Source organism: Globicephala melas, chromosome 17 (assembly GCF_963455315.2).
Source record: "Globicephala melas chromosome 17, mGloMel1.2, whole genome shotgun sequence".
NCBI lineage: Eukaryota > Metazoa > Chordata > Mammalia > Artiodactyla > Delphinidae > Globicephala > Globicephala melas.
The window spans coordinates 21758642-21902820 of record NC_083330.1 but is presented as its reverse complement, the minus strand read 5'-3'; the positions used below and the strand labels follow the sequence as shown (position 1 = coordinate 21902820).

General features: G+C 36.0%; 1 protein-coding gene across 2 annotated transcripts; it reads right to left on the bottom strand.

Moving 5' to 3' along the window:
* Nucleotides 1–43332: 43332 nt before the first annotated feature.
* On the bottom strand, nucleotides 43333–139067 carry PKIA (cAMP-dependent protein kinase inhibitor alpha). 2 transcript variants are annotated; one of them, XM_060287346.1, is made up of 4 exons: nucleotides 138903–139065; nucleotides 76451–76576; nucleotides 50254–50431; nucleotides 43333–47070 (listed from the first exon to the last, which is right to left on the bottom strand). In XM_060287346.1, exons 3-4 carry the CDS (start codon nucleotides 50402–50404, stop codon nucleotides 46991–46993), a joined length of 231 nt encoding a protein of 76 aa, XP_060143329.1. In that variant the 5' UTR covers nucleotides 50405–50431; nucleotides 76451–76576; nucleotides 138903–139065; the 3' UTR covers nucleotides 43333–46990. The 2 variants fall into 2 exon arrangements, with proteins under 2 accessions (XP_060143329.1, XP_060143330.1); XM_060287347.1 differs by lacking the exon at nucleotides 76451–76576 and having other exon boundaries at nucleotides 138903–139067.
* Between the last annotated feature and the right edge of the window lie 5112 nt (nucleotides 139068–144179).

Below are 144179 nucleotides of genomic sequence, written 5' to 3'. Positions count from 1 at the left end.
GCAGGGGACACGGATTCGTGCCCCGGTCTGGGGAGATCCCACATGCCGCGGAGCGGCTAGGCCCGTGAGCCATGGCCGCTGAGCCTGCGCGTCCGGAGGCTGTGCTCCGCAACGGGAGAGGCCACAACAGTGAGAGGCCCGCGTACCGCAAAAAAAAAAAAAAAAAAAAAAAGACCATATGGATGTCAGTAAGGATTCAGAGAGTTCAGAGCATTCAGAGAGTTCTTAACACCTTTGCAGTGCATCTATTATTATTATGAACATCAGTGGTTCTTTGTAGTGAAGGTTATTGTTGCCCTGATCTCAAATCTCCTTTACACTGGAAGGTGCATCCAGCCCCACTTATTAATAATGTTACCTGGGGGCTTCCCTGGTGGCGCAGTGGTTGAGAATCTGCCTGCTAATGCAGGGGACACGGGTTCGAGCCCTGGTCTGGGAGGATCCCACATGCCGCGGAGCAACTAGGCCTGTGAGCTACAACTACTGAGCCTGCGCTTCTGGAGCCTGTGCTCCGCAAGAAGAGAGGCTGCGAGAGTGAGAGGCCCGCGCACCGCAATGAAGAGTGGCCCCCACTTCCCAGAACTAGAGAAAGCCCTTGCACAGAAACGAAGACCCAACACAGCAAAAATAAATAAATTAATTAATAATGTTGGCTGATAACCCATAGCTACTTCCTTCCCCTGAAAGGTTACGGCCTCATCATCAGGGAGCAGCCCACAGCCAGTGACTGACTGACTCTGGGGTACAACAGCCTAACCTTTGACTTGAGATGGGCTGAGGCCAGTCTTCAGATAAGACCACATCCTTTCTTACCTTTCTTCTTCCCTACTGCCCTACCTGCTTCCTTCACTCAAGAGGAGTCATCTCTAACAAATCGCTGCCTCAAGAATCTCCCTCTCCATCCTTGCTTATAGGGAACCTGACCTAAGATCCCTTTATAGATAAATAGTAATGCCAATTTAATGACCTAGTGCTATTATTAAAAGTTACTGCATCCCATGCCCAGTAGTAATTGAGTTGATAAGAACTATATATAATACCAACTATTTATTCAGTGCTTTTGATAATTCTCTACATTTTTGTAGGATGTTGTTTTAGAGACACTTGGTTTAATATTTCAATCAATGGTATTCAGTACATACTTGCTAAATGATATGAATAGATATGAGTGAATGGTGTGGTCTTCAAAACAGTTCTTTTAGGTAGGCAGAGAGGTTTTATTTAACGCATAATGGTTATGGTTAATATGTCACTATGAAGACCATTTCCCATGTAGTTTCATGTGATCCTCATAACCTACCTTTGAGTTGGGTGTTATTCTTTCCATTTTTATGTCAAAGAAACAGATTCCATAAGAGTAAGTGACTTTTTCAAAGTTATAGTGAGTGAGTAAGTGGCAGGGTTAGAATATGTAAATATATTCTCTAAATTGAGATCCATCTACTGTAGCGTAACTGATTTTTCTAAGTAATGACTCTGAGTCTGATGAGAATGACAAAAGGGAAAGCATTGGATTCCTGTTCTGTCTCAGATCATGAAAGAGAGGACTCATAAACTGTCCATGGAATGAAATAAATGGGAATGAAGTAAATGGAAGCCATCTGAATTATTCTTTATTTCCTTCAATGACAGAATCTACATCTGATGTTTTATGTGTCTATGTTTTATGTGTCAATTTGGCTAGGTCAAAAATTACTCTAGATATTTCTGTGAAGGTGTTTTCTAGATGACATTAACATTTAAATTGGTGATCTTTGAGTAAAGCAGATTGCTCTCCATAATGTGGGTGGGCTTCATGCAATCAGTTGAAGGCTTACCTCCTCTAAGAAGGAATTCTGTCAGCAGAGTGCCTTTGGACTCAAACTGAAATTCTACCCTGGGTCTCCAGCCTAAGGACCTACAGCTTTTGAACTTTACAAGCTTATACAATCACAGGAGCCAATTGCTTAAAATCAATCAAGCTCTCTCTCTTTCTCTTTCTCCCTTGATATAGGTAGATATAGATATAGATATAGTTATAGATAGGTTCTATTTCTCTGGAGAACCCTGATTAATACACTATGCTTACCCAGGTATTTGGGTAACCAACATCTGGAAAGCAGCAAAGTAAAAGCAAGAATATTCTCTGAAAGAATTCAAATCTTTATATAACCTTTGCCCTTATTCAGATACCCCATTGGCTCCTTCCAGTTGTCAGAGTTCTCCTTTGTTCCCATCCTCTTTTCAGAGGTAGATATTTCATCTCTTTGTGTCTCAATTTGGATACCATAGAAAGAAGCAAACTATGGCCCAATTAAAAAAAAAAAAAACCTATAAAGTATCTTAATCTCTCTCCACACTTTACTCTAGAAAGACCCAGAAAGATTTATTAAAAGATTGCCCAACATGGATGGTTGGTTGGCTAAACCATGGACCAGAATCCAGGTCTTCTGACTTCTGGCCCTTTGCCCTTCAGGCTGTAAATTTGTGTCTCTTTTTATACAAATTATTACATAGTTCAGTTCTAGGCATTGTAAGCATAAAAGCCTGTGACTTCAAGGAACTTAAATTCTAGTTCATTAAGCAAGAACATGTGAAGATAATAATAATAAATGACTAATAGCAAATAACATATTGGATATAATTTAAGGGATAAATGAAGGCTATAGAAAATATGTACTAATAGTCAAAGTAGAGAGATTATTTCAGGCTGAGTTTCTAGGGAAAGATTAATGAAGAAGAATGGATACTGAGAATGGAAACCCTACAGAAGTTTACAATCTAGATGGGGTTAATAAGATATAAAAAATTGCTAGGAATATATGCTTGCACACAGAACACGAACAATGCTAGAATGAAAAGTTTAGGTCAAAAAGGCAGAGGAGTTATAGGGAAGAAATATTCATATGGTTTGGAATTGGAAAATGGATTGTAGTTAATGGATTTTGTATTTGTTCTTTTAAGTTGTGTAGGATTCTGACAGATATTTTGGGTAGGGAGTTGATCACAGGATGAACCAAGGCCAGAAAAGCAGAAATGATAAGGGAAAGTTCAGAGGACAGTGAGAACATGGTGAAGATGGAAAATTAATTAGACAGGTATTTAGTGAGCATTTATTATATGTGGGAAATTAAAATTGGGCCCAGATTACAGAGGGTTTCGGATTGAAATTTATTTTGTAGACAGTGAAGGCTCTTCAGCTTTGATGATTTTTGAACAGGATGAAACATTTTTTTAAAATATAATTTAAGATGACTATCTCTGGTAGAGACAGTGAGTGGAGTGATCTTTTGGAAGGACACTGAAATGACCCAAGCCTAACATGATGATGGTTTAGTTTATTGTTGGTAACAGAGTTGGTAGATCCAAGGGTGTGGTTTTATAATATTTGATATTATCATTCTCCAGGATACAAGTTTATGAATCTTCCCTTGTCAATTACTCCAGCCACCAGTGGGTTACATTAAGTAGATTATCCATGAAAAATAGTAACAAAATGGGACTTCCCTGGTCACGCAGTGGTTGAGAGTCCACCTGCCGATGCAGGGGACATGGGTTCGTGCCCCGGTCCGGGAGGATCCCACATGCCGCGGAGCGGCTGCGCCCGTGAGCCATGGCCGCTAGTGAGAGGCTCGTGTACCGCAAAAAAAAAAAAAAAAAAAAAAAAATAGTAACAAAATGTAAAACACTTTATTATCGGTTGGGCTAATGTTCAAAAACTCCATTGTAGAACTGTTGGTGGGACTCCACAGTATAAGCGTTGTATTAGTCAACTCAGGCGGCCATAACAAAATACCATAGTTGGGGTAGGTACTATAGAAAAAAGAAACTTAGTTTCTCACAGTTCTGGAGGCTGGAGTCAGAGATCAGGGTGGTTGCAGGGTTGAGTTCTGGTGAATACACTTTTTATGGCTTGCAGACACCAGCTTCTTGTTGTGTTCTTACATGGGAGAAACAAAAAGATCTCTCTCTCTCCTCCCTTCTTATAAGGCCAGAAGTAATATTGGGGTAGGGCCCCACTCTTATGACTTCATTTAACCTTAATTACCTCCCAAAGGTCCTACATCCAAATATAGTCATACTGGGGGGTTAGAGCTCCAACATGTGAATTTGGGGGTGGGGGAGGGACACAATTCAGTCTATAGCAGCATTTTTTTTGATATACTAGTAAAAAATTAAAATGTGACATACAAGGTGCATGGCAATGTAATTTACAATGACTAGAATAAAATGGCTATAATAATTGAAGATTAACCATAACTCCATGACTTTCTGACAGTTAAGGTTACCTCAACTTAGAAGAAATAAACCAAATTACAAGATCTCTTTATCAGATATTAAGAAGTATTCTGACTCTTCAGGAAACTTCCTCCTAAAATTGAATCATAAAAGCAATTTATGGTAAGACATGAGAATTGAAGGCAAATTAGAAAATAAAGATGACTAGTTTGGAGGATTAAAAGGATGGAAATTCTAATGGAAGGAAACAGAAATTGGCAGAGAAGTTCATTGGAAACAAAAATATACATTTGGTAATTTATAACAATAAGATATTTTACGAAACGAAAAATAAAGTTAAATATGGTATTTTCAATAATACATGAGATATAGTTGTCAAAGTAACACTTTAGTTTGTGTTGCTGTTTAGAAGTGAATTGTTAAAATCATTGTGTTTTTTTACAAATGTTTCTGTGGCAAGATATGAAGTAGTAAAAGTTTTGGTGATTATTAACAAGTCAAACCATTTGTATCAGGGAAATTATAAAATAAAGATAATGAGATCTTACTGAATTAATTATCACAAGATTGGTGGGTAAATTTCACCACCTTTCTACAACATGAGATTCAACCTTAAGCGATCAAACAAACATTTACAAAGATATCCTGGTAGAACCAATGTAGCCAAGACATTTAATATAAAGTAAAATTTATTTTGAAATTTAAAATGAAGTTTAAATATTTACAAATGGACCTTAGAAATGCAAAAATGAAAAGGGACATTTTGTTTTCGTTGGGATTTTTAAAATTTGTTTCCTTTACACAGAATGAAGCATCTTCATAGCAAACACTTTATAGTGTTTCCTTAGGGACAAAAACAGAAAGAAATTTCAAAATTACTTCTTGTGCTCCAACTGAATACTGAGCACTTTGCTCACTAATTCTGTGAAGTCTGTCTAAAAATTGCAGCAGCACCACAGTGTTTACACAGTTTTAGAACAGAATTGACCTATTTGAAGTCAATTTGTCCTTTGGAAATTTATTTAAATTGAACACTCTTTTCTGTGGGAAGACCAAGAGTTTTGCCAATTTATAGATTTTATATTTTCTTGGTCATATCTGACTCCAATGACATAGTTCTGCTGAATTATTAACTTTATCCCTGGTGCTGGGTCTCTTCCCCATGCTCCATGGTGATCACTTTGTGGAAATCAGACTCTTTTCCTTGAATCCCTGTATGCCATTTCCATAAATATCTGCATGTACAATATAGTGGATTTATGATAACCCAGTCTAAAGAATAATACACTGAATTAATCCCTAATTTATCCCTCTCCCCGCCTCCCCTTTGGTAACCATAAATTTGTTTTCTATGTCTGTGATCCTATTTCTGTTTTGTAAATAAGCTTATTTGTATCTTTTGTTTTTTTTTTAGATTCCTCATATAAGCAATATATATTTGTCTTTTTCTGGTTTACATCACTTAGTATGATAATATGAGTTCGGGATTAAAATATACACACTACTATATATAAAACAGATAACCAGTAAGTACCTATTGTATAGGACAGGGAGCTATACTCAATATCTTACAATAACCTATAATGGAAGAGAATGTAAAAAAATAATATACGTATATTTATATATATGTATAACTGAATGACTTTACTATATACCTGAAACTAATGCAACATCGTAAATCAACTTCAATAAAACTTTTTTTTTTTATTTCCAGAAAACCCTAAAAAAAAGAAAGAATAATACACTGAAGTCACAAGTTTTTGTCACTAAACTTAGAAACTAAAATATTAAAGATATAGTTGAAGACTCTTCTACAAGTCTCTCTAATTTAGATACAAAGTAGTTATTAAATTTTGGTTTTAAATAACAATTTTTAACAAACTTATTTAACAAGTGAAATTAAAATAGATATCTGAGCCAGATCATAAATTAATAGAATTTTTATCATTGGAAATTTCTATTTTAAATCAAATCACTTCTTCAAATTTTAAAAATGAAAAGATAAGTATCTACTCTTTATTGTTTTAGATGTATATCTGGATAGAACTTTCAAAATATCCAAATGATTTACAGGACTTTTCACATCTCAGTGTAATGGTTCACTCTTAAACAGCAGTGTCATCTAATTAATTTTACATTAACTTGTAGGAATACGGGGTATAAAATTGAATGAAATATAATACCATGTTTCCAAGTAAAAGGATAAACACAATAGAAGGCACAGTAATATGGCAAAGTTTAATAAATTTTATGAATTGTAGGACACTAAAAATCTTTACTTGATAGAATTAGATATGAATACCATTGAAAATAATAGGATTTAGAAAAACATAAACAGATTGAATCAAATGTTTTCTCTAGGGAAAGACAGGTTGAATTCACTTTTTTTCTCTTCTCTAAATTGTCTTTACTGTTTCTCAAGGCAGAAATTTTATTTGGCTGCTCGCCAGATATCAGCTTTCAATGTAACTTTGTACTTATATTAAAGAACATTACTTGAAATTTCAGAAGGTAATAAAATCAGTGACCATTCCTGGATAATATTTTCTGGCTGACACTCAACAGTGTCAGAGTTGAGTATTTACAACAGAAATTGCATGGCCCGCAAAGCCTAAAATATTTACTACCTGTCTCTCTAAGAAAAAGTTTGCCAATCTACCCCTGCACCACAAACCTGGATTTGCACCCTTCGTTTCCTTGAAAAATAGATTGAGCTCCTCTGAGGCACCCATTTCATACTTATAAGATATGGATAATAGTAGCTAAGTCATGAATTATTATGTAGATTAAATGTGGAAGTTCAGGTGAAGCACTTAGTACATAGTAGGTATTAATAAATGTTAGCTGGAATTATGAACTTGAATCAAGCCATACTTTGTTCTGTATTATCTCACAGATTTGTCTATAGATACTTCAGTCATTAACCAACACAATTCATAATCTTCACTAATGTTATAAGTAATAAGTTGTTAACCTGTGTGGAATGTTTTAAAACAAAAAAAGTTATATTCATTCATAAAATTTAATGTAACATACATAATCATCTTTCTTACCAAGTAGCTTTATTCTGATTTAAAACACACTGAAGAGCCTTCAGTACTGATTAAGATAGAGTAAGTATATTCCACCCTGTCTCTGCCACTGAATGCAACTAAAATCCCTGGACTGAAGGTATGGAACAGCTATCTGAAATATATGGCAGCGGAGAGATTAGAAAAGAAAGGTACTACTTGATATATGAGCAATTTGGCAGGGGGTTTCCTTGCTTGTTTTAGTTTTTTTAACCTCCTGACCTGAGCTTGAAGGCAGCCCAAATGTCAGAAGTACATACCAGCATGGACCAAAAAAGGAACAAAGAGAAGCACTGTCTTTCTGGTTTGAGAAGTGAGAAGGGGAACCGTCATGGAATAGAGAGAGTGGGGGCACTTTACTGTCTTATTTTTACTGGTATTTTTTCTGTCTTAGCCCTGCCCTCAGGTAAGCTCCAGTCCTGAAACTACAGTTCCATGGAGGCAGGGCAGTAGCAGGGGACAAGAAAGCACTTATACCTCTCATGGAGAGATTCCTTCTCTCTGACTAGAGGGACTGCGGTTGAAAGAGTATGGAGAAAATCCCCATTGCTTTTGTTTTTTTTTTCTCTCTATCCACTTGCCACTTGGCTCTGGAGTCCAACTTAGCCACTGGAAGTCGATGATAGAGTGGGGAGACTAAAGTCAAAATTACTCAACATAAAAAACATGGGAAGGGCTTCCCTGGTGGTGCAGTGGTTAAGGATCCCCCTGCCAATGCAGGGAACATGGGTTCAAGCCCTGGTCTGGGAAGATCCCACATGCCACAGAGCAACTAAGCCCATGTGCCGCAACTACTGAGCCCATGTGCCACAACTACTGAAGCCCACGCACCTAGAGCCCGTGCTCTGCAACAAGAGAAGCCACCACTATGAGAAGCCCGCGCACCACAACCAAGAGTAGCTCCCACTCACCACAACCAGAGAAAAGCCCGTGTGCAGCAACAAAGTCTCAACACAGCCAAAAAACATAAATAAATAAAATAAAATAATAAAATAAATTTATTTTAAAACAAACAAACAAAACAAAACATGGGAACATTTTGAGAAATTACAAGGGAAAACTCACTCAAGAGACAACAACTCTGAGAGGAACTAGATGCTGAAAATAATTGAAGACTTTAAAGCAGCTGTTAAACTATGTCCTGAGAAATAAGGAAAAGCACTATTGAAAAGAAAGAATAGAAAATCACAGGAAAAAAATAGAAGCTATAGAAAAGAATCAAATAGACATTGTAGAAGAGACAAAGAAAATAAATCATAATCAAACCACTGAAAACCAGGCAAAGAAAGAATCTTGAAAACAGCCAGAGAAAAAGATGAACTACTGATTTAAATGACTATGGATTTTTCGTCAGAAACCATGGATGTCATAAGGCAGTAGAAAAGCAATTATACAGTGCTAAAGAAATGATGTGTCAATTTAAAATTCCACATCCAGCAGAAATATTCTTATTCAAGAACAAAGGAAAAATAACAACATTCATAAATGAAGGAACACTAGGAGAATTTATGGCCAACAGACCTGCTCTAAAAGAGATGCTAAAGGAAATAATATCAGAGGGAAAGCTGGAAGGTCAGGAATGCAGGAAAAGTAACAGATGTGGTAAAGGTCTGGGTGAATATAATAATTTTCTCCTCTTAATTTCTTTAAAATATATACGATGATTAAGAACAAAAATTGTGACGGGGTTTTCAGTGTTTGTAGATAGGATATAAATGACAATCACAACATAAAGGGGAGAGGATAAAGATATCTCTACAGTGGTAAGGTTTCTAAATTCCACTTGAAAGTGGTAAAATACTAAATTTAAGTAGAATGTAAAAAGCTAAGTATGTACATTATTATGCCTAGAACAACAACTGAAATAACTGAACAAATGATTATAGTCAAAACTCAATAAATAAATTAAAATGGACTACTAAAAATATTCAAATAATCCAAAAGAGAACAGGAAATGAAAAAGACAAACAACAGAGGAGACAAACAGAACAAATAATAAAATGGTAGACATAAATACAAACATATCATAAGTACATTAAATGTAAATGGTTTCAACACACACTTAAAATATAGACTTATAATCAGTAAAAAAGAGAACCAACTATATGCTGCTTATAAGAAATCCACTTTAAATAGAATGATTGTAGTTTAAAAGGATGGGAAAAGATAAACCATGCAAACATTAATCACATGAAAGCTTGAGTATTATACTGACAACAGGCAAAGTAGACTTCACAGCAAGGAAAATTACAAAAAATTGAGTGACATTACATAATTAATTAAAGGGTCAGTTCATCAAGAACACACAATAATTAGATTATGTCACTAACAGAAGACCTTCAAAATGCATGAAGCAAGTACTGATAAAACTGAAAGGAGAAATAGAGATATTCAAAATTAGATTTGGAGATTTCAGCTTTCTTCTCCTGTTAATTAATAAGACAGGTAGAATAAACTATCATCAAGAATGTTAAAAAGTTGAGCAATCAGTTGAGCCAATCAGCTGTAACTAATTGACATTTGTAGCTACTCCGCTCAAGAACAGCAGAAATAAAAATTCTTTTCAAGGCAAATGGGGCATTTTCAATAAATGAAAACATTAAGAAACTTGAAAGAATTGAAATCATCGAAATATATCTCTGCCATAATGAGATTAAATTAGAAATTATTTTTTTAAAAAAGATATATGGAAACATTTCCCCATAGTTGGAAATTAAACAATACATTTCTGAATACGCATGGGGCAAATGCAAAATCAAACCACCGTGAGATACCACTACACAATATTACACATTTCTTAGAATGGCTAAAACAATAACTAACCGACAGTACTAAGGACTGGAATGCAAAGAAAGTAACTGGAAAGTCTCCTATTTTGTTGATATGAATGCAAAGTGCTACAGCCACTCTGAAAAAGTTAGGCAGTTACTTATAATGTTAAATATAAATTTAACCATTTGATGCTAGCAATCCCACTCCAAAGTATTTATCCTAAATAAATGAAAAACTTTGTTCATACAAAATCCTGCACCTGAATTTTGTAGCAGTTTTATTCATAATTTCCAAAAATTGGAAACAACTCAAAAGTTTTGACAGTTAAAATAGATAAACAAACTGTTGGTATGCCAATAAAATGGAATACTACTCAGCAGTATAAAATAACAACTCTTGATACACTCGACAATGTGACTGTATCTCAAAGGCATTATGCTGAGTGAGAGAAGCCAGTCTTAAAATGTTGCATTCTATTTATTTCACTTTATATGGAAAAGTTAAGTCTACAGAAACAGAAAATGCACTAGTGGTTGCTCGCCAGTAACAGCTGGGGGGGAGAGTGTATAACTATAAAGGGGTGGCAAAAAGGAGTACTTTGTGGTGATGGAAATATTCTGCATCCTGATAGTTATGGTGATTACATGACTCTATACATGTGTTAAACCACATGAACTGTACACCAAACAAATAAAAGTTTGACTGCATGTAAATTTTAAAAAATTATGACAGCAAACCAAAGGGCCAGTTTGTAATTTCTTGGAATTGGAATAGGAAAAACTAGGAAGCAGGCAAACATTAGGTCAAAGATGAACTTGTGGCTTCTTCAAGCAGCATAACAGACCAAGTTAGTTGACCATTTGACAAAATGTTGGAATTAAGAATGCATTTTTATATAGATCAGTGGAACAGGATAGAAAGCCCAGAGATAAACCCACACACCTATGGTCACCGAATCTTTGACGAAGGAGGCAAGAATATACAATGGAAAAAAGACCAGTCTCTTCAATAAGTGGTGTTGGGAAAACTGGACAGCTACATGTAAAAGAATGAAATTAGAACACTCCCTAACACCCTACACAAAAATAAACTCAAAATTGATTAAAGACCTAAATGTAAGGCTGGACACTCTAAAGCTCTTAGAGGAAAACATAGGCAGAACACTCTTTGACATAAATTGCAGCAAGATCTTTTTTGACCCACCTCCTAGAGTAATACAAATAAAAACAAAAATAAACAAATGGGACGTAGTTAAACTTAAAAGCTTTTGTACAGCAAAGGAAACCATAAACAAGATGAAAAGGCAACCCTCAGAATGGGAGAAAATATTTGCCAATGAAGCAACTGAAAAGGGATTAATCTCCAAAATATACAAACAGCTCATGCAGCTCAAAAACAAAAAAAACAAACAACCCAATTAAAAAATGGGCAGAAGACCTAAATAGTCATTTCTCCAAAGAAGACATATAGATGGCCAACAAACACATGAAAAGATGCTCAACATCACTAATTATTAGAGAAATGCAAATCAAAGCTACACTGAGGTATCACCTCACACTGGTCAGAATGGCCATCATCAAAAAATCTACAAACAATAAATGTTGGAGAGGGTGTAGAGAAAAGGGAACCATCTTACACTGTGGGTGGGAATGTAAATTGATACCACCACTATGGAGGACAGTATGGAGATTCCTTAAAAACCTAAAAATAGAACTACCATATGACTCAACAATCCCACTCCTGGGCATATACCTGGACAAAACCATAATTCAAAAAGATGTATGTACCCCAATATTAATTGCAGCACTATTTACAATAGCTAGGACCTGGAAGCAACCTAAATGTCCATCAACAGAGAAATGGATAAAGAAGATGTGATACATATATACAATGGAATATTACTCGGCCATAAAAAGGAATGAAATAGTGCCATTTGCAGAGACATGGATGGACCTAGAGACTGTCATACAGAGTGAAGTAAGTCAGAAAAAGAAAAACAAACGTCGTATATTAGCACATATATGTGTAATGTAGAAAAATGGTATAGATGAACTCACTTGCAAATCAGAAATATAGACACAGATGTAGAGAACAAATGTATGGATACCAAGGGGTAAGTGGGGGTGGGTGTAATAGATTGGGAGATTGGGATTGACATATATACGCTACTATGTATGAAATAGATAACTAATGAGAACAGACTGTATAGCACAGGGAACTCTACTCATTGCTCTGTGGTGACCTAAATGGGAATGGAAATCCAAAGAAGACAGGATATATGTATACGTATGGCTGATTCATTTTGCTGGACAGCTGAAACTAACACAACATTGTAAAGCAACTATACTCCAATTTAAAAAAATGAATTTTTAAAATGGTTGAAGAAACAAACCATGTGAATAATTTCTACTTGATAAAATTTTTCTCTCTAGTGGTTACATTTAGGGGTATCTTGGTATATATTCTTTTCTACTACAACTCAAATATTTTATAAAAATTTTAGTAAAAATTTCTTATAAATACAAGGTTCCTTCTGTAGTGGTTTGGACTTGACTTTTTAAAAATGTTTGCCAAGAGGTTCAACATTAATGATCTTGTTCCTTTTGAATTCCAGTAAGTCTAGTCCAAGTTTCATTACTAACTAGCCATGTAATCCTTGAACAATATCTGCCTTCAGTTTCTTCATTCATAAAATAAAAATGTTAACTATAGGATCCATGTCATCGGAAAACATCACATTTTGTGATTCTAGCAGTATTCTGTAGCCATTTATGGAAGGAATAGCTCTGGTAGGCTTTGGTCCAACCAAAAACATCTTGTTGAAGACTTATCAAGATATTGCCTGATTTATTGCTACATTGGGCAGTATAAAGCCATTCTGAAGTATTATTAGTAACACCTTGACTCTGAGCCAAATTGTTAAGGTTGGGCATATTATCTATAAAAGGCTATTTTGATTAATTGCTAAGTCTCTGGAGAAGGACAGATCCATATTAGCATCATAATCTTATCCCCTATCATCAAATGACTTTTGACAACTTCATCTGTTTCTGTTTCTCCACCTGTAGGTAGAGGTGGTAATAGCACTTCAAAAGGTTGTGGTGAAGAGTAAATCAAACAATACATGAACATACCTAACAGAATGGCTGTCAAATGTAAACTCCAATTTCTGTTTTTTTCCTGAAATTAAACAGTACTCTGTATTTCCAGGGCACAGGACTGAAAAGCATAACATCAAAGGCTCTTCAGGTAACACATGTACCACCACCTATACACTTGTGGGAGGAGGGGACCAGAACAAATATATCTGTTAGAAATGTGATGGAATTGAGAGAAAAATCAGGTGAAGAAGTCAACACCTTAAATTGTGAGTTAAATCACAATTTTACCTGTTGTATGTCACCAACAGTGAACATAAAAATATAACCAAAGAAAATCTAGGAGCACTTTGGAAAACTCCAAAGTCACTGACACTTCAATTAGGTTATCTCTATCCAACTGCAAAATTTTTCATTACTCATGTTACTGAGTCCAAGCTTATACTGCTCGCCACACAACAGGCCAATAAATCAAGAGACAAGGTGATGGAGCAAGGATTAGCGACTTTATTCCGAAATCCAACAGACAGAGAAGATGGTGGACTAGTGTCACAGAGAACCACCTTACTCGTGTTAGAATTCAGGCTTCTTTTATACTGGTTGGCTAGTTACTGCAAACATTTTTAGTGCCGGCCAGACCCTGGAGGGGATGTGATAATGCATTGTTCTTGCAGGTCTGATCATTATGATGTTCCTGTAAACCTCCAGCAAGACAAATGTTATTCTCTGTTCTGCAGCTTTCTATCTCTATATGAATGAGAAGTGTTATACCTTTAAAGATCAAGCCTGAAAGGCAGAGCCTTGAGATAGGGCTGTATATTTCAGGCTATAGGCAACATTCTTTTACAACAGTGCAGAGCCAGCATGACTAAGCACAGGCAATAGAGCAAGCACAAAGGTTAGAGCTAAAGGATTAGATCCAATATGGAGTCAGGTTTGTTCTTCTCTGTGACACTCAGTACACGCATTTCTTACCTAAATCTTTTAGTTTCCCAGCTGTAATCATTTATGTGTTCTTTCTTGGTTAACTGTGAAGATTTGAAAGGAAGTCCTTCTGTATCCATTTCCTAGGGCTGCTGTAAAAATATTATTACAAACTAGGTGACTTAAAACAACAGAAATTTAATTTCCTCCCCTCTCCTCCTCTCTCCTCTTCTCCCATATCCTCCCATCAACTACTCTAGCTCATTTTCAAGGATAGAGACCATGTTTTTATATTCTACTTCAATCCCTCATTGAATCCAGCATTGTGCCAAGCCTTAAGTGTGGTTTCTAATCATTACAATTCTATTCTATGATTTCAAAAAATTTTTTCACATTAAATTGTGTCCAAAGTCCTTGAAATGGTATATTTTGAGGAACTTGTGAGGGAAAATTTGAAAGCTAAGGGAGGAGGAAATGATATATATGATATATACGAGAGGAGGGATGGTATATAACAGTAACTAATCCCTTTGTGAGACAATGGTAGGAGTACTGTGAAGATGATGCATTTTGTCCAACCCACTCATCAAGATACAGAGTTTCTCATGTAATAGTAATTCTACATTTATTGAGCCAGAGCTTGGTGCCAGGCATACTGCTTAATGCATCATACACAGTATCTCAGCTAACCCACTGAGCAATCCCATGAGTGAAGAACACTTTATTCTCCCAATTGTGGCTTAGGGAGGTTAACTAGTTTTCTGAAGGTCACACAATTAGCAAATGACCAAGCTTGCTTTCAAAGCTCAGTAGTTTGACTCTAGAAGCACATTCTATCTGGAAAATAAGAGGATGGCATTGGCTTGCTTATTTATAATAGCCTGTTTCATGGTTCAAAAACTGGGAGAATTGACAAGTATGTACTTTTTTTTAAGCACTCCTCTTTCTGTCATCACTGATTTAAATAATAAACATTCATTCCATTTTTGTAAATAAAAGATTTCTTTATTGTATAGTTTCTCATTGTTTCAGAAATGTCAATAGATAATTTAATTTATATTTTCCCAAATTTCTTATTAAGCTTCAGACTTTTGAGACTTGAAACTATTAACATTATTTCTTTTTAAAGACATAATTTTCTACTTGTGATTATTAATTTACTTTTTATTAAAGTTTCTCATGATAAACTTCAGTCAAAATCAGAATAAAACAAAAATTCATCTGTATGCCAACCAATTGATTTTCTCAAAACAGATTGTTTATTATCGTTTATTATCTTTATGTTAGCACATAATTTTTCAAATGCTCGGAAATGAAAGCCTCATTGTTTTCACGTTAAGCCTCATTGTTTTCATGTTACATATTTTATTTTCAAACTTGTAGTTAATTTAAGTAATACATAAACATAGAGGGAATAAAAAATCCACTTCTGGAGGAGTAAACAATTGGTAGTTCACATCTGACGTTTATTCAGATTTTAAGATGATTGCAAACGTTTAATCAAATGATTTAAGACTAAACAAAATGGGGGATTTGGAAGTACTTAAACCTCTTGTGACTAACTTGTATTGGATTCAGTTTTGTTCAAACGTTTCTAGTAACTTGGAAAATCTTCAGAAATACCAATAAATTAATTTACAGTGAAACATTTATACAACGTTAATATTATGTAAATAATGTTATTAACCAGAGCAAGAGAAGAAAAGGAAACGGTGCTTGGTCACCCCCTAGTGTTTTCTTTTTTTTTTTTTTTTTAATAAATTTATTTCTTTTTGGCTGCGTTGGGTCTTCATTGCTGCGCGCAAGCTTTCTTTAGCTGCAGTGAGTGGGGACTACTCTTTGTTGCGGTGCGCGGGCTTCTCATTGCGGTGGCTTCTCTTGCTGCGGAGCACGGGCTCTAGGCGCGTGGGATTCAGTAGTTGTGGCTCTCGGGCTCTATAGCGCAGGCTCTGTGGTTGTGGTGCACGGGCTTAGTTGCTCCGCGGAATGTGGGATCTTCCCTGACCAGGGCTCGAAACTGTGTTCCCTGTTTTGGCAGGCAGATTCTTAACCACCGCGCCACAAGGGAAGCCCCTGCTAGTGGTTTTTCATTAGGGTTTAGCTAGGAGAAACTGCACTAGTATGGGCTACACAAAAATAAATTATATGTGTATTCACATGTATATATAAATAAGTATGTAAATTAATATATATGTAAAATAGTTACAGCTGTTGGGGCCATTTTATTACATTGTCTGCATCATATTCTGAGATGTAAGTAAATGACTATAGAAATAGATAATTTAAAGAGTTTCTTAAAAAATAATTTTTTTTTTCTTTTGGAAAATAAAACGTATTTAAATAGCTATTCGTGGCAATGACATAATATTAGTCTAAAGTTACAATTATTGGGCTTCCCTGATGGCGCAGTGGTTGAGAGTCTGCCTGCCGATGCAGGGGACACGGGTTCGTGCCCCGGTGCGGCAAGATCCCACATGCCACGGAGCAGCTAGGCCCGTGAGCCATGGCCGCTGAGCCTGCGCGTCCGGAGCCTGTGCTCCACAAGGGGAGAGGCAACAACAGTGAGAGGCCCGCGTACTGCAAATAATAATAATAAAGTTACAATTATTAGAGGGTGTTTATTTTACTTTCTTTATTAACAAATTAATATATTCAGGAATTATCTGTTATATTTTAATAATGTAACGAGTTGATAGCGCCATTATTTACTGGATCTGCTGATTTTTCATGCTTTTTTAAATGAATAAATAAATTTTCAGTATCATTTTATACATGTGTAAAATTTGAATTTCACATATATTATTTCTGATCAAGATATAAAACATGGCTAAAGTAAATTTTTAGGCTTTGAAAATGTAGTAAAAACTGTAGGTTGGACCATGTGTCTACTTATTTTAATTATTATTACTATTGTATCATCTAGGATGCAGTGCCTACATTTATCTGTCACTTTATAGTTTCTGGTAGGCATTTATGATTGGCAGTTAAGAGAAGGGTTTGATTTTTGAATCCTGTTTTTGCTACTTAGCAATATGATTTACACAAATAACAGTACTATACCTCTCTATGTCTGTGTTCTCATTTGTGAAACAGAAATACATTTCTCTCTTGAGGAATAGGTATAGATGTCAGGGAAAAACCCAAATGAACCTTTTGGCCAACCCAATATAATAAAGATCAAGTATTTTGTAGTTACCAAGTGCTCAAAAGGTAATATTAAGATTTTTTTTTCCTGAATGTATTTCTATCCATATTAACATGGGCTTAGTTTTTTATTTATTTTTTAAGCAAAGAGTTTTGTTTCATTCCTTAGAATTCTTTAATTTTTTGATTTTCATTTTTAATTAGCATTATTTAGACTGTGCCCAGAAAGAACAATGAAAGATACTTATAAAGTGAATAACTTGTGTTCTGCTCTGATTTAGAGTTTCTAAGGTCTGTAAAAGTACTCTGTTGTTTCAGAATCTGAGAACTTTCTGTGAAATGGAGATTTGATTAAAATAAAAAAAAGAGTACTTGAAGGAAGAGTGAAGGATTATAGATGTTAGGAAAGTGTGGTAGAAATAGTATGCAACCTTTGGCAATATTTGTAATAAAAGAAGGAATGTGAGAAAGTTATTTAGATGCTATAGTTACAGCATTATTCTATTCATTACTTTTTACTTTAGAACAAAAATAATTGGAGCCTGGTATTAATAAGACTATAGATAGATCTTAGAAATATATTTCATACTTTTTTAGTATAGAAATCCAATGGTGGTACAGAAGGTATTTAAGAAGTGTTCTTTAAAACTTTACATATGCCTAGTTCTCAGGGTTATGTGAAGAGTAATCATAAGGTCAACATAGTTGTTGAGTTAACAGAGCTCTAGGCATTCCCATTTCTGATGGTCTGTAGGACGTTTACTCTGGAGTATCCTATCATGATCTTAAACAAAATATACTTAAAACTAAATGCATCAAAATCTCCCCAAAGTTTTCTCTTTTCAGAGCTTCCCCAATTTCTGTCAGATATTAGTACCATTCTTCAAGGCTAGAGGCCACAATCAACTTCAATCTGTTCTGTTATTCCTTGTGGTAAAACTATCTTGAAAATAAAATTTCAAATCTGTGAAAGGCTTTGATTATGTATTTTTAAAGTCACACTTGACATAAACTTGCATTTATAACAAGAAGACCATTTGATTCAGAAAATATGTGTAACTGATCCTATATGTGAGATGGTTATTAATGATAATTCAAATTTCTAAGTAAATCAATTTGAATTACTACTAGGAAACACAGTAACTAGCAGTAAAATTCATGCTGGGAAAGGAAAGTTGCTTTTTCTACCTGGAAAGTCAAAGTTACTGAGTTAAAATTTTAAAAGTAAAAATCCTAATTATGTTTCCACAATCCCTTTATCTCAACACGTGGAGGAAAACCAGGAGGCAGTATCTTTTAGAATAATATGACAAATTTAAAGATTTTCCTCCCTACTAAAGTTTTCTTCTCTCTCTCTTAATGATACATGCCATAAGTGTGGCTCTGAGGACAGTTTTAAAAACATACCAGAAAGACTGAGTAGTTCTGGGAGGGTTCAATACTGAAAAGCCTAAGCAAGAGAAAGAAACGAAATGCAAGAGCTACGTTGCTAAAAGCTGACATAGGTAAAAGGACACACATTATACCTTATAGGAGACTATGATAAGAATAATAATGTCAAATTATATTTCATTGATTATTATTTAAATGTTTTGCTTTATCCATAATATATTTGGATAAAAATAGTTATAATATTTTTGTCATTATGTACAAGATGTGAAGGTAATCTGGTCCCTGTTTCTCCATCTTGGTCAAAAGTGAGGTCTGTACTAACAATTTGATTTAGAGAATATGTAATAAGATTTATGGACCAATGTGATAAATAGAGATTTATTGATCTAGATTTAGAATAATAGGTAGTGAAGAGGCCCTTTTTATTTGTTTAATGTATAGTCAATGCACATGAATATTCCTTTCAGTGTCCAGAACTCATCTATTCCCATTCATGTTACAGAACCATCTCATCATGTATCTTATTATCAAGTGTGTCCTTCTTGGTTCAAGTCGCAGCCCCCATCACAGTAAAAAGGTAGTTTTAGAGTGCTATGGCTTTTGTAAGCTGTTTGTATTGGGAAAAATATCTTTTTGCCACTATGCTTTGAAATATGATTTTAAAAGTTTGTTGTATCATCACTTAATATTGCTGCACCATCCATCATGCTGCCTGTGATTGAATATTGACTTCCAGTATCTCTCCCAAAGGATGTTAATGTGCTTCATTTGATCATGCTACAATATAACTTACAAAATCGGAATATACAGGAAAATATGAACCAATTCATTTCTGTTCATGTTAAATTTACTGTTATAAATTTCATAATATATACGAAGCACCATGTCTTCCAACCAGGTCTTCCCTTGAACTTTTTAGACCAAAATCATTGCATTTCTACAATACGATCTCTTTTAATATTGACCGTACCACTGCCTTCTGCACACCACCACCAGTGGTGAATATGTTCAGATTGAGAAGAGCATTCTCATTTGCACACACACAAAATGTCCCATCCTTCCTCTGTCAGGATTTAAGAGCAAGCATGATGTCACATGTTGGTCAGAAACAAGAGAAGGAATCAAAATTAGTAGAAAGTTTTTTACTTCAGTCTATATGTTGTAGTCAAAAAAGTATGTATAGAGATGAGTGAAAATTTTTGAAGCAATAGAAATTGAAATAACTAAACTCTATTAGATCAGTAAATGTTAAAAATATCATATATGTGTGTGTGTGTATATATATATATAATATATATATATATATATATACACACCAAGCAGTATGCTAAGAGATTTTTCTTTCCAGCAGAAAGAATACAAAATTAGATTTTACAGCTGCTGCCCTCAAAGCAACTTACAATTTGGAAGATGGATGTATACACAAATGCACAAAGTAATAAACAAACACATGCTAACAGTAGGAAGTTGAGGGAAGAGAGGAGGGGGTTTTGGTTGGGGTATTTTTTTCCTAATATGCTTTAGACCATCAAAGTGAGATATATCTACTACAAAAATATGAATTCTTCACAAATCAGGAATAGATCATCAACTGGATATCATGTTGGTTTCCAATTGCCAAATTTATTGCACTATTATGGTACCTTTCAGCGTCCTCCCTGGATTCCTTGTAATAGGGCCTGAGTTTGTTGTGGAGACACTGGGGACATTGAGTTGAAGAAATGATAGCAACAGATGCTGCTAAATATAAACCTGATGCTTATGCAACCATTATACCAAGGGTAGAAGTATCTGTTTAATTCCTTTCTGTGGCGCATGTACAAGAATATTTCTAACAAAATGAACTGAATTTGAATGTGCAGTAGGCCATTTATAGTTGATAGCTTTGGAAGGAAGAACTAATCTCTATACATCTTAGTCTCCTCCTAGATTCAATACTCAAGGCTGCTATGAGGACCAGGTATAGAGACCTTTAGCATATACTGGCCTCTCCTGCTTCCTTGCTTTTAAAATTATCCATTTGTAGCACACTTATTTTCTTAAAGTTGTCCTTGATATTTCATTTTAGCCTAATTTTTTTTTTTTTTTTTTTTTTTTTTTTTTTGCGGTACGCGGGCCTCTCACTGCTGTGGCCTCTCCCGTCGCGGAGCACAGGCTCCGGACGCGCAGGCTCAGCGGCCATGGCTCACGGGCCCAGCCGCTCCGCGGCGTGTGGGATCCTCCCGGACCGGGGCACGAACCCGCGTCCCCTGCATCGGCAGGCGGACTCTCAACCACTGTGCCACCAGGGAAGCCCCATTTTAGCCTAATTTTTATCTGCATAATTTTAGAGGCTAAGAAGGAGAACATACCCCATAATTTGTCTAGCAATACTCACTGTATGGCTCTTTTTTTTCTTTTTTTCTTTTTTCTTTTTTTTTTGCAGTACGCAGGCCTCTCAGCGTTGTGGCCTCTCCCGTTGCGGAACACAGGCTCTGGACGCGCAGGCTCAGCGGCCATGGCTCATGGGCTCAGCCACTCCGCAGCATGTGGGATCCTCCCAGACCGGGGCACGAACCCGTGTTCCCTGCATCAGCAGGCGGACTCTCAACCACTGCGCCACCAGGGAAGCCCTGTATGGCTCTTTTTATAGTCTGCTAGTCTACCAAAATAATCTGTGACAATTTCAGAGTAATGTGACAGGGAACGTTCAACCACAGTTGAAATCAAAATAATTGCCTCAAGCCTGTAATATTATTTTATCCCGTATCATCAGGATAGTAAATCTTTGGAGACAACTGTAGATAAGAGTTTATTTCCAAGGGACATATTCTCCTTGGATTTGTAACTGAAACTTTATCACTAAACCCTATATTATTCTCAATCATATGCTTTTTTTGTTATTTTTTTATGAAATAAATGTGGTCATTCTCAACCAAAATTTGGAAAGAATAATAATGTTATTCTTTAAAGTAAGCAGTTTTCTATCCCTAAAGCAAATAGCCTATCCTAATAGGCAAACTGGGACTTAAGGGGCCATTTGGTATATTGCCTCACAGACAAAGATAACTGCAGGACAGCCAGGAGACAAATTTAAATTCTGTTAAGAATAGCAGGAAGTATTTTGGTTCTCAGCAGGATAGCACCACTTGTGGTTTTGTTAAGTACAAAAGACAAGTCAGCTCAACTCTGTGGATTTTGTGTGTGAATGGAAACAACTCCCTTCTGTCCTAGTTCTTCACTGGAGTGCTGACATGTGCAGTGCTTGAAAATTCAGATCATTTTATTGGAATCAGCCAGAGTTTACCCTGGCACTTGAAAAGAAGAAACTATTTCAATAGTACAGTAGCATCCATTTTCATGTTAGCAGAAGGCATATAATAATATTCAGATGTGAGATTTGTTGGCTATGTTGCTTTTATGGTAACAGTGTAGAATGTGGTAGGAGAAGAGGAAGAAAGCACGGTTAGCCGTTACATTTCTTAAACCTGTCAGAAGTGGTAGATAAGAACAATTAAGAGATATTATCCCTGTATTAAAATTCTAGAATGTAGAGAATTTATGAATCTCAGATTAAAATTCTTAATGCATTTCACTAGTACTCCATAAATTTGAACATTTCAAAGTCCGTGACTGTGGATGTGTATCTTTCAACTACTTTTGGTTCTATTTATGTTGGCTGCCATGGGCACAAATGCTGTGCAGTGAAAAATCAAGTGGAAAATGGAAGTTTAATTGGCAGTTAAGACACGAATAAACCTTTATTGAGTGCTGCTGACTGACAAATGCACAACCTAAAAGATGAGAATTAATGTTTTATTCAGTGGACTCACCGAGGACTTAAGCCTGGGATACAGCCTCTCGGATAGCTCTGAGAGACTGTTCTGAAGACTTAAGGGAGGAGCCAGGATATACAGGAGTTTTTGCAAACAAACAAACAAAAAACCCAGGTAGTTGGAACATCAAAAGATTACTGCTAGCTAAAGAAAACTAGACATCTCAAGCTAATGAATTTAGTGCTTTTCTATGTACGGGAAGATGCAAGAGTCTGAGCTTATTGAAATTAATCTTTTGATATGCACCTTAATTATCTAGGGCCAGTATCCTGTTTTACTCCATCCTGAATTCCCTCAGGGTGCACTTTTGTGGGTGACTGCAGAGGCTGATGTCTTGGTGGCACGAAACCTGTTTTTTCCCTCAGGGTGTACCACAAGGGGCAGCTGAAGTGGTTGATGCCTTGATGGCCTCAACATACTTTGTTTACTGAAATGGCAGGTGACATTCTTTGTCCACAGCACCCAAGAAGGGTCAAACAATTTATATTCAATCAGGTTAGGGTTAAGGTCAACGATACTAAGTAGAATTGTGTACTCTAGAATCCTATTAGGGAAAGAAGTTGTTTGAATGTTGGGGTCAGACGTGTTTGTGGTGAGAGTGGTCCCTTCAGTTTCACCATTTCTATTTGGTTTTACATGAATTGCTGGTTCGTTGTTGTTGCTCTTGTTTTATTTTGTTTTGTTTTATTCAAATCTTATATGTTTCACTTATGTCTCAAGCTAGATTTCCCACAGACCAGATACTATATTTAATGTCTTGAGAAAATGTACTCTTTCTGACCTCATATTAACTTAAGGAGGAATTTGTTCTGAGGGCCTATGTATAAGGAACATTGCTCAGTGTTTTCAACTGTGATTTTGGACAGAAATAGAGAAATATTTTTATTGTGGGTGATTTCTTATACTGTCCTCTCAGTGCTGAGAGTTTAAAGACAAATACTAACTCGGAGAGGGTATTGTTTGTTAAATGGGAAATTGAGTAATGTGGTTCAAGTGTATTGCATATTGAATATTTAATTTCACACACAGCCAAAGCCTTTAGGTCATAAGGAGTGACTATTTCAGTGAGGCCATGAAGCTGCCTCTCTATGCCTTATTTTCAAGGAGGGTTTTATCAAACCTTACATCATAATTTCTTATTATTTATATCTTGTGAAATTGAAATGCCAGTATTTTGTAGAGTTTGAAATGGGATTTTTAGTTTTTCAAAACGAGGACCCCTGGAAGTGATGTCTGGACATTGGACTCTTCCTCAGAATTGAGGGTGGGTGGAGCTTCTTTACTTCATCGAGATATGCTTCAGGTCTGACTCAAGAAGGCCCAACATGTCTCTCAGATAATTGCTTAGGCTAGCTCATGGATAACTGTGGATTTTCTAAAATTCAATAAAATCCTTGCCAGACTTAGCAGAAAATTAAGATTTCATGACAAACCATTCTCACTTAAAAATATTGATCCATGGCTCCCCTGGTGGCGCAGTGGTTGAGAGTCTGCCTGCCGATGCAGGGGACGCGGGTTCGTGCCCTGGTCCGAGAGGATCCCACATGCCGCAGAGCGACTAGGCCCGTGAGCCACGGCCGCTGAGCCTGCGCGTCCGGAGCCTGTGCTCCGCAATGGGAGAGGCCACAACAGTAAGAGGACCGCGTACCGCAAAAAAAAAAAAAAAAAAAAAAAAGTATTAGCAAACAGAATCTATTCACATTAAAAAATAATAAACCATGACCAAGTGGGATTTGTTACAGGGAAGTAAGGGGGAGGCAATATTAGAAAACCATAAATTGAAACCTATCAATTTAAAAGCCCAAAAGAGAAAAATAATATCAATACTATCATCTTCTTAGACTGAGAAAGGCATGAAATGCCAATTTGTGTTAAAAAAAAAACAAAACTGAAAGAAATAAGAATTGATGGCTACCTCCTTAACATGATAAGATAAAGGTGTGTATATATATATTATATTTATTTATATATACACACACATATGTACATACATATATGTATAATATACATATATACACATGTATATATTCAAAAACCTGTATCTTAATGGGAAAGTGAGAGTGCAAGAAAGAAAAGAGTGGTATGAGATATTTAAAGTGTTGGAAGAACAAATACTAACCTAGAATTCTATATCAAGTGAAATTATCCTTCAAAAATCAATGACAGGGCTTCCCTGGTGGCGCAGTGGTTGAGAGTCCGCCTGCCGATGCAGGGGACGCGGGTTCGTGCCCTGGTCCGGGAAGATCCCACATGCCGCGGAGCGGCTGGGTCCGTGAGTCATGGCCGCTGAGCCTGTGCATCCGGAGCCTGTGCTCCGCAACGGGAGAGGCCACAACAGTGAGAGGCCCGCGAACCGCAAAAAAAAAAAAAAAAAAAATCAATGACAAATAAAGACTTTCTCAGAAAAACAGTAGCTGAAGGAGTTCAGAGAAAAAGAAAATGATAAAAGTCAAAAACTTGGATCTACATAAAGAAATGAAGAACATGAGGAAGAGAAGGAATAAATGATGGTAAAAGAAAATCTTTTGCTTTTCTTATTCTCAATGAGTTATTTTCCTTTACTTATTTTTATTTATTGAATAAATACATGTATTTATATTATCTTTTACTTATACTCTTATTGTTAAGAATCATTTTACTTTTCTTATTTTTAATAGGTAACTGCTTCAAGTAATAGCAACAATTTTTGGGTGATTATAGAATATGGATAAATGAAATGAATGACAACAATGTTATAAGAGAGGGGAGAGAAGAATTATAAATACTCAATTATGCATAATTTGGACTTTACTAAAAATAGAGATTTCTGTTCTGTGAACGGCACAGTTAAGAGAAGGGAAAGAAGCCACATATTGGGGAAAATATTTGCAAAACACCTGTCTAATAAAGGACTTCTGTCCCAAATATAGAAAGAACTCTTAAAAAAAAAATTAGAAAACAACAAATCCAACTGGAAAACGGGCAGTAAATCTGAATAGACACCTCACCAAGGAAGATATACAGATGGTAAATTAGCATATAAAAAGATGCTCAACATTATTTGTTATTAGGGAATTGCAACTTATGAGGAAGTTGAGATAGTACTACACACCTATTAGAATGACAACATTTCATAAAACTTATAATACCAAATGCTGATGAGGACACAGAACACCAGGAACTCTCATTCATTGCTGGTGGGAAGGCAAAATGTTACAAACACTTTGGAAGACAGTTTGGCAATTTCTTACAAACCTAAACATAGTCTTGTATGTTTAGCCATATAATCTAGTGATTATGCTTTTAGGTGTCTACCAACTTGAAGTGAAAATTTTTGTCCACACAAAAACCTGCACAGAAATATTTACAAGAGTTTCATTCATGATTGCCTAAGCTGGAAGTCACCAAGATGACTTTCAATAAGTGAATGGATAAACAAACTCTAGATACAATGGCATATTACTCAGCTATAAAAAGAAATGAGCTATCAAGTCATGAAAAGACATGGATAACTGCATAGTGCTTAAATGCATATTGCTAAATGAAAGAAGACATTATGAAAATGCTATGTATCAATACCATACTATACAATTCCAGTTATGTGTCATTCTGGAAAAGGCAGAACTATAGATACAGTAAAAACTTCAGTGGTTGCTTGGGATTCAGGGTTGGGACTTGATGAATAGGTGAAGCACAGGCGATTTTTAGAGTGGCAAAACTATTTTATATGATATTGCAATAATGCATATATAACACTATGCATTTGTAAAAACCCATAGAACTTTACAGCACAAAGTTTGAGCTTTAATGTATGCAAATTTAAAAAATATTATTGCAAATTTAGGATACTATAGTAGCAATGTGCACATTTAGCAACCAGATCTTAAGTTTCTAATCCCCTTCTCCAAAAAAAGAGCCAGGGCTTGGAGAAATGGCCGATTCTGAGACTGGGCAGGGAATGTACAAAATATCCCAGGATCATCTTGTAGTCCCAGAAAGTAAGTAAGCGCTCAAAAAAAAATCCACATTGGTGGGAATAGGGCAAAGGGGCACAGGAGCCAACAGAGAGAATCCCTGGTGACCAAAGCTGGAACTATTTGAGTAATAAACAAAATAGTATTGTTTTGCATTATGTATTATATATTGTATTATTTAGAATATAACCCAAAATATAAAATAAATATATATGGTCCATGCATGCCGAATAAATAAATAAATGGGGGAAAAGAGACAAAACTCCATGCAGAATTCCAAATAAATTACACAGACGCTCTAGCCCTAAAGGAGAGGATACATCACTCTCCACTCTTTAGCGTGGGCTGTGCATGATGATCACACATCTTCTTTCTAAAGATCATACATCTTCTTTCTAAAGGGTACAGTATGGAAAGGGAAAAGAATAAAAATAACTTTTCAAAGGAGAAAGCTGACAAAAAGAACTTCTGCCAGGAAATCAAAGTCAACATCAACATGACATCAAATATATAGCATGTTGCTAATATGTATCTTTGATATGATGTAATGAAAATGGCTCTTTACCTTTGTGAGCTGCTTCCTCAAAACCCAGAACCTGAGTCTAATCCTGAGAAAAACGTCAGACAAATTTCAGTTGAGGGATATTTTACAAAATACCTGACCAGTAATCATCAAAATTAAGTCATTAAAAACAAGGATAAGTCTGAAAAACTGCCACAAGCTAGAAGAACCTAAGGAGACCTGACTATATATATATATATTATTTATATATATATATATATATAATATATATATAATGTGGTATCCTGAATAAAATCCTGGAACAGAGAAAGGACTTTAGGTAAAATCTATGATATATGAATAATATATGGACTTTAGTTATTAATAATATATCAATATTTGTTTCTCAATTCTAGCAAATGTACCATAATAGTGTAAGATGTTAATAATAAGGGAAACTGTTCCAGTTTTGTACAGGGACTCTGTACTATCTGCTCAATCTGCAAATTTAAAACTGTTCTAAATAATAAAGGCTATTAATTAAAAAAGGAACTTCAAGAGACTTCTCAATAATTACAATATATAGACCTATTATGAATTCAGATTCAAACTAACAATAGAGTCATTTTGTGAGATAATTGTAAACTGGAACAGTGACTAAATATTTGATAAGAAGACATTATTCTTTTTCTTAGTTGTGATAATGCTACTGTAATAATATATAGGACAGTCTTTATTTTTTAGAAATGCAAACTGAAGTATTTAAAATTAAAACTATATGATGTCTGGACCTTCCTCAAAATAATCCAGTTGGGTTGTAGAGTGTGGGAGTGTAGATGAGACCAGATTCCCCAAGAATTGATAATGTTGAACCTGGGTAATGACTAGATAGTTCATCATACTACTTTTTACTTAATATATATTTAAATATTTCTATTAACATTTTTAAAAATTTATATTAAAGAGCTGTCATGAGTAAATGAATATTTGTCCTTATATGTCAAATATATTATTTCTCCTCATGAATTCATTGTTCTTCAATTGTATAAGAGGGCATTCTTCTATGATAATGCAATCATTTTATATTTCAAAACAATAGCTAAAAAAAAGACAAAAAATTCCGATAGTGTTTAACAAAATATTTTACATATAATTCAGTTCAGTGATTTGGGTTCAGTTATTATATTTATTACTTATGTTTAAATGATAGCCATTCTATTCTTTCCCTTTTGCAGACCAGCACTAATCAAAAGAACATTGTGAGATATTTAGAATAAATCATAAATATTTTCTTTCCCAACTAAACCCTCATATTGGAAAAAAAAAGTGATTTAGGTGCTTAGTCTTGTGTTAATTTATCTAACAATTTCTGAATTACAGATATTTACAAATTAATCTTAGCAGCTAAGATTGGCCTTTTTTTTTTTTTTTTTTTTTTGCGGTACGCGGGCCTCTCACTGTTGCGGCCTCTCCCGTTGCGGAACCCAGGCTCCGGATGCGCAGGCTCAGCTGCCATGGCTCACGGGCCCAGCCTCTCCGCGGCACGTGGGATCTTCCCGGTCCAGGGCACGAACCCGTGTCCTCTGCATCAGCAGGCGGACTCTCAACCACTGCACCACCAGGGAAACCCTAAGATTGTCTTTTGAAACATGCTCCTTCTATTCAAAAATTATTCTGTATCATGAGCTTATAAGTATTTAAGTTAAATATTTATTAATGACATGACATACAACATATTTTACTATTATTTCTACTGAGGCAACATTTCAAAAAATGACTCAGATTTTGTTAAATCATAGTTTTAAAATTAACCTCAGTATATTTTTATTTTGACAAAATCTCCTGCATTTCTAACGTATAGTTTTAGTAAGCAATGCTATGTTCCTGTCGAGGCAGGTTTGATACTTCCCAAAGGGTTTTATTCTATTGCCAAGTAAAGGAACTTAACCAAACAAAGAAGCATATATTTCTCTGACCATCTCTGATTGACACAAGAGACCTTACCTCAGGAGAATGTATATAAACAATATTCCAGGTAATAAAGGCAAAAGGTAATAAAGGCAAATCATACTGTAACCCTAGGACTGTGAGGCTTAGGGGAAGATACTTGTGACAAATGTATTAGAATTACCAGGCAAACATTTTAGTTTGATCAAAACTAGTTTCCTGAGGACTTAAATTTATGTGCATATATTTATGGCTTACAATCCAGTTGAGTGAAAAGGGGGAATTGTGCTCCACAATGTCCTTGAAAGGCACTGATGTCCTTGGCTACCACTGCTGACTTTTTCCCTTCTTGGTACCAAGCTGATCCACCATTGCTTTCCAGAGTGAGTAGCTTTTTAAGCAAAATTCTAAAACAAAATCTCTTTGCTGTGTTTTAAGAGACACAGGCTATTTTTTCTTTTAGAACCGCATATGGCCACCAGGAGGCAGAAATCTATTGCTCATTATTTATCAATATTTACAGAAATATGATTAGAAAATAGAAATATAGAAAAATATAAAGGTATATTTTTATTTTACCCTTGAGATAGATGAATGATGATTTAATTATTATTAAATAACTTGATTTTCCTATCTGTGAAACGTGTCTTATTTAACACAAATATTTATTCAAGGACAATTATAGAAAACATTTGATTAATCAGAATGTCTATCATATAGAACTTGCTTAGAATTAAGAGGAGAATTCTTTTTATTTAAAAATTATTTAGAACAATAAAAATTTAAAAGTCAACTCTGCTGGTTTAGTAAATAGCTTCTTATCCCCTATATATGCTGGCTGAGATTTTGAGGGCTTCAGGCCTTTAATTTTTTTTTTTTGCGGTACGTGGGCCTCTCACTGTTGTGGCCTCTCCCGTTGCGGAGCACAGGCTCCGGACGCGCAGGCTTAGTGGCCATGGCTCACGGGCCCAGCCGCTCCGCGGCATGTGGGATCCTCCCGGACCGGGGCACGAACCTGTATCCCCTGCATCGGCAGGCGGACCCTCAACCACTGCGCCACCAGGGAAGCCCCCATTTTGTTTTTAAATCAACAAAAAATACTTCTTTAGTATGTATGAATGATGTGTGAGTGTTATATCAATCATACAATTAATACTGTATGCTGGAAATTGGTATTTATTAAAGAGAGCTTTCATGATATAACTAACTAGAGGAAGAGGAGTCTCTTAGTCTAGAAACTGGGATAGGAGGAAAAGTCTGTAGATGAAAAGGGAGAATTTTGGGGGTAGTGTCTCATCTCTCTTTAGAGGACTTCATGAGTAATGGGAGGGCCTGGAGATCTTGGACTGAAATTAACTAGACTGAAAATAAGAAACCTTCCTTTAATAAGCCAATTAATTTATACTCTCTCTGTTTTTCCTCTTTTTGATTTCCTTGGTGTTTATCAGACTCTTTGCCTGGTCTCAGTTTTACCAAGGGGAACCAAGAGAAAGGAATTTTGTTTGCACTTAAATCAGAAGGCTAAAAAGAAAACAGCTCTCAGAGGTGCCAGTAAGAAATCAACATCATCAAATGATTGATCCTGTCAAATGATTCCCCCGTCCTCCTAGTGTCAATCCCTGATGGCTTCGTGTTTTATTTCATTATGAGTACTTACGTTCCCTTCTACTAGCTATTGACATTGTGAAACTGCAAAGGTAACAGTTGTAAGAAAAAGGTAAAGCTGAACTTGAACTGACCCTAAGACAGTCCTGAAGTAGTTTTCCTCTCTCTTTCTCTTTCCTCCCCATTCAAATTTTGCCCCTCAAAGTTTGACTTTCCTATAGTAGACTAGGGTAAATATTCTAAGTATTTCAGTTGCCAGCATCCAACTGAACTGGGTTTTATTAGTCTGTAAGCTTCACATGGTTGGAGATCATCCCTATGGTTAAACCATTGTATAGAAAGCATCCTGAAAGTACCTCTCATATAGAAGGGACTTACTCATCTTTGTTCAATAAGTGAATAAGTAAAACCTCTGTGCTATTGGATAGCACTACCCATAAAGAAGCAAAAGCCATTTAACTATTCTCTCTGAGTTATCTAAGACTATAAATACATATTTCATAAAACAATATAACAACAATATTAGTAACTAATATTTATACTGAATTCCAGGCAGTTTTATAAGGTACCTTATATGTATTAACTAATTTCAACCTTTTAACATTCTTCTTGTCTACTATTATTCAACATCCCTAAGAGATGCTATTGTCAATTCCTTTTGCAGACAAGAAACTGATAGCCAGAGTGGTTAAGGAAATTGGGCAAAATCATACATTTACTTAGTAAGAAGTCTAGGTTCTGGGTCCATGCTATTAAAATCAGTCTCTCCTTCGTATATTTGCCAAGTGTTTCCTAAAATTGTCAGTCACTGGGAGTTCCACTGAATGGACAAATGAAAACTCAAGGTGTCTCTCTGATAGTTGGGGAACTGGTGAAATTTCTGACTTCTGGTGGTGGTGGCAGTTGGTATCCTCTACCACCTCTCCCATAGTTGGTAAATGACTCATTGGAAATTTGTAGAGATAGAGGTGAAAATTACACTTGCCACCAGTGTCAGTTATGCATTCCTCTCCATCACTTTTCCTTATGCCCCTCTCCCTCCCCAGGACCTAGGGCTTATCTCCATACTTCCAGCTAACTTTACATTGATCCTAGAAGCTTAGGTATGGAGCTCCTTTCCTGTTTTCTTTCTCCCACATGAAGTTAGGTAGTGGCTGAGGAGTGCAGAAAGGGCTAGGCAGAGGGATTGAGGGAAAAAGCTAGGGTTGGGAGGATGGAAAATGGCAAGCAATTCATTAGGTACTCCTGAGGATTATAAGAATGGTGAAGCAATAAAACAGAGGAAAGTAGTGATAAATGAGTAGGAGGAGAGGAATGTGGAGAGACAAAATGTAAGTGAAGAAGCTTAAGTGAGAAACTGGTGGAATGAGGTAGGTGGGCCGAGTAGGATGGAGTCAAAGAGGAAGACAGCTGTGTCAGGATATTGTCAGATTGAACCATGAAGGGAGGAACAGATGGTCATGTTTTCCTATTTTCAGCTGCAAATGCTGTCTTTGCAAAGTCAGACTCATTCAAAATATTCTCGTATGGGCTGGAAGCACAACAAGGCACTGTTCTGAGAGCAGGGAAAAAAACCAACACTGTGAAGCAATTGTGATTCCAACAAGTGGCAGGCTGAATACTGCTGGGTGTTGAACACATCAAGATGTTGTTTACTCAGGATTCACTGTAGCATGGGACTCAAGAATGCAGTCCATTTTCATGTTTGCTCAAGTTGGCTGGAGTTAGGAAATGTGTTCACTGAGTTTTTTTTTTTTTTTTTTTCTTGATTAAACCAATGAGGGAACACCTGTGGAACACACAAAATTTGAATTTTCTTAGAAATGTATTTTAAATCTCTTGAATCTGCAGAAGATAAATGACTAGGAAAACAAATGCTGTTTCCAAAGAACTGAATTTATAGGACCAGAGGGTATGTGTAGTAATGAGAAGGGCTGGAGCAAAAGTTTGGGGAATTAAGTACCAAGGAAAAGGTTGTAAGCCTGCTGGGACTTAAACCTGTTCAGTAGGAAATTGAAATCACTGTTACAGGCTTCACAAAGTTGCTGTCCATTTGATCTGTTGATGATCAGGGAGGTGAAACTCAGGTGAGAAAATAGGTGGATAATCCAGGAAAGGAGGGGAGAAGAGCAAATACCCAGTATCATGCAACTTAGAAGGACTGAGCAGACACGGAGCCAGTGGTTCAGGACTGAATGGAAACTGGACCTGCATGGACCAGGAGATACAGTGGTTTGAAGGACCTGTGTTTTCTCAGGTAGAGATCCTCTAGAACAGGGGTCCCCAACCACCGGGCCGAGGACCGGTACTGGTCCGTGGCCAGGGCCGCACAGCAGGAGGTGAGCAGTGGGCAAGAAAGCGAAGCTTCATTTGCCACTCCCCATAGCTCCCCATTGCTCGCATTACCACCTGAACTATCCCCTCCCCTTATCCCCACCCACCACCCCTCATCGCCGCTCTCCATGGAAAAATTGTCTTCCACCAAAATGGTCCCTGGTGCCAGAAGTGTTGGGGACTGCTGCTCTAGAAGACAGATGGGTTAGCACGTGGTTTATTATTTCTGGGCTACAAGTTGACCTGACAAACCCTAGGCTAGAACACTGCAGAAGAGCAAGCTGTATTAGGTGACGGTTCTATAAAAGCAGATGTGGATTCACCATTTTATCAGTCTCATGAGATGTAGCACTTTGCAGGGCAAGGTGACTAGAAGGGAACCTGACTGGGGTTTCTCAGGTGTTGGAATGTTCCGATCCTTGATCTGGATGCTGGTTACCTGATCATTTAATAAAAATCCATAAAACTGCACACTTATGTGCACTTTTTTTTTTACTACTTAATTTTACTTCAACAAAGTTAAAAGAATATTGATGCCTGGGCATTACCTTGCAATAAAATCAAAATCGAAGGAGATAGGGCCACATTCTTAATATGTTTTAAAAGTTTTCCAGGTGATTCTGACAAGAAACCAGATTTGAGAATCACTGAGAAGGAACTATACACGTATAGGCACACCCTATATCCCTATATCCCCAAAGTGAATCCTTTCTCTGCTTAATCCTTAGAAAGCAGAATAGGGTATATAATTTGTGATGTGTAATATGGTAGTCAGACCACTTGAAATGTACTAGACTGACTTGAGATACGTGTATAAAACAGACACTGGATTTTGAAGAATTGGCACCAAAACAAAATGAAAAAAGAATGTATCATTGATTTTTATATTGATTACATATTAATGGACATATTTTTAGATATACTGGGTTATTTTACTGCTTTCTTTTTATTTTAATGTGGCTACTAGAAAATGTTAAATTGCATGTCTGGCTTGTATTATTGTTCTATTAGACAGCTCTGGTATAGTTTGAAAAACATGGGAAATGTCAGAGAAGATAGACATAGGTTTCAGTCTTGGCTTTACAACACAAAAGCTGCATGGGCTTGGACAAGACACTTGACCTCTCTGAGCCTTATGTTGCTCATTTATAAGGAGATAGTATACTCATATTTCAGCGTAATTGTGAGAAATGGGGTTAATATAATCAAGCATCCAATACATGTTTGGAACATGATAGCTATTACTACCCTGAGAGAAGATTGAGTCTTCTCCCCCCTTCCTATGGTACTAAAAGACATTTTTTCCCCACACTTGCACCACGTGTTGTCAGCTGAGAGATATAGTGTCTATAGAAACTGAGGGGTGCATCAGGGCATGAGTAGAAATCATGGATAAAGGACAGCAGCAACTGCTTTGCCAGGCAGGATTCTGTCTGTACCGGGATGCACGCATCTTTCCTGCTTCTCACTTTTCCTCTGACGTCTGTTTTTTTCAGCTGCTGGATTCTTAACCTTGGTATAAGTCCTTGTGTCTGCTTTCATCTTGAAGGCCTTAGCTCGCCTTTAAAAACTTAACTCTCACTTTCAAAATTCTTCTGTTTCTATGTTAGGCCCTTTGGCATGGACCCCAACTGTGTCTCAGGGTCTTTGTGCCTGAGACATACCCCAATGCCCACACTCTTCCCTATGAGTGATCCGTTGGAGCTTGGTCTGCCAGCTGCTGAGGAGCTGTCAGACACACTCATGAGTTCTCACTGACTTTCATAATCTTCTGGGTCTTCCAGGTTCCCTTCCTTAGGGTCTCAGATTTCTACTCCTCCACCTGGCTTGGTGTCTCTCCTCAGAATGTGCTCTAGCTAATTTGGATAATTTTTAAAATATATGACCCCGTGTTTTCCTACCTCTGTACGTCAGTTTATGTCATTTTGTTTTCTATGTAGAATGTCTAATATCTCTTTCTTCAAAGAATAAATATATCAATAGGCGGATTCTAGAAAACATTTAGAGAGGAGCTAACACCGATCCTTCTCAAACTCTTCCAAAAAATTGCAGAGGGAGAAACACTCCCAAATTCATTCTATGAAGCCAGCATCACCCTGATACCAAAACCAGAAAAAGATATCACAAAAAAAGAAAATTATAGACCAATATCACTGATGAACATAGATGCAAAAGTCCTGAACAAAATAATAGCAAACAGAATCCAATAACACATTAAAATAATCATACACCATGATCAAGTGGGATTTATCCCAGGGATGTAAGGATTCTTCAATACAAGCAAATCAATCAATGTGATACACCACATGAACAAATTAAGGAATAAACACCATATGACCATCTCAATAGATGCAAAAAAAGGTTTTGACAAAATTTAATACCCATTTATGATAAAAACTCCAGAAAATAGGCATAGAAGGAACCAACCTCAACAAAATAAAGGCCATATATGACAAACCCACAGCAAGCATCATGCTCAATGGTGAAAAACTGAAAGCATTTCCACTAAGACCAGGAATAAGACAAGGATGTCCACTCTTGTCACTCTTGTTCAACATAGTTTTGGAAGTCCTAGCCATGGCAGTCAGAGAAAAAAGGGAAATTAAATGAATCCAAATTGGAAAAGAAAAAGTAAAATTGTCACTGTTTGCAGATTACATGATAATATACATAGAAAATCCTAAAGATGCCACCAGAAAACTACTAAACTAAACAATGAATTTGGTAAGGTGGCAGGATACAAAATTAATGCACAGAAATCTCTGGCATTCCTATACACCAACAATGAAAAATCAGAAAGAGAAATTAAGGAAACAATCCAATTTACCATCTCAACAAAAAGAATAAAATACCTAGGAATAAACCCACCTAAGGAGTTGAAAGACTTGTACTCAGAAACTTACAAAACACTGATGAAAGAAATAAAAGATGACATAAACAGATGGAGAGATATACCATGTCCTTGGATTGGAAGAATTAATATTGTGAAAATGACTATATTACCCAAAGCAATCGACAGATTCAATGCAACACCTATCAAACTGCCAATGGCATTCTTCACAGAATTAAAACAAAAAATTTTACACTTTGTATGGAAACACAAAAGACCCCAAATAGCCAAAGCAATCTTGAGAAAGCAAAACGGAGTTGGAGGAATCAGGCTCCCTGACTTCAAACTATACCACAAAGCTATGGTAATCAAGACAGTATGGTACTGGCACAAAAACAGAAAGATAGATCAATGGAACAGGATAGAAAGCCCAGAGATAAACCCACGCACATATGGTCACCTAATCTTTGACAAAGGAGGCAAGGACATACAATGGAGAAAAGATAGCCTCTTCAATTAGTGGTGCTGGGAAAACTGGACAGCTACATGTAAAAGAATGAAATTAGAACACTACCTAACATCATACACAAAAATAAACTCAAAATGGATTAAAGACCTAAATGTAAGACCATACACTAAAACTCCTAGAGGAAAACATGGGAAAAACTCTCTTTGACATAAACCACAGCAAGATCTTTTTTGACCCACCTCCTAGAGTAATGGAAATGAAAACAAAAATAAACAAATGGGACTTAATTAAACCTAAAAGCTTTTGCACAGCAGAGGAAACCATGAACAAGACAAAAAGACAACCCTCAGAATGGGAGAAAATATTTGCAAATGAAACAACAGACAAAGGATTAATCTCCAAAATATATAAACAGCTCATGGAGCTCAGTATCAAAAAAACAAACATTCCAATTAAAAAATGGGCAGAAGACCTAAATAGACATTTCACCAAGGAAGACATACAGATGGCCAAGAGGCACATGAAAAGATGCTCAACATCACTAATTATTAGAGAAATGCTAATCAAAACTACAATGAGGTATCACCTCACGCTGGTCAGAATGGCCATTATCAAAAAATCTACAAACAATAAATGCTGGAAAGGGTGTGGTGAAAATGGAGACCTCCTGCACTGTTGGTGGGAATTTAAATTGATACAACCACTATGGAGAACAGTATGGAGGTTCCTTATAAAACTAAAAATAGAACTACCATATGACCCAGCAATCCCACTACGGGGCATATCCCTTGAGAAAACCGTAATTCTAAAAGAGACATGTACCACAATGTTCATTGCAGCACTATTTACAATAGCCGGGACATGGAACCAACCTAAAAGTCCAACGAGAGATGAATGGATGAAGAAGATATGGCACATATATACAATGGAATATTGCTCAACCATAAAAAGAAACAAAAATGAGTTTTTTTCTAGTGAGGTGGGTGGACCTAGAGTCTGTCATACAGAGTGAAGTAAGTCAGAAAGAGAAAAACAAATACTGTATGCTAACACATATACGGAATCTAAAAAAAAAAAAAAAAAAAAAAGGTACTGATGAACCTAGTTGCAGGGCAGGAATAAAGATGTAGACATAGAGAATGGACTTGAGGACATGGGGTTGGAGGGAGAAGTTGGAGCGAAGTGAGAGTATCATCGACATTATATACACTACTGAATGTAAGATAGTTAGCTAGTAAGAAGCAGCAGCATAGCACAGGGAAATCAACTCAGTGCTTTGTGATGACCTAGAGGGGTGGGATAGGGAGGGTGGGAGGGAGACGCAAGAGGGAGGGGATATGGGGATATATGTATATGTATAGCTGATTCACTTTGGTGTACAACAGAAACTAACACAGCATTGTGAAGCAATTATACTCCAATAAAGATCTATTAAAAAAAAAATCATTCCAGCATTCCCCATGATCTTTCCTACTGAGTGACATTTCTCCCCAAGAGTCTATAATGGGATATTCCATGTTCATCCATTATTGCTCATTAAACTTAGATATTTATTATAGATATGTATGTACTTGTCTTACCATTACTATTATAAATGAGTACACTTTAATAAACCTTAGGGTCCCACGTGGCCCTGTCTTTGTATGGAGCCACATTCAAAAGAAGTCTCATCCAAAATCCAGAAATAATTGGAAAGTATTCCCAATATTTACATGTATCTCTTTGAGAATATTAAAGAATATCTAATTAACAACCTATAAAAATGCTCTTTTCTGTCCTTCTGTCCACACTACATTGATACAGTTCTCTGTTTCTTCACTGAAGCCTCTTACTTGTCAAACCCCAAAAACTTGCTTTTGGAAACTCAGTTTCATAGCTTTTTCTAATCCTCTTTCTAATTCTTAGCTCTTTATTATACAAACTGACTTAAAAATGCTAGCTTGATAATTTTTTTGTCTGCTTCAATCGTTAACTGTTTTACCCCTCAACAAAGAACAATTGTGGTCCTGTTTCTTCATGAAAAAATTCTCCTTTTTCCTCTTATCACTCTAACCTGTGTCTAGATCTATTCTCCCACTTTTGTGTTACAAAGGCCTGGGAGTCAGCTGAGCAAAAAATAAATTCTCATTACATAGTGGAATAGAAGAAAATTCCTTATAACAAGGAATGGAGTGGTGATGAGGAAGGCTGGGAATACTGATAGAAAAACTATGGGCACCATCATATATTTCAGTTTCTATTGGTCAAAGATTTTGTGGTCTTTTTAAAAAATTTTACTCCTTACTGCACCTAACACAGAGACTTAAACTTACTAAAAGCTCATTAAATATTTCCTAAATAAATGTGATGACTTACCGAATTTTATTTAAGACCATCTGGGAAAGCAGGTTCTGTTTAAGTTGTCACTCCCTAGCTATAGCTATTTTTACATAACTTTTTGCTCTTAAAATTCACAGTTATGTATTGTTTTATGGATTTAAAAAAGCATGTGGGGTAAAAGAAAACTTAGAAATTTAACGGGACAGTCATAATAGTCACACCATCCTACTCAAGTGAAATGTGTAAAATGAATCATGGCAGCCAAAGTGCAAACATGTGTTCTGTTAAAAATTACCTACACCATTACCTTGGCCATTCTTATTTCTTGGTTTCAGAGTCAAAAAAGTACATAATACTTCTTTAGTCCTGTTAGGTTTCCAGTGTTAATTTGATTACTACTATTTTTCTGTTTTCTTCAATTGATACAATATTCAGGAAAAAGAATTTAAGGTCATATATATATATATACATATATATATATATCAGCAAGAAACATGTTTTTATATACTCAAAGAAAGCATATATCAATGTGCTTTCTTTGAGTATATAAAAGCATGTTTCTTTTATTTCCCCATTTTTTTCTATGAAGTCCTTCTGTTGAAGTTCATCATATTCTTATCAGAACTCCCGTTTCTTTAGGCTATTACTGTATATTAGAGTTCATTTCTGTAAAGCATATTCTTAGAAACTTCAGTGTACCCTTGTTCAAGGCCCACAAACATCTCCCCAGAGATCTTCCTCTCTGGCTAATGTGTTACTTAGGCCAAGAGATTAGGATACAACCTCCTTTTTTGGCTAATAAAAATTCCAGCAAACTGAAGGGAATTCATACTACAGAATGCCAACAAATACCTTTACCAAGGTCACTTCTTAACTAAATGACATACTCTGACTTGCTCATTTATTTCTATATTGTACTATTAAACAGCTCATCTCCGTTAAGTCGTATCAAATCTTCATGTGTATGTGTGTTAATGTGCAGCGTAGAGTTTGAGAATCAAATTTAAAAATAGTTTATTGCACACACTAGGAAAAAAAGTGATAGAAATCAAGTGTTTATCTTCTGTAATGCAATATTATGTAGCTTTTACTATTTTCAAACATTAACTTTATCTTTGAATTGCATTTTCCCCTAATAGATCTGTGTGTAAACCTCTCAACTATATTGTGAGCTTCAGGGGGCAGACATTTATTTATTAATATTTGTTGAGTATCTAATAGACAACAAGGTTACAAAGATAAATAAAGGAGGGCTGCTGCCCTCAAGGAACTCATATTCTAGTTGGAGAAATACACATGAAAACAAATTGCTATGGTCTAGTGAGATATGTTTGCAGACCAAGTGTTAGGGGAGCAAAGTACATAGAACAGTTTATTTCCTAGGATGGGGTTTGGGAATAGGGATGCAAGTCCAAAAGGCTCTATAAAAAAGGGTGAAGTGAGGCATAGTCTGAAAGGATCAATGAGAATTTGCCAACAAGCATGAGGAAGGACATCTTAGGAACAGGAAAACAGCTACACAGAGCAAGGAGTTATATAAAAATAAAATATGGCACTTATACCAAGAAGTGTTGTCTGGCTAAATTTAAGGATTTTTTAAATTAGAGGAGTGAAGCCATCAGACTTATGTGTTACAAAGATACTTCTGATTGCAAGATGGATAGAAAGGGTGTCAGACAAGGTAGGCCATTGCTCAGACATTATATTAGAGATAATTTTTTTTTTTTTTTTTGCGGTACGCGGGCCCCTCACTGCTGTGGCCTCTCCCGTTACGGAGCACAGGCTCCGGATGCGCAAGCTCAGCGGCCATGGCTCACGGGCCCAGCCACTCTGCAGCATGTGGGGTCCTCCCGGACCGGGGCACGAACCCGTGTCCCCTACATCGTCAGGCGGACTCTCAACCAGTGTGCCACCAGGGAAGCCCCTATTAAGAGATGATTTAAAGGGCTGAGTGTAGACAAAAAGAAATGGGAAGTTTCAAGAAGTAGTTAAAATTAGAATTGATGGAATTTAAAAAATTGGAGGAAGAAGAGTTAAGAGAAATCTGAGAATTTTGATTTAAGGTTGCTGAGGAACCAGTACTACCATTATATGAGATCTGTAGCATATGAAGGAAAGCAGGTGTGGGAATGGTCTCATATACTGGATTTAGCATCTGAATGTTGAATTTTAAGATGCTTTTGGGAAATCCATGTTGAGCTATCCAATAGGTCAGGTGATTAGGAAAACCCCTCGGCCTACCGAGGCCCAGGATATGGGATTCATCATGGTAAATATGGTGATTGATGGTGCTGGAGTGGAAGAGTAGTGAAGAGTGGGATTGGAGAAGAGGAAAAAGGATGGAATTCCAGGGAGGTAGTGGGGACGTAGAGAAGGAAGAACTAGTCAAGCAGAGTGAGGAGTTGCCAGAGAGAAAAGGACAAAAGATAACTAACTAAATTTAAAACACCTGGGTAAAAACATGAAGGCAAACGAAACATCTCAAAAAAAAAAAAAAATCTACGGTAAGATTAAATGCCATACATAGGGTAGGCTAATAAAAGATATATAAACTATCCATTATATTTCATCACTTGGATCGATATATTTATCTAGGTCTAATTCAGAGAATTAGAGTGGGACTGGGTACAAAGGTGTTAAGTGTTTTTGCTTGTATGTGGCTGCTGTTTCGAGGAACTGGTAATATCACTGACAGTCATCCCAGGGTATAATGAAACAGAGAACTCTAAAACATCACAAGATAATCTTGCCCATCTCTGGATGTATGGGCCCTAGGTTAGTGCCTATACATGTAACCACCACTCCTATGAAGAAGTGAGCACTGTAGGATCTGGGAATGTAGCAAAGGAACATTATGGGGAGAATGTGGTCAGAGAGAAAGGACACATACATACGTAATGGAAGATTTGAACCTGGAGGAGAAAACAGTCTTTTTCTTGGGATATGTAGATTCCATCTTTAAGAAGGCTTTTATTATGCAACTATACTGTGCCACACTAATATCAATCAAAATTATAAAATCATTAACTTTGATTTTAGGTGAAGCTTGAGATCTCTGTAACATCGTCACTTTTTAATTTCCACATTGGCCAGGGCTTTAGTGACAATTACTGAGAACCCAGGAGCTACTAAAGATGTCATTGGTAATGAAAAAAAATTAGCTGGAAGTCAAATTGCAAAAGGACAAGAAATAAGGAGAAGCAGGGCTTCCCTGGTGGTGCAGTGGTGGAGAGTCCGCCTGCCAATGCAGGGGACACGGGTTCGTGCCCCGGTCCGGGAAGATCCCACATGCCGCGGAGCGGCTGGACCCGTGAGCCATGGCCGCTGAGCCTGCGCGTGCGGAGCCTGTGCTCCGCAACGGGAGAGGCCACAAGAGTGAGAGGCCCGCGTACCACAAAAAAAAAAAAAAAAAAGAAAAGAAAAGAAAAAAGAAAGAAGGAGAAGCATGAAAACAGGGAGCATAGATTGTTACCTTGGGAAACAAGTAGTGAAGGAAAGAGGGGAACTTGAGAACTTGAACACACTTGCGGAAAAGGGTAAAGTCAGTGAAAAGGAAAGGATAATTAACAGACCTCCTGTTAAGGTCAGAAAGAAAATGGTTTAAAAACCTCAGATGAAGGAATAATCTTAGACAGGAAGAGGAAAACTTCCTCTGTCCCCAGGGACATGAAAAAAGTAGCTGTGCAGCACTTATGTCTAAACTGAGGTTGTAAACAATGAATAAACATTGTTATACACTTTTTGCAGTCATCCAGAGGACAAGCAAAGAGAGATGGTTTGGTTGATTTTGATCGGACAGGAGTGTGAGAAAGACAAGAAGGCAAGGAAATTGAAAGCACTGAAGAGAAGGATTAACAGGGATTCCAGACTGAGAAGAGAGCTGCTGAGAAAATAGCCATCTTGATATGGTCAGAAGGTAAATGTGGTGCAAATTAGAAAGATAATGGGTGATAGTCAGGTGGGTTTTTACTTTTGACTTTACAATGAGAGATGGCCGGGACCCCAAATCCCTATATCCTGGACTAGACACATGCAAAACATTTACAAGAAGAGACACGAGAGGCTAATGCAAACTGGTCGCACTGTTTGCTACTATTTTGTCCCAAATCCCTATGTAGTGTTTTATTCTCATGACCTGAGTAAGAAGAACTTAAAGATCTACATCCTTTTTTGCCTCTTTGGCTTAAGTCCTTCCCTGGATCCAGGCTGAGTGCTATTTGATGCTTGTTTTCTCCTGAGCCCTGCCTTGGTCTCTGCTTGGTCTTTACTGCCTGTATGTGGTAACAGTAACATTTTGAAAAGAGAGCAACACACTAAGATAAAAAAAAGTTAAACTGTTTGTTCCTCTATTCTAAGATGTTATCCTTAATATAGTAAAACCCTGTGTGTCTGTGAGCACTCCTTTTTGTTGATTCATTTTAGTTTTTCAGTGAACAGTTTGGGTGCATCAGGAAGCCTTGTACTTCTTCTAGATAAGTGGTTCTCAAGTTGTGGAGGTGAGGGTAGGAGGAAAAAAAAAAAGATATGAAAGTATCCCAGGGAATGTTTCCAAGGGGAAGAGAGTGCTCATCTCTCTGTGTGTGCAGGGGGAGGAGGGAGCATTGTAAAAACTTTCAGGGGGTACTGATAAACACCTATCTTTCTTCTGACTGAAAATCACTGTCCTACAGGTGAGCAGGTAAGAAGACAGGAGTGATATTGGAGTTTAATATTTGAGAGGTGGGATGGCTCTAGTAGGTGATAAAGTCCAGGAAGTGGGCTATCAGGGTGGAACAGAGGTGAAAAGTTTTGGAGTAGAGGCCAGGAAAAATGAGGCTGGAATGCTGGGTATGTCCACCACAGGGTGGCTGAGCTTTGGCTTTCTCCTTTATTACCTGCAACACTTTCCCAAGCATCAAGTACATAGTGTATGTTCAATAAATACTCTTAATAGACTGTGTACATTTCAGAAAAATGTATTACTTTTAATATCAATTATGTGAGCATGCAACATTGCTAAATACAAAAGTCATACAAGCTCACAAATGACTTCAGAGACTGCCACTTGCAATTAAAGAACAATTTAGGCCCTATAAAGACATCATAAACATAGATCCGTTCCTGTTTTCACTTGATGACTATACATTTTCACCCTATTACTACTGGTTTCACTCAGAAACTCTATTGCCCACAGTTACATTTCTTTACCCCTTAATGCTTCTCTGAAGAGAAACAGACATTATCAGTCATCTTCTAAAATGGTGTATTTCCACTGTGCCTGAGTAAGACTCAAGTGTTGGGCATTTACAGTACACAGCTCTGGGGATATTGCCTAAAAATTGGAGGCTGCCTGTCTATTATCTGTTGGAAAAACATTTCTATGAATTTATGATATCAATATGTCAGCATAGGACACTTACAATTGATAAAAGGTAAATTTGAAAAGTTTACACTTGTTGCAAATAAGTTGAAAAACGGAAAATTTCAATTTCTAGTTAATTAAACAAAATGAGTAGCATGGAACATAAAAAGTCTGAACCATGCTAAGTTTACAGACTCCATGTCAGAAAAAAATGTCTTCTGGGAAGTATAACACGAAAAAATAAGTTGACATTAAATTTATTACTATTATTTTTTAGATAAAAGTGCTACTCACATATGTGTCATTGCTCATCTAGGTAACCTTGAGAAAAACAATTGCCCTTTCTGGGACTCAGTTTCCTCCTCTAAAATATGGAGGCTGATTCAGTCCATCTCTAAAAGTTCCCTTCCAGATAAACATGCTCTGTAACTGGCTTCAACTTTAGGGCGCGTGCAGTAGAAAGCTCCCTGGAGACAGATAAACAGTTTCAAATTTTATTCATCATTTATTAGCTTTTCAAGCTTGTAAAAGTTATACTTTATTGAGCCTTAATTGCCTTATTTATGAAATGGAATAACGCTACCTCTTTAATTGAACTGTTTGAGGATTAAATGGGATAATATGTGCTGTGAAGTGAATAGCATAAAGTCAGTTGGTTAACAGGAATTCAATGTGTATTATCAAATCAGTGTCTTAGTTTTCTACTCTTTCCTTCTCTCCTTAAAAATTCAATTCCTTGTATGTTACTGACTTGCAAGTAAAAGATATTATGATAAAATTTGGAAGATACTATGAACTTTTGCTGAGCAACATTTGTAGGATGTGAATGTTTTGGAAAGCTAATTTTTATTTTCTGGCTTGGGAAAACCTCTGGATTTGAATATAGCAGACAAAGTAGCAGTAAGAGGTCAAAAATAATTCAAAAGCTCCATATGACTTCACAATTTAGCAACTATTATATATTCAAAGACAGGCATGATACCACATGCATTAATAATAGTATATCACACAGGAATATAAATACTCCACATATACTCAGCACTAGTCCTAAACTTTACAAAATCACATGAAATCAGTTTGGAATTCCACAATTTTAAGGATGAAGAGAACTTTACCTAGAATCACAAGAAAGCTATGAGGATAATAAATAAGGATATTAAAAGGTGATTGTATGGGTTGGATGTGCTAAATAGACTAGCAGAAATTGTCTAACATAGCCCCAGGAACCTCTTTTCCCACTTGTGAGTCTATTAATAGGTGGATTTGTTTGAACGTTAACTGGACATTTTGGATCCTACTGGGTTAAGCAGAAGGAAGTACTCTAAAATTTAATCTTTCCTATTGTCTCAATGACTCACACTGTTAACATTTTTTCTAGTAATATGTGATTGAGGACCATGTGATACCCATGCCCTTATTCCACTCATTCAAAAAGTACTGTAAAGGGAGATGAGGGCAGACTTACCTTTCATCCTTTATGTAACTACAAAGGAGGGCTGAGTTCCTGGTATGTCCATATAGATTATCTGTTGAAATGCTGCTTAACCTACTTCACATGGGATTGTATCTAAGACCTCAAGGACCGTTAAGTGGGGTCTTTATTGCAAAGGGTCTTCCTGTTGCCTGCCATTTGTCCAGTAATTCATGAGCCATTGGCATATTACTGGTGCCTTATATATTACCACCGAGAAATGATTTCATAATACTGACCAGTGAGATTACACAGTTCATAGAAACTTTCCATATAAGAACCACGATGTCAAAACACAGCAGAGGTCACTAACAGTATTAATGAAGATTTTGTCAGCTTCTAATGATGATTATTATTGTATCAGAATGGAATTCACACTAATTATTAGTAAAAGTTTACAAACATTAGAAAGTGCATAATAACATTTGGATCTGATAGGGCTGAAAAAAGACATGAAAAACACAACACAAGGGCTTTACTTTTGTGATTGGTGTCCACATGATTGCAAGATCATTTTCTACATCTTTTGCTGCTCCGTGGAGATAAGCTGTCCTCCAAATTTTAATAGTATCATACAGCACTGTGATAAATTTGATTCCATAGAAGAAAATATGTCCCATGCTTAGTATTATCTTGTATTCTCTTTCCCATCTCCCCAATTCTCAGAAATCCTCATAATTGGAAATAAAAATATACGTTGGAAAAAGTTCTCCACTTGGGAATAAGACAAAATTTGCAGTTTGAATTCTGGTCTGTGTAGACACCAAACAGACTGAATTCAGGTAATATTCACATTAATGGATATTTTCAAATGCCTGTATAATAAGCAAAGGAGTTTTGATGAATCTGTTAGACTTAATTCATCAGCTGTGCATTAAGGGAAAAGATTAGGTTTTAAAAAACGTGTGCTCTCAGGGCTTCCCTGGTGGCGCAGTGGTTGGGAGTTGGCCTGCGGGTGCAGGGGACACGGGTTCCTGCCCTGGTACTCCGCGAAGATCCCACATGCCGTGGAGCAACTAGGCCTGTGAGCCACAACTACTGAGCCTGCGCGTCCAGAGCCTGTGCTCCGCAACGGGAGAGGCCACAGCGGTGGGAGACCCGCGTACTGCAAAAGAAAAAAAAAAAAAAAAAATGTGGGTTCTATCCTGTGCACACCACCACACGATGGAGCAGAATTTTTAGGCAGCCCTTTTAAAAATGAGTAGTATAAAAATTCACAGTAACGTACATCATTTTTGTTTTTCATAAGCAATCAAAGAAGGGGGCAGTGCTGAGCATCTATATTGTATAATACAAAACAGTGTAAATAACACAGCAGGAACACACAGATACATAATGCTAAAAACAGTGCTTTCTGGATGGTTCTTTTACTGGGTGAATACTTGGGCCAGAGATATTTAAACTCTGGGGTTCAACCAACCCTTTGCGATTAGACACAATTAAATCCTCTGACATTGTGAGGGGCCAGATGCTACAGGAAGAATCATCACCTAGGTCGGTGCTACTCTCTACAAGCATTTAATCATATGGTCAAGTGAAAGGATCCGTACAAAAATGACATCCAAACACAAGCCACATGATTTCAACCATTGCTGATGCCAGAGGTAGAGAAAAGTCTGTCTGCAGCCACAGCCTCTGCCCCCATTTTTAACATAACAAGCAGGTTCCTGCAATGCAGCACAGCCATTTTCTTTTTCCCCTTTTCACTCTTGGAAATAAATGCATTCCAGCCAGGCCTGGAGATTTGAGACATTGTCAGGTGTTGATGAAGATCAAAGTGGGGTGTTAACTTTCAGATTTTGCTGCTTCTCCCTGGGCTTCCCCACTTTGTTCTGTTGAATTTCGCTGTGCATCTTCTTCACCTTCTGTTAGAGACATAAAAAAGGATAAAGGCAAAATAAAAATGATTGCTTATATTTACTGACTCTCAGTATATCATGTTGGAAATTTCAGAAATACTCAAGTCTGAAATTCTCATAGAGACAAGTATATTTTCTTGGTAATCAATTCCCCATCAAGAAAACAGCTTAAGTGTTTCAAGGGCTAATTCTGGTTCTGGAAGAGCATGGCTCAAAAACAAAATAATAACTGCATTTTTAGAATGGTTAGTGATGCTCTATGCTTCTGATAAATAGCTGGGAAATCTCATGGCCAGGTCATGGCATGGCACTTGTAGTTTCATAGGTTGCAGAAATCAGACGTAGGGAACAAGTTTACCTTTTGATGCCTGACTATCTTATATTAAGAAATATTTTAAAATTACATTTTACGTTATTCTGAACACTTGATGATAACCTAGCTGACTTCTCATAGGTTTAATTAATTTAAATTAAAAGCAACAGTGGAAGGACATTATGTCAGCTGGTTAGTCCCTTGTCAAATAGTTATGATGGCCTCTGGCCTGCCCTTACAGAACATATGTACAAATCCAATAAAACCACTTTCATAACTGTACCCTTAGCAACAATCTCAGCCATAGCAACACTAAAATTAAACAATGCTTTCTCTCCATATTAGGTCACTTTACCTGGGTGCAAGCTGCAGGCAATTCTTGATTCAAAGATTCAAATATTTGCATGTGTTAGCTTGTTACTAAGCGACCAATATGGCTTAGTGGACAAAATATTTGGGTGTGCAATAATGCGTATTATATTAATTTTTGCTAAGAGTTTATTATCATAATTCAAATTAATTGAAGTAAGTAGACTGTCCATTATTTAGATGGAAATTTTGAAGGTAATTACTCCTTTACGCTTAACAAGTACACACAAGACACCTCACCATGCACCATACTTTAGGGAAATTAAAAGCAGTTTTTCCACATAAAAATCATATTCTGTTCTAAAGGTGTTCCAAGAATATCATGATGCATTATATAGAATTTTCATGTATTATCTTCACTATTAGAGAAATGAACAAGCCCCCAAGTTATGCAGATGGCCTGAATCTGAGATGTGTAGATTAGCATGAAATGAGAACTCGATAAATAGGAGAAGTTCTGTCAACCAAAGGAATGAAGTCATATTAGGGCAGATGCAAGACAGTAGAATATTAAGGATGAAAGTGACTGCATAAATACAAGATGAGGATCTTAACTCCCATGGGGCTTGGGACTTTCTAGGTATCCAGGGATACTCCTCAGGGCTCAGAATAATGCTGCAAACACAGAGCTGTGGCTAAATAGATGCTTGTTAACAAGTCAAGATAAACATAGGACAACAATATTGTTGAGCATAAACTTAAATAGAAGCTGAAATACTCAGGAATTACAAAGGAAGTCCCGTGCTATTCTCAGCTAGTGATATTTAATTTGCCATTGTACAGTTGTCTTTATTTTTTATGTTTTGGACTTTTGATTGTACAGTTATTACTTTTAGTTCTTGGTACTTAGAATAATAAATAAAGTCAGTGCTGTTTATACTTTGCCTTATTCTGGATTTTGTGATTTGAAGAGAAACAGAAAATTCTTTCAGGGTCTACAGAATTGCAATTAACATGTAGAAATATTTGAAAAAGAATATATCTGGAAGCATAAAGATATTTGAATTATTTTAAATTATTTAATTATAACATATTAATATCAAATATAAAATTATTAATATAAAATGTCAACCTATTTAAATTTTAACATAGTCTAATAGACTATGTTAAGAGACTATAGTCTCTTGTATAAGAAAGGTCTTGAGGTTAATGGGTCTTAATTTCAGTGAAAACAAAAAAAGAAGAAATTAAACTACACTATGAATAAAAATGTCCTCATAGTAAGAGTGGCTAAAATTAATGCAGATTATTTAAAATAGAGTATTCATATAAAACACAAATTTTATGAAAAAGATTAGTAAATTCTCAAATATTGCAGAAAAATTATATTTACTTACTTCATGCCACCAAATTGGAATAATTCCCTATAGCCTTTCTCAGAGCTATTTTGAAAATTAACTCCTGGTAGTAACAGAGAAACAACAAAATCTAAAATATACATCAGTCTATATACTCCATGGAAGTGATTATTAAAGTTTTATTTTCAACCTGAGTTTTAAAAGACCAATCTATGACCTGCTGACCTGTAGTCATTGAATAAAGTTCTGTCAGTAGGTATTTTAAGGTAATGTTGCTGAGCTATTTCATATATATTTCATATTTCATATATATATATATATACTCTGACTCAGTTTTCCAATAACTGGAAGGCTTTGCCATGAAAATTCTAATAGCAAAGAATATCAAGCTGTTACCAAGAGTCAGAAACTGACCAGTGTTTTTCACATATATAACACTGTGTTTCCTTAATTGTGAACTCCTTTTTACTTTTAAAGATTATTTTTTGCACAAGTGTTTTTCAGGGAAATACATTCAGCTTTGATATTTGCAAAAGCTATGGATGGAAGAGCCATCAGGGGTTTCAGCACTTTGTACTTTGACATGTCAAACTTATTTTACTTTTTCATTGGTAAAGATAGATTTGGTGGGTAGGAGTTCGAGACCCAATAGTAAGACAAATTTTTCAAACTCAGTCTATCATGAAAGGAAAACTTCTTACCTAAGACTTATTTATGTAATAGACTATTTTACTTCCATTCTCAAGAAAAATGGTCCTGGAGACCCTTTTATTTTGAAATGGTTCTTGGAATCGAGATCTGTCAGACTTATCTGTGAATCTTGTTAAATATCTAATGCTATTAAGTGTTACAGGTGGCCAAACTGTCAAAGGTAGGAGCTCCAACTTTGTTAAATGTTCTACATAAGATATTTCAGAGCTTTTATAGAGATTAGGATTAAATAAAAAAAAAAAACTCATGTGTTTTATTGATTGCATTAGTAAAATCAGATTAAGGATTCTGCATTTGAGTGGGAAACCCTGTAAGGTGCAGTCATTGAAAACAGAGTGGGAGTGATTAAGCGATTAGTACCTGCCTTTTATCTTGCCTTAGACTGTTTATAACTTTCTATTACGTTACTTTCAAAGGTGTTTTTTCATGACTTAATCCTACTTAGCGAAGTGCTGCAAATCATTCCATGTTCATAGAGATAGATGTCAAACGACTCACCTGTCTTGTTGATATCAAGACCTGCTAATTTCAAGGCTAATTCATTGCTGTTACCACTTGCAGAGGAAACCAGGATATCATGTATTGCATTTCTTCTACCCGTTCTTCCTGAAGCAATAAAATCTGCATATGTAGTTTCCACATCAGTCATTGCTAACAAATATCCACATAGCAGGAGCTACAAAACAGAGAAAAATTAAAAGGTAAATATAATGTTGGTCAATGGTAAACATTTAACAAAGACACTTGTTAAATTACTGGCCTATAATATGGATGTGAAATAACTGTCTTGCTTACATGTCCACAAAGCAAGTAATGCTTTGATTCTTGATCAAGGGTCAGGGAACATTTTTTGTAAAGGGCCTGATAGTAAATATTTTAGGCTTTGAGGGTATATAGTCTTTATCCAACTACTCAACCCTATGGTTGTAGGACAAAAGTACTCAAAGAGAATACATTAAATAAAAGTAATAAACTAAACTGATAAAAATAGGCATAAGGTCAGATTTGGCCTGCATGCCGTAGTTTGTGGACACCCAGTTTAGATCATAAAATTCTCCTTCTCTAATACCATTTTAGTCAGTCTTCAACTCCAGAAAGAAGAACTTGAGCTCAGTAGCATACCAAAGTGGTGGGAGGTGGAGTGGAAGTTTTCCACCCTAGACATGAGCAGTAAGCAAGGGCATTGTTTGCAGAGAACCTAAGAACAATAATGAAATTGACCAAAATCCAGTTTGTTTTTTATTATCATCATGCACCAGCAATTCTAAACAATGCCAGTGACCAAATACCGCTCCCAGTCCAGGAGCACAGCTTCCTTGTTGCTTACTTGGTAAGTCATTCCTTGGGAGGAATAATAATCTTTCTTGACTGAACCTTTGAAATAAAATCTTCAAAATTACAAAGGACTCAGTGAAAGTGAGTTTCCCCAAACAGACCTGGTAACACACATACTTAGTTAAAGACTTAATGAAGAAAATATTTTCAAGGTAGAATATGAGATACATGTAATAACAAAAGATCATCAAATGTAAATCTTTCATTTTTTTTTACATCTTTATTGGAATATAATTGCTTTACAATGATGCATTAGTTTCTGCTTTATAACAAAGTGAATCAGTTATACATATACATATGTTCCCATATCTCTTCCCTCTTGCGACTCCCTCCCTCCCACCCTCCCTATCCCACCCCTCTAGGTGGTCACAAAGCACTGAGTTGATCTCCCTGTGCTATGCGGCTGCTTCCCACTAGCTATCTATTTTACGTTTGGTAGTGTATATATGTCCATGCCTCTCTCTCGCTTTGTCACAGCTTACCCTTCCCCCTCCCCATATCCTCAAGTCCATTCTCCAGTAGGTCTGTGTCTTTATTCCTGTCTTACCCATTCCAAATACATTTTACTATAGTTTAAGATTAAAAACTCATGCCAATAATCAAGAGAAAGGAGTCTTTTCAAAATATACGAAATGTGGAAGAAGCAAAAATGGTAGAACCCATACACTATCATGGACATGCACACTGTCACTCTGAAATAAATTGATGCCATTTACAGTGAAATCCAGGATGGCAGTCAGTAGCACTTTCCTTAAAGCTTAGTTCTTCTCCCAGTGCATAATGAGGGAGCTATTAATTTAATCTGGGGAAAACTTTTATACTCTCTCTTCTGTAAGAGGAAGCTAAAAGAGGAAACAGGTAGGAATAGCACAATACAAGTTTTGAAATAGGAAATATATGAATACTGCATGCTTTACTGTGACTATATTATGGTTCCAATCACTTGACTATATCCATCATTCTTTTTCATGGGAATATGATTTAATGGTTGTTACCATGTTACTTAAAATTTCCAAATGCTCCTCAGAAGATCCTGGATTTAGTCCTGCCCCTGACATTGGGTCATGGAGTGACAGAAAATCACTTGACCTCCTGGCCTTCCATTTTCTAATAAGTAAGGCAGGACACCTGGATGACATAATCATTAATGGCACTTTAAGTGAAAGTGTAAAAACAATGATCACTCAAAACTATATCATTTCTAGAATCTTGAATTTGGAAATTCCCTTCTGTGACCATAACCACCAATTTTTTTCTTTTCCTCTTACTCATAATGAATCTGTTCTTCACACTGGTCATATCTTTGATTCCTTTAACCCTTTTTGTTTTAGTTTCCTCTAGGCCCAGTCTGGATCAATTGCCCACCGTTTCGTGTAGCTTCTCATTAGCATCAAGAAGTCCCTTTGGTCTACCGTCACCTTGACTTTCCTAAGCCTCACCTGGAAAACAGCACGGTACACTTTCTCTGATCTCATTACTGGGTGGATAAGTGTTACCAAAAAAGTCATAAAATTGTGCCAATTGGTTCAACTAAACATTTTTACTCTATTATTAGTATACACTCTGAGTTGAACGGAAATTCTTTTGTTCACTTCTATTTGACTCCTCTGTATGGCTTCTCTCTGTGGGAAGGATTCCAAACCCTTCGTAGTCCACACAACCAGACACTACCTGCCTTAAGAGGTGACTTTGCATCTTCCTTCTTGGGGAAGATATAGGACATCTGCTGCAAGTTCTCTTACATTTCTTCCTTTCTCAAATACATTTCTCTGTAAATCACTATTGTTTCTTTTCTAGATGAACTAGCTGCTTTCTTTTTAAGGCATGCTATTGATTCTATTTCCTATTACCTCCTGTAGGACCTTTCTCCATCCATTTTTTTCTCAGTAATTTGAGTCTTCTTTCTCCTCTGGATTTCTCTGTCAAGTTTATAAGCATGTTCAAGTCTTTCCTTACTAAAAAAAAAATGAACCAACCATTCAACCAAATACCCATTCCTCGACCTTCATAAATCTTTGCACTACCTTCTCTTTCCTTCATTAAACTTCTCAGTAGGGTTCAACTACTTTTATTTTCTCACTTTCCTTGAACCAACCTTTAGAATTTTTCTATTCCATTGGCCTTTATATAGTATGTTTTACAGAGACTACTTTCATATAGATCACTGAAATGATCTGTATTAACATTAAGTAACCGCTTAGTGTTAAATGTTCTTGTGACTGTCTATCCTGTTTGAGCTCACATGACACTGCCAGTTACATTCTCCTTGAAACTCTCCCCTAGCATATATTAAAAGTTATAGAGGCAAAATAATTATAAGAATCAGATTTATCTGTATTTGAATCTAGACTTTCCATTTACTTGTTATGCTATGTCTAATCCCTCTGTGCTCAGTTCTTTATCTATAAATTGTGATAAATATACTTAGTTCTCAAGATTATGAGAATTTACTTGGATTATGTATCTCAAGAGATTAACATAGTGTTTGGCACATGGTGGGTAAGTACTGATTAAAAAAAAAAAACTGTCACTTCCTTAGCTTTCATGATCCCTTACCATCCTGGTTCCATCCCATTTGACCTTTGTATTTTTTACAGACTTCCCTTTCTAGGGTCACCTTTAGAAATCAGAGCACATTTTGTAGGAATTTAGAATCAGTCATTGACCTTCTTTACTTTCTTACTTGAATAACTCATCTAATTCCAATGCTTCTAATTCCTCACTATGGATAATACAAACGTCTGCATCTGCTATTTAGAATGTTCTCCCAAGGTCCTCACACACAAGAGCAACTGCCTGCTGAATACGGACTTCCACTTGGTTTTGCACAAACATTTCAAATTCAATAAAACAAAGTAAGACAACAACAAAACACATAAATAGAGAAAACTGGCTTCATTAATACGCCGTGTTGGGGCATATTTTGACTTATTTCTCTCACTTGATATCCATGTCTAATCATCTGCCAGGTCATGTTGGTTTCTATTTGATGTCACTCATATTTATTCTCTGTAAAACACAGAAAAAGCTCTTACCAGGATTATTGCTGAGTTTTCCCACAATCTGAAAAGAACCCACTTTTGCTGCTTTAACTTTAACCACTCACTCTCATACTTGGTATGCTACAGAAAAATGCACAGTGTTTTCCCAGAGCTTCTCTGATGGTGCATTTGCTCAATTCTGTTATTCAACCTAGAATGCCTTCTCCTGACAAACTTGCTTGTTGAAATGGATTTAGCCCTCAAAATTCAGCCAATGCCATCTTCTCTTTGCCTTCTTTCCCCTATCTCTTCACCTAGCACTCCCACAGGCCTTGATTTGTGCCCGTACAGGGCGTTAAAATTCTAACTGGCATCATGGTTGCCTCTCCTTCTAGACAGATCACAAGTTCTAAGACAGGAAATGCATTTTGTTAATATTTTAACTACATAGAATTCCTAGTAGAGCCTTTTGCACATAATCAGTGCTGAATAGAAGTATGTTGAATAGAACTGAACAATGAGGAAGAAATACATTAATCACCTTTCATCAGTAGCCACAGAGAATTTCCCTATCCGTGGGTTATACTAAATCACCAAATCCTAAAACTCTGGAAGGTTTTATAGGTGAAAAATCTGAGGACCAGATAGTTCAAGTGATCTGCCCATCTTCACATAGTTAATTAATTAAGTGGTTGGAATGAAGGTCTTCAAATCCCAGTCCACTCTTTCTGTTTTACCAGGTTGCTTGTCTGTGAGTAAGCTACAAATTTGCATAAAGTTTTTGACCTTGAGTAATTCAGTGCTATTATAATGATATTTTCATTACCTACTCCACTATCATTAACCAACGCAGTACTTAGTTTCTATGTTACTTTAAAGATTTAGAATTGGATATCTTTACCGATTTCTTTCTATGGTCACATTTTGAAATAAGGGCACATTTTGTGGAAATTTAGAATCAGTCATTGACCTTCTTATATCTATCAAATATATCTGATAAAAAGGCGAAGTAGGTTACAGGAATAAGCTCATCTCAAAGTCATTGTTATTGTCTTTCATTCTTATTCTCTTTATGGCTTTTTAAAACATAGGCTTTAAAAATAGCACAACTGCTATTATTTCTCATCTGATAACAATGTTATGAAGTAGGCAAAAATATCCTCATTTTCATTTGAAGAAAATAAGTCAGAGAGTTAAGGGACTGCTAAATAACACACGGAACTATGACTTGAACCCAGGTCTGTGGGCTTTGCATAAAGAACACTGTATTTTGCAATAAAGTTCCTTGTTTTTTGCCATTATCATTTTTTAAAATGTAGACTGTCATAATAATACTCGTGTATGTGGGAGTTTACATCTAATTCACTTTGCTGATAATAGTTTTAAGAAGATTTGAAAAATCAGAGTGAGACAGAAAAAAGTGGTGACATTTTCTATGAGAAGGTATGAATTAAAAGGAGCACTGCATTATGATTTGTATATCTGTGAATGTTAATTTCTGTGACGGTGCTAATTCTATTTATAAGAGGGGAGCCAAAAACTTAATTTGAATTTTCATTTAGGGTACTCCTAAGTAATGAGCACATGGAAGAAGAAACAGGGTTATGAGAGATGTATGTGTATACTGTGTTCATCTTTGAAGTGTGTGTATCTAGATTTCAATTGGATTTAGTGAAAGACAATAATGAGAATTGTGAGAATAGATTATTCTGTAAACTCCTTTTCTTCTTAAGCATTTATGAAATATACTTGCTAGATTGATGTGCATTTATTGTAAACCTCTAAAGTAACATAGAAAGTACTGGGCATTCAAATATGGTAGCCATTATAATTATTATTATAATAGTTATTATTATAAAGTAGTATTTCACTTTTATTAGATTTGTTTTCTCCAGACAATAAACTTACTTTTCAGTAAAAAGAACGATAGCTGACAAATAGCGCATATTTAAATACATAATTACATTTTGAAACAAAACATATACATGTTATAAACTCTGTATCTTTTTCTCTCTCTCCATGATTATACTTCCTTAATGAACTCCCATTAGGTGCTCAAAAACAGTAATTTTTACATGCATGGCAGCTGTGTTTTTTTCCTTTCAGCTAAACATCTTGACACAGCTTTTCAATTTATTGATATGACTACCAGAGATTGGAAATAACTTTTACACCAATATAATCACTGCATAATGACTTGTAGTTAGCTTAGAAATTCTGGGGAAACTGTTGCCAAATGACTATGGCTGACAGATGTTCACCCAAAAATGACAAAAGTCAAAAAAAAAGTCTAAAAAGTGTCAGCAGCTGGTAGAGATTTAATAGAGTAGCACTTAGCACACATTCTGGCCTTATGCAAAATAAACTAATCAGAATAAAACTTGGAAAAATTTACCAAAAGTGGGCTTTGACTCTTCACTAAAGCTTCCTATTTATGTTGCTATAATTAGAATTTTCTAGACATGACAAAATGGTAGTATTGGATATAACCAAGATAATATGGTGCTATTTTTTGTATCTAGTTATATACAAGAGCTAATTATACTAATATTCAAAGTCAGATTAGAGGGAGGAAAAGACATTTTATTATTTAAGTACTGTACTATTTAAAATTAGATTAAATTTTAAAGCATAAATTTCTAAATATTGATATCTAAAAATCCAATCAAAATTCATGACTAAGAAATAACCTTGCTTTCTTTTCTCCCTTCTTAAAAAAGTCTCACTTTCTCCCTCTTTAACAAAGGAAACAGTATATTGGTATTCTAAAATTGTTTTGTTTGTATAATGGATTTCTAAACTGAGATTCATAATTTGTGTTGGTCTTTCCCTTATTTATGCCCTTTATCTTTTTAAATATCATTTACACAAATTGAGAGGATAAACCAGATTTCACCCTAGCATAATTTATAGATTTAGATAGACTGCAAGAGGCTAGAAAAAGTATGTACTTACGTCTCCTGTTTTAAACAAATTGAAGTGTCCGCATAGATGTATTCTAAAAGAAGTTGGGTCTATGAAGCTGCTTAAATGATTTTTATAGTGACATTGAGTCATGAGCCAAATGGTGACTGGATAACATGCTAATTTTACTCCTGTAAATGGGGACACATGAAAATGAGACTCACAGACTTGGAAGAAAGAATGGAGAGAATGTCATCAGCAGGCACTGAAGTCTTCTCTCTAATATAAATGGTATGATTTTTTTTAAAAGAGAAGGAAAATTCTTCCTCTACCATTATTACAAATGCAGTTACATGACTTCTCCATTGTTACTTTATGAAATCATGTGAAGTTTGATAGAAGTCATTGAGTAGTTTCCTATGTGCTTAAGACTTGGTCTACATTAGTGTTTCTGAAACGTTTTGGCCTCAGATATCCATTACATTATCAAAAATTACTGAGAACCCGAATGAGATTTTGTTTATATAGTTATATCTGCCAATATTTACCATATGTGAAATTAAGACTGTAAATTTTAAATATTTATTAATTCACTTAAAATATAAATAAAAAGCCCATTACGTTTCAGTAAATAGTATATTTTTAGTGAAATGAAATATATATTCCAAAGCCAAAATAAAATAGTGACAAGAATGGCATTGTTTTACATTTTGAAATTTTCTGGCTTAGTTTTGCAAATGTCTGGCTTAATAAAAGATACCTGGTTTCTCATATCTGCTTCTGCGTTCAATGTCTCAATATGTTGTTTCAGTTGAAGTATATGAAGAAAATCTGGCCTCACACAGATTTCTTTGTTGGGAAAGTGAGGAGAATTTTAATAGCTTTTTCAGATAATTATGGATTTTTAAATTTTGCAATGTGGAATCTAAAACCATATCAATATGCTTCCCTTACTGTTTTATTAAAATCTATTGTCTACTTTGCAACTTAAATGGATCTTTTGCCCATGTGTATTTTTAAAATATCAGGTATTGGTCATTTGGAAAAATATTGGTTCACTAGGTTATATAAAATTTCCAAATAGTAGCTTATTTCATTATATAATATCACATTTGTTAGTAATGCCACCTATCTCAACAGAAAATTCTTTAAGAATTGAGAAACTGACAAGTTCACAGGGGCCGATAATAAGTTTTCCAAAATTGTAATTTTTATTTGAAAGCTCAGATTTTATCATTGGCAACAGATACAGTTGGATTTTGCTTCTCTTGAAGTGACAAGCTCACTTTGTTCATTTTCAAGAAAATCTCTGCCAAATATCCAAGTTTGAAAAAACCACAGTTTGCTTGTCAGTTGTTCTTTCAAGTAAAAATGGTGATTCATGAGAAAAGTGGCTAATTTAGCTCTCAACCCAAGCAGTCACACAAGTACTTACTTGAGACAACCATGCAGTTTGGTACATCTTCACTGACTTACCATTTCATCACACAGAATATTAAAAAGACCTCTACTCAAGGGTCAAGATTTGACAAAATTAGTATATTTTTACTCCTTAATCAAGTACATTCTTAGGTACATCTTGCATTTTAAAAATATTAACTCTGAGTGTGTGGCAGTGAAGAATACCAGGCTTACTAGTAGTTTGCTGCTACTGACTTGATTCATGCTAAGGTGTCAGCAGTTTTCCCCACCATGCTTTTGCACCATTAGTGCAAATGGCAGCCAAGTGAAAAAGGTAAATAGCATCAGTATTATTATGAAAATTATTTTAAACTTGTGAATCCACTGAAAGTATCTCAGGGAATGATTGAAAGGGTCACTGGGGACATGCAGGAGTTGGGGGACCAAATTTTGAGAACTGTTGATCTACACAGTAACAGGAAGCTATCCGACAAACACTACGGATTAGAGAAGGGAACCCTTTTGTAAAGGACTTAACTAAGCAAGTTTTTGATTCCTAAAATATTCTGGAAATAATCAGCTATTTCCATGCTAAGTACAATACTATCTATCTTTTTCTCTTTTCTTTTCCTGCATAAGAATATTACTTATTTATCTAATTCAGGCTTACAAACAATCTAATAGCTTATTTCTAAGAACAACCCACTGATCTCACAAATCAGAGGGCTTCAAATTAAGTCTTATGAGCTCAGGACAGGGAGCCAGAACTTGATGCTACCTTAGTTCCCCTTTTCCTTGAATTGGGCTATATTCTAGTCACATTTTGGAGTAAGTGACAACAAAGAAGAAATCAAGAACCATACCCTGTTAATAGTAACAATTTGAAAATTTCCACAGAAGTCTCCTCTGTTAAGGCATAATTATAAATCCTGCGCCAGATCATGACATTGCATGTTCTAGAATACCATTTGGTATAATGGGACACGTATTGTCCTTTAGAAGAGTTTGGATAGTGTTCTATCAAAAGCACACTTAAAAAAAAGTAATCTCATATACTGAGTTGTATCACAGAATGATGCCAACACATATTAACTCTGCAAAGTCAAACCCTCTTTTGTTCTAAATCCAAGGTATTGACTTTTTAAATCACAAAATACTGCTAGAAGAAATTTTGCCTAATATGAGAAAAAATAGGCTGTCTTTGATGGTTTTCACAGTAAGTTTTTGACTAATACTACTAGAAATAATAACCCACCTACATTTGTTGGGGGGAGTTCGTCACTTCTTCCCTGATTTTCAGTGTATAATAAAAATTCTCAAGTTCAAAAATGTCCAACATTTGATACTAATGGTTATTCTTCTCAATCTTCTCTCTATTCATCAATTCATCTCTGATCCCCAGTAATGTGATAATTGTGATCCTTATGCCTTCATTCAAGATTATATATATATTTTTCCTTGTTTTGACATGGGCACATTTTCATATTGTTTTTGTAAATTCATGACCAAGTCAATTGTATTATTACTTAACTTCTTCTCTGAAACTTCCTTTAGCCCAGATTCAAATCCTTTTTTTTTCTTTCCACAGTGCTTAACAAATCAAAACTTTTTGATTTGTTAAGCCTAAAATGTTATAAAGCCTAAAAATGTTATAAAGCCAGAAGCACAGGCTATCTTAAGAAAATATTTTCACTATCTAATTAGGCAACAAGTAACCTCAAAACTATTCATAAATTCCTTTGCTGATCTCTGGCTGACCTGTTCACCATCCTTAAAAACAGCAATTTCTTCATTTTTTTGTGTTTCTTAAGTCTCATTTGTATTTCATCTTCTTTCACTCCATAGAAAATCTTGCCTAATGAATTTATGGAGAATGTCAAGGTCATCCTACATAAATTCCTTCAATTGCTGTTTCTTTATCATCACATCAAAATTGCCATCTTTTTATTTGAGTCCTTTTGCCACATTAATACCTGACTGGTGCTCTTGATTCTGTCTTCTCTCCTATTATTTTTCCTTCAATCCTGCCTTGTGCTTCTGGAGTCTTTCTTTTCCCTGCTTTCCCCAATGCCTATAAAATTATTTACATATTACCTGTTATAAAATATATTTCATCTTTTAGCTCTGTTCTTTTTTTCACTCACCTTTTACTTTCATTTACTCTCAAACTTACAGAAAAAGAGGCAGATACTAATTTTCCTGCATCCTTTACAATGCTTTATTTTTAATTCCTTTGCAATTTAACTTACATATCTATCAATTTACCAGAATTGTTTTCTCAGAGAAAAACCATTACACATTAATCACAAAATTCAATAGGCTTTTCACAGTAATCATCTATATCAAATTGGTACAACATTTTACATTGCTATTCCTCTCTTCTTGAAACATCTTTCTCCCTTGGCTCTGATAGTTACTGTACTCTTGATTCCCTCATAATCTTCTTATATTTCTTCTTGCCCTTTCCCTCACTTAACTATTAAATAATATATTTTCTCTCTTTTGTTCTTTATGTTCTGTTTGGTAATCCCATTTACCCCAATTGTCTTAATTTCCAACGGTTTATAGACGGCTATGAAATCTATAATTTGGGGGCCTGATATTTCTCTGAAGCGTAGCTTGGGAATTTTTACTGCTTATTGGATATTCCCCCATGTTTGTCCTTAAAAACTCAAATTCAGTAAGTTCAAATGGAATCTCTTTGCTGCATCTCTACCTCCACCCCCCAAACTATTTATTATCCTTATTATTTTAGTGTATATTACTACTATTTTCTTAGGTATCCATGATATTAATAGAAATCTTAGAATTGTGTTCAATTACTTCCATCTCACTAATTCTTCCCATCTAATCAATTCTCAAACCTCATTGTTTTAATTCTATCCATTCAATGCTTCTTCAGTATTCTTCATTTCCGTTCTTTGTCTGGTCACTCCCTTCATCATTTTTTTCTTGACTATTGCAATTATAGGCTAACTACTTACTTATCTAAACTTATTCTTTTCCAAGTTACCCTTTACACTTTCACCAGAATTAACTTTATTAAACATAAAATACTCAAAAATATTCAGTGGCTCCTGGGAACCCTCAAAACATAGTTGTAACTTTATTTGCATGGCCCTCAAGAATGTGAACCCAACCTAATTTACTAGCTTTTTTCCCTATACTATCTCTCCCATGTATACTAAGTTAGATCATAGCAAACACTTGCTATATCTCTGGTGTTCTCTTATTGGTCTTCTCATGCTGCTTTTCTTAACCCGGAGTGAACTTCTCTCCCAAGAACAACAAAATTCTCATCTTTCAAACCCAGTTTATAAGCTACAGCACCTCCCCATCTCCAGGTAAAATAAATAACTTTATTATAATATTTAATTTGGCACTATGCAAGAATTAATTATTTTCATGTTGCTCTTCTTCCTATATTATATGTTCCTTGAGATCTGGGTCTTTGATTTTTGAGTCCCCTCAGAATGCTTGGCACAGGATTTTGTATGTTGTCCTTACATCTGAAAAAATGTATATTGTAGATTTATTTTTAATCATCATACTCAAGATCCTTATTGGTAAAGTAAATCTGTCAATGTTATTCCATTGTCAATAGTAAAAGTATTGATAGCTCAGAAAGCATGTTTCTTTATTCTTATTCATTTCATTTTCCTGTCTCATAATACTATCATCAATATAAAGAGGTGAACTGTAATTATTTCCTCTAATACACTTTTTCTTCTGTGTATTCTTAATTATGACAGAAGATTTTAAAAAAATAACAGCAACGAAAAGCACTCTAGAATTCCAAGTTATCTATCCTATTTTCAGTTTACGGAAGGTTACCTCTTCTTAAGTTTTTTATAAAATATATATGACTAAAGTAGCGAATTAATGCATGGAATGATTTGTTCTGTCCTTCTTTTGTTAAGGCTTTTTACATCATTTATTTAATATTTCAAAAGGTTTATAAATCATTTATTAGCTAATCTTTGCAGCATCCCTGCTGACACAGTCAATTAGCTGAAGAAGTACTGCTGGTTGGCAACTGACAAGTAATATTACTTGCACATTACAGATGAAGAAACGAAAGCAGAGAGAGGTTAATCGACTTGACCATGTCTTACACAGTGAGTGGTAGTACTGATGTCAGAATGGGGACCTGGGGTTATTCACATCAAAACCACAAAATCATTGAGTCCAGAGCTGGTGCTGTTCTTTATTATATTATACTTTCTAAATCCTTTGTTTAATCTCCTTTTCTGGCTCTCTATGAGTCCAAGGAGGAAAGATACTTTTAAAATCTATACCTTCTCATTAAACTAAGACTATTTTTTCTACATCCAATAAATATTTAGTTTTTGCAAGGACGTTAGAACATCGACACATTTCTTCTCAAAATAACTCATTATTAACTTTTCCATCTTTAAAAGCACGATGAAAGATCAAACCAATCTCAGTAATATTTTCTGGTCTGTTCTGGTCTGGTCTAAGTTGTAATAATGACCATAATAACATAACAGTTATTGTTTACTAATTATTTATCAATAATAACAAAAATATCAAGTATTTGCCAGATACAACACTAAGAAGTTTATGTGAATTGTATAGTTTAAATTCATCAACAAATTTATCAAAGAGGAATGTTCATTATCTCCATTTTAAAGATGGAATATTAAAGGTTTAGAAATATTGTCATGAAACTGATAGGTGATTTAACCACTTTCAAGACGAGTTGCCATTTTCCAACATTCATTTTGGAACATACTATACTTAATTTTTTGTTGATGGTTTGCCATCCCTATTTTTTTTTTAATATGTAAGCAGTTCACATTCTGTGGTGTTGAGACATTACTGTGTAGGGTGATATTTTATTGACATCCCTACAGAAGCTGGCTTTTTAATACTATCATCTGATATACATCATATTAATTGACACTGCAATTTCTTCCTTGATTTGTATATTTTTTTCTACAAACACTTTGCATTCCAACTTCCACGTATCTGATCTACTCAACCATGTGATGGTCTTCATCTTCAGACATCTTGCTGTCTGTGCTGTTCAACCCTGTGACAGTAACAACACACTCACTAGGGACTAGGAGTTTGAGAAGGACTTAGAAAATTGTTTGACACCTGAAAAACATGGCTCCAGAATATGAAAAAAGATCTGCAAAATTGAGATAAAAACTTGTGTAATTAATATTTTCAACTAATATTACTACAACAGCAATGTTACTCAGCTTTCACATAGTTATCTATAAATTATATTGGATATGTGACTTGGGCACATTTTAATGCATTTGATAACATTTAGGGTAAAGCTTCTAAAAGGGCAATTGCCTAGGACTAAGGAAGGTTTAAAAATGGCCTTGCACAGAATGAACTAGAAGTGACTTCAATGGGAGGCTGAGGCAGAGATGCTGGACCCGGAGAGTAACAGAGCAGGCGTACATTGGAGAGAGCTTTCCTATATAGGAGAGCCAAGAATCTGTTACTTATTGAGTGGGGAGCATGAAGGTAGGGGACCCTATAATGAGAATCCTAGGATTGCTTCTAGATTTCTAACTTGGATAAACGACAGGACGGTACTCTTTGGTGAATACTAAAGGAACAGCAACAGCAGCAAAAGTCTAAGAGTGGAATTGTAACATATCACAATGCCACCTTTAAAGTAAATTTGGCAGTCTTCTCCGTTTTGAATGAATGAAAATGCATTAATTAAAGACATACACATTCACACACCTGCTAATATCTGCTCTTCTGCAATCATGTGTTTTCTGTATAGTGTCTAAATATCTATTCCAGTTGAAGTAGTGCTTAAACACTTCAATATGCCTCTTTTCAGCCAAAAAGAAAAACTGTCTATGACTGTTTCAACATATTTTAAATATATGTATAATCGTTGCCAACTTATCTGCTTTGCAGATACTAGTTTCCTATACAATATTTAATATCTCCCTTTATTGAAAATGTCATTGCTCAGTATTATGATTAATGTTTTTCATTGTTATTATATGTCTGAATGTTAGAATTATTGATTGATCTCTTTATTAATGGAATGATCTTCAGCACAATGTTAAATACTCTTCTTCTCTACCATTATTATATGTTATTTTAAAGATTTTCCATACAGTTACTTTAAATGGGATTTTCAGATTTTTCAGGCTTTTTGAAGTCAGTAGGATAGGCTCCAGTGAGTAGAAGAAATGCTGAAGAACAATATGAATTAAACAAATTTAAGTAGTTCAGAAAGCACTGATCTAGCCATTGAGAAATATATACTAATATTTACATAGTATGTATATATAAATCAATAGTTTCCAAATGAGATAATCTACTGAACAAAATATCTTAAAACGTGAATTAAAAGATGTTGATTAAAGTACAAAAACATTTATAAGCTTGGAATATAAATAATAAGTACATTTTTGTCTGGGAGACAAGTTGTTATCTGAGAAACCTCAAGACATTTTGTAGGTTATTGAAATCACTTTACTATCAATCTTGAGCATTTCTCCTATCAACTCTATAATTAGTATTGGAAATTAGCATTATGACTATTTCACTATCAGGAACATTGAAGAAACTATTTAGAGTGCTAAACGTTCATTTTAACAAATAAAAAACAATTCATCTGAAGAAGATGTTACAATGAACTGAGGAATTAAAAGATCTCCAAGTAGAGAAATTTCACTGACTGCAGTATAAACAACTTGAGGGTAGAGAGTTTCTGTTTTTCCTGTTTGCCCTCCAAAGTTTGGAACAGTGTTATATGCACGGTGCGGGGTAATAAGCAAATATTTAACAAATGAAAAGTACTGAATTCATTACCTTGTGGTACAAATTAAGATTTCTTTTGTACTGTAACTAGAAGATTTTAATTTCAGCATTATGAATTATTAATGTCTTTATCTAATTCCCAGTTCTGTGTCAACCAAACTTATTTGAGTGATAATTAGAGGACTTCATGTTTATCCTATCTTCTAGGATTTCACTTTTGCATATCTGTTAATTCATAATTTTGATATTTGTATAGCACAACCAAAGACTATAAAAACACATAGAGCAAGCACTTGCCAAAGAACTCTAAATAAAACAGGTCTCAGATATGAAATTAGAGCCATGCTTGGTTATACTTCTAAGTGCTTCATCTAAAGAGAGACCTGCAACACTGCTGCATGAATTAATCACCTAGGGTGACTTTTAAACCTACCAACAGCTGGCCCCTCTATCATATCTGATTTTATTCAATAGTCTAAATGATAATAACTAATAACTGTCCAGATTTCTTGGCGTTATAGATACGTTTTTTATTATTCTAAGTATTGACCTGAAAAATTATTGAAAACAATAATTGTTCTAATTTACTTATTGAATTGCCCAGTTCTTACATGGCCTGACATGAAAGGTGATTTAAAAGATTGCATTTAAGTTTGGACATATAGCCTTCATCCTGCGGTTTCATCACAGACCTCTTACAGGATAAACACGTGCAACCATTTTGAGTTTCTGAAGGGGAGTGCTCCTTAGAGTATTTTCCCCTTATAGATTTCTTGCCAACTTACTCCAATTTGAATGCAGGTAGAAATTTATAAATTTCTCCAAGAACTTATTTTTATTTTTATGAATCTTACTGATTTTGTTTTAATACCGAGGACTTTATCAAATTCATAGACATTTGATAGAATAAAAAGCAAAAGCATAATTAGGAAAAATCCAAAAACCTCAAATAGAAAATAAGATGCTATGTTGTTAGTTACAGAAATTAGCACAAATAGACTGAAAAACTGACCACCATTGTAAACTGAGCTTTTAACTATGGGAGTCGCCAGGAAAAGGAGGATTACCTGACTCAGGGGTCTTCTCCTCTTTCTTTGCCTTCTTTTAACAATCTTGAAAATTAAAGAAAGGTTGAAATGACAATAAAAATAATTTATTTCCCAAACCATTTGAGAGTAGTTGCCAACACAATGCAATGTCTCCCCCAAATCCTCTAGTATTTCCTACAAACATATATCCAAATATAATCATGAAAATCAGGAAATTAACACTGACACATTACTACAGTGCTACTAAGCCTCAGACCCCTTTCAAGTTTTGTCAATTACCCCAATCATGTCCTTCATAATAAAAGGATCAGCCCAGCATCACATGTTGCATTTAGTTGTCCTGTCTCTTTAATTTTTTTTTTTTTTTTTTCCTGCTGTACGCAGGCCTCTCACTGTTGTGGCCTCTCCCGTTGCGGAGCACAGGCCCCGGACGCACAGGTTCAGCGGCCATGGCTCACGTGCCCAGCCACTCCGCGGCATGTGGGATCTTCCCGGACCGGGGCACGAACCCGCTTCCGCCTGCATCGGCAGGCGGACTCTCAACCACTGTGCCACCAGGGAAGCCCTCTTTAGTTTTTTAATCCGTTAAATTTTCTCAGGCTTCCCTTGAATTTCATGAACTAGAAAATTTTAAAGAATATGGATCAGTTATTTTGTAGGATTTAGCTGTTTGTATTTGTCTCATGATTATTCAGGATATGTGTAGTTGGCAGGAATAACACAGTGGTGAAGCTCTGTTCTTCTTACTGCTTCCTATCAAACAATTTTGGCAAACTTTTAACTTGTAACCTTACTGGAATATTATTTTACTCATTTGATTAAGGTGTATCGCCCAGTCTTCTCCATTGTAAAGTTATTTTTTTCTCCTACATTATTAGTAATTTCTGTGGTAAGTCACTTTGTAATTATGTAAATATCCTGTTCCTCATCAAACATAATTTATTCAATTTAATTATTTAAATCAGTATGAACTCATAGACTCCTATTTTACTCAATTGACTATAATATGTTTCTACCATTATTTATTTTGAGGCTTAGATTGTTCAAGATTTGTCCAGTGGAAACCCCTTCAGTTTGGCTTCTATATCCTTTGATGTTTCCCAATTATTCTTTGATATCTCCCTTCTTCTTTTTTTTGTTTTAACATCATTATTGGAGTATAATTGCTTTACAATGCTGTGTTAGTTTCTGCTTTATAACAAAGTGAATCAGCTATACATATACATACATTCCCATATCTCCTCCCTGTTGCGTCTCCCTCCCTCCCACCCTCCTTACACCACCCCTCTAGGTGGTCACAGAGCACCAAGCTGATCTCCCTGTGCTATGTGGCTGCTTCCCACTAGCTATCAGTTTTATATTTGGTAGTGTATATATGTCCATGCCACTCTCTCACACCATCCCAGCTTACCCTTCCCCCTCCCCGTGTCCTCAAGTCCATTCTCTACATCTGCGTCTTTATTCCTGTCTTGCCCCTAGGTTCTTCAGAACCATTTTTTTTTCTTTAGGTTCCATATATATGTGTTAGCATATGGTATTTGTTTTTCTCTTTCTGACTTATTTCACTCTGTATGACAGACTCTAGGTCCATCCACCTCACTACAAACAACTCAATTTCATTTCTTTTTATGGCTGATCCCTTACTTCTTGAAACAATAATATGTTCTAGGGTCATCTTATATTTTCCCTGTAGTAGCTCTAGAATCAGTCATTTCTCCAAAAAGCTTTAGTTCCTTCAGTTGGAGAGCTGTATTTAGAAACCAAGATCCGGACACTAGGTGTATTCATTGCTCTTGGGAAGTAGTGGTCCCAGGTACTCTCAATAGGCAGAGCTAGGGGATTTATGTACATATATACATACACACATATGAAAACACATATTCATAACCATTTACACATATTCATAAACATATATTCATAAACATATGCATACATATTGTCTATGTTTATTTCTATAATGTCTCTATATTGAAAATCATGTGTTCACATTAACATCCTCCATTCCCTTTCAACACCCTTTCATTCTAGTTTTTGCCCTTTTCATATTTTAACTCCCTCCACAGATATTAAAATAACACTGATTACCATATCCTTAATAGCCTTACTTATTTGATCAATCTTCCTGTATTTAAGTAAATTCTTGTAGCTGCCACTTTCCCATCCCACACATTTTCTCCACCTGGCACGGGTTATGACTATCTGTACAGAGTGGTTGCCAAGGCCATTTCCTCATGTGGATGCCCTTCCACACGAATCAGACTTCAGCAGTCAACTCCAGGCTCCCTTATGCAGACATCCTCTCCCCCTTCTCAGACTCTCAGACCCAATGCCAAGTCATGTGGTTCCTTGAATGCCCACCTCCCCCATGCTGACAAAGGGTTATTTTACCTCACTTAATGGACCAATTTGTTCAAGAAGGGAAGGGATCACAACACTGTAAAGCAATTATACTCCAATAAAGATTTTTTTAAAAAAAAGAAGGGAAGGGACAAGGAAGGGGATGAAGAAAGGCAGGTGGACAGGGATGAACAGGTATCTTTTTTTTCTAAACAATATTTGAAGAGGTCCTTCATTTAGAAGTTACCAAGACATTATGAAGTATCAGCTGAAGAACTGAAACAACGACATATATTTACACATCTATATCCCTACATCTATGACACACAATGTACACCTAATTTTACAGCAACCAAAATATAATTTAACAAAACTTATGATGCTTAGCCATACACTTTAATACTCAGCAACTTAAAAAAATATGCAGTGCCATTTGGCTGTTAACTATCAGTCCATTTATATGAATGGATTTGTAAAACTCCTAGCCAAGAGTGTTTGGGATAGCGTCTCTACTGGTCCTTACTGGATCCTCTTCTTCTTTTGTCACTCTTTTCAGTCGTTTGTCGATTCTCGATTGTATCTCACTGGTGACTTGCATGACCATTGGTAATCATGTCTGGGCAAATACCCCAGCTTGGTGTCTCTCAAAGGGCTGACTGAAAACCATTTGCAACAGAATCAACTGAGGTACTTGATAAAATTCAGGTCCACAGGTCCTGTTCTGATTTCCTGCTCAGAAGCTCTTTAGAGAGTAATAAATATTTGGAAAATACCTTAGCTAATTCTCACACATTAACACTGAAACCCTGGTGTAGTTTGCATGTCTACAATGCCTCAAAGTTCACGGTTTAAAACACATAGGTCTCACCAACTGCAGTTCTTTTATTTTAGCTTCGTCAATTCACATTTGTTATTTAACCAACTTGGAAATTGCTAGATGTGTGAATAGCCGCCAAAGTAAAATGTATCTATCTTTTGCAAAAATGTCTTCTACCAAATGTCTCTACAAAATGAAATGTAAATACCTTCTAAGATCTTGCTCGGAGGAATCTTACAGATTTTTTAAATATTCCAGGTTTTAGGGAATAGCAAGTGCAAAGGCCCTGATGTTGGGAAAGCCACTGCAGAAAGAAAATCTGGATGTGTGTGTGAGAGAATAGTAGTAGTAAATGAGTTTGGAGAGTAGGGCAGAAGAAATATTGAATAAAGCATGTAGGACAGGTAAAAAGTTTAATTTTTATTCTAAAGTGATGGGAACGGGTTTTGCGAAATAATGTGATATGATTTATGGGTTTTTTTAGATTATTCTGGCTATTGTACTGTTTATAGACTATAAGGATTGGGGCAAGAGGGGAAGAAGCAAGGAGGTTGTGGAAGAGGCTGCCTATTGCATTAGATGAGGCAAGCAATGATGGCTTGGAGTAAGTAAAGATGGCAAGAGTAAGGTGAGAGGTAGGTGGATTCAGAATGTATTTTCAAGTTAGAGCTGGCAAGAATTTCTGATGGACTGGACATAGGAATTGTGGGAAAGAGAGAGTTTAAGGATGAATCTAACATTTTTGGCCTGAGCAACTGGATGAGTTATGGAGCCAGGAAAAACTGGAGTGCAATGGATGGATCAAAGCAAAATATTTAGTTTTATTTGCTAAGTTTGAAATGTCTATTATGCATAGATTGGAGATATTTAGTAGGAAATTGGAATTAGGAGTCTGGAGGTTAGATGAGTAGTTAGGGCTAGAAGTATGAATTGGGGAGTCATAAGTCATCTTCCCATTAAAGTAACGGGACTGGATTAAAACTCATGAGTAGTTAAGGTAGATGGAGAGTGAAGGGGGCCAGGAATGAGCCTTAGGGCATTCTAACAGACGTTGAGGGATGGGAGGCATCACCAAGGGAAACTGCCAAGGAATGGTGAGTGAGGAGGGGAGAAATCTAGGAGAGGATGGTGTCCTGGTAGCCAGTGAAACAAAATATTCATTCTGGAAATTATGAAGTTCATTTTCCAAAGTTTCTTGAATTGATGAGAATTTGAAACTTGGTATTTTAAAAAGAGCTTTAGCAAACAGAAAAGAGAATAATTTTCTATAATGAGTGATTGATTGCAGTAGCATGGGGAATGGAAAAGTTGTGAAAAGGGAATCAAGAATTTATGTAAAAGACAATTTTAAACAAAAGTATTCATTTAAAAAACAAGTACAAAATATTTAGACATTATATTTTGCCTTTGTGTCAACAGCAGTACAGCATGCTGTAAGTGAAAGATGAAGGATTACAGTTTAATATCAAATCAGGGAAAAAGGTGAAATACTTGAATTGTTTGTAGATTTTTAATAGATTTCAAACCTTTATTGGTTTTGAATAATGTCATATTTCAAACATAATTTTCTAAATAATCATAACAATTTTAGTATCAGAATAAACCTTATATAACCTTATATAAACCTTATTTAAATGCACATATACTTCATTTTTATGGGTAAAATTAGGACTCCGGTCTTCTGATTACCAGTACTATTTCTTATTGCAACACAGTGTTTAAATGTATAGATGATTGAAAAAAAGAGCATACCAGTGATCTCTTAAATGTTTTACAAAATATTAAGTAATTAAAATTAGGGGAAATAAAGCTCATGAGGATTAAGTTACAGGAAGAGTTTATAAGAGGGCAAAGAAGTAGGAGATGTATTTCCACACGGATAAATATGAGATTTTAGGAGAAAATGACCAAAATTGCATTTATAAGGTCATGATACTAGCTAAATGAAATAAAGACAACCATCATGTGAATAACATATAATTTTGACGGTGAATTTTGAATATGGAGACTGATACAGATTAACATCTGATTATAATAAAAATCAGATAGGCAGGGTAACAAGGTCTTCTTCATCAAATCACAGCTTATCAGGAATAAGGGAACCTCTTGATACTTTGGTATGTGCCATTTTAGGACAATAAACTTGCTACAAAGTGAACACTTGACGCAAGAAATAGTTTAGAAACATAAATGTGATTCAAGAAATTCATGGATGGTGAAAGCTATGTTGGATTATTTCAAAAAGTTAGGGATGACTAGGTTAAGTAAATTCTCTTTTTAATAACAGAATAACTGTCACATGAAAGATCTCACTATGCCATTGACAAAGATAAAATCCCGGGATGCCATGGCTTCACAGTCTAATAGTCTAGAGCTACAATGTCCAGTATACTGTCCATTAGTCACAAGTGGCTATTAAATACTTGAAATGTGGGCAAGTTTGACTTAGGAACTGAAATTTTAATTTTATTGAATTTTAATGAATTTACATTTAAAAATTTAAAAACACATGTGACTAATGGCTATAGTTTTTGAAAGCACTAAGAACATTTCCATTATCATGGAAAGTTCTATTGACCAGAGCTGACCCATAACATTTTTATTGAATTTTACATTTATTCCTCTTTGCTAAGAAAATCCTCTCTCTTACTAAAAAATAATATCAGCAAGATGGCTAGATATAAGCTCAAGATGCAAAAATCTATTGGATTTCTATAATCCAGGAACAAAGAGAGAGTTTAAAAATTATTTAAAATGGAAAAAAAAAACTACCTAGGAATAAATCTAAATAAAAATGTGCAAGACATGTATGGAGAAAATAAAACCTTATTGAAAGATATTAAAGAAGTCTTAAATAAATGGAGAGATACATCTTGTTTATGGATAGAAAAGACTCATCATAATGATGTAAATTTTCCCCAACTTAATTTATATAGTCAATACAATTACAATAAAAATACTTAATAGAGATTTTACAGGATTGCCAATTCTGAAATTTATGTGAATGGTCAAGAACAGCTCAGACACACCTAAAAAATCCATTCATTCCAAAATGGTCCTGGAAAACTTAATTATTCATAAGAAAACAAAGAAATTGGATAATACAGACAAGTCGATTGTTAGTGCATTAATGGCTTGAATATAAAACAAAGATACACGAGAACTTTCAGAAGAAAATATACTATATCTGGGTAGCATTAAACTAGGGAAGGACATTTTAAGTAGAACAAAAAGACACTAAGCGAAAAGATAAATTTGATTTCATTAAAACTGAGAGCTGCTATTTGTCACAAGACAACATTAAAAAAGTGAGAAGGCATGAAATAACTTATTTGTGTCATATATAGCTGACCAAGGATTATTTGATTGTATTTAAAGAACAATAGAAATAAGTAAGAAAAAGATAAACAGTAGAAAAATGGACAAAAGATATTCTCTGGACTTTCACAGAATAGGAAACATAGGCAACTATTAAATAAATGAAAGGATTCTCAACCTATCGGTAATTAGGGAAATACAAATTAAAATTGTTATGGACTGAATTGTGTTCCCTAAAATTCGTAGGTTGATGCCCCATCTCCCAATGTGGCTGTTTGGAGACAGGGACTTTGAAAACATAATTATGGTTAAATGAGGTCATAATGGTGGGGCCCTAACTGATATGACTGGTGTCCTTGTAAGAAGAGGAAGAGATATGAGGGATGTATACACACAGAGAAAAGGTCATGTGAGGACATAGCAAGAAAGCAGTGGTCATCTGCAAGTCAAGGAAAGAGGCCTCAGGAGGACCCCAAACTGCCAACATCTTGATCTTGGACTTCCAGGCTCCAGAACTGTGAGAAGATAAATCTCTTGTTTTTTAAGCTACTGAATCTGACGTATTTTTCTAGGACAACCTGAGCAGACTAATAACAAGGAACAAAAGACTAGACTGGCCATTCTAACTGGTGAAGCTATAGAGCAAAAGGACTGAAAATTGATTCCATAACTTTGGAAAACATTTTGACATTATTTTTTAAAGTTGACTATTTGAATTCCCTACAACTCAGCAATTCTACTCTCAGTATGTCTACTCTTCTACTTATGTTAAATCTTGCACATGTGTACCAGGAAACATTAAAATAAATGTTCATGGAAGTACTGTCCGTAATAGGCCCAAAACAACCCAAATATCATTAATAGAATAATAAACACATTTTCTTGTATTTATACAATAAAATATTGTACAGTAGTACAAATGAATGAACACTAGTTAAAGCAGAGTGGATGAACCTTAGAAACATAATGTTGAGTAAAAAAAGCAAGCACAGAAGACTAAAGTATGATATCAATTTTATAAATCTCAATAATAAGCAAAATCAGATAAAAATTATGTGGATGTTGAACATAAAGCCAAGATCAGAGTGATTTCTTTGGTGAAAGCAGGAAGGTGGGATCAGGGTAGAGAACAGAGAGAAGACTCAGCAGTTTTGATTCTAGTTCTTAGTTTTGGTGGTGTGTTTGCAGTTTTTATTATTTCTCATAACTTACATACAATTAAATATATTCTTTTGTATATTATCTAATAATATTTTAAAAATCCATTATATACCAAAGATAACCCCTAGACATTAATTATAGAGAGTCCACTTTGAAACAACATACATAGTTACTCATAAATCTGTAGTTGAAAGCTTTTAGCTATGAAATTCTTCCCCTTTCATATGAGGACTTTATGTTCCATAATGAAGGAAAATTGTTCCTACTTTGGGACAATTTGCCTTCTTTATTTAAGTGATACTAGTCCTTTGGCTGCCTAGAAATTTTAAAAACAACTGATAACTACGATCTACTGCCTGCAAGAGAATAAAGGAAAAGGAGCATAGGAGGCAATCTCATACATTATTGATAAACACATATAAAGACAATATTGGTACAAAGCTATTTCTCCATATAGCAACTCTGAATTTTAATAATAAATACATATATATATATATATCAAACATTAATAAAAGAATAAAATTATCCAATATGAGTACATTTGCTCTTGTTTTGCAATTAGTTCCAGGATTCTATTTTAGATTATTACTTCATATCTGCAAGAGTTGGGTGTATGTTTGTGTGTTTGGTTTTGTGGAAGCTGCATTGTGCTAAATTTTACATTTCTTTCTTGAATTAAATGGCTTTTGTTATCCCTTGGGAATACTGAAGATAGCAACAGCAGATTACTACCTACCAGTGGAAAAATATAAATAGCAATTTTAGCTGTTAGTGATTCTGAAATTGCCCTTAACTTTGTCCTTATAAAAATGCTCTAAGAATTACGTTTTGCAAATCCACAGATTTACTATCCATATTCAAGTCATTTATGTGGACAAAGTATGTAGCCAGCCTTATCGGTAACACAGGATGTTATAGCCATCAAGCCATCAGCCACTGAAGCCACACCCAAAGCTGCACCCTGAGGGGATTCAGGATGGAGAAAACAGGATACTGGCCCTAGATAATTAAAGTGCATATCAAGGGAATGATTTCCATGAGACCAGATTCTTGCATCTCACCATATATACAAAAGTGCTAAATTTATTAACTTAAGATGTCTAGTTTCTTTAATTAACAGTAATCTTTTGATGTTCCAACTACCTGTTTTTTTTTTTTTTTGCAAGAAATCCTAAATATCCTGTGCCCTCCCTTACCTCTTCAGAACAGTCCCTCAGAGCTATCTGAGAGGCTGTCTCCTGACTTAAGTCCTCTGTATGTCCTCCAAATAAAACATAATTCTCAACTTTTAGGTTGTGCATTTTTTTTCAGTCAACATTTAATTGTATGGCTCATGTAGTTACTATGCCTAAATGTAATGGGATGAGCTGTAAATCATTAAAACTAGATAAATTCTGTCAGCTCTACCACTAGCTGAGATCCAGGCTTTCACCTCTGGATACTTCTGTCATAGACCTTGGCAGATATGGGGTCTGTGTTGGTCTTAAAATTATTCTTAGAATTGTGGGGACTCATTCATTCTTTCAACAAATTTTATTGCTTATATTCTATGTGTCAGTTACAGTGCTGGGTCTTGAAATACAGAAGTCAACACACGAAAATACAAGGATAAAACACATTTTCTACCATATTAATTTTTTTCATTCATTAATTCATCCCTAAGTCATTCAACACGCATCTTCTTATTGAATACTGATGAGGGGTCAAATGCTATGATAAACACTGAGTATATAACTGCAAATGAGATGGATAGGCCCTGATTTTGATGTCACTACTATCTTTTGTCCTGCCATATAATGGGACAGCTTCATTATTCCCTTTACCCTAAGTTTTTTTTTTATTTTCCGGTATGCGGGCCTCTCACTGTTGTGGCCTCTCCCATTGCTGAACACAGGCTCCGGACGCGCAGGCTCAGCGGCCATGGCTCACGGGCCCAGCCGCTCCGCGGCATGTGGGATCTTCCCGGACCGGGGCATGAACACGTTTCCCCTGCATCGGCAAGCGGACTCTCAACCACTGTGCCACCAGGGAAGCCCTACCCTAAGTTTTTATCACAAATTACTAATGAAAATAAAACTGTTAGTGGAGTTTCAACGTGCATAGGTAAATGAGAACACAGAACTCCCCTTTCGCATGCCCCATTCTCCTCCTTCTAACTCCCTATGTGAACTCACTTTGTGCCAAGACCAAGATGTGCCCCAATAAGAACCAAGCTGATTTCCTCACACTGACTGAGGCTATTGCTCACTTAGAAGACTTGATGCTTAATTTTGATGAGCAACTAGAAGACCATGGAGACAACCTATAAAAATGATTTGTCTTGGGAGAAAATACTAAAAACGGTTAATGTGTTGTTCACATGTCTAACCTCCTGGGATTAAACCACAGGCACCAAGATCACCAAGTGTACTTGGCAACAATGAGCTAAAAAAAAAAAAAAAAGCATTGTAATCATTTTCCCCCAAGGCACTCTGATAAACACCACAACCTCTAAGGGAATTGAGAACAGCTTCCTTGTGCGGTAGGTTATATATGCATCTTTTTCCAAGCAGTTAAATCATATCCAGCTATCAGCACACCTTACTTAAGGTGACGTAATGTATGAGATTAAATGTTCCTACCTGATTGGAAACCTTCTTGTCCTCAATTCATTGGCTATACTGGATTTTTTTCTTGGGTCAGACCTTCAGACTTCTACCAGAAATTGTTCCTTTGGGGAAACCAGGCCTTCCCAGAAACTCAGGAAACTGAAATGGAGACAGCAAGAGAGAGGGAAATTATTTGGACATATAGACCTCAATTGTTTGGTTTTAAGTAAACGTCCAAGCAAACATCTTCTAAATGGTATAATAACTTTAGGGAAGTTCACAGTTTATAAGTTTGTGTACTCATAAACTGAACATATTATGATAAGAGTACAGGTTGCATTTTGTGTCTTCAACTCAAGCAAAGACTTCAAAAAAGGCCCAGTAATCCTTTGTTCATTAAGACACAAAGAGAGGGCAAAAAGGGCAAGTTTCTAAGTCTTTTTCTTTAAAATTTACTTCCTTTCTTCAGTCTTCATCAAAATCTTCAGGAAATTAACTTTACTAAAGTTAATTATTCATAAAATAAACATAGGAACCTGTAGAAGACTATTTCACAGAGACCTGTAATGTACAATATCCATTGCATACATGCACCATGAGCTTGTCTTTTCTAGCACTGGCATACACAAAACTCTGTGTGTGTGTGTGTGTGTGTGTGTGTGTGTGCACGCACATGTGTGTCTTTTTTTGTGATGAGCCATAGGGAGAAAATAAACCTATTGGCTGCAATTCAGTGATATAGAAAGATTTAAGGGTACAAGAAAAGGTTACATCAAGTGAAGCAATAAAGTCATGAGGTTGTGGTTCCATAATAATAACAATAGCAGTCTTCTGTAACCAAGGGAGCAGGCTCCTCAAATTATAGTCACACCTGTTAGACCATCTGCCCATAAATTTCACACTATCATGAATGGAAAACAAATGGCACTGTCTCTCCTTCCCTTTATCCATTGGCCATTCTCACATAAACTCTTTTCTCTTCAAGGTCATGCTCTTTCCTATCTGTTTAAAAATATTAGGATTTAGGAGGAGTGATACGTAATGTGCCGTGCCTTGGTACTTGTACCAGTGACAGCTCTGTAAGGAGCATTGGATTATTAGGAGGCTATCAATTGAATTCCCCTAGAAGCAGAACTGAGGCAATAATTTGAATGCAAACTGTTCATCTGGGAGGTGCTTCCAGAAAACTCAGAAGTGGAGTAGGAATTGAGAATGGAGGCATGGAAGGAAGCCAACAGAGGTGCATTACTAAATAAATTACTCCTGCAGGGAACTGCTGCCAGTACTTCAGGGGAGTTCTGTGAAACTCTATAGAACATGTCTCAGAGTTATCCCAAGAATCGGTGAGAAACTTGAAGTACTTATCTTCCAGTCCCCTCCATCCTTGGTTGAAAGCTACACCCAGATACATTAACTCCTGTACACTTCTGGCCTGCCCTAAGGTGGATAATTGCAGGTGGTAGCATGATTCTATCAGCATATACTGGAATGATGAGTGCTGGGGAGATATGAGTGAAGCATTGAAACCATCTAATACAGTCGGGGCAGGAGATATTAATTATTGGCTTGCAAGTCCAAATGGATAACCTTAAATTCCTGGGTTAATGGTTTTACTTTGAGGTATTTAAGCATGATGTATGAGTAAAAATTTCCTCTATTAAATCAAGTTTAAGATCCTAAGTCCCTAATCTTCTGGAAAACCGTGGGTATCTTTTAACAGATTTTTGAAAAGTAACATGATTAAGATTTCAAATTAACCATTCATTCATTCACTCATTCAACAAACATTTATTGAACACCTAAAGTATGCCATGGGTTAAACTAGGCACCAGTGTTACTGTTACTAAAATCATTATCGTGCCACCTAGAATTCAATGTATTGTGACAATCAAATAAGAAAATCCATAGTTACCGTAAAAATTATTACAGAGTGCTATAGGAAGACACGGTAAGACCTTAATTCATGCTGTGGACAGCAGTATATGGGGGATATCAGTAGGGTTTCCTGTAGAAGGCAATTGAAATGGATATGTAACATGATGGAGGGGTGAATTTTTGAGGAAAAGAGAAGATACATTCATGGTTGCCGGAAAATGAATGGTTAAGGATCAGTCCAGAAAGGAGTTCCATTCATAATCAGTATAAGAAATGCTCACTAAGGCTTCCCTGGTGGCGCAGTGGTTGAGAGCCCACCTGCCGATGCAGGGGACACGGGTTCCTGCCCCGGTCCGGGAAGATCCCACATGCCGCGGAGCGGCTGGGCCCGTGAGCCATGGCCGCTGAGCCTGCGCGTCCGGAGCCTGTGCTCCGCAACGGGAGAGGACACAACAGTGAGAGGCCCGCGTACCGCAAAAAAAAAAAAAAAAAAAAAAAAAAAAGCTCACTGGAGTGTAAGTAAAGAAGACAATGGAGAGGGTGGTAGAAGCCATATCATGAATGGACCATGTATGTATAGTAAGTGCTATGGTCTAGTCTTTGTGTTCCCCTCCAAATTCATACGTTGAAATCTTAATTTCCGTAGCTGATGGTATTAGTAGGTGGGGCCTTTGGGAAGTGATTATGGTATTAGTGCTCTTATAAAAGAGACCCCACAGAGCTCCCTAACCTCTTCTGCCATGTGAGGATACAATGAGAAGTCTGTGACTCAGAAGAGGGCCCTCATCTGACCATACTGGCACCCTATTCTTGAACTTGCAGCCTCTGGAACCGTGAGAAAAAAAAACAAAAATTCCTGTTGTTTATGAGCCACCCAACCTGCAGGATAATCTTACAGCAGCCCAAAAGGACAAAGAGAGTTTGGATGTGAGATTTTACTCCAAGAAAGATGGGAATCCATTGAAGGATTTTAACTGGTAACTTAGAAGAGAGAAAAGTTTCCTAACACATCAGGTATTTTTATAAGAAAAAATTGTTTCATCCTCAGAAAGATCATCCTGGAAATACTGTGACTAGATTTCTGGAGAAGCGTGATGGCAGTCCTGGATATAGAAAGATGAGTTAGTAGTCCATTAATATAAGTCAAACATGAAAGTGGATATAAAAAGTGTGAATTTGTGGCTGAGAGTTCTTTTCTTTAAGTACTTGAAAAATGTTATGTCAATGTTTCTGACTCCATAGTTTTAGACAAGAAATATGCTGTCATTGGAATTGGTGTTTCTCAATAAGTGATGCATTGTTTCTGCCTGTCCACTTTCGAGATTTTTTTTTTGTCTCTACTTTTCAGAAGTTTAATTATGACATGTCTTGGCAAGGATTATCTTTCTGTTTTTCCTCTTTGGGTTTGTTCAGAATCTTGAATTTGTGTTTATGTCTTCTAAAAAATTGGGAACTTTTTAGTCATTATTTCTTTGAATACTTTGTCAGTCCTACGTGCTCTCTTTTTTCATTCTGGAACTTTGATGATATGAATGTTAGTGCTTTTGCTACTGTTTACAGGTTCTTGAGATCCTGTTCTTTCTCCCATCTCTACCCCTCAGTCTATTTTTCTCTGTACATTTGGTACATTGTACTGATCTCTTCTAAGTTCATGATTCTATGCTTTGTAATCTCCACTCTACTCTTGAGCAAAGTTTTTTGATTGTTGTATTTTTCAGTTCTACTGTTCTCATTTGTTTTTATTCTTATAACTTCTAGTTCTTTGTTTACATTTTCTATTTTTTCCCATTTCTGTCAAGGAACACATAATTGCTAATTGAAGCATTTATGTGACAGCCTATTTAAAATCCTTGTCTGATAATTTCAATAGATGTTTTATCTCAGTGTTGGTGTATGTTTATTGTCTTTTCTCATTTATTTTGTGATTTCCTGGTTCTTTGTGTCATGAGTATTTTTCAATTGTATTCTAAACATTGTGAGTTATTATATGACTCTGTATCCCATTTAATTGTATTATTACTTTTTAGAAGGAAGTCATCCTATTTGAGGTGTAGTATGAGGACTGGGGGGTTACGTACAGATTTCCATTGGGCCCTACTGACAATACCCCAGCAAAAGTGGGCACTTACATTGTCTCACTGCAGACAGATCAAGTAGAAGTTCAGCTATCCTATTAGCCCTTCTGACACCTACCCCCAAAAGTGGGAACATTAATATCATTGTGTTGCCTTTTAGTAGGAGTGGAAGTTCATCTCCCCAGTAGATTTTTTGACACCAGGGGAGGGGAGAAGTGAAGTGTTTGCTGTCCTTCCTCCCACTTCATTCCTTCTTGTTGATGCCGGGTGTGGGTAGAGGGTCAGCTACCTGCTGGCCCCACTGACACCAGGGGAAGAGGAAGAGAACTGCCAACTAGCCCTGCTTGTGCCATCTCATTCTGTCTTACTGCCTCAGGACGGTTATGGGGATTCAGCACCCCATTGGGTCTCACTGACACCATGTGTTGGGGGTTAGTGGGGTGCCTACTCCCTCCAACCTGTAACATCCTATTCTTACTGATGTCAGGGAGAGACGGAGGCTAAGTCCCACCATTGGACCCCATGACTGTGTGAGGGCAGCCCAGTGTTAACTAGCCTGTCAGGCACCACCTTTGAAAGTCTCTTTGCTAATGCAAAGGGGTGGAGGCTCAGCTCACCACTGGACCACAATGAAACAGCCCTGGTGGGGAATCAGAGCGCTGCCTCTTCTGGAGGGCAGGAGTGGGGTAGTGTGGAAGATCAAATCCTAGCTTGGCCCAACTGAAACCACAGGACATAGGGGATGGGTGCAATATTCCAACTGGCACTTGGCTCGAGTAGAGTGTATATTATTGCCCAAATGGTTTTCTGTCTTTAGCATCCCCTTTCCTCATACTTTGGCTAGGGGGAACGGGGGTTTTTTTGAAGCTTTTTTGTCTGTTGTTCTGTTGGTGGTTATTGTTTGGGGGTTCCTGTAATACCTTCTCCAGGATGTATGGGAAGCAACAGGAAACACAGGGGACTCATCACCATGTTATTCCTCAAGTCCCAAAGTCCCTAGTTAAGTCTGCCTTCTCATTTCCACCTTTCAGTGTCTTCCTATGTTTGTTTGTTGTTATGTTCAGGGTTTTAGTTTTAAGTGGGGGAACCTGGGAGAAATGGGCTACTTCATCTTCTTGGAAGCAGAAGTCTGGAGGCCTATTGATGTTACAAAGTACTGCTGACTGTAAATTAAAATTTGATGATATACACCTTGCCCTTTAAGAATTATTCTGCTAGATGATGTGGCTTCCCAAAGTTGCTACAATTTGATTTTCACACTTCTAAAAGTCAAGTGTTTTGCTGGAGTTGAAATTTAAAGATAAGCAAGAGATGAGGCTAAGATGATCTATGTGGTAACAGATTAAAGTTGGAAACATCAACATACATTCATGTTTAGCTTAATATTGCTTCATATTACCTTAATACACATGTTATGTAGAGAGATACTTATAGATATGTGCATATACATGGGTAATGTACACACATACTATCTCTTTGCTCTGTCAGCTGAGAAGACCTAGAAGCAATGACATCCGGGCAGCAATTAGCACACCCCACACCCAGATCCTGCTGTCTAATACTGTTCTCCACTGAAAAGACCTAGTTATCCTTGAAGAAATAGCTGATTCTAGGACTGGGGCAGTAAATATACAAGATTTATATACAAGACCATCTTATAGTGTCAGAAAGTTAGGAAGTTCCAAAAAAATATATAGGATGGGGATACCTCAGAGTGGCACACGAGCCACTGAACTGAAAAGAGTTCACAAGGGTCAGGACTAGAGCAATTTGAGGAACAAAGCAACTAACGTAGAATTAGATTATAACCCAAAGTATAAAATAAAAATCCATGAGTTCTTCTGATATAAATAAATAATTGGATACATAAGTAAATGCAGGAGAATAGATAGATCTCCAGTGCAAAAGAATTCCAAATAGTTTATGTAGTACTCCATCTTAAGCATAACTCCCTATTCCTTAGCTGTGGGCTGAGCATATTGACTTCCTTCCAAAAAGTACAATATGGAAAAGGGAAAACAGTAACTTTGCAATGGAGAAACCTGAAAAACACTACCTCAGCCTGGTGATCAAGGTCGACCTCAGCATTTATAATGCATATTGATACTTTGTACACTTGATGTGATCTGATAAAATAACCCTTCTACTCTGTGGTCTTCCTCCCCAAAACACATAATCCCAATATTATCATGAAAAATGCATCAAAAAAATTCTAGTAGTGGGCATCCTACAAAAACCTAACTACTCAAAATTGTCAAGGTCATCCAAGGAAAATCTGAGGAGCTATCAAACCCAAGAGGAGCCTAAGGAAACATGGCAACTAAATGTAATGTGATGTTTTGGATGAAATCCTGGAATAGAAAAAGGACATTAGGTAAAAACTAAGGAACTGGACTAAGGTATGGACTATAGTAAATGATAATGTATCAATATTTGTTCATTGAATGTAACAATGTAACATACTAATATAAGTTGATCATCATAGAGGGAAATGGCTATAGTGTATATGGAAACACTTTATACTATCTTCTCAATTTTTCTGTAACAGTTCTAAAAAATAAAGTCTATAAAAACGTTGTGTTTTCTTGTTTTATGATCATGTGCCTGTATTTCCTAATAAATATGTAAATTTGCTTTACCTTCCTTGATACTGACATTAAAGAAAATACTAAGTAACTCTGAAAGAATTTGTAACTCCAATTTAACAAGCAATAATTCTTGGTGTAACTTTTTGGAAGAACCCACGGAATAAATCAAAGGAAATCATCTTTAAAGGCTGAATTTCTTTTCAGTGTTTAATCTTTTATATGATTAATGCATACCACAAGCATGATTCTGTTTCAAAGGGCAGAAAACATTGATTGTAGGCCATGTCTAAAGTACAGTGAAATATTAATGCATGATGCTGTAACAACTTTAATGTATTTTATGTTTTCAAAATGATGAATTGTTATTTCAGTCAATAAAGTATTCACTTTTATACATTTCCTACCCACCTTTTCCCAAAACACCCACAAGGAAATGGTACTATCATCTGATATTAGGTTCATCAATTTAAATTGGGGTTTTTGGTAGCTGTGGTTGCCAATGGTACTGGAATGTGTGATACTTTTACAAATCCTCTCCATGGCAAAATCTGATCTTCACAAGGTAAATCACAGTAGGTGCCTAAAGCCAAATGACATATAGCTTTGTAGCTAGATTACCAAGCATTTTACTTAGAGGCACAATAGAATGTAGAAGAGGCCACTTCTCGTTCTGTCTTTTTCTGCTCAAAGGTCACTCACCACCTTACTTTTTATCAGCCATCTCAGAAGTTTTCCATAAATTTAGACTATATAATGTCACTTAATGTGAATGTAACTCAACATTCTGTTTTAGTACAGCTAATCTCACATTATTTTATTGGTGCTAAATATGTAAATCATCAGCAAATTTTTGTACTTAACTTTTTTTTTTGATGTGGACCACTTTTTAAAGTCTTTATTGAATTTGTTACAATACTGCTTCTGTTTTATGTTTTGATTTTTTTGGCTGCGAGGCATGTGGGACCATGGCTCCCCGACTAGGGATTGAACTCACACCCCCTGCATTGGAAGGCGAAGTCTTAACCACTGGACCGCCAGGGAAGTCCCTGTACTTAATTTTTTTTTTTTTTTTTTTTTTTTTTTTTTTGCGGTACGCGGGCCTCTCACTGTTGTGACCTCTGCCGTTGCGGAGCACAGGTTCCGGACGCGCAGGCTCAGCGGCCATGGCTCACGGGCCCAGCCGCTCCGCGGCATGTGGGATCTTCCCTGTGTCCCCTGCATCGGCAGGCGGACTCTCAACCACTGTGCCACCAGGGAAGCCCATCCTGTACTTAACTTTTAAAAATAATTAAAATAAGCTATTCAACACATTTTTCCTTAAAAATAAAAAGCAATTCTTCTTAGGCTGGCCCTGGGCACATATGTGACTTTGCCATTTTTTCCATGGACTATTTTCTTATCTGTTCTACTGTGTCACATTTGTTCTACCTTCTCAAAAAGAAGCATTTAAAAATTCATCTACGCATTCATGCATTCATACATTTATTAAATAAATCTATTGAACACCTACATACGGCACAGAGAAAAAGGTAGAAAACTAATCTGGTTGCACAGAAAGTAATGAACTCAGTTAAAATTTTTGGTGAAAACAGGTGTTACTCAATCTACTGGAAATTACATTTCATTATGGGACTCACAGACTCAAGGAAAACCAAGACCTAAATAATAATAAAGTAATAAAAGCACTAGCCATTTACTGAGTGCCTGCTTGTACCTGACTCTGAAACTCTAAAATCATTACGGATGTTTTGAGGATTGTCTGATATAATTGTAATCTCCATTTTACAGATGAAAATGACAAGGTTCAGAGACATTAGATTACTTGCCTAAAGTGAAGTGGCCCAGAAACTACAGAACTGGAAATTGAACCTTAGACTTCATAATGCCAAAGTCTGTGCTTTCAATCACAATGTGTGTGTGTGTGTGTGTGTGTGTGTGTGTGTGTGTGTGTGTGTGTGTGTGTGTGTGAGAGAGAGAGAGAGAGAGAGAGAGAATGTGTTTAATAGAGAACTTCTGAGAAATGGCAAGAAAACTGCCAGGTATCCATAAAACAATAAATTAGGAGCTTCTTACTATACAAGTAATTGTTAATCATATGGCTGAACTAAGGATCTCTCACTTTTGAACTAAGAAATCAAAAGCTTCCAGAAGTTGAGTCTAAATTTTACACTTACATAAGATACTTCATACAGAATGCTAAAGTATAATAACTAAAGAGCTCTGAAAATACTGGAAGCATTCGTATTAGTATGATTTCATAATGTGGAAAATAGAGGATTTAAGAAATTGGAAGATGCAGCTGCAGACTCATTTGTTATCATTTCTATGAAGGGCAAGATAAATGAATAAAATGAGAAAAATGAAAAAAGAATGGCTAGCAATTTTAGGTAGTTTGCTTAATCTCCATACTAGGAAAGACTAAGCAAAAAAATAAAATTCTCGAAATTTTATTTTGAAAGAACCTACAAGTGTATGTGGTCTTTTTATACCAAATAACTTGGAATTATGAACTGTCAAATAAGTCTAATCTTCTCTGATGATAAAATTGCTGACTTTATTTGAAACTATGAAATGAAAAATGAGGATAATAATAAGAAATTCTTAAGAAAAGGAGTAGAAAAAACAAAATTTAAGAGTTATGTTAAAAAATATTTTGAAACAAACGTAAAATCCCCATTACTGGTACAGAGCTTTTAAAACTTTATTTTGGTTTTAAGTTTTAATAAATATTTATATGTTTACATAATTACTGTCATAAGGAAGACACAGTTTTAGGTCAGCTTTCTTCGTTCTTTCTTTATCAAGCGTTATTCTATTTTGCTCCATCATCTTGTAATTATAATATAGTAACTGTGTAATTTTCTATTAAGTGGATATAATTTCCTAAACTGTTTTCTTATTGTTAACAATTAAAGGTGTTTCCAATTTTTTGTTATTACAAATGACATGACAATGAGCATCTTTATATAATAATTTTCTGGATTATAAATTATTTATTGGCATAAGCTTCCAGAAGTAGAAGTAGAATTAATGTGTAAAATGTCTTGCTAGACATTGCCGAATTACTTGTCAAAAGATGGAACCAAATTATATTGCAAAAATCTTTGCCAACAGAAGACATTATATATAATTTTTGATTTTGCTAAATTAATAAGTTGGAAACCTATATTCCATTTCTTTGAATTCTTTGATAACAGAGTGCTGCTGGAGGCTGGGAGGGCAGCCATGTCCATGAAGGCTCCCCAGAGTTGGAGCGGGGAAGTGGAAAAAGGTAAAAAAAATACTAATTGTATTTTCCCTCGATTGTTATCTCTCACTCTGTTCTGCCTCTGTGTAGCTTATACCCAGGTAGCTGGAGAAAAATCATGTGGCAGGGCAAATTGGTATTCCAATAAATTAATAATCACCAACTTCAAATGGATTTTCAAGACTGGAAATATTGCTCTGACTTACAGTAAGTTCTTTCTAATTCTCCTTAAGGACTATTTTCTTAGAAGCTTTACCTACCCTCCTCAAATTTTCCTCCATCCTCTCTACTTCCTTCACTCTGAGCTGGTGAGGTGCTTCATAACTCATTAAGAACATAGAAGTCAGTAAACAGTCCACTGCCAAATCCATTAATTCATTAGCATTTGCATTGATCTTTGTATTCCCTTTTACTACAGGAGTTAAAGTTAAAAGGCCATGTGCACTACAGATAGCATTTCATTTTCTCTCATCTTCTCAAGTACTTCACAGCACTGCATTTTCTACAACCCATCTACTCCTTATGAATGATTCTTGCCAAAATTCAACCTCATTCTAGACTAGTAACTCCAACTTAAAGTGTTAAAAACTATACATGTAACATGAAAGCCTCCCTCCTCCCCTAATCCCTGCATATATTCTTTAGCCAATTCATGTCTAAACTTTTCAAAATTGTTATCTTCATATATTTCTATTTCCTCACATCCCATTTACTCTATAATTTACATCCATCTGACTTCTCTCACCGTAATTTCTTTGCCCACTGTCCTGAAATTTTACTTATGAAGGTCACCAGCGATCTCCATGTCAGTATAGCCAATGAATAGTTTTTGTCCTATTTCTAGGCTCTTTCCTTCATTAAGAAAGAAAAACAAAAACAAAAACCGTTTTTTTTTCCTTTATGCTTTCACACTCCCATCATCTTCTGTCCTGGTATATTTTACTGGCTTTCTGTGTTTAATCTGATTTCTAATATTCTATTAGTTTCCTTTATCTTCAGTGGAATATACCACTATATGAAGGATTATTCTCAACAGTTAGTTCTCATAATAACAGTACTAGTAGCAGCAGTCAATACTTCTATAATGCTTATCATGTGCCAGACACTATTCTAAGACACTGTTTAAATACATATATATAGACACACACACACACACACACACACACACATATATATATATATAAGGTTTTCCTCCTCATAGGCCTATGAAATAAGCCTATTATTATACCCATGTTACAAATGAGAAAACTGAGGCAATGAGAGGCCAAGGTCACATGATCAGTACTTGGTGAAGCCCCGCCTGAGTTAATGCTGGAACTTTAGAGTAGACAAGTTAAATAATGTCTCACAGATTGGCCTTAAAAGTGAGCAACATTTAATTAATGACTTGTGAAGTATCAGAAAAAAATGGAACATTTTAAACTGAATGGGATCTACTAAGTCATGTATCAGTAACTAAGAATGACTCTTATTGAATGAAATTATTTTTCATTATTCTTTTGAAAGAAAAATATTCTTGTGTTACTGTTTCAGTTTTTTTTTTCATTCACATATTTATTCATTTATTAGACACACATTTCCTACACACCTTCTATGTGCCAGTGTCTGCTGCAAGCCTTGGAAGATTCAGTGGTGAGCAAAACATTACAAAGTCCTTGCTCTTAAGCAAATGTCCAGTGGTGGAGGAAGACAGAGTAAACATGTAAATAAATTTTGTACAGTGACAGAAATACAACTGGACAATGGGATGGAGAGGCACTGAGGAGGCAGATCTCTTTGGTCAAGATAGTAGTGGTGGCGTTTGAACCGAGACCTTAATGATCAGAGGGAAATTGGTCTGGGTAGAAGGATTAGCCAATCTAAAGCTGGGAGAGCAAGAAGTAGAGCTTGTTGCATCTGAAGGACTGAAAAAGACAACTGTGCCTCGAACCCCACGAAGGTCAGGGAAAGATGCAGTAAGTGACCAGCGCACATGGTCCCTGTGAGCCTGGCTAAGTAGTTGAAAATTTAATCTCTTTACAACAGATAGCCTTTAGAGGTTAGAAGCAGTGCAATAATAGCATCTGATTTGTGCTTTTTAAAAGACTACTTTGACTGTTGAGTGTCCTACAAAAGCAAAATACTTGTGTCTCTATGAAGTGCAGATAGTAAATTTTAAAAAGCCCAATGAGCTCATAAGCAGTTGGTTTACTAACTGTAATCATTTATCTTAACTAAACTTCATTAATATAAACTTGGTGACCTTGGGGTCCTGGGACATATTAGATTAGGGAAACCCAACTATTTTCAAATAGTGTGATTTGAAAAATTCTCAAAATTGTTGGGGTTCAGGAAGAGTTTTTTATTGCTGGGGTTGGATGGGAAGTTTAGAATAAGAAAAGAAAGTATGATGGCTGGCTTCCATCTATTCTCCCTTTCTGTGGGAGAAATGATGGTGGGGTGACTGCTGTTGACCCAATGCTTAAATTTCAGAGCTGGTTCAATCCAGTAAATATTTGCTGAACAACTATTATATGTTAGGCACCTAGCTGGAACTGGGAATATAAAGAGAATAATTAATAATAAAAGCAGGTATTACTAATAAGAGACAGGCACTGTGCTAATGCTTAACATGCACCATCTCAAGTTACATTAATTTACACACTAACCATATGGGGTAGATGCATTTATTACACCATTTTCCGGGTGAGAAATCTGATCCTTTTAAGGGGCTTAAGTTACTTCTCCAAGGTTACACAGCTAGTTAAGGGCATAGGCAGTATTTGGGCTCAGGTCTGGTATCAGCACCAATTCTCTTAGCCATTATGCTCTATAAGGACCTTACTTGAGAAGTTCAGGATTATACATATATGGGCACAACCAACCCTAAGACCATCTGGCAAAACCAGCTGCTTGAGAAGTCCTGGATTTATGTAAGATGCTCTTGGAATGGAGAAGATCGTGAAGGAGGGTCCCCAAAACACACTCTCTTTACTAAGGGGCAACAGAAGAGAGAAAGAATTAGCCTACAGCAGTATGATATTGAGGACCAAGAAACAGTGTTTCTCTCTTTTGTGAATAGTTATTAAATTATTTCTACTTCAAAATATCAGAAAGAAATCACAGAACTATGGACAGTTTGTGGAGCCACCCTATCTTAGCGTGAATCCTGGCAGGTGTAGAGTTCATAGTATGACCCTGGCACCTAAGTGTAGTTAAGTAAGCTTTCATTTTTCTTTAGCCTTAAAGCAAAGCAGCTTTCTGATAGGTATAATTTAAGAAAGTCTTCAAAGGAAATAGTTAAAGTGCACTATCTCAGAGAAAAGCAATTTTGCAAAAGCAAGGCCAAACACACCAATTATTTAGTGAGACTTGTATTGTTATGTCATTGCTCATGTTGTTTCTTTATGCATTTACCTGGAAGAAGGCTTTTAATGTTCAACAATTCTCAAAGAGATAAAGACCCACACTGATGTGTCAGAAAGAGCTTTGCCCTGGAATTAGATCAGTTTAGGTTTGGCTACTTACTAGAATTAGGTAACATTCTTAATCTTTCTGATCCTGTTTCCTATGTGCAAATAGGGATAACACTATCTATTACAGAGGGATGTGGTTAAATTAAATGACCCATGTAAGTGAAATATATCCTTCTGGATTGAGATCATACCTAGTAAATGTTAAGTGATCTGCAAATATTCTGCTTTCTTGAAATGGATGAAACCTGTTATCATGTTCAAGACAATATTTAGTTAAAAGTTACATTTGTTCTTTCACTGACCATCTGCATTTTAACATATTCTAACATATTCTCCTTGATAAATTGTGTCAATATTAGTAACATTTGTCATTTAAGCTATTACTGTTCATATGTTTAAAATATTTCAATGTGATATATAAGTCATTACTCAAAGGGATGCCTAGCTGGCTTTGTCAAAGATTTATTTTAAGTAAAACTAAAAGACACATTTTTCATTTTCACCAAGTTTTATTGAACAGTGTATTCATTAACTGTATGAACTTTCTGGCCAACCCAATACAGGAGCCAAGACATGGAAACAACCTCAGTGTTTTTTTGTGGATGAATGGATGAAGAAAATGGGGTGCATACAACCTACTATTATTCAGCCATGATAAAGAAGGAAATCTGGCTATTTGTGACCACATGGGTGGATTTGGGGGGCATTATGCTAAATGAAATGTCAGACAGAGAAAGAGAAATACTTTATGATCTCATATGTGAAATCTAAAATACTGAACTCATGATAGAAAGAATGGAATGATGGTTGCCAGAGCTGGGGGTTGGAGATGAGGAAAATGAGTGAAGATGATCAAAAGATAAAAACTTCTAGTTATAAGATAAGTGAGTAATGGTGATATACTGTACAGCTTGGTCACTACAGTTAACAATACTGTACTTTATGTTTGAAAGTTGCTAAGAGAGTAGATCTTGAAAGTTCTCATCGCAAAAATAAAATTTGTAATTATGTGAATTAAGGTGAACTAAACTTATTGTGGTAATCATTTCACACTATATATATGTATCAATCATCACATCGTACACCTTGGACAGATACAATATTATGTATCAATTAAACCTCAATAAAACTGGAAAAATTTCATTTATATTTTAGCATAAATATATCACATTGGGTTTCTTGACAAGATTAATAATAACTATAAATAAAAGGAAATAAGATGTTGTTGTTGCTGTTGTTTGCTTTTCCAGAGTGCAAAACACTAAAAAGGGGGGAGGTGAGTATGGGCTTGCAAATGCTGCTCCATGGGCCCTAATGCTGTGATACAGACATTTAGTCCAGATCTGAAAGAGAACTTGAGTCATTTCAACAAATCTGCAAAACAGTCAGGTTCAAACATGAAGAGATGAATAGATATCAGTAAATTCTTTTTCACACTGCAAGAAATCTGCCTTCAGCTTTCAGCAAAACCTCAGTTTTTGGGTTATGAGGGTAACAGTTCTGAAGCAACCAGTACGATGCTTACACCAGTGCTTTCTCCCCACGATGAATAAGTTTTCAGTCTCCCCACCAGTGCTCATCCCTTCTCCCCTTAATGTCTTGGCCAACATTCAACAATCAGCCCAGAAAACTCTTTTCCAGTTTCATTGCCTGTACATGACCACGTTATTTCAGTCACCTTGGCACATTTATATTACCTACTTCCTAAGGTAGGTATTATATATATGAGATTTTAAATAAAAGAATGCCTGTACTTAATGCTCAACTCCTAGCACAATATGAATATTCCATAACTGCTGACTAGTATTATTATTTTATCATTTACATTAAAACTAATCTGTACTTTCTTTCACACACCCATGTTCTTTGTCCCCAACTGGGGTAAAGGAAATAAATGAACGTTTATTGATTATCTACAGTGAGAGCATAGAATGCAGTGTAGGCTATAGAATTAGTGGTGTTCAAGCCTGAAACTGACCTGGATTTGAATTCCAGACCTCTCACTTACTTAGACTTTACTACGCCTCAGTTCCCTTACTGATAATTAGAGATAATAGACATTTCAGGGACCATGGTAAGGATTAAAAATATTATAATGTTTGGATCCAGAAAGGGCATTCATTACCTCATTTAATGTAAACTGTTAGATAATCTGATTGAGTTTTGAGAATCTGATAACGGCTCTGCATCCTTTTGCTAAAAATAATTAGATAGGTAGATAACTATTCATAGCATTTTGCATATAATTCCAGGGCTTTGCTAATATGAAAATCAATTAAAGGTTTTAGTTGGCACAAAGAACTCAAAGAAATTGTTATGGGGCAAGAATTATAATTCTTCTTGAAATATAGACTATCATCCTGGAGAAGAAAGAACAACATTTCAATGTGGTCAAATTTGGGTCAAAACTATGCACTTCCATAATGGTGTTTCTACCAGGTCTTGATTTGACTGGGATTGAAATTTCTGACATTACTGTCCCCAACACAGACTTGAAAACCTGGCAGACAATCAAGTGCAACCTATAGTTAAAGGTCGCTCATCTAAAAAAGTGGGTATGTTACTACCATTCTGACAAGAGCATTATGAAGATTAAGAAAAAGCACAGATAAACTCTCCTAACACCTGACAGCCAAGTAATACATCTTTCAGCTCTTTCAATTCTTTTTCCTTCTTACCTTACTTATTTCCTTCCCTGGTCCGAGTTCTCACTGTGTTTCATGTCCCACAAAGCTGAAGTCATTGTAATGCTTTTACTCAGAAATCTCATTTAACATTTAGCATAGTAAATAAGAAAGCCTAAGAAGTGATTCAGGTAAACTGCCATTATTACATCATTCTGGTAACCTGATTTGTCCAGAAATGTAACTATGTGATTCTCCTTTACTTCTAGTTGCTCACCATTCATGGGCACAAATTGAGTGTATATCAGATATATTAAATTCCTGGAAAATTATCTGTGGTGTGATTTGGGGTTCTATTTGTGTACTATAGCTTTCCTAAAACTAAACTATTATCATTTCTACCCCTCTTCTGTCTGAAAATCCTCAAAACATAATTTCTAATTAATAGCTATACTAATTGGCATTATAGTCATTCTTTTTTGCTTTTTCTCTGATTATATCTTCTGACTTTTAAGTCAATCAAATGGGTTCTCTACATATGAGGAAGTTCAAAGAGGAAAATAGGATGAGTAGGGTAAGAAGACATTCACACATAGAATCAGTGGAAGCCTCAGCAGTAACAAAACTAGTGAAATTAGAGCTAATTAATTAGCAGTCAGGAAAATTTTGTCATGTGCTGTCATTAATTGGTCAACTAGGGTAATTAGGCTTACAAACAATAGAAAGCAAAGAGTGGAAAATCTTTTGTTTCCGCCAGCTTCTCCTGCTTGTTATCAGTGCAATTTTCTCCTAGTTTATGAAACAATAACAGTTCGCTATTAGAATTTAAATGCCATCAATATAAGATATGGAGATATGTGAAGCCTACTACACTTTCTTCGTAAACTAGTACTATAGCATCATAAATTTCACAGTAGAATGATTTAGTTGAAAGATAAAATTCATGCAGAGTACACTATTTGTTTAAACTTCAAAAAAAATCAAAAAGGATTGCTATATCTTGGCGCACTCTTCTTTGTAGAATACGTTAGAGCCGGCCTTTTTTTGATTAAGAGCTACTGTTCTGTAGAGAACACTTTTTTCGTAATCATAATCATCAGGCAAATCAAGGATCTGACTTCCTTAGAATCAGTGTTTTTTTCCTCACTTCTTAACAGAGAACCGAACAGCTGATAAGAAAACTAAAATACCTCTTTTTTTATTGATGTATAGATGATTTATGACATTATATTAGTTTCAGGTGTACAATATAGTGATTCAATATTTTTATAGATTATACTACATTTAATTATTATAAAATGATGGCTATATTTCCCTGTGCTGAACAATAAAATCCCTCTTTTGTTAAAAAAATAGCAAATGATGGAATGTTAGAAAATTAATTTATTTCCCATGAATAATGATCAATAACTATGGGACACTGGCCCATGGAAGTTAAGAGGCTTCTTTTTCCATGTGATTCTGAATACAAAATGTATCCATATTCAGGAATCGTTTTCAAAGTGAATTTTTTTGGTACCTTAATAATCATAATGGGTACTAAGATCAATTTGTTTTAACACTTATGTAGATAAGTGTTAAATATAAAATGGTAAAATGTAGGGTCTTTTCACTTTTTAATTTTAACTCTGTATATGAGACAAAGAAAACTAACCGCTTTCTATCATACTGTAGTTTTTGCTCAACTACTACTACCAAAATTCTTGAAAGATAGTATTACCTGTTTGTGTCTTTTCAGAACAACCCCCTTGCATACCAGTGCCATAAAAAAATCAATAGCCTTGAGAGACCTTTCAAGGAAATCATTGTTATTGATTCATCCCTCAAATATGACCTAATTTAGCAACAAAATGTTGCTGAAGTTTATTGTTTCTTCTCAGTGAATTAATAACTCTGGAAGATTTAAATGTCTTTTCCTACATGACAGAGATGGCTTCTATACACATACACAATGGACACATACACACAAATAACATCCTGATATCCATTTTACACCTGTAATTCCACTCTGAATTCTCCCTGCCATTAACCAACTCAAATCCACATTATTCAACTCCTTTCCCTTGCTGGATGGATTGGGTTCAGGAAACAAGGAGCAATTTTAATGTCCTCTTTAGTAAACCTACACCCTATTTATGAACTAAGAAGAAATAGTTTTGGTTTCTATTTTCTGGTATCTTGAGCCTTTCATATGATTGCATCTCTCCAACTATATAGCTTGCAGAATTAGTATTATGATTAGAGATGCAGAAAAGTTTTGATGCCTAAAAATGTCTTCTCACCTACTAACTCATGGTTGGCACTCAACTCTCATCCCTTTATCTCTGAATCTCATCCCGTTACCTTAAATCTTTTTTTCCCATTAAAATTCAAATACTGGTTGTGCTTTAAGATCGTAGTCATTTTTACCTCAGCCTGAATGATCCAAAAGCAAGTTTTGATGATGTGAAAGAGGGAAGACAACTTGAGGGCATAAGTGTTCTGCAGAGGGTATTAGGGAATAGAGAAGACAGAGCAATAAATAGACTCACAGGGGAAACTCAGAAAGTGGAGCTTGATGAAAGAAGCAAACATCACGGTTTTGCTAAGGTCTATTATAATTAGTTGTTATTCGTGTGTAAAAGTTTGCCTAAAAAGCATAACCTATGAGTGATGTGTGCCCCTGCAGATTACGGATGTATAATATAATTCAAACAGTGCAAGGAACACACAGATTACCACATGGCCTCAGCCATGCTCCATTTTGTAGTCTGCCCACTTTGAGCATCAGAAAATGGATTGTAGAAATCTGGTTCATCTTATTTTAAACTTCTCATTCCCCAAATTTGAAATAGTATTTATTTAAAAACTAGGCTCTTTAAAAAGATCTCAAAAACCCTATAAAGTATTCATTGAAAAGAACCTAACATTTACTACTGTAGTACATTATGTACAATTTATTGACTATTTCTCCTGAATATACATTTATGTATTTCATAATCTAACATTTATATTAAGTATAACTATAATATGATTGTGGTGCCAACCTTGACAAAGCTGGGGAAATCCTTTGCTACAAAAATATGTCTCTGCCTTATATGTTTGTTTCAGTATTAATTTCCACATTTGCCAGCAAGATACTTTTCATCCTACTAAACTAATAGGCCACTTAGTTGAATACTGGATAAAATACAAATTGCAGAGAATTCTCCATTTCTGTTTATAATTTTAAAAATTTCAACTAAAAGTACAAAGCTTTTATCAATTTCTGTAACTTGCTCTCTTCCTAAACCTACTTGCTTCTTACATCAATATTTAAGTTTCTGGTTTTAAATAACTGTGACTCTCCTTTAATGTGTCCTCTGTTAAAGGCTTTCTCTCCCTTTAGAATTGATAGTAGGAGAAGTGGTATTTTTGTGGGAAGAAAACAGCATCTTCTCTGCTACTCAGCCTTAGGACTATAGAGCTACATCCTCAGATGTATAATCAAAAACCTGGCCTGGCATCAACTAGTGGGATTAAAAACCACTTTTTCAATTCCTTGCAATTAAAATATTTACATCAACTTCTCTTTGTTTTAAGGATAGCATATAGAACCCAGTGTGGGTGTAGCTCATGATTCTGCTTCTCTGACTCATGATCTTAGACTTCTTGCTTCCAACTTCCTCATGAATGTGCCCTTTAGCAATTGCTGGGGGCCAGGTTTGTTTACTGCTACTGGTTTCCAACAGTTCAATGCCCTGAGGCATCTCTTGAAAGTATTTCTTTGCTACAAAGTATTTCTCTCCCCTGCCCTCACCCCACTCTCGGGTTCTGTTGCTTATTTAAGGTTTGCATCTGTAAATAGTCCTTTGGGTTTGTTTCCTTGGTGGACTGGCTGTCTTCCAAGATTTTGTTGTTAATCTTGTCAGACATTTTAAAGATGACCTTTTGGTGTTGTTATAAAACTTCTCAAGAAAAGGAAAACAGAAGTGCTCATCTAACCCTCTTCTAAAGACTATGCAAAAATGCCAGTTGTTTTAAAACATTATGGCTGGTGATATAAATGGCTACAGCATATTATATCTGCACCTGCATGTTTTTAACTTCCAGAAACTAAAAATCAGCTCTGCAACATGCAATCAGACATGAAGAAACAAACAAACAAACAAAAAGCCAGTACTGAAAATTTTCTGCATGATATGTGAATGTATTGGCCAACAAGCCTGCTAATTCTAATATTTACATAAAGACAGTAGTCAAATAACCAATGCAGTAAAACAAACAATTCTTCTATGAGCAAAAAGAGTGATGCTACTTAGAGTTGATGGACATGAACTTTAGGAATTTTAGAGCTGAAAATAATCTTGGAGGCCTCCTTTTCTAGATGAGGAATATGAGGTCTATGGTGGTTAAGTGAATTGTCCAAGCCAGAGATGGGACTAGGGTCAAAGTTGAGGTCTTCTGCCAGGGTGTTGAGCTTACTCTTTGAACTTGCTGGGTGTTTACATATTGCATCAAGAGAGCCCATGTGTACTGGATTTTCTTCCATTTACTAATAGAAGTAAGTTAGTGCCTTTACAGGTATTGTAGTATAAAATCAGCCCATTCAGTCAAACTAGTCAAAAATTAGTCAATCTAGGAGTCCCAAAGCAACAATGCTTTGTAGGCTTTTTCTTTTCTTCTTTTTTTCCCACTGGAAATGGGAATTAGATAGATAATGCATGTTTGTGTGTGTGTGTGTGTGTGTGTGTGTGTGTGTATATATATATATATATAATATCTTGTTCAAATTTAAAAGAATACACTTTTTATAGTCTAATTATGTATGACATAAAAATAGAACATGTTGTTAATCAAATATATTTGTAGTATTTATTTTTGTAAGTAACTTCCTTTCTTTATCTATCTATACAGTTTTAAAGATAATGGGACGACACAGAAATATTATTCATTTTCAAGCTAACACTGATAAACAATGTTTTGTAAGTGCCCTAAATTATGTAAAGACTAAAAGTTCCATTGTTCTATCTATCTATGGAAAGTGGTTGATGTTTAGCTATGAAATAATGTTGTATCAATCTCAGGAAACAATTCTTAGGTTAAAAAACTCATTTTCCCCATGATGTCTTTTCACAAAGATTTAATTCAAAGAATTTGCCTTTGTAAGATCTCGATCACTTTTCACCATTGTTCCCATGCATGTTCCTGTTAAGGGTGCCTGATTCTGTTGCTAAGCAACCTTGCAGACTTGTTGGGGCATGATGATGAACTAATAATTATTTTAAATATGTCTGTTTGGATAGGGTCTTTTTAAGAATATTGTGATACTTTTGTCTAAGAGGCTGTGTAAGAGGGTTCTTCATTTCAACTTACAGTTCTACAGGAATATAAGTGATAGAATGATGTTTTCCAGAAGAGTTGGAAGAATGCCAAGAGTACACTAGAAAAGCACTAGGTCTTACTTCCTCCCGGTATGCTTTTTTTCTAGAAAAGGGTAAAAATCAGTCAGCTGACAAGCCAAGAAATTTACCAAAGGATTTCAAAGAAATATGAGGCACATCAATATTCCTTTTATTGATTAGATTAAATTATTATTTTTTTCCTTCTCATCCCAAATTCTTAAGAAAAATTGTCAAGCCGTATTATGTTGAAAAATAAGTCCCATGTAAGCGAGACATGGGTATTTGAATTTTATCAGGCTTCCAGATAAAACTAAATTGTTGATTAAATCCTCTCCATCCTGCTTGCTCTTGTCCCAGACATCCCTCTCCAGTTCAGGAATATCCTCCTTTAAATAGCTTATTTAACCATATGGGACTGATGCCAGTGGCCTTAATATTTTCTGTACGGTATACTGGGATATATAAGGGGACTACCATCATATTTCTAGCATGTAGTGAGATTTAGTAAATAGCATTCCCAGTGTGTATCTGGAAAAACAAAAAGGTTGTTCCTTTAAACAATCTTCTTTGGTGATAAAGCAAAGAATCAAAGGTATTTCATTACTAAAGAATCAGAGAATGTCCTAACTCTAAGACAAGAGCACTTCTAATGTCATCTCAATATCCATCCAATCCAGAAGCAGAGCTGATGGTGCTACCAAGAGACAGAGTCTCCTTGTGGTGACACCACCTTCAAAAGTTTTGGAAGGTACCCCCAAACATCACCAGTTTTCTTTACAACCTTGCTTGTCTCTAGTATTTAAAGATACATCTGATACTTGTTGATTCTATTTATATTTTGAGGGTGATCCCTTCTTAGGGATATCATCTCATATGCAAAGTTAAAAGTATTGATCATTTTTCTCTCCTAAACTTAAACTATTATAATTTATGTTTAAGGCAGCCAAGTTTAATAGCTTTATGACTTGGGGCCATAAAGGTGAGTGTTTAAATCTTGGTTCACTGTTTTGTAGGTGGTATATGGCCACTCCAGGTATCAGTTTTCTTACTTATAAAATAGGGTTTGCAGTGCTTTCTTCACAGATAAAGGATTAAATTTGATATGCTAACATAGTGTCTACCATATGGTGTACATTAAATGTGAGCCCTCTTTCCTTTCTCCACTGGGTGTGGCCAACTTCTAGTTTTCTAGGATTTACTAGAAAATTTCATACCTTCTAGGAATATATGGCTTCTGATCATATTCCCTTACCATCTTCATTTTACTAAACTAAAAGCTCTTAATTTTTTTGTAATTCCCACATTCTTATTTCCTATCTCAGCTACTTTTCTGTTAATTTTTTAGAATTCAGTTTATTTTAGCAGGCATTAATTGAGGTAAGGAATTACGGTAGGTCCTGTGGTTACAAATGTAAACAGGATCTCTGTTCTCAGGTACCTTATAGTCTAGTGTCAAGAGTAGTAAATAGACAAAAAAATTGCAATTTGACCCGATAAATTCTGTGATATTGGTAAGCCTGTGACAACACAAGTGAAATATCTAAATCAGATTAGGGAGGATGGGAGATTAAAGGTAAAGGAGCTTGCTGTACTTGTAGGCTTTTCTCTAGAGTTGGCAAACATCTGTACCTGTGTTCAAGGTTTAGATTGACCAAGACAGCCTTAACATTCCTTTCAGCTTAATAAAACTTTAGACAGGTTTCTTCCTGACTTATAGGCCCTTGACCTCCCCTTATTTAGAACATTTACTCTAAAAAACATGCAAATTCTTTTTTCACCCCTTTGACACGTAAATCTTCTTCTAGTAATCTTGCCAGATTTACAACCCAGGAATGTCTTTCTCAAGGACATGGGAGCCATTTTTCGAAATGCGATCATCAAGAAAGATAGCATCACATTCTCTGTGGCAGGGCAAGAGTCTAACTTCAATAAGTGCTGATTAGCAAACACAGATGGCCTAATCACATTAACCAGTCTCCTCCTAATGTCCTCCAGTACCAGTCCACTAGCTCACTCCAGAACTGATAAACTCTCCCACCTTTTGTTTCAGCAGAGTTTAGTCCAATCTCTTTACAATTGCAATAGTTTTGAATAAACTTTCCCTTGCCTGTTTAAGTCTGTCCTTGGACAGGATGCATCCAGGTTTTGTACAAGGGAAAAAAACTGATTTTTGCCCAATAATCTACTCACTGATGCCTGACACTTGGTCAACTTTTGTAACTGCTGATTAAAATAAGTCCATCATGTCAAGGTCTAGGGGGAAATGTTTTCAATGGCTCTAAACACTTTGAGCAGTGATAAATGAAATCTCTGAGTTCACCATCTTCTAACTGGAACTAGAATTATTTTTCCAAAAATATATTTCTTTACACTTATGCACAAAATGAGCCTCTGCCTCAAAGAGACTGTGAGTAGGCTCAAGTATCCATTCGTCCTAAAAGCTTTATACTCATTCTTTTGGTATTTCAATTATCTCAAGTGTTCAGAATCATGAATAAAGTTGGGTATAATTCATGAGGATGTTAATCAACTATAAATTAGTCAACAAGGGCTCCCCTTATTATACTCTCCATGAAGCTCTCTAGAGGATCAGCTCAGGTACTGGCCTCATGCGCAGTCTAGATTGAGAGAGGATTTCAAATAATTGATGGTTTTAGCCAAAATTTTGAATTCTAAAAATGGATGGAAATTTGGAACTTCTAAATCAATGATAGCAAATTACAAATTATCATCAAGAAAGACTGCATAATAAAAATTTCTAAAGGTTACTGTAGAAATTAAGCTTAAATTCAAGTTACTTCTAAGGTAAATAAAAATATGTATTCCATTTTCATTTTTTTCATTATAAAATTTATAAAACCAGATTTTTCCTTCTAATGTGCGCATTTGGTGTACTTGCTTTTTCTTTCCAAAAAAAGTTTCACTAACTTAAGGACATATACAACATATGGCACCTTAGAATTAAGGAAATATGGGAGAATGATTTTGATTACCTCCTCATGCTGCATGAAAATTCATTACTTCAAACTTTCTTGGACAGTTTTTAAAAAGATGCCAGTTATCTAACTCATACAAACACCCATATACATATGTACATCTCTCTTGTTGGGAAACAGACTTATATTAGTGTAAATAAGTGGTAATTAAAGTTAATGTGTTCATTTTATATAGTTATAATTTAAGACATAGTAGAAATTGGTTTGAACATGATATATACCTTTTTAAAATATATTAGAGACTTATATAACCACCTCACAGTGCCTATATTTGTCCATTATGAGGTTTAGAATATACTTTACTACTTAAATGAGTTGAGTATGATATTTTATAACTATACCTTTGCTTTTATCATATATTGTGGATGTAGAGTCTTTGGTCAGAAACATACCCTCTATATTATAAAAACATCATTATAGAAAAATGCAGTATTCTTTTAATATATAATTTAACATGAAACTAGGACAGATTTTCAGCAAAAGAAGGGAGCTGCATATATTTGGCTTTTACTGGCAGGCCTGTTTCTGCCCAGTAATTACCCAGTCTTTACATACATGTTACAGTTCAAGGCTTTTAAGGAAATCCAGCTTTATTTGCTCTCTGATATTTCTTCTCACAAAATACTTAGCAAACACATAGCTATTAGCTCCATATGAAGTGGTTGTATACATCAGGTATTTTTCACAAGCCCACTTAACCAAGGTACCAAGTAATTTGACTAGAATCCAAACCAAATCAGTTGAAGAGCTAAGTGTGCAAAAAATCCTGTAACACACTAGATTCCAATGAGCCACAGTTTTATTAACACTGCATTACTTAGCAAACTCAGATGGGGTCTTTGGGTCTTTACGTTGAGCTTCTTTAATTGGCAAATACTTAAGAGCACACTTTATTTATTTATTTATTAAAGAATCATCTTTTTTTTAAAATTTATTTATTTTTGGCTGCGTTGGGTCTTCGTTGCTGCACGCGGACTTTCTCTAGTTGCAGGGAGCGGGAGCTACCCTTCGTTGCGGCGCGCGGGCTTCTCATTGCGGTGCCTTCTCTTGTTGCAGAGCACCAGCTCTAGGCGCGCAAGCTTCAGTATTTGTGGCACATGGGTTCAATAGTTGTGGCTCGCGGGCTCTAGAGCGCAGGCTCAGTAGTTGTGGCACACGGGCTTAGTTGCTCTGCGGCATGTGGGATCCTCCCGGACCAGGGCTCGAACCCGTGCCCCCTGCATTGGCAGGCGGATTCTTAACCACTGCACTACCAGGGAAGTCCATAAAAGCACACTTTAAATGCAGTTACACAATGAGATCATGATAAGAAATGCTATAGGAATATAGGCATAGAAAAAAAATAATAAATCATCACTCACATATGCCCTGAGCATTTTCTGCTGAAGAGAGAACCTGAACTCCATAATGAGGGTACAAATATATTACATGCTTCTGATAGTAAGTTCTTATCACTTGAGAAATATCATTAAACATTATATCTGTGCAGCTTAATCCTTCTTAACTTGAAATATACCTTTAGAAATAATACTTTAACAGTTTGAGAAAATTCAGCTATTACATAGCTATTTATCTAAATATTTATGTGAGATAATTATGAAAGCATTCTATTGATAATTTTATGAAGACATTGTAATAACAATTTAGTCTTAGAATTTTAGAAAAAAAAATAGACCAATAAAGGTACTTCTTCTGGTTCAAATTGTACAAATGAAAATTCTGAAGCTAAGTAAATTGGGCAAAGTATGTTGCTGTTTCATAAGTTAATGAAAGTAAATTTATTTATTAAATTTTTATTTATTTATATTCTCATCAGTTTATAACACATAAGTTTCATGTGTATATTATATTTTGACATTTATATACACTACGGTGTGCTCACCACCAAAAGGTTAGTTGTTATCTGTCATCATATTGTTGACCCCCTTTACTCATCTTGCCCTCCCTCCACCCCCTTCTCCTCTGGTAACCACTACTCTGTTCTCTGTATCTATTTGTTTCAGTTTGGTTTGTTCATTCGTTTTGTTTTGCTTGTTTTTATATGCCACATATGAGTTAAATCATATGGTATTGGTCTTTCTCCGTCTGATCTATTTCACTTAACATAATACCCACAAGGTCCATCCATGTTGTCCCAAATGCCAAGATCTCATCTTTTTATGGCTATTATTCCATTGTAAGTGTGTATCTTCTTTATCCATTCAGCCATCAGTGGACACTTAGGTTGTCTCCATATCTTGTCTATTCTAAATAATGCTGTGATGAACACAGGGGTGCATATATCTTTTCAGATTAGTGTTTTTGTATTCCTTGGATAAATACCCACAAGTGGAATAGCTAGATCATATGATAGTTCTATTCTTAATTTTTTGAGGTATCTCCATGTCATTTAACATAGTGGCTGCACTAATTTACATTCCCACCAAAAGTGCACAAGGGTTCCCTTTTCTTCACTTCCTCTCCAACACTTGTTATTTCTTGTCTTTTTGATAACAGCCATTCTAATGGGTGTGAAGTGATATCTCCCTGTGGTTTTGATTTACATTTCCCTGATAATTAGTGATGTTGAACATTTTTCACGTGCTTTTTGGCCATCTATATACCTTCTTTGGAGAAATATCTATTCAGTTTCTCTGCTCATTTTTTTATTGGATTGTTAGCTTTTTTGTTGTTGAGTTGCATGAATTCTTTATATATTTTGGATATTAAATACATGATTTGCAAATATCTTCTCCCATTTGGTAGGTTTTCATTTTGTTGATGTTTCCTTTGTTGTACAGAAGCTTTTTAGTATGATAATAGTCCCATTTGTTTAGTTACGCTTTTGTCTCCTTGCCTGAGGAGACATATGCAGAAAGATATTGCTAAAACCAAAGTCAAAGAGAATACTGCCTATGTTTTCTTCTAGGAGTTTTATTGTTTCAGGTCCTACATTGGAGTCTCTAATCCATTTTGAGTTGATATCTATGTATGGTATAAGATAGTGGTCTAGTCTCATTCTTTTGCATGTGGCTATCCAGAGAAACTAAATTTAGATGCTCTCCATCCTTTCATCACATTTTAAACCCATTCAGATTAATCTGCAAAACTTCATCAAGAGGTTTGAAGGTAGAGAACTTTTTACTGTCTAGCTGATTTTTAAGAGTTATTAGGGCAGAGTTATAAATCAAATTACTGCAAAAAATGTTCTGGCTAGTCCATGTCAGTCACTTTCCTAAATTTCAAGGTTATTGATTGATCAACTTATCTTATGACTTTAAATTTGAAAGCCTCAAATTAACAACAAGTTTTCATATGATTCAAAGCAGTAGGGGTTTTACAGAATGATTCTGTTAAATTAATCTTTTCCTCATTTGAAACATAGATGATTAAGATACATATTAATTTATTCAGAAAAGTCATACATTTTTTCGATGGAAAAAGTCTTCCCTTCTGTGCTCCCTAGGGCTATTTGTGTGAAAAATTTAACAAATATTGGTTCAACTCTTTTTTTTTTTTTTCTGTTTCAAAACTTCAGCATCAGGGATGATTAGTTGGATGGCTAACGAGACAGTAATCTCCTCAAACATTTTTTAACCCACTTGTACATTCTACATGAAGCAGCAGCTCAGTAAATGTTGAATGAATGAGTGGACAGATCCCACTTACACAGAAGACTGAATTCTTCTTTAAGAATCTGAGGTTTAATTTTGTGGTCAAATGTTCAGATATGTGAATAGAACTCAAAGTTCCCTTTGACTTATAACGTGACTTCTGTCCTCAGCAGATGGTTAAAACGGTTAGTTCTACCAGTGGCTTCAGAAAATATACAAAAGGTGTTAGCAGAACCATGATATTTATGGTATATGTTTGATTGTTTCAAGAACTGAGTGAACAGGTATTACTTGTAAGGGCAATCAGGTGCCAGGTTCAATGATAAGGCCTGAACTGCAGGGGTTTCACACTCAGCCCTGCTACTTGTTAATTCTGGCTTAACTCATTATGCTTCCTGATGCTGCCACACAGCTCCTTATTTTGAGGTAATAGGTGATTTGACTATGCTTTTTTGTTTGTTTGTTTTTCTGATGTTACACAGAAAGCTAGAGTCAAAAATTTGTGTGTAGTCTGAGAATGATACTTTGGATATATTGCTATTTATGGTAAGTCCAGATTTACATGTTTACCTCGAACTGGAAAAAAATTGCTAACTAGGATTTCCCCCGTAAAAGTAATTACTGACAATGTCTTCCTCCTTAACCACATGGACCTATATCAAGGTTGCTTATTTGTGCAAGATACCAAAGTTGTTACCACAGGACTATGCTATCAGAAGCAGATTTTCTGCCAGTGGGCTGGGCCAGCTTTTGCAAACTACAGGAAACCTGTGTTCATAAAATAACCTAAGGGACACTCCTGATCTAAACTCAAACAGAATGGGGTTAATACATAAATCCTTGCAGGAAGTTTGGACACTGAAAAGATCTGTCACTTAGGATGGCGATTCAGCTTAACAAATGAGGCAATGAGACTGATGGAATATGCCCTTTCCAAGGAAAAAGTTACAATGATTTCCATTGATACTATCAGTATTTCCACAGTCCTCTGTTTCCAGGAGGTTATATATAGTATCACAGAACAAACCTGAGAACAGATAATCAAGCCTTTATAAAGAATCAGAGAAATATATTAAATGTCTCTTAACAAGGAGAATTGAACTTTTTTACTTATAATAACCATTATTATCATTATAGAATTATTATATTGTTCTTAATATTTTATTATTAAATAAATAATTATTATCTGCAGGGAAGGCAGATTGGCATCACATAAGTGTTACGTCACTGAAAACTAATCAATACACACACACAAAAAAAATGTGCTAAGGCTACACTAGGGAGTCTCACTTCTGATCTCAAGGTTATGCCAGTTTATCCCAATTTCTCAACAAAACTCTTTATCAAACTTATTGTATCTTATCCCTCACTATATTGGAACTGTTTCAAAAGGGATCTTGTTAGTCATTTTCCTTAAAAAAAAAGAGAAATCCAAGTCATGCCTTCTCTATGAAATCTTTGGAGGTTGCTATGACAAGGTTATTTGTAGCTCAGCCCACAATTCATATTCTTCAGCTTCTACCCAAAGTAACCTGGTTCTGCTTGCTAGGTATCATCTTCTAAGACTCCAAGAGATATTGCCAAAGTTTTCTCCAGAGACTGGGATTGGAAAAATGATGGCATTATTAAATGCTGAACTTTAAAAAAATCATTTCTATTCTGAGCACCCTAACATAGTTATCTTCATTTTGCATGATCCTGTTTTTTTAAACAAGGATGTACATTTTTACATGGTTGCAATTACAGCAAACACAGGGTTTTGTGTTATTCCTTCACTATTTCCAATAACGAAAGCATTTTTCATGTATTACGATTGGGGGATTATTTTCATGTTAAAGAATACATGATATTTAATGGATACAATCTACATTTAATTTAGTCAGATCCCTATTACTAGCTATTTGTCTTCATTTTTTTCCTTATTACAGACAGATTCACAAAAAACATTATTACGAATATTTTTTTTCCTCTACAGAATTGTTCCTTTAGAATGAGACAGGGGTTATGGTTTGTTTGGCTTGTGTCGACAGTATTTATAAAAGTGTAAATCTGAATGTGTTTAGGTGAGGCAAGTACAATAACCTGTATCCCCCATTGCCTTCCCCCAGGCCAGCATTGCACATTTAGATTACTTGCTTGACCCTCAAAGCATTTGAATTTTTGACTCCTGGATTACTGGGTCAAAGGCGTAAGTATCTTTATGACTTTCAATAACAATTATCATTTAACTCTTCTAAACCAGTTATACATGTATTTCAATGTCACCAACTTTCATTTATTGGAGTACTTTCCAAACGTTAGGTGCTGTATAGGCATTGGGGACACAATGATGAAGTAAGACAATGCACAGGGAGTTACAATGCAGTGTGAATTAATAGAGCTTAGAATAGGGTACTAAGGGAACCCATAAGAGGGGCAGAAACAAGTCTTCTCCAAATCGGGTCATTACATGGGGAAGTGGTGGCAAGTAGAAGAACGGAGGAAGGAGAGAACTCCAGGCAAAGAGAGTACCACATGCAATGGCCTGGAAAACATAAAGCAAGCATATTTTGAGTATTATGAGAATGTAGAGGGTGAGGTTAGTGTTGAAAGACATGAATATATATGAAAAAGCACATATATATATATATGATTTTATAATGTAGTCATCATTATCATTTAATAATTTTTTGTCTAATTTATTAACTATATAAGCATGCTATATATGTAAAGTAGATTTAATATACATCGCATCTAAGAAAATCCAATTCCTGACGTAATCAGCAGAATGAAAAGTGACACAGAGATTAGAAAACTCCCCAGCACTTGAGAGAAGAGAGGTTTGTGCAGTTTGATGGCAGCACAGGCCCATGTGTAGGAGAAGGGGAGGTGATGGAGCCGCAGTGATAGAACAGTTGGAGTGCCTGGAGGGCCAGGCCAAGGAGTTCACTTTGTATTAATTCAATGGTCAGTGAAATTACATAGCAATTTTAGAGGAAACAAAATTATAATTAAAACTGTAGAGGAAACACTAATTCCTTTCACTAAAGCAAAATTCAGAACATCCTGGTGTCAGCACTGGAAAACAATCTCCTGGTAATTGAAGCAGGAAAAGCACATCCATTTAGGGGTTCTCTCATTTTCATTATGACTGCTACCACCATAGCAGCCTCTAGGCTTCCATTCTAACACTTTTGTCCAGGTATGGAGCAATCAGAAACATCTTGCTTTGTTTCGCTTTAGTACAAATGATATAGAAAAGACATCAAAAGAATTTATTAAGCGATAAGAGAGAATAACTGGGAAACAGAGTGTGTATGAAATATATAAACAGTCTAGTTTACAAAGAACTACTTTATTCTTTATAGAACATTGTTAGCCCATAGTCCATGTTATTCTACACTGGACACCAAGTATCTGTTAACTCTGTGAAATAATATGTAAGACATTATGTGCATTTATATAGTCTTTGTATAAAGGATGTGATGGAAGAGGACCTCTACCAATAGATAGAAAAGAAATTCTTGTAATTGTCTGTTATACAAGCCAAAAGCGGATGGGGTAATTTGCCAGAAATAATACTCTAAGGGATATAAGTAATTTGGTCCAAGTACACAGCTCTCTGGGTTGCATTGTTCAAGAGTAAATTTTAGAATGTCTGGAAGCAGAGGTCTTACCCAGTGTTCAAGACATATGAGGTGTCTGAGAATTTCTCTGAAATCACACTGCACGTCTTGTGTACAAGCATGTGTGTGTGTATATTTCCTGGGGAGTCTTTAAAAGGCTCATAAGCTCTTTTATGGCACTTCTTCATTTCACTTCCGTGCTGGCCCTCCCCATTTATGAAAGCAGAAGTTTCAGCCTCTGAGACTTTGGGCACAAGTCAGCAGGTGGTGACAGTTTTCTCTTCCAACACTGCATCTTTTAAGCATTCTTAAGAAAGCAAGCAGCCATCAGTAATGAACATCATTCAGGTGACGTTCTGTATGTATGAACTGTATTTGAGATTAAAAGATGGGGAAGAGATGGGAAGTGAGTAGACATGAGACTATTATAGGGCTGAAGAGAAAAGTGGCAGAATCTAATTGTGATGGGATGAGTGGGAATACACAAATGAGGACAGGCAGAGGATGCATATCTTGGTATTTGGTATATACCGCAGGTTTTTTTTCACCAAGTTGTCATTCTGTGTTTGGAAAACAAAATTAGGGGAAAAATGAAATCAAAGAGTAAGTCAGTGCTTGGCATATAATAGGAATGTAATCAATTTTGGAAAGACTCACACTACCATGGTAAAACTTTTAGTATTAAACATATATTTAGTATTAAACATATATTCATTTGCAGAACAGACAGTAGTTGGACTTTTATATTACTAATGCTTACAATACTTCAACTTCTGGTCATCTTACACAAGTTCATTAGACCACTGATCATTGTTGCAATAGAGTTGTGAAAGTTTAATTTTGAGATATGAATGAGAAATGAGGTCATGGCATAGACGAAGACAGGCAATGAAACTATAAAACTGGTAAGCTTGGTCTATGAGAACCTATATGAGCAAAGAATCTGAAAAAGAATAGATATATGTATATGTATAACTGAATCACTTTGCTGTACACCTAAAACTAACACACTGTAAATCAACTATACTTCAATAAAATTAATTTTTTAATTAATTAATTAAAATTTAAAAAATGGTAAGCTTGGTGAACTGTAGTTGACCTCATTCAGGAAAGTATAAGTGGGCACTGGTTCTGGAGGATACAGGAGTGGTTTGAATAGAGAGAGGGCCAAGTTTACTTCCTAACAGTAAGTTAAAATTAGGGGAATACAGAGATTATAGAATAATAATCAGAAAGTGGCCTAAATGTAAGAAGCAGGCTGGCTCTTCTTATACTAGAGAAAGAGAAAGCTAAATTTGTGGTGGAGATGGTAAGAGAATCATTTGAAACAATCCAGATTTCAGTTGAAGTGAAGAGGTCAGAAAATATTAAGGATAAATAAAGCTTAGTTTATTCATTAGGAACATGGAAGTTAGAGTTAGTAAAAACCAGTCTTAAAATGATAATTCTCTAATTTGATAATTCTGAACTAATCAGAAAAAAAATATGAACTATAGTGCACATTAAGTCAATGTTGAGGAAAATGATGTATTTATTTGAGTACAATTCAGTTGTTATTTTACAGTGTTTTAACAAAAGTACACATTAAATACATAGAATTTTATATATACTATACTATATCTATAAGTATACTTTTTAGCATAGAATATTACAAAATTATCTAATCACTTAAAAGAAAATAGCATTATCCTTCTCACAAAGTTCTGAAATTAAAGAAAAAAATTATGAAAATATAAACTATTCAGTGAAGTTTCTGAAATAATCAAAAGCTTGAATCAAAGAGAGATTACATTTAAGAAGTATGTGTTATTGTTTAATTCAATGGTTAAAGAAATAGAAAAATTAAATGGGAACACTTTTCTGTTAAACTTTCCCCTCTGGCAGCTGGTATAAATAAGGGAGCTGGTATGGACCCTCCATTTCCCTTGAACAGGTGTTAACTTCTTCCCAGAGGGTTTAACTTCACGGTTAAGAGCATGGCCTCTGGGCTCAAATCTTTTGTGCCTGAATCCTAGACATGTCACTTGTTAAGTGTGCAACTTTTGGCAAGTTTCTTACTTTCTCTAAGTCTCAATATTTACCTGTGTAATGTGGATAATATATGTGAGGGTTAAATGCCACTGACAAACGGTAATTGGTGTACATTTAAGCGCTCAATAAATTTGGCTATCAGGAGGAGTTTGGACATAGAGGGAGATGGTAGATGGATTCAGAAGGGAAATGTGAGAATTCGTTTAGAATGAACAGTTTCGAGGAAGATAACAACTGAAATGGGGGGGGGTCTTCCTTCCCATTCAGCTGCCAGAAAAAGAGGTGTGTTTAACAGGACAGAGAAAACAGGTTGAAAACTGGTGGCCCTGTGGCCATTGGAGTAGGGGAAGCATGTTAGAAGTGTTTCACTCACAGACCGAAGAAGCTAAATACTACACATCCAACAGAGCTGTGGATATCTATTTAAGTATGTCTGTGGGTCTATCTGTACAATGTTTCTCTTGAAAAGTCAGCAAGCGCTGTGAAGATAGAGCTCCAATCCTCTCTGACACTTGTTTAGGGGAGGGGCAGCAGCAGAGAAATCTCAGAGTGTAAGACAATCTACAAATACCTGCAGGGACATACATTACTACTTTCCACTTTCCTCCTGGTATCAGAGCTCTCAAAGCAGTTTATACCCTTTCATTGCCTTATTCATTCCCTTCATGCATCTTCCACAATCAGGCTTCTGTTTCACATTTTTTACTTCATTTTCTTCTGTAATGTTGTGATTGCAAAAATGAAGTGAACTTGCCTCAATCCTCTTCCTTCTTGTCCTCAATGAACTATGAACTGGTAAATATATATCTTCTCTTTCTCTTATCTAGAAATCCACCCTTCAGAGTGTGAAATCCTACAACGTGTAACACAAAATTGTTCTCTTATAATTAACTGTGTATATATAAACTTTCGCATTCATTATATACATTTATTATATTCAGTTGTTATTCATAATATATTTATTATATTCAGATATATAATGAATGTGAATATCAACTTTATCCCCTTAAATTTAAGCCCTCCAGGTAAAAATAGTTTTGTCTTTATGAGCTACATAGGTCTCTAACATATATTCTTTATTTTTTTCCTTTTTTCTTTTTCTTTTCTTACAACCTTTTCAAAATGCAGTAACCATTCTTAGCCCAAGAATAGATTTGACCTGTAGGCCATAGTTTGCTTACTGATGCTTTAAAATAAATAACTCTGAATTTGAGAAAAATACAACAAAACTCAATAATTAGTTATTGATGTTGGATATGGTACACTCTAATGCAAGTGAGCGACAACAAGCACTATGGTGAGAATATGCTTATCAGTTCCCAACAAATCTGAGGAGTGAAGGTAAGTTGTGTGAAAGGAAAATAGAAATGGAGTCATTATTGGTAGGGAGCGCTCTCTCAAATGGAGCCTCTGAGGAAGCCACTGCGGAAGTGACTTAGGCACATCTCAGCCGAGATGGAATCTGAACTTTGACTACCTATTGCTTTGACACAGGCATCCAGAGCATCTGCCCACATTCCAGAAACTCAAGATACTTATCGGACCCTTACCCTAAAATAACTTGTGACAGAGAATCCCTTAAGGACAAATATTTCCTTTCCTGCATCAGAGTCAATCATAATGCCTGCCAGACAGCTTTAACAACCTTGTACCTTTTATCTTTATAAGTCCCGGACTCTTTCTCTTCCACAAAACATCTTTGGGTTTTACCTGAATCTGTGTCTCCAGGATTGCAGTTATTAAGACCCCAAATACAACTTTGTTCTCTGCAGCCTCGATACTGATTATTGTTCGACAGTTGGGCCCCATAGTTTACGAATAAGTGAGACAAGTTCTTATCTCTTGGTTCATGCCTCTGATCTCCTTTTTCTTGTTCAATTTAAATGTTATTTCCTAAGAGTGACTGTCTTCTTATACTGAGATAAACTTCTAATTTTCACCTTAGATCTAGTCATGTGACAAAGGAATTATTTTATTCCTTTGTCACATGACAAAGAATGAGAAAATATACTCATTTTCTCAATCTCTTATGGATTGCTTTCACTTTGATACAGCAAAAATGTTACTGTTGAGAAAATTGTTTCTTTTGCCTGTTAATTTGATCCCCTCAACCTTTTCTTGTACATTTTCTATGCTACATTTAATCAATTTAAATTACTCACAGTTGATTTCCAGGCCTATCAATATACCACTTCTGCCTTTCAATACTCACTCACCTTGTTTCTTTGCACTTCTCTTTTCTGTCATTTTTGCTCCAAATTGCTCATATTTTAAAAGTCCTCTTGCAATATCATGCATAATTCACAGATGTGAGGAGGAACAGCTGTAAAATCTTTCTGCCAAGGCATACACTCATTCACAATGCCCAGTGGTTTCTCAGTTGTGTGTAGGATTTTTCTGCTGGGATGGGTCTTTTATCATCTTCAAACACGCATGACTCAGCCACACATACTAGCTTCACAGAGTCTTCCCGGCTATAAAGTTTAGAACAAGCTTCGACTCCCAAGTATCTGCTATGGTCTGAGTGTTTTATATGTTGAATTCCTATGTTGAAACCCTAATGCCCAATGTGATAGTATTAGTAGGTGGACCTTTGGGAAGTGCTTGAGTCATAACAGTGGAACCATCATGAATGAAATTAATGCTTTATAAAAGAGGCTCCAGAGAGATCCCCTGCCCTTTCTACCATGTGAGGACACAGGGAGTTGGTGTCAGCTTATGAACCAGGAAGAAGGTCCTCACCAGAAGGCAAACATGCTAGCACCTCAGTCTTGGACTTCCCAGCCTCCAGAACTGTGAGCAATAATTGCTGTTTTTATAACCTACCCAGTTGGTGGTATTTTGTTATAGCAACACGATTGGAGTAACATAGCATCTTTCTACCCTAGAGGAATAATTCCTAGACTAATTACCTAGTACAATTTGTGCATTACCTCAACATACACCAAGTGATGCTAGATGAGGTAAAATCCAGAAACAAGGTTGCTGAAGAGTTTTATCATGATCTACTATCACATATTATCACATACCTCAGAGATACTACCTATTTACTCGTGTTAGGAGCTTCACATGGCAGTGGTTTTCTTCATGGCAGTGTGAAAGCAGCATCACTGCTACTTGCTACTCCTAAAGAAGCTTGAATGCCTCACTCCTCTTCCTTGTTTGAGAGCTATTCCAGTTTTCACTTGGCTGATCTTCAAGCTACTTATCATAAGTGCCCATTCTCTTGATTTTCAGGAACACTCATTACTATTATATCCCTCAGGGCAATTTTAGAAGTTTAAAGCAATGAAGGGTAGCTTCTTATGGTAAGAAAAAAGAATAAGGTGGATTGTTGTTCATTTATTGATCATTTATGAGTAGCTGTCATATGCCAGGCATTGGGGCATTGTGCTTTTGATGTCAGAAGCAGTCCCTGCTTTCAAGTGGTCTCTGGTAAAGCTGGGAGGGGTTTCAAATGGACAGAATAGTATAACATAATGAGTAGATAAGTGCCAGGATAGGGTGCCAGGGTGGGAAGGAGGACACAGAGAAAGAACGAGTTTATCATGAAATATTTTTGAAGAACAGGACACCTGATTTGTGTTTTGAAGGAAATGTAGAAGTGTGAAAGACAACAAAAAAGTTTCAGAAATGAACATTCTAGGCAGAGGCTACAGCAAGATTTAAAAAGCAAGAGGCCACAAACCACAGAGCTGATCTCCCTGTGCTATGTGGCTGCTTCCCGCTAGCTAGCTATTTCACATTTGGTAGTGAGTGTATATATGTCCTGTGACCACCTAGAGGGGTGGGATAGGGAGGGTGGGAGGGAGACGCAAGAGGGAAGAGATATGGGGATATATGTATAGCTGATTCACTTTGTTATAAAGCAGAAACTAACACAGCATTGTAAAGCAATTATACTCCAATAAAGATGTTAATAAAAATAAAATTAAATTTTAAAAAAGACAAGAGGGCATAAAGAGCAATGGTGGTTCTAAAGAACTGCCAATAGGTAAGTATGACTGGAGTATAAGATCATTTAACAAGTAATGCAAAAGATACCAAAATTTGCAGTGGATAATCTAAGGTAAGGATATATCACCTTTCTTTTTTTCACTCTAGAAATATTTACTGAGCGACTCTTATGTGCCAATGATTGTTGTAGGTTCTGCAGTGAAAAAACCATGACTCTACCTGCATGGAATTTGCATTCTACCTAGGGAAGAGACAGAAAATAAACCAATACCAAAATACTGATGTATTGTTTGGCAGATGGGAACAAACATATGGAGAAAAATATATCAGAGATGGAATAGAGCATGTGTAGGTTAATGTGTGCACCTGCATGGGGATGCACAACAGTTGTTTTTTATAGGAAGATCAAGGTCTCACTGATGTGGTGACATTTGACCAGAAACTGGAAGGTAGTCATATCCTATCTATTTTCATAACCTCTAGTATCATATTCTATTTATATGTGTATGGACTACTTTTCTAGAACATTTCCAGAGATGAAATCGTAAATGCAAGGGCCTTTGGATGGGAGAACGTTGAGTGTTGAAAGTACAAGCTAAGAGGCTGGTGTTCCTGGTGTGGAAAGAGTGAGAAGAGCAGTGGATAAACTGGAGAGCTGGTGGTGGTGAAGGGGGTGCAGAATAGATAGGGCTTTTTAGAGTCTCTTTAAGTACTTGTTCCCTTGTGGCTCCCCACCTCTTAGACAGAATCAAGGAAATGTCTAGCCCCAGGCAGTGAAGAATAGGCATTTGGTAGTTTTTGCTAACGAGTTAAGCTTAAAAGCCTAAAATCTTTATGGACAGAGAGAAATTTTGCTAAATTTCTTCTTTACTACATCAGAGTAATAGATGAATAAATCCAAACAATTTTCCACAAAGGGAAAGCACCATCAGGATTTGTGTATTTTTTGTTTTGTCTTGTTTTTTAACAAAAGGGAAGGGAAATTACCGTTACTATTTTGAATCTGAGAAAGACTGGAGTAAAGAGAGGTTAAATGGCTCATTCACTCTAAACCTGGGCTTAAGAGTAGGACAGTCAAGAGCGTTCTACATGATGCCCTCGGCCAATCAGTCAGAGGAGGGCCAATTACTTTTTTTTAAAATTAAATTAGTTAATTAATTAATTTATACAGCAAGTTCTTATTAGTTATCTATGTTATACATATTACTGTATACATGTCAATCCCAATCTCCCAATTCATCCCACCACCACCACCTTTGCCCCGCTTTCCCCCCCGTGGTGTCCATACGTTTCTTCTCTACATCTATGTCTCTATTTCTGCCTTGCAAACCGGTTCATCTGTACCATTTTTCTAGATTCTACATATATGTGTTAATATACGATATTTGTTTTTCTCTTTCTGACTTACTTCACTCTGTATGACAGTCTCTAGGTCCACCCACGCCTCTACAAGTGACCCAAGTTCATTCCATTTTATGTATGTACTATGTCTTTTTTATCCATTCATCTGTCAATGGGCATTTAGGTTGCTTCCAGGACCTGGCTATTGTAAATAGTGCTGCAATGAACATTGGGGTGCATGTGTCTTTTTGAATTATGGTTTTCTCTGGGTATGTGCCAGTAGTGGGATTGCTGGGTCATATGGTAGTTCTATTTTTAGTTTTTTAAGGAACCTCCACACTGTTCTCCATAGTGGCTGTATCAATTTACATTCTCACCAACAGTGCAAGAGGGTTCCCTTTTCTCCACACCCTCTCCAGCATTTGTTGCTTGTAGATTTTCTGATGATGCCCATTCTAATTGGTGTGACTTTCAATACGCTTCCCTGGGGCACTAGTGATGATCTTCCCAATAGCTTGGGCAGCTTGGTGAAGAAGATCAGAGGCTGACTTCATTCAGCTTTTCATAGCTCTCCATCTTTCTACTTCCTAAATTCCCATTCCTTTTACTTGAGCAGTGGTTCATCAAATAAGTAACAGCAGCAGAAGTTTCTCCTAGAAACTTGTTGGAAATGCAAATTCCCAGCTGAGGCTCCGGAAATCATTGTTTTGACAAGCCTTCTGATTCTCGCTAAAGCTTCAGACCCATTGCTCTCCTTCTGATCTGAGACAGAGGGAGAGGGGGAAAGATAGAGAAAGCCCAGGAAAGAATGCTGGAAAGTAAATTCAGATAGCTTTTTACATGGGGTTTTTACTGTGGTAACTTACAAATGGTTGAAAAAAACCCACAAATTGAAACATGTAGCTACTTTAAGGACTCTAGCAGAAATCAATCTTATTCCCCATCTATTACTTAATAGGTCATTTCCTCATAGGGATGACTAACAGCAATTCAACAGAAAATGCTTTTTATATTTAAATAACATTTTCTGTTCCAAGATGTCAAAATGTTTGACAAGTGGTCAAAATACAGCTCACTAATATTCTCAACCCCCTGGTAGTAAATAACCCACCTCTACCATCACTGCTGTTTACTGGTGATTTCTTGTCTGGGAAAGTTGAAGCGCCTTCGCTATCTCTGTAGAAAGTCAGTGCCTAAAGGAGAAAACGTCCTTCATCTTGGTTCCCATAGGATACCAAACTGATAAATTACTCAGTGACTTCTACTATTGCATCTCAAGGATAGTTAACAATGCTCATCAAGGAAAAATCCCAAAGAACATTCTTGCCCTATCTCTGATTAAACCTGATTTTGGAAAATCATCTGGCTCTATCTACATTTAATTACAATATGAATGCTACTTAATTCCCTATTACTTCTGATTACACAGGATCAATGCCACTTGAAGAGTAAGAAGCAAAGATTCACTACCTTGGGGTCTCCTTGACAGCCAAGCCTGTGCCTTAGTCATTTTGAATCCCTAGTGACCAGCTTGGTATCTGGAATAGTATATGCGATCAGTAATTATTTCTTGAATGTATGATGTATGAATGAGTCAAGATATTTTTAGAGTTGGAGTCATGGATCAAGAGGAGAAAACGTGGTTTAAAAAAAAACTACTACATTCTCAGAAGCTGGTGCTGCAATGAATGCTAATAACAACTTGACAATGTCCTCTGTCATTGCAAATAATGTGATACCAACATCTACTAATCAATCAAAAAAAGACTTTCAGAATTCAAATTTGGATAGGATTTTGAACTGGGGATTCCTCTCACCCACCTTTTCCTATGATAAAACTTGGAACTGTAGTGTCAACTGATAATATGCCAGTTTTTCACTTAAAATTGGAAAATCTAATCTAATTTTGGAGGCATGAAATAAAACTGATGGGCAAATATCAGAATTTCCACCAATGTAAAAGCTTAATTTCTAAAATGCTGAAGGTTAGTTTATCAAAATACTGAAATTGCCTTATATCATAAGTCAAAGCACCCTCTCTTCACTAAATAAGGAACTATAAAGTTATATATAAAGTTAAAGCTATATATATAAATTACTGTCAATAATTTTTTTTACTTGGTTTGAAAAAAAGTTGCTTCTTTTAAATAAAACAAAGTTGAACTGAAGTGACTATATATCATCAGTCTTGTAAAACTCCTTGTGTTAGATTTCTTCTATCCCCAAAATGCCAACCATGCATATTAAACTGACTCTTGTGTTTTGCATATGATTTCTGTACATCTTTCCTATTTGAATTTTAATGTTAAGTACCCTTTCTTAGAGTGTGGATTGTAACCATTCTGTTTAACACTCTATCACCAGTACCTAGAACAGTGCCTGCCACATAGGAAACACTTAATAAAATTTCTAAATTATCTTGATTAAAATCCGTACTCATCCTAGCTTTAAGCACATGAAGATAGAAATAGGTTCCAACTGCATAAGAACACGTGAATAATCGAGAGTAAATGTTAACTAAAAGTACAAATTATCTGTTGATTAAAATACAGAACATGTCTGAGATTTGGAATTACTTCCTAATAACCCTGAGTCAGAGCTGTGGTAAAGGCTTACTGGGGGCATGTTACCATTTTCTGAGTACATACTCAGAAAAGGATGAAGTTGATGAGAGAGCATGCAAGATTTTCCAGGCTCAAAATGGAACTTGACTCATCTGTATGGAAACATCCAGTGAAACACAGAAGAGCTCACTCTTCTGCTGGATTAAGCTCACCCTGGTGAATGGAATGGAGCAGAAACAAGAGACTGAGGTCTAGGTTTTGAGGATCTTCACTCCACTTACCTGCTTTCACAGGACCAGGCAACGGACAAGAAGAAATGTGGAACTGTTGCTGTGTACCTCTAAACAAACACAGTCACCCTATGTAATAGAATGTGTCATGAATCTGACCAGTCAGAATAATTCCTCCTTTCTTGGTGGAGTAGCTCTGATAGAAATGGACAGAGCTGGGCTCGGGGTGGGAAGAGGGTGGTTTCCTTCTGTTACAGGCTCTAAATTTTCTTCAATTTTCCTATGATTTAAGCCTAACTAAAATCTATGGACTTTTGAAAAAGAATAGGTACTAAAATTAAATAAGCTGAGAGTGTTGAGGGTGAAAAAATGATAACAAATTTAAGAAAATGTAGAATTATTACTATGAGAATTACCAGAACTGTGTTTGTTCCAAATATGAGCCTGCTATAGCATTTTAATTATGAACAGAATTAAACAGAAATTCACTTGCTGTCTCCATCTGATAATATTATCAGAGACTTCCCTTAAGGAAATTTAAAATTATTTATTCTATGTAAATCTCTACAAGTCCTTAATTTCAACCTTATTATAAGACATAACACACAGTAGCAACAAGCTGGCAGAATTTTGACAATTCTCCTGCCTCCCTCCATTCCGCCTTCTTTTCCTCTTTCCCTCCCTCCGTTTCCCTCCTCTTCCCTCACTCCCTTTCTTTCCACAAAGCAAGTCAATGGGTATATAGCAAATAGTAGGGGTCACAGGCTTTCATTACAGGGGTTGGGAATGTGGACTCTCACAAAAACAGACTGGATTTTAAATACCGTATCTGCGCCTTACTAGCTGTGTGACCATGAATAATTTAATCATTCTGTGCCTCAGTTTGTCCGGCTGTAAAATAGGTGAAAAGAGTACCTACATCTTAGGATTGTTGTGAGGGGGGATTCCAATTGGTTTTAAAACAGTATTTAGCACAGAGGAAGCATAATAATTATTATTTTTCACTTCTCTGAATATATAAAACATTTAGCATTGGGATTCATAGTCTCAAAATCTAACACTCACTGATGTGAATATCTGATTAGCTAAATGAAGAAAAAAATTGTTATAGTAATTATTTCTTTAGTTTCTCATTTTGTTTTTTTAACTGAAAACCAGAATCACAATTTCTTGGTATTATCTGTTATCAATGAACAGTATAAGACTATAATATTATTTTTGACAAGGCACTGAATATTTGAAATGAAGAAAACTGAGAAATAGTAGTAAATAAACCTTTTCTTTTACTAATCCCAAGTGAAAGTACTTTGATGATATATATGTGGAAACTCTGGAGAAGTCATACAGAAAGAGCCTCAAGTATTTGAGGCACACTTGAAATTCAAATGACACTAAATGACTAATTCTTAAATCAAGAAACCTTCACTAAAATTAAAAACACAAATGCTTTATTTTTCTTGATTTCTTGTAGGAAGTGAAAGAGTACTCAGTAGGTGTCAGACTATTTTAAAAAGCAGGTTATAGAGATGATATTTCAGAAGCGTAAAAATACTAAGGCGGATCTCATAAATGATTGGTATATTATTTAATTCAGGTTAGCATCAGAATTGTCAATGTTTGTTTATTAAGCAATGCAATCCTTTAGGTAAGAAGCATGGTTCTTTGGAGACGTTGATAGACACAAGATACACAAACTGGAATATGGTGAAAAAACAGACAGTATAGATTTTTTTTTAATTAAACCTAGGAATTATTTAACATGGCCATTTCTTTGGGTTGAAGAAAGAAATTCATATAGATTTTCCTGGTTCAGGCTCCAGTGAGGTCTATAAGGCAAATTTGTAACTAGAGCAAGATTCAGACCTATTTCCATTTTTGTGCTTACCTCTTAAATATGTCCAGTTCCTACAGGATAGAGGAAAGCACTAGATTGGCCATGGCATGAAACAGGTTAGAATTCTGGCCCTGCCCACTTAATAACTGTGCACGGCTTAAATGGGCAATTTGCTAAACTTCATGAATTTCAATTCCCACCCTCCAACCCCCACCCTGGGTAAAATGAGTATAATCCTTTTTCTACCAACTCTAGAGAGTTAGGATGGTCTGAGGAGAAAATGTATACAAAATAGCTTGGAAAATTATTTAATGCTTTAAAAATATTATTTATCATTATTATTTCAAGATGAGGGGAAACTCCCCCTCCTCTAATATATTCAGTTTTTTATGGCCAGCTAGATCTTCCAGAAAGCTACATAAAAACTAAACATTTTAACAACACTCGGCAATGTTTAGATGTTAAAAAATAATTATTCGAACTGGCACATTTCTTCTTAAACAGTTCTAAAAGTAATACATACATATTGCAATGAATTTGGAAATACAGAATTAGAACAGGAGGAAGTAAAGGTCACCCTGACTCTCTTATTTCTTGAGTTAACCATTGATAAATATTTTTTAAATTTTCTTTGGTTCTTTTTTCTCTATATGTGTGATATTCAAAACCAAGTTGTGAATATGCTGTATTTATTATTTAACATTCTTCTCTTCTCACTTGACATTTTACAAAAAACAATTTTAATTTGTTAGTTTCTGTATTGTTTCCGATTCTAAGCATCATAAAATACTTAATAGTGAAGGTTACCTATGAGCTATTATGTAAAAAAAAGTTCAGCATATATATCCTAAATAAATATATTAGAAATTCATATGCTTTAAAGCATATGCTTTAAAGCAGTGATCCCCAACTGTTTTGGAACTAGGGACCGGTTTCGTGGAAGACAATTTTTCCACCAACAGAGTGGGTGGGGGAGGATAGTTGGTTCAGGCTGTAATGCAGCGATGGCGAGCCATGGGGAGCAGCAGATGAAACTTCGCTGGCTCACCAGCCGCCCACCTCCTGCTGTGCGACCCGGTTCCTAACACAGCCAGGGGGTTGTGGACCCCTGCTTTAAACGATATCCCTATGTTTTTATGTGATTGACCATTTCAAAAGTTTCATAGACAATTCCAATATTTATATTTAATTAAAGACCATGAAACTTTTTTTTAGTATTTTTAAATAAAAGATAGTTAAAGATTACTTCATTTAAAAGCTGATAACAAACCTCTAGAACACTTCCTTCTACTTAAGTGAGGTGTTAGATAAAAAAAGCACTATAGAAATATAGATTATACTTGACTTTAAATAAAAATCTGAATAAATACTATAGAATTGTTATCTCCCCTTTATTCTGTTAATAATTGGTAATAGGAATATTATAGAGAATGATTGAAGCTTAATAGTCATATGTCAATTACCAAGATCAAATTTGTGTGGTACAATGAATTTGCAAAGGTAGACTATCAAATATATTTTATTGTCAAAGGTGGTCTGCCAACCGGCAAGTCATTTCATAAGTTATGCTCTAAAATATATCATTTACTGATACCCAATAGACATCTCAGTATGTCATTAATAGTGCAGAAACTCTAAGCCAGGGACATTTTTGTCTTTATAATTAATTTGAGACGGCAGCTAATAAAAACCAGAATAATAACACTAATAACCTTCAAATTAATTTTGACCCTAAGCTATAGCAATTTCAACAGAAGTTAGTATATTTACATACCAAATTAAAATTCCTAAACTAGTATTACAATTGATGCAGTGTTTTTATGAAATACTACCTGTATAATATTTCATTAAAATAATAAAATGAGAACAATATAGAAATGTCATAAATATTTGTGTCCTAGAAAGGATTTAGAGGGAATTTCTGGTAGTATAAATTAATACATGATTAATCATATTACTTTTATTTATAAAGCATCCAAACATACACATCTGTAATCTTATATGTCTTTACCCTCAAGAGAAATATATTCCAGAATTAATTTTAAAAACACTGCTTTTACTGTGCTTATGTTTTCTAGTTGAGAAGTCTGGGCTTTAAGCATTTTTAAATTATAGAACTACTCAGAACACAGGAGAAAACCAACAATACAACTGATGCCATTTGTTAATATAAACCTTTGTGTAAAAATGTTATGAAACTGGGCTTCTCTGGTGGCGCAGTGGTTGAGAGTCCGCCTGCCGATGCAGGGGATACGGGTTCATGCCCCGGTCCAGGACGATCCCACATGGCATGGAGCGGCTGGGCCCGTGAGCCATGGCCGCTGAGCCTGCTCGTCCGGAGCCTGTGCTCCGCAACGTGAGAGGCCACAGCAGTGAGAGGCCCGCGTACCGCAAAAAAAAAAAAAAAAAAAAAAAAAGAAACTAAGAATGGAAAAATAATAGAATTATTAATAAACAAATGGTTATTTGAAAAAATCTAGTTAATAGTATACTACCTGGGTTATTCTCTTACTTGAAAAAATTACAGTATATTAGGTTGTCCTAATTTGGAACTATGTAACTGCCACTCTCATGTTTCTAGTTTTACTAGAAGAGTGCATCTTTTTGGTATAAATGTAAGGAAAAAAACAAAACAAAACAAAACAAAACTGGAAAGTTCCATAGTGCAGTTTCCTTCCTCCCTTTCTCCAACAGAAAAAATAAGAAATACTGTACCTAACCAACAGATCTGATGATTCCGAAAGGGACAAGTCTCTATTCTGAAATACTGTTCAAGTCAGAACATTCCAAATTAGGATTTTGTGAGACACTGGAAAATTATGGCATGAAAAATAGAAGACTATTTCTAATGCATTATAAAATGTATTCCTCAAAGCAAAAGAGCTAATGGAAGGCCAGAGCACCTAATGGATAAAATATAATCAAATGAAACAGAAGCATGTTCCAAGCTGAAAAGCAACAATATCACTATTCTCACATAATTGGATAGTAGTTATAACCCAATAAGATCAGGTTTAAAAACATTTAAATATATATAAATACACATATGTATAAATAACATATATAGCACCTGAAGTAAATCCATATTCGTATTCATATATTAAAGAATCACTTTGAAATTAAAAAAAAAATAACTATCGAAAAATAAACAGCTAGTGAAAAAATAAGTTTTCTTTGCGAAACTTGACTCTGGAAACAAAGATTCTTCAAATGCTTCTCCAAGAACTTGTCTGTTTATTTTAAATATAATCAAATAAAAAATAAATAAATATAATCAAATATTTGAAATAGAAGGCAAATGTTCATGAAAACAGACATATATACATGCATATATATGCATGTATATATTTACACACATAATTGACTAAATATAATTAATCTATATAATACACATAAAATACAGATCTTCCTTAACTTACTATGGCATTGCATCCTGATAAACCCATCATCAATTGAAAATATCAGAAAGTGTAAATGCTTATACTACACCCAATCTACCAACCATCATAGTTTAGCCTAGTCTACATTAAAGGTGCTCAGAACACTCACATTAGCCTAAAGTTGGGCAAAATCATCTAACACAAAGCCTATTTTATAATAATCTGTTGACTATCTCATTTGTTTTATTGAATACTGTACAGAAAGTGAAAACCAGAACGGTTGTTAAACGTGTCAGTTGTGATCCAGTCGCTGAGTGGGAGGCGTGGCTTGCTGCTGCTGCCCAGCATCACAAGAAAGCATCATGCTGCATATCAGTAGTCTGGGAAAAGTATAGTTTCTACTCTAAATTCGAAGTATACTTTGAAAAAATTCAAACTATAGTTTCTACTAAACGAGTATCACATTTGCACCATGGTAAAGTTGAAAAATCGGTAAGTCGAACCATTGTAATTCGGGGAATGTCTGTATATAAATGTTTGTACAATATATGTGTATACGTGTATGCACATGTATATTTAAAACAGGAATTTAGACTGTTTGCTACGTCTCATCTTAGAAGCGGATTATGCCCCAAATCTATGCCTCAAGCCTTTGGTGAATAGCTAATGAATTCAGTATTCAAACAGGGATTAAAAATATTGATTTGGAAATTCAGGACAAACTTCCCACTAAAAATGTTTTACACTTTTTACTGAAAAGTGCATAGTTAGGTACACATGATTAGACTCTACCAACTGAAATAAATCATTGCCGATTTGGCTAGAGTTGTTGATCACCACAAAATTCTCTCTTGTGGACAACTATGGCTTACATATTAAATGGAAGGCTTTAGGCAGTTTTTGTACTTGTTTCCTTAGATCTAAATTGTCCACATAATGATAAAAAGTCAAATAAGAAAAAAAATGTAAAATTATGTGCTTTTTAAGCCCAACAAAATTGTTATCATACTAAAGCTCGTCTGTGTACTAACAGTGCAGTTTTTATAGGCAGGTGTTTCTGGTACTAAAGTTTTCACGTTAATTGAGGCTCTATTTTTGATTTCAGTTTAAAGGTGTTGCTAGTGATTGTATCTACTCAGTAGTGCACATTTATGAATAAGACTCTGAATATTAAAATTCTTACATGTACTCTCTAAATTCATTGAGATTCAGTAAAATAGAAAGATATATACCAAGAAGATTCCTTTGTGTATGATGTACAATGGAGTAACAGATTAATTTTCCTTTTTGGACAACTTAATGATATTGATTAACATTAAAAAACTTCAACAGTTACATATTAAAAAAAAAAGATTGGGGTACAAGGCAGATAATTAGTAGCATTACCTTTAAAGGCTTTTGTTAGAGGAAGTGAATGTTAACAACTCTTTATAAATTAAAGTTGCCCTCTCCCAGGAACTTCAACACTGTATCAGAAAAAAATAAAATAAAATTGTCAACTACTGCTTTTAAGAAAGGGAACAATTCCCATTTTCTATAACATTACTTCTGAAATCAACACCCTTATTCAACAACCTTGATATCATTTCTGATAATGAGTCAGTGAAAAGAGTGATTAGACAAATGGTACAATTCAGAAAGAAAATAAGATGCCAACTGAGTTTTCCCAGGTCATCCAATCAACTCCTTGCAGAGTTAAAAATAGAAGCTAAGACTAATTCCCACAGCTACTGCCAGATCGGAGCCTGACAACTTTGCATTGTGGTAGCTTCAACCTCTCCTGCTACTGGGATTATCTGCATTGAGACGTCTTCCTATGAGGTTCAGTCATTTCAAGGTTTGGTTTAAAATGGAGAGGGGTAGGAAAAGGTTCATAATTTTAGGGAAAATCTGTGGTAATGAGATCTCATTGTAAACTGCTCACGAGAATTAGAAAGATAAAAATTGGAAATATTTACTAACCCTTACTATGTCTCAAACACTGCAGTAAGTTCCCTTTTATGTTATCTTCTTTCATCTTCGCAACAACCCTGTGATTTTCCTGTTTTAAATATCCAGAAACAATTCACAGTGTTTAAGTAACTTACCCTAAGTCATAGAGATAGAAAACAATAGAGGTAGGATTCAAACTAGGTGAGGTTCAAAGTTCAAATTCACTTCCTGAAAAACATGATTAGAACATAAATGGTAGCCAAAACTCCCCAAAATAAATTTAAAAATTAAAAGAAAGAGAGAAAGGAGGGGAGGAGGGCCTAGTGATCTGCATACCTTAAAAATAATGTTTAGAACTTTTTGATCTTAAAAATGACCAAAAGCTAGCTGCCTGAGAGCTTTAAGAATAAAATTATTAACAAACTAAACAAAAAACATTGATTTTTATATTCACTCATTTTGAGATCAACCCAATTGCTTTCCTTTCATAACACTGTACTGCCATTTTATTTAATTTTCTATTATACTTATTAAGGGATAATTTAAAGACAAGTATTTTGCCTAACAGGTTAATGATTATTTTTTCTTCTAAACGATGACCAAGATGCCAATCCTCCTCCCCTTATTCAATGGACTAATTAGTGTCAGATCATTTTAGTGTCATATTTAATTTTTGTGGTGAAATAATGATTTCACAAACCGTGTGAAGATGTTACACATCCACTATAACATGCATGCAGGTGGAAAAAATTTTCAACTGATGTAGAGTTTGCTTTCTCTATGATTGTATGCTTCACAATCAATGAGAGAAAAAGACATAGAGATAAAAGAACTGTTGACTAATATTTTCTTATTAAAATCTGTATCTTGGGCTTCCCTGGTGGTGCAGTGGTTAAGAATCCGCCTGCCAATGCAGGAGACACGAGTTTGAACCCTGGTTTGGGAAGATCCCACATGCCGCAAAACAACTAAGCCTATGCGCCACAACTACTGAGCCTGCACTCTACAGCCCGTGAGCCACAACTACTGAGCCCCTGTGCCGCAACAACTGAAACCGGCATGCCCTAGAGCCCGTGCTCTGCAAAAAGAGAAGCCACTGCAATGAGAAGCCCGCGCGCCACAACGAAGAGTAGCCCCCACTCCCTGCAACTAGACAAAGCCCATGCACAGCAACAAAGAACCAACGCCGCCAGAAATAAATAAATTACTTTAAAAAATAAATAAAATCTGTATCTTGCATTTTCAATTTTCTAAAAGTTCAAATCCATTGTGGTTGAAAAAAGAAGAGTAATGTCATATGTTTTCTTGTCCTGGGTAAATGGACTGTGCTTGGTGAGTGTCTTTTTTTTTTTTTTTAATTGCCAAATCTTTATTTATTTATTTATTTATTTATTTATTATTTATTTAAAACGGTGTGTTAGTTTCTGCTTTATAACAAAGTGAATCAGTTATACATATACATATATTCCCATATCTCTTCCCTCTTGCGTCTCCCTCCTTCCCACCCTCCCTATCCCACCCCTCTAGTTGGTCACAAAGCACCGAGCTGATCTCCCTGTGCTATGCGGCTTCTTCCCACTAGCTATTTTACGTTTGGTAGTGTATATATGTCCATGCCACTCTCTCACTTTGTCACGGCTTACCCTACCCCCTCCCCATATCCTCAAGTCCATTCTCTAATAGGTCTTCATTCCCGTCTTACCCCTAGGTTCTTCATGACATTTTTTTTTTCTTAGATTCCATATATATGTGTTAGCATACGGTATTTGTCTTTCTCTTTCTGACTTACTGGTTGAGTGTCTTGAACTGCTCAAACTTTAAGGTCCGTCACCTCTAATTTCCACCTTACCAAAACCTCAGACAAGAAAGGGTAGTGCCATCCATAATTCATTCCCATCACACCTACAAAAATAATCACAAGGAACTTGTATAGAATACCAATTCTTTTGTATTAGGAAGGCAGTTTTCAAAATTAAATGGTATTGGTTCATTTGGTTGTTTAATTAATATCTTGCAAATGCCTATAATAAAGCCAAATACCAAACTGACCATTTAAGTTGCAGAAATTTTTATGTTCTTGATATTTTACTATTTTAAAGTAACAGTTTACATTTGCGTGCTTACCATAATATATGATACCAATAAGCTCCCTAGAAATCTAAACATTTATAAAATACACCAAATGCTACTGTCTCATGTCTTGCTTTGCAATCCTGGATTGCTTTCTAATATGGAGATGATGTAAGAAATATAATCTAGATATCTCTTCTACAGGATCACCAGCCATTTCTCAACTAACTTTTATCAGTGGAGACTCTCAGTACATACATATTTATTTATTATAAAACTCTTCGGTACTGATCATTAGGTAATTCTGGTAAATGTGGGCGCGTAATAATAGTTAAGAATGTCAGCCCCATTTCACTTCAGCTTGATCCACTGCAGGAAAGCACAAATTAGATGAAAGCAATTTCCCCAAGAACAACTCACTTCCTTGAGATGAGAGATAAACTTGGATGAACAATGATTTGTCACAATTTATTTTTGAGGGTAGTGGTTTAAAAAAAGTGCTAATGTAATCTTTTCAGAATGAATCCTTTTAAAAATGCATTAATTCTCCAGTGAATATAGCTTATAATTAAAAACCTATACATATAATTTTACTTTTCTAAATTTTTACATATGACCATATATAACAAATATTGAAATCTTAAAATCTTCGTAATCTTTAAAATTTGATGGCCTTTAAATCTGAATTTGGATTTGGTGAGTCTGACGGATTATTCTTAGTGACTCTATTGGGTACCACCAATTCAGATTCAACATTATTTCTACAAGTCTCAGAAGCATTAAGTTTTGTCAATGGATAGAGGGTATTAGCATCCTGGTTGTTTTTCACTACATTGAGATTACCAGAGAACCTGAGTGTGAAAGATCATGGAGAGGAGTGTAAGAAATGGCACTAAAGGTATCATTGACTTCTCTCTATTTACTCAGATTCTGCAGTATACAACAGAAGGAACAAAGCAGGTTGTGTTGCCGCTACTGTTGCAATGACCAAGGATCCTCAGTCTCATAGCCATCGCAGTCCATTGTTTAAGATGTGAGCTTGTTGTTGCTTATTCAGGCAAAAGTCAGAATGCTTATTTGTTTTATGTCTGTTTTTTAATGAGAGTTTGATTAAACAGCAATAAAGACAAAAGTAAATAGGAGAAATGTTTATTAATAGGTCCCTCCATCCCTATCAACCAAAGAAAAGGCATACCTTAAAATATTGTTGTGAAAGGTCTAGGGTGTGTCTGTCTGTGTTATTGCAACCCTTCACCTTTAAGTAGCTTTTCAAAACTATGTTATAAACATGTTGCTTCATCCTTGCCCTTTTAGCCTGTTAATGTCTAACTTAAGTAAAGCAGGTTGCAATCCCCAGCAAGTTATCTGTTTCTCCTTTCTTGGACCATGCAAATCAAAACAGTCTTCTTCTAAGGAGGGTAGTGAAAAGTTTTGCCAATTGTGTTCATACTTCAGCTATTCCAACATTCTTTAGTTTAGCTTAAATGAGACATTCTCATCTTTGGGCTTTAATTATTCTGTTTCAAAATAAATTTTAAAAGATACTCTAAAGAGAAACTAAGATTAAAAAAAACAACAAAATAAAATATTTACCATAATGCAGGTACATAAATATGAACTAAAAATAGTTTTAGATTAAAAATTAATCTTTTTATTTTAAAAATTAATCTAATTAAAATTTTAGATTAGGCTGGATAGAAATGATCCATTGCTGAAGCTTAAAAAAAACTAGCTATAAATGTTACTAGTTTTCTACACTGTTGTTACAAGACTTGACTGACATCCGTGATGTATTCTGTAATATTTTTGAAATGATGAAATGTGTGATCCAGAGACTTGAAATATTTCAAGACTTGTGTATAGGAATTTTCTTCCATGAACTAGAAATGAAAAAAGTGAGAATGTTTCCTTGCTCAAATCACATTAAATAGATTCCCTTATATTACTTGCATTCATTTTTAAGATAGTTATAAATGGTTACATAAAATATAGGAATACTATCTGTTGAAGAAGTTTATGGTTTTTATAGTCAATGTATGTATTCAAATTATAAATGTCTCTGCATAATCTCTGACCCAACAATACCATTCCATGCCACTCCAAGAATTCTTGCATCAAAAGTAAAAGCTCCAGCACATAAAGACATGAACCTCTATGTCCATTACCACATTTCTTGAAATCATAAAACTGTTTGGAACTTAATAAATGTTTATCAGTGGGTTTTGGCTGAATTGAAATTATGGCTCACTCATAGTACACATTACTGGGCATCTACAAAAGGTAATATGGTAGTGATATATGCTAGATATCATTAATATAATAGAAACACAATGTACTAAAAGTGTTTTGCAACTAAAACTCACTATACATTGTATGCCTTTAAAAAGGAATGAAATGCTGATACATGCTATAACATGGATGGACTTTGAAAACATTACGTTAAGTGAAAGAAACCAGACACAAAAGGACAAATATTGTATGATTCCACTTATATGAGGTAGTTAGAATAGGTAAATTATAAACCCAGAAAATAGAATAGAGTTAACCAGAGGCTAAGGGGAGGGGAGAAATAAGGGGTTATTGTTTAGTGAGTACAGTTTCTGTCTGGGATAATAAGAAAGGTCTTAAAATGGATAATGGTAATGGTTGCTCAACATTGTGAAGGTACTTAATACCAATAAATGATACACTTAAAAATGGTTAAAATGGTAAATTTTACATTATGGGACATTTTACCAAAATTAAAAATATACTATAAAATAAAGTAAAAATTTACCTCATACTAGGCGTATTATGAAGTTTGCATAAAATTGCACTTATTTTAGGAGCTTATATGGTTATTATCATATTTGGGGACATGTAAAGAAAGCAACAGCTTAAGTAGTCACCTTGAGTTCTTTCTCTCCATCTTTCCAACCCGGTTTTTTCTAGATTAATGGTTTTGTCATGCCTCTCTTTGAATACTAGCATCAGTAGGAATGCTAGCTAGTACTGGTTTCCTTAAGTATCAGCTAAAAATTTTAATGTATTTTTATGCTGGTAATTGTTTTAGAACCTGGGAGGGATGTCATTGTTTTCTTAACTTGGCAAAAGCAAATATATTACTGTAGACAGCATTACTAGAAAGAAATAGTAACTTTGAAGTAGACATATGTCCATCCTAAGAAAACTGAATATATTTCAAAGTAGACCACACCACTCAACTGCTGGCAATGTTCTTCTACATACTTGGCGGTATAGTACTCTAAGTCTGAGAACTGTTTCTTTTTTGTAAAAATGGTTTTGATTGGAAAACCCTGAATAAATCATTTGGAATGTGTAACGTTTAGAGCTCCTTCTGGGATTCCTTTTCCATGAATCAAAGTTCTTTGATTCACTCTTCTCCTTGGCACTTGCTTCCTAGTCATCTCAGCAGCCTTTGTGCCAGTGCTAATGAAGAGCTCCCATTTTAGGTCCAAAAGCAGGGAGAACAATAAAAGGAGAACCTCATTTCAAGTACCAGAAATGTCTGGGCTATAAAGGACACACATATTGTCAAAGTAAGCCCAGAGTGGGGTGACATCACCAAGGTCATTCCTGGCTCCGCGCCCCCCCCCGAGGAGGAACAACTAACAATTATTTGGAAACAGGACACTATTTGAGAGGATCCTAGAACATGGAGGTGAGGCTGAAGCACCCCCGTGCACCACAGAGACCAAGACAGACTGCATTAGAAGGGTGAGAGAAGGAGCTACACATTGATCACATTGCCCCTACCCCAGGCCAGGGGAGAACCATGGGTGAGGTCTCCCATGAATCTCTGGTTCCTCCAGTAGGAGAAGAGAACTGGGGGACAGCAAGCACCACCACTAGCATTGGGGTTGCTTTGTGGGAGCCACTGCTCTAATCTGCTCCACTGGGATTGCAGGGGAATCTGCAGAGTTTGACCACTAAAAGTTGGACTGTGATGAAGGGGGAAGGGGCATGCAACAGCCAGCACATGGATTGTGACAGATGGAATTCATACTTGCAGTGCCCAAGTAGTGATCACAACTGGCATCTTTGCTTATCTACAGAGCCAGGTTGGTGGGGCACTACAACCAGGGAACTCAGCAGGGTACAGATCCACCTGATACGCATCTGGCCCTTGAGCCTGGTTTACCCATACCCAGGGAAAGAGCAGAGTCACAGCCCACCCACTGTGGAGAGTGTCTTCTGGCCATCTGACCAAAAGGACTGGCAATAAATCCTGGAAGCTATTTGGCCCAGTCGTGCTCCAGCCGCTCCAGCCAAGAGGCAGGCAGCCAGAGCTCATCACTGGCTCTGGTACAAAAAAGAGCCAGTACCAGGTGTGGAGGGATCCTGTATCATGCACAGGCAGGGAGATTAATTCATATCCAAGGCTGAGAGTAGCTCCCAGCTCCTCCCAACTGGGGAGCCTGTTTGAGAAATTAAGAGTAGCCTGCAGTGGCCCGTCCTCATCCCACCCAGGCAAAGGAACTGGGACTAGCCCCATCCCATCTGCTGTGGATGTGCTGTGGCCCATCTGACTAGAAGGATTGGTGACAACTCCTAGAAACTGTGCGGCCCAGCAGTGCTCAAGCCTAGAGAAGGGTAGGCAGAGCTGATAGTCTGCAAAGCAAAGCCAGTGGCCTTGTTCAGACACAGAACGTGGGGTGTGGATCAGCTTGAGTTAAGACAACAAAGAGCTTTACTGGCTTTAGAGCTGCTTCTCCTGCTGCACCCAGGCAGGAAATCTAATTCATAGCCCTACTCATCACTGAATACAGCCTTCAGCATGTCCAACTGGGGAACCTAACCAGAGAGCATGGGAAGCTGTACAGCCATTAAACAGCCCTAGATACAGTGGCACTTGAACAGACAGCACAGCCTGTGGCCTCCCCCATCTGCAGGGCAAAACCAGTGTCCTCACCTGACCAGGGAATTAAGTGCACACTCTGGCCTGATTTGGGTTCCCAAACAATGAACTATACAGGCTCTGGGTCCTGTCCAGAGCCAGGTCCTATACAGGCTCTGATTCTCTGCCACGAAACTAATTCCTAGCCCTATCTACTACTACTACTGAATATAATACCCAGTAAAGTCTGGAGGAAGAGCCCAATTACTCAAATATGCGGATACCAATGTAAGGAATCAAGGATCACAAAAATTAGGCAAATATGACACCACCAAAGGAAAGTCATAAAACTCCAATAACTGACCTTAAAAAAATGAAGATCTGTGAACTGTCAAAGAATTCAGAATAATCCTCCTAAGGAAGTTTAGTGAACTACAAGAAAGCACAGACAACTAAGTGAAATTAGGAAAACAATGCATGAACAAGACAAGAAGTTTGACAAGGAAATAGCAACATCAAAAAAACAGGAACACTAGATTTTAAAAATACAATAACTGAACTGAAGAATTCAATAGAAAGTTTCAAAGGTGGATTCGACCATGCAGAAGAAAGAATCAGCAAACTGGAGGACAGGACATTAGAAATTACCCAGTGAAAGGAACAAAAAGGAAAAGAATAAAAAGAGTGAAGAAAGCCTATGGAAATTATGGGACACAATAAACTAAACAATGTTCATGTTATGGGAATTCCAGAAGAAGAAAAGAGAGAGAGAAAGGGGAAAAAAGTATATTTAAAGCAATAATGGATGAAACCTTCCCAAACCTAGGATGAGAAATGGACATCCAGATCCGTGAAGCCCAATCAAGCCCAAATAGGTTGAACTCAAATAGGGCTACACTGAGACACATTGCAATTAAATCGTCAAAAGTCAAAAACAAAGAAAGAATTTTAAGACCAGCAAGAGAAAAGAGAGAAGTTACATACAAGGGAACCCTGGGATAATTGGATATTCACATGTAAAAGAATGAAATTGGACCAATATCTTATACCACTCACAAAACTAACTTGAATTGGATTAAAGACTCAAATGTAAGACCTGAAACTATGCAACTGCCAGAAGAAAACATAGGAATAAAGCTCATTACATGGGTTTGGTAATGACTTTTTGGATATGACACTGAAAACACAAACGACAAAATAAAAAATAAACAAATGGAACTACATCAAACTAAAAAGCTTCTGCACAGCAAAGAAAAACAAAAACCAAAAAAAAATCAACAAAGTGATTGAAAAGACAAACTATAGAATGGGAAAAAAATATTTGTAAACCATATATCTGATAAGGGTTAATGTCCAAAATAAATTAAAAATTCATACAAATAAATAGCAAAAAAAAAATTACCCAATTAAAAAATGAGCAAAGGACCTGAATAGACATTTCTCCAAAGAAGACACACAAAAAGCCAACAGGTACATGAAAAGATGCTCAATACCACTAGTCATCAGGGAAATGCACATTAAAACCACACTGAGATATTACCTCACACCTGTTAGAATAGTCATCCTGTTCTCCAACAGTCAGTGGAGAAAAAGGAACCCTTGTGCTGTTGGTGGGATTGTAAATTGGTAAAGCCAGTATGGAAAACAGTATGGAGGATCCTCAAAGATTAAGACTAGAACTACATATATCTAGCAACTCCAATTCTGGGAATATACCCAAAGAAAATGAAAACACTAACTCAAAAAGATATCTGCACCCCCATGTTCATAGCAGCATTATTTATAATAGCCAAGACATGGAAACAACCTAAGTGCCCATTGATGGACAAATGGGTAAAGAGGTTGTTTTATATATTTATAGATATATACATATCATATGTATGTACACACACACTGAAATATTATTCATCTATAAGAAAACAAAGAAATGCTACCATTTGAGACAACAGAAATGGACCTTGAAGGCTTTATGCTAAGTTAAATAAGTCAGAGAAAGAAAGACAAAACTATATGATCTCACTTATATGTGGAACCTAAAAAAAAGAGAAAACAATCATAGAAAAAGAGATCAGACCTGTGGTTACAGGAGACAGAGGGTCAGCGGAGGGGAAATTGGAGGAAGATGGTCAAAGGTACAAGCTTCCAATTGTAAGATAAATACATACTATGGACATAATGTACAACACGATGACTATAACTAACACTGACGTGTGATATATAGAAAAATCATTAAGAATAAATTCTAAACATTCTCTTCACAAAAAAGTATTATTTGATCTCATTTATATAAATTTCTATGTTTGTGTGAGAGAGAAGGACAGAATACAAAAATGCAAAAAGAAAAGTTGTAAAGTACGAAGCTGCTTAGGTTTATATCTCAATCTATAACATAACAATTTGTTTAATTTTAATAGGTACAAAAATAAATATTAAGCATAGAACAAGGAAAAAGAAAAACTGTGCCCAGTGTAGATGTCCTTAAAGCATTTGCAAAGGAGGGCTTTATTAGGTCCGTAATCACCTGCAATTACAGGCAAAATTCTATGTGTGTGTGTTGTGTATGTACTTGGGGAGTGGATGCATAGCCTTTATTGAATTATTAAAGGGGATGTTATGACCCAAAAGTTTAAAAAGCACTGGAAAGCCTTTTCACAAAACAATTTTAAACTACTCTGATTATGTTTTTATAGTTTTCCTTCACTCATTAACACTTCAAAGAACAGCATGTTAATGTGGAAAGAATCTCTGCCATTTAGGTAAGATATCTGAGTCTCAGTGTAAAATTAGCATATAGTAGAAGGATGAAATTATATACCATAGATGAAAGTACCTCGCAGAGTGCTTTAAAACTAGTACTTATTTATGCAAGACATCTTCCCCTGCTTACTTATTTTCAGTAGAATGAAAGCATACTGAAAGCTGGTACAATGTCTTCTTTAAAGTTTTGTTTTGTAATGCTTACTATGCTGTTTGATGCGGATGAGCCAATATCCACTTAAGGGCATGTAAGCTCACAATAACTTCTGTTGAATATGACTGTTTGAATGTACTTTCACTATATTATTATATAGGGATTTTAAACTAAAATGTACTTGCACACATTATTTAGAGCCTAACTTGGATATTAGAGTAGGTGGGTATACACCCCTGGAAAATAATAGCTAATTTCTTCACTAAAATCAAATTGCTGAACATCTACTTTGCATATACATAGCTAGGCACTGTATTATGAGTTGCAGGTAATAAAAAGTTGTTAGTCAAAGACTCTGCTCTCTAGGGTTATTTTAGAACAGCAAATCATGTTCAAACTAAAGGACAGACCAAAATAGAAAGTGCCATAGGAATTTAGACAAGGGAGAAACACATCTGAAATGAGAAAGAAGGTGGGTATGGGGAAGGGTTCATGGAAGAGGCAGTGTATGATGTGAGCAAGGTTTCAACGTGTAGCAGGGTGAGTGAAAGGAACAAATGAAGACATATAGTCGTGATATCATGAGGCACAAACTACAAATAAATATCACTTGTTCTAGGCTGGTCATGAGGCAATTTAAGGGGATTAGTGAGAAACTAGATAAAGAGATATCTCTTTATATATTATTTATTAATAGTACTTTTGAACACAAGTATTTAATTTAAAAAAAAGAAAAATATGGGGATAGGAGATTAGGAGGTACAAACTATTATTATAAAATGAGCTATAAGGATATATTGCATAGCACAGAAAATATAGCCAATATTTTATAATAACTATAAATGGAGTATATGACTATAACCTTTAAAAATTGTGTCACTATATTTTACACCTGTAACTTATATAATATTACACATCAACTATACTTCAATTAAAAATGCTATTTTAGTGAATAAAACACTAAGCAGTAAAATTTTAAAAAAAGAACTTAGAAGAGAACTTAAAAATAAAGACCGAAAGAACAGGTTGAAACAGTGCAGAAATCTGGCAATTAAGAGGCCATTGATAACTTTCAAAAACAGCACTTTTTCTACCCATTCTCAGTGGAGGCAAAACCTTATTAATCCTACTATTTCTTTTTCTGTTTTTCAAAATCTCAGGATAAGTCTGTTTCAATTGTAGCTAATGGCAGTAATGCAGCACCAGAAAATGCCTTTTGTAAGGAGAGGGCAACTTTGAATCCTAAATCGGTACTCAAGTCTTAAATGACTGATAACACTGTCCACCCACCAGACTAAATGTTTTTTTTTTTACGTGATTGGAAAGCAACAGATAGATTTCAATTCTATTTTGTCAAATCTACAAAATAGTTCCTACAGTTCATTTAGCACCTAATAGCGTACATCCTTCTATTTGGTATTACTCCTCCTTAACACGGGGCAATTAATTTTTCCTTTCTCTGGGAAACGTTTTTAAAAAAGGAAATACAGTCAAAAATCAGTTTCAGTTAGGAAATCATACAACTATTTCTACCTAGGGCTTTGAATTTAGAAACTTTCCTCAGAAATTGTTTAAATAAAACGAAGTCCAAATTCAGAAATACCTTAAATTTAATTATCTTAGTTGCACTAAAATAACAAATTATATTTTCTATCTTGTTTTCTTTCTTTCCCAGAAGGTTTCTCCAACCCTAATCCATAACTTAATGCATTCATCTCACCTATAAAATCACTGGCAGGTATGATGCCAGCTTTGGCGGCTCCAGTCCCCTAATCCTGACCCATTTCTTGCCAAAGAATTCCGTTTCTTCAGAAACCAAGTAACAGACATTTCAATTTCTAACCATCATTAGCATATTTTCATGTACTAATATTCAACATAAAAACACCTTTTAAAATTACAGAAATTTTTACTGTACTTAAGATCAATTGCACTAACTTGTATTTCATAAACCTTGGGCTACTTTCTTAAAAATGAATTATTATTTTAATATGTTTTTCACTTCTTATTCAGAATAATTATTCATATAATTAAATATTTTACAATTAGGTAAGAAAGGTGGAAAATAGTTTTGCTATTCTTTTTCTTTGTTCTCTCTTCTAGTTGGTGTGCCTGAGTCAAAATTTTACAACACTGAAAATTTAATATTTCAAACCCAAACCACATTTAAAGATAATAATAACAGCAAGCCAAAAAAATCTTGGTCCAGAGGTTTGCATGGTCCGGGGAACAGTTCTTTGAGTGGGCCATTTGGAGAGGGATTTGCCCACCCCCCTCCACTCCTTCTGCCTCATATACTGAAGATAGAGACAAAGAAACCAACTCAAATCTTTCCAAAGTGTATTTATAAATAGAGAATTTGTAATCAGAAAAACAATAATGATATATAATAGAAGTAACATGATTTTTCAGAACCAGTATCTTGTTCTAAAAGCAATATTTAAAAAAGAAGGTGAGAAGGTTAGCTATAAACCCTGGCCCTCTTTTTCATTGATTTCCTATTTTGATTTGTTAAAATAAAACCCATGGCCTTTTGAGTCAAACTGTCTCTTTAATTTCAGATTTAAAGATAACAAATCTCTTTTTAAATGGAATATTGGCACACAGACACCACACAGTCTGGCTTATTGCAACTGTTCTCTGTTGGTGAAGTGGCACATTTGCAATCCCCACCATAGCAATCTTCACCATTTCACAGAATATCATTCAATTGTACATACCTAGATGGGCAACAAGAATGGGCACTTGAGCTCAGCAGCAAGGCATTTGTGGGGAAATCCTAGGTCAGAACCCCTAAAAGGGGAGACTAACTTGAGGATGCCCAAATAACCTGAGGTTTACCTTGGCCACCTCCCCTGACTTTCTGACTGTCTGTGGGAAAAGCCTCTCTGGAAACTCTTTTGAGGTTATTGGGGGAATCCTAGGACAAACACACTGCTTGCTTTTGCAGGAGGACTTGCCCCATACCCTACCCAGCTAGGAGTCTCACAACCTAGCTGGACTAAAAAAGCTTCCAGAAAAACGGGATAGACTGACATTCGCATTTCTACTTCCACCTATTCTTATGCACATGGAGCAAAATATGTAGGTATATCCCTCTTTCTCACACCCCAACTGATTCTGCTGTCCTCGAAACCCATCTGGTAGCTGCAGTGACTACAATGAAGGGAGTTATCGGAAACCATGTTGGTACTGGGCTTAAAGGATTTTTCATGCCATGCATTTTGGGGAAGGACATAGATAATAGTCCAAACGTGGTATAAGGCAATGCCCTTTCTGGGTCCTTGAAAAATCAGTCACGGAACAGAGGTGGTGGACAGGAGCTGACAAGAGCTGGCTTGTTAATGGGCACAGCATCCCCGGGGTGGGGGGAGAAATCAATGAAATGATTGACAAGAGAAGATGGTAAATGAAGGGAGAAGTGGGGACAAGTGCTGCTGAACTCCAGGAGGTAAGTTTCTCCTCTAATTTGAGATTCTTTCTAAAGGTTCAGTATTGAAGTGGGTGTTTGACGTTGAAACGTGCAGACCCATTCTAACTGGAAAGGGAGAAGACTGAGGAAGGCAAAAGGAGAGGGAAGATTTCCGATTACTTCTCCAGGCTGCTGACAAGAACCTGCTGCTCGCAAACCAGAAATTAACCAAGCGAAGGTTGAAGGTAGCAACGTAAAAGTGCAACTCAAATTATTTTACATTCTGAATCCTCTTCAATATCTAAGCGAGTGTGGCATAGCAATGGTTGATTATTTTAAGATTACAGAGGCTGACCGCCTTCTTTGTTTGCCCAGTAACACCGCTCCTCCAATAATCTCGAGCACTTGGCTGATTAACATTTCAATTCCAGTTGTTGCTCCTTTTCCCATTGCAGAAGGCGGCAGGGATATTCCCCGTCTTCCCTCTGTATTACAAAACCCATTACTAACCAAGCAGAAAGCACCGCGCAGTGTAGCCGAGGCTAATAATAGCCGGGCTGCTTACCTTCTCCGGAGGGATCGAATCAGCGCATGTCCCCGGCGCCGGCTGCCCCGGGGCCGCAGTGCCGCCGCGCCGGGTCTGTGCGTGGTCAGCTCGGCCGGCCCCCACCCCACCTGCCAGCTGCAGCAGCTGCTCCCGCCGCCGAGCTCCGGCCGCATGAAGTCATCCCCCGCGCCGGGCCGGATCGCCACATTCCGCGCCAGCCGCGGGGGGAGAGGGACCTCTCCCGGCTGCGGGGACCGGCTCCTGGAAACTGCGCTCAATGATCGCTACCCTTCCCGGTTGTAGGGTTATTTTCTAGGAATGCTTTTACAGAAGAAGCGTCGCCGGCTGGTGGACCGAGAGAGAAGAGCCAGAGTGACTTTCTCTGCAGAGCTCCTTTCCTCTGAGCGCTCCCCTGTCACTCCCGCGGCATGGACAGCTCCATTCCGCTGTGTGGGTTTTCCACCCTCTTCATCTTCCTTATCTGTATTGTTCATTTCGCTGAATTTGAGAGTGGGATTAGCTTTTAAAATATCATTCAAACACTCCGAAAATATTTTAAATTGGCGACTAGTTTTTCTAAGCCCCTTGTAGCAAGCTCCACTTTCCCCCAACACACGCGCGCACACACACACACACACAGTTACTCGCACGTACACACCCAGCCAAACCACTCACAATTATGAAAGCTGGGACCTCTCGCCCTCTTGCCTACGTAATGGAACAGGAAACTCCCAAAGGAGTGGGGAAGTAGGACCGGCTAGCGAAAGCACTCGAGGAAAGAGAGAGGGGTCGCCCCAAGATTTTGTTGCTGTTTAGTGGTGTCCTTAGTGGACAGATGTTCCCCCTCTAACCCCCTGGCCCCACCCCAAGTGGAATGGCTGGTCTGGTGACAGCTGTAACATTTGGAAACAAAGAAGCTGAAGCCACATTAACAGATGGCTGCATCTCTTTCTTTCCCGAAGGATTTATCAGAATTGGCTTTAGGAATAATATTAGCATATACGTATATAATAAGCCCTTTCCTTCTCTCTTTAAATTGGCACCGGCTATTAACAGGTTTCTCACTCTCTCTCATCTTCCTCCCTCCCTCCCTCTCCTAAGCTGACCAGATCATCAGTTTCCGGACTTAAGGGGGAAAAAAGGCCAAGGATGTGCTCTCTTTACAGCTGAACCAGGGTTGAGCCATTCCCAAGTAGAGAGGCTCTTTGACACTAGGGTTCTCTGTGAGTGAACTTCTCACATTCAGCTTGCTTTTGGAATTGCCCATCACTAGGTCCAGGCCAGTTTTATCCTTGGATTTGTCCAGCAACCTAAACAGTATAATTGCACAAGGCCAAGGCGGTACTTTTAATCTAGGAAGAGTTCCCAACTCTCTGTTTAGCAGTTCCAAAATTAGGAGGTAGTGTAGCAAATAGTTTCAACAAGGCTCAGTAAGAATTCTTGACCCTAGAATGCGGGCTTTTTAAAAGCTGGAACAACCTAACTCATCTCTCTGAGTTTCACTTTCATAAAATTAGACCTCACCAAAGAGCCGGGGATTCTTAATATGTATCAAAGTGTATGTGGAATCTGGATGGGAATATTATATCTTTAATTTCACTAACCTCTAACTGGAATTTAGTATTTAGCATTTCCTTTAAATCTAAATGCAGACAACAAACCACAATAATATTAGGCGTACCTGTGACTATATCACCAGCAGATGTCACAGACAATTTCCTAAGGCAGTTTTTATAGATACCTCAAAGTATCACTACTCTGATGTTACAATCAAATCATCATTACTTTTTTTTGTTTTATCTAATAGACTATATATATTTTAGAATGGTTTTAGATATACAGAAAAATTAAGGGGATAATACAGAGTTCTTATATATCTCATTCCCAATTTCCTCTATTATTGACACCATACACTAGTGTGGTACCTTTTTTACAATTAATGAGCCAATATTAATACAATAATATTAACCAAAGTCTGTACTTTATTCAGATTTCCTTGGCTTTTGCCTAGTGTCCTTAATTCCATTTCAGGCTTCCATCCAGGACACCACATTACATTTAGTTATCAAGCCCCCTTAGGCTCCTCTGGGCTGTGGTAGTTTCTCAGGCTTTTCTTGTTTTTGATAACCTTGACAGTTTTTTTTTAAATTTATTTATTTTATTTATTTATTTTTGGCTGTGTTGGGTGTTCATTGCTGCGCGCGGGCTTACTCTAGTTGTGGAGAGCGGGGGTTACTCTTCATTGCAGTGCGCGGGCCTCTCATTGCAGTGGCCTTTCTCATTGTGGAGCACAGGCTGTAGGTGCGTGGGTCTCCGTAGTTGCGGCACATGGGCTCAGTAGTTGTGGCTCATGGGCTGTAGAGCGCAAGCTCAGTAGTTGTGGCACATGGGCTTAGTTGCTCCCTGGAATGTGGGATCTTCCCAGGCCAGGGCTCGAACCCGTGTCCCCTGCATCAGCAGGTGGACTCTCAACCACTGCGCCACCAGGGAAGCCCTGACCTTGACAGTTTTGAGGAGCAGTGATCAAGTGTTTTGTAGCATACCTCACTAATGTAATCTGTCCAATGCTTTTCTCATGGTAAGACTGGGATTATGGTTTATTGGGAGGACAACCAGATAAAGTGCCTTTTTTATAACATCAGATCAAGGGTACATGCTGTCAACGTGATTTGACTGTTGATGTTGACCTTGATAACCTGGCTAAGGTAGTGTCTCAGATTTCTCCACTGTAAAGTTACTCCTCCACCCCTTCCACACTACACCTGTTGGAAGGAAGTCACTATGTGAAGCACAAACCCAAAGAGTGGAGAGTTATGCTCCACCTCCTTGAGGACAGAGTATGTACATAAAGTATTTGGAATTCTTCTGCACAGAATTGTCTATTTTCCCCTAAATATTAATTTATTCAATTATTGATATTTATTTATATCAGTATAGACTCATGGATATCTATTTTTCCTTTGCGTTATAATCCAATACTACTTTATTTTGTCGTTTGAATTGTTCCAGCTTTGGCCATTGGGAGCTTTTGCTTTTGGTGCCTGTGCTCCTTTGACATACTCCCTTTGGGGTGTGTGAGTTTGTGTGTGTGTGTGTATCTGTGTGTATATGTGTTTAGCATGCATGTTTGTGTGTGTGTTTAACACTTCCTGACTTTCTGGTACCACAAGATGCTCCAGGCTCAATTTGTGTATTTCCTGCCCCAGTCCTAGAATCAGTCATTTCTCTGAGGATCCCTGATTCCTTTTATTGGAGAGTAGTAATAGAAACTCTCCTTTTATTGGAGAGTAGTAATAGAAAGATCTGGGCTCTAGATGTGCTGTTGCTAATGGGGTATTATTTGATTAGGCTCTCTTAACTGAGAGAACAAAGAAATATATATGTATACTAACCCATGTATATACACATATCAGTAAATATTTCTATATATAAGTATCTATATCTATATTGAACTGAGTGTATACTGATGTCTGCAACTATAATCTGTTAATGCTGAGATTATTTTAGCTTTCTCCTCTTGTTTATCTGTAAATTCATACTTCAATATTGAGAAATGTGGCTACCACCATCCACCATCTATTTATTTAATTGTTCAATTTCAGTACACATGTATCAGAATTGTTAACCCATCACCCCAACATCACTATTTTTAAGTATAGTTGTTAATAGAGTCTCTGTTATATCTTGTTATTTAATGAGTTTAAATACCCATTCGTTTCTATATCACAAATTTGGTTTTTAAAATATTCTAATGACTGCATTTAAAACATAGTAACTAGTTTCTTTTGAGATTCTATGTATTATATTTTATGAATTTAAAAGTGTTATTTTAAGACTATTTAAATGGGCTACTCCGTATTGTCAAAGGGATCCACAAAAAGGTTAGGATCTCAACCTCACAAAGATTACTGTCAGTTTATAATGAGATGATGTGAAATTGTCTGGTGCAAATGTTGGGAGCTCATGCTTGATAAGTGTTAGCTTTGCCCACTTGGGCAGGCTTCTTTCTCCTTTAAAGTTCTAAATACCTTGGAAGAGAGAACATGCTAAACCTTATGGTTAATAATTTATAATTTAGTGGAAGGATTTGCTAGGTATCAGTGTTGGAGGTAAAAGTCCATATAAGGTTGACGGAAGATGAGAAAAAGACAAGATGACCCTGAAGGTCAGGGGTTTTGTAGTTGAATAGACTGGGGATTGGATCCTTCCATTCACAGCCTGACTCTGTCTCATTTTTGAAATAAGGAGAACAATGGCTATTACATAGGCTTGTCCTTAAGAGTGAAAGTAGATGTTCAATCTTTTCTTTCAATTTGTTTGAGACAGTGGGGATTAAGTGTGGCGATTTGGGACAGTTACATAACATATTGGATTGTCCTTCCTTGTATAGTTTTCACTCTGTGAAGCCAGACTCACTGGAGGTATAGATAGTTTCTCATGATAATTCAGCCTCCTTCATCCATGAAAGTACTCTTGCCAGGTACTTTTTACTCATGGAAGACAATCAGTGTTGATGGTGCTTGGGAAAAAACAAAGATTAAAGATATTAAATGGCAGGAATTAACTGCTTCAGATACTATACCATGGCGAGAGACATAGGGGAAATAGAAAGACAAAAAGTGAACTGAGAAATGTCTTACATCAACATGTACGGTTTGAATCTATCTGCTTGGAACTTGACATACACGAGTATGTCAGATGATTTAATTTAATGAACAGTGGCTAGGGTGAGGTGAAATAGATCAGTTTTTTAATCTATGACTTTTCATTGAACAACCCTTTTTTAAAAAACAATCTTCGGATCAGGACTTTGAGGTCCGCAGCAATTCCTTTCTGATTTTCTGGAATTAGAGATCAAATGGCCTCATGATATCATGTGTCTCCGCAAAGGACAATATGAAAACCTGAGCCAGAGGCCCTGGGTGCCTGAAGCTGTCAGCATTAGAACCACTCCTTTGGGTTAAGGAGTCCTTCCAGAAAGGACTCATTTAAATGCAAATATACTATCAGGAGGGGTAACCGTGTATCCAGTATCTGATTAGCAGCCATTAACAATTTAGCAGAGATTAGCTTCTCAGATTTATTATGGAGAGGAGTTGTCAGGGTGATTTGGCCCAGGCATCTGTCATCCACTGACTGCCAGGTCTCCTGCCCTCTTTACTACATAGGGGTCTGCCTAAAGCTGGGAACTTAGTTTACTAGGAAAGAATTGGGCACTCACTGCATGACAATCAATATTGTTTTACATAATTTTGATTTATGAGAAGGGTAGGAGGAGAATTTCTATAACAATAG

What these genes read in the sequence shown, in the direction of transcription:
- PKIA (XM_060287347.1), bottom strand. Translation starts at nt 50,404, where the DNA reads ATGACTGATGTGGAAACTACATATGCAGATTTTATTGCTTCAGGAAGA. An exon ending in TCTTGATATCAACAAGACAG is followed by an intron (nt 47,071 to 50,253) that starts GTGAGTCGTTTG and finishes TGTCTCTAACAG; the next exon opens with AAGGTGAAGAAGATGCACAG.